The sequence below is a fragment of the Clupea harengus genome, chromosome 14, assembly GCF_900700415.2.
Source record: "Clupea harengus chromosome 14, Ch_v2.0.2, whole genome shotgun sequence".
Lineage (NCBI taxonomy): Eukaryota > Metazoa > Chordata > Actinopteri > Clupeiformes > Clupeidae > Clupea > Clupea harengus.
Window position 1 is genome coordinate 28,511,333 of NC_045165.1, and position 144,179 is coordinate 28,655,511.

General features: G+C 40.3%; 7 protein-coding genes across 8 annotated transcripts; 3 read left to right on the forward strand and 4 right to left on the reverse strand.

Annotated features, from left to right (window-relative positions):
* Positions 1–6,864: 6,864 nt before the first annotated feature.
* Positions 6,865–46,328, reverse strand: tgfb3 (transforming growth factor, beta 3). Its single transcript, XM_012838061.3, has 7 exons — positions 45,384–46,328; positions 26,221–26,384; positions 22,429–22,558; positions 18,864–18,971; positions 10,162–10,333; positions 8,220–8,373; positions 6,865–8,013 (listed from the first exon to the last, which is right to left on the reverse strand). The coding sequence occupies exons 1-7, from the start codon at positions 45,727–45,729 to the stop codon at positions 7,855–7,857; spliced, it is 1,233 nt and encodes a 410-aa protein (XP_012693515.1). The 5' UTR covers positions 45,730–46,328; the 3' UTR covers positions 6,865–7,854.
* A 3,380-nt stretch (positions 46,329–49,708) lies between these two features.
* On the reverse strand, positions 49,709–66,878 carry haus1 (HAUS augmin-like complex, subunit 1). Its single transcript, XM_012838064.3, has 9 exons — positions 66,447–66,878; positions 66,141–66,315; positions 61,084–61,222; positions 60,823–60,957; positions 54,268–54,391; positions 53,810–53,875; positions 53,638–53,709; positions 53,511–53,558; positions 49,709–49,875 (listed from the first exon to the last, which is right to left on the reverse strand). Exons 1-9 carry the CDS (start codon positions 66,465–66,467, stop codon positions 49,825–49,827), a joined length of 831 nt encoding a protein of 276 aa, XP_012693518.2. The 5' UTR covers positions 66,468–66,878; the 3' UTR covers positions 49,709–49,824.
* Positions 66,879–69,217: 2,339 nt separating this feature from the next.
* Positions 69,218–76,681, reverse strand: supt7l (SPT7 like, STAGA complex subunit gamma). Of its 2 annotated transcripts, none has more exons than XM_031580015.2 (5): positions 76,573–76,681; positions 74,635–75,098; positions 71,527–71,851; positions 71,052–71,289; positions 69,218–69,903 (listed from the first exon to the last, which is right to left on the reverse strand). In XM_031580015.2, exons 2-5 carry the CDS (start codon positions 75,057–75,059, stop codon positions 69,641–69,643), a joined length of 1,251 nt encoding a protein of 416 aa, XP_031435875.1. In that variant the 5' UTR covers positions 75,060–75,098; positions 76,573–76,681; the 3' UTR covers positions 69,218–69,640. The 2 variants fall into 2 exon arrangements, with proteins under 2 accessions (XP_031435875.1, XP_012693574.1); XM_012838120.3 differs by lacking the exon at positions 76,573–76,681 and adding an exon at positions 75,601–75,735.
* LOC105909478 (solute carrier family 4 member 1 adaptor protein) lies at positions 75,930–96,250 on the forward strand. Its single transcript, XM_012838114.3, has 14 exons — positions 75,930–76,814; positions 79,631–79,829; positions 81,705–81,830; positions 82,451–82,511; positions 84,463–84,602; positions 85,603–85,763; positions 86,462–86,531; positions 86,714–86,903; positions 88,695–88,797; positions 89,773–89,887; positions 89,973–90,077; positions 92,007–92,086; positions 92,477–92,546; positions 95,680–96,250. The coding sequence occupies exons 1-14, from the start codon at positions 75,984–75,986 to the stop codon at positions 95,727–95,729; spliced, it is 2,301 nt and encodes a 766-aa protein (XP_012693568.1). The 5' UTR covers positions 75,930–75,983; the 3' UTR covers positions 95,730–96,250.
* A 3,372-nt stretch (positions 96,251–99,622) lies between these two features.
* On the forward strand, positions 99,623–102,274 carry mrpl33 (mitochondrial ribosomal protein L33). Its single transcript, XM_031580207.2, has 4 exons — positions 99,623–99,731; positions 101,035–101,053; positions 101,282–101,388; positions 101,913–102,274. Exons 1-4 carry the CDS (start codon positions 99,704–99,706, stop codon positions 101,960–101,962), a joined length of 204 nt encoding a protein of 67 aa, XP_031436067.1. The 5' UTR covers positions 99,623–99,703; the 3' UTR covers positions 101,963–102,274.
* A 12,611-nt stretch (positions 102,275–114,885) lies between these two features.
* LOC105909398 lies at positions 114,886–125,038 on the forward strand. Its single transcript, XM_031580623.2, has 6 exons — positions 114,886–115,773; positions 124,078–124,131; positions 124,226–124,372; positions 124,497–124,625; positions 124,724–124,756; positions 124,870–125,038. Exons 1-6 carry the CDS (start codon positions 115,086–115,088, stop codon positions 124,980–124,982), a joined length of 1,164 nt encoding a protein of 387 aa, XP_031436483.1. The 5' UTR covers positions 114,886–115,085; the 3' UTR covers positions 124,983–125,038.
* A 4,895-nt stretch (positions 125,039–129,933) lies between these two features.
* LOC116223615 (sterile alpha motif domain-containing protein 9-like) lies at positions 129,934–134,609 on the reverse strand. The gene is made up of 2 exons (XM_031580958.1): positions 134,606–134,609; positions 129,934–134,522 (listed from the first exon to the last, which is right to left on the reverse strand). The coding sequence occupies exons 1-2, from the start codon at positions 134,607–134,609 to the stop codon at positions 129,934–129,936; spliced, it is 4,593 nt and encodes a 1,530-aa protein (XP_031436818.1).
* Positions 134,610–144,179: the final 9,570 nt, after the last annotated feature.

Here is a 144,179-nt window from a genome sequence, read left to right on the forward strand (position 1 = left end):
TCGGCCAGATTGTTCTTAAGGGCTGAATTTGTGAGAAATCGTTGGTGATTGCGTTCACATCAATTCTACATAATCCCAGATGAGAAAACTTTCATGAATGCCAGAATTGTCCCGGGAACGTCGTAAGTGGAGAGCACCATGCTTTTAAATCATGCTGTGCCACTGCCATGGAATAACAGTCAACTTAGAAACTGTAGTAGAATAGCCCCCAACAGCAATGGCAAAAGAAGTAGAGGTAAACAGATACATTTGGCATTTATTACACCTCATTAACAGTAGAAAAAGCCACCAAAGAAGAACTAACTGCATTAAGAATGTTGACGGTTCAGAATAGAATGGTGTTCGATCAACTTCCACCTGCGTGAGGAGGGGGGGGGGGGTGTCATGGTAGGAGACACATGCTGCACTTACATCCCTGAGAACGATGAGGATGCTCACACAATAGATAAGAGCATACAGGATTTAAACCAATTAAAACATCTCCAGGAATGACAAACTGCGAGTGATGACTGGTTGGCTTCTCTTCCCAGGAGTAAAGGAATGGATCATAAGGTTCCATATGTTAGGGCAATGATAGACAACGATAAAGAAAATGTTTGGCCAGAATGTCAAACTGCCACAGGAGGAGGAAATTGAAGATTGCCAATCCCCGGGGATATATGATGATGCTGAATGTGCCAATGGTTATGTTGAACAGCTGAAGGTGTGATGTGTAATGATTGCTGTAAAAGCCCCTTGACTTGCCAGTATGTGTCTGGATGCCTATGTCCATTTAAAAAAAGACAGCAAAAGCTTTCCAAACAACAAGACACAATGGAGGTATAGTTTAGACCCAGGGGGACTACTGGACTGGAGAAAACTGTCTGTTGCAATGTATAAATGTATCAAAAAGTGATAAAAAGAGGGGAAATGTATTAGAAATTATGCATATTGCAAATGTTATTGTGCAAACCATGCCATGTGAAATATTAAGAAGGACTGATGTGGTTGTTTCTTGTCCTTGAGAACATAGTGTGCTGCAAGTGATGGTCCCTGTTCTTGTTATCTCTGTAACCCTGTTAAATAGACACTGCCTGTGTGTTTCTGATCCTTCTGCAGAAGACTAATAAACTCATTCAAAGATTGATCTCGCATTAGACTGATTATTAGAATAGAATAGAATAGAATAGACTTTATTTGCCATTGTGCATTGGATACACAACGAAATTTGTTTGTGCAACCACTAAAAAAAGTGCAGTTGTGCTGGGTGGAGGGTATGAGGGTTGTGTGATTATTTAGTTCTGTGATGGCCCTGGGGATGAAACTGTTCTGCAGTCTGGAGGTGCGGGCTGTAGTGGCCCGGTAGCGCCTGCCAGAGGGTAGCAGGGTGAAGAGATGATTATCACATATCTTAGAAATATTTCCAAAATAAGATTTCTTCTAACTTTTAAAGACATAGAGAAAATTGCACTCCTTCATTTCATCAGACCTGAGTTAATACCACAGCCTTGTTTTACCTGCCTGAACCAAAGTTCTAGGAGTCGGCTTCAGACTACAGAACTCAGCTGCCAGGTTTCTCACCAAAACCAAGGGTACAGTGTACCACTGTATTGTTTATATAGCCTACCTAATAGTTTTCATCTGTTTTCTTTTAAAACCTGATGATTTTATTACTGTTTTATTTTGCTGCCTCTCTGAAGCACTTTGATTACTTGATTATATGGATTATTATTTTGTATTATTATATTGTGTGTTTTGCTTGTGATAATCTTGTAAATAGATGCTTTTGATTATATGTCTATTTAATATTGCACAAGAGTGGATGCTGCGAGCCTACTATTGAGAACTCCAAAACCATTCAGCCTTTACCAACTATTGACATGGTCATTCTGGTTGCAGTTATTCATTTAATTATTAATCAGAGTTTAGTTTAGTATATTTTATGAGACTGATGACACTGCTAAGTCTGATTATGAGACTGAGTTGGGACTGATCTTTCTGCTTAATTGTTCTGCTGTTGAATAGTTCATGACTATTCAATTAGATGAGATCACCAACATTATCTTGGTGGCCCTAGTGAGGAAAGTAGTAACATTTCTACATTCATGCCCAATGGCCCCCATGGTTATGTGGCGCACGTCCCCAGAGTTATTGTCCTTACATTATTGTGGTGCCATCCGGATGGTACTATTGTACTGACATTTTATTTAGAACCCCTGCATTAGGACAGAGCCAATGTACCTCTATCGTGTAGCTGAGGCTGATGGACCTTATAGGGGCGGCAGTGGTACAGGAGGTAAATAAGTCGTTTAGTAATCAGAAGGTTGCTATTGCTAAGTTCGATTCCCTGTCGAAGTGTCCTTGAGCAAGGCACTGAACCCCTAATTGCTCCTGATGTGCAGTGTGCCATCAGTGTAAAAAATGTAAAATGTGTATACATTGTAAGTCGCACATATGTAAGTCGCTTTGGATAAAAGCGTCTGCTAAATGACTAAATGTAAATGTAAAGGCTAGTATAAACAATACGAGAGAGGCCTCTTTACTGCAGCATTATGCACTAGCATCATTTATCGGCAAGAATTATGGGCTTATATTCGCCTAATTTCTATTATCTCTTCTATTATATACTGATATCAAGTTGTACTCAAGTATGGATTACCACCCACGCCAAGTCATCTCCTGCATCCGGACTTAACCCAGGGCACTCACTGACTGATTCGCTACGTGTTAGCAAGTTAGTGAGCAGCATCTCATTGTGGAGCCTTTCAGAGGCTGAAACTCAGCTGTGTGTAGTTAATATGGCAGCCATACTGTATGTCCACCGAACTAGGCTGCTATAAATATCAATGTATAAGAAATTAAATCAGGATAAACTGGGATTCCCATAGGATGGACTACATTTTAGGTAAGGACTCACAGAAGGTTTTCTACCCATGTATTTTACTTGTTTAATAGATTGCAATTACTTTTGTAAGCCATATGTCTTTCTACTAGTGCTGTCAAACGATTAAAATATTTAATCGCGATTAATCGCATTTATGTCATAGTTAACCCAAAATGAATCGCGATTAATCGCAATGTTTTATCTATTCTAAATGTCCCTCCGTTTATTTATTTTTTCCATCATTTTATTTTTATTTTAATGCCCTTATCAACATGGAAAAGTAGATTGGCTTGCTTTATGCAAATGTTTTATATTATTGAAAACCAACATTGCCAAACAGGGCGGTACAAAATAAAATTATGTGCACATTTCAGGTAAACAAGGACTCAGCCTATAGTGCAGTTAAACCATGGCTTAATATTTTCTTTTTTTCAAGTTTGCTGGGAACATAGCAGTCAGGCCTCTTATTTCAGAAACAATGAACCGTAACAGTTAGGTTACCAATAAAAGGTAAGCCTACTACTTCTTTGTTTTCAGCCAGCTGCCTGTTGACATTTTCAGACAACAGTGAAGCTCGCTTCTTTTGCACAACACAACTTTTAAAAGTAAACTTTCCATTCAGAAGCTTTTTATCATCCATTTCGCCGTATCGCGCTCACCATTCACTCAAACCGTAACGTTAGCCTACTACACAATTTGCGAGGCCAAAAAGAATGTTAATCTAAAAAAAATTTTTTAAAAAGATTCGCGTTAATCTCGCGATAAAAAAATTAAAATGGGTTTGCGTTAACGCCGTTAATAACGTGCTAAACTGACAGCACTACTTTCTACATAAGGTAATAGCAGACAAAAGACAGTTGTGTCACAGACACTATTCAAACTGACACAGTAAATCATTTTGGTTATAATTCATGATAGAAATGATAACAAGATGAAACTGCAATATTTAATTTCCAAATTCAAACACAGACATCGATAGCCCCCTCACTGTAGCGTATCAACTTTGAATGTATTCATTTGTCGATGGAGACACCAGGCTCAAGTGACTTGAGTGACTCCTAAACCCGACTCAGAGGGATGCAAGTTAATAAAAAGATCCGAACCTCCCACCTCTAGGGCAATGTTTTAAAAAATACCATATCTTTCTTTGAAATTGAACCCAAGATTTGTTGACAGACATGACCTATAAGATAGCTGCATTCCCTTTAAAAGCATGTTTCTCAAAGGAGAGGTGCAGAGAAAACTATATCCTGATACAGCACATACAAACCAGGCCCATAAAATACAGCTAATGCCCCACAACCCTGAAGAACAAATGAAAACCTGGCCTGAAACCTAGGGATGCATCATTAGCTATCTATCAGTTCTGTCTGTTGTATTTCTTTCTCTCTGAAAAGAATCTGTCATTTGGTTATAATCTATGATTCAAAATGCACACCGATTAAGACAAAATGTATGCAGGAATCAAATGAATCAACACTGATGTCTTCAATATCATGCATAAGTCAGTATTCCATAGATTAGTGACAGACTTATGAGGTCCAAATATCACAGCGTATCTTGGTTAAGTTTTGGATTATATTATTGCAGAAGCTTGTTCAGTATTACAGCGTTAACAAAGCTGACCGAGGGCACAAACAATGGGAGTGCAAACATATATTGTGTTGGGTACAATCAGAGTGTATTCCATCGTCTTGAATTGTCTATGAAGGGAACCTCACACACAAACTGTGCCTAGCAGAACACTTCAGAACAACAGAGATATGGAGTTGATCCACTATGTCCTATTTTGTAAAGTTATTCCGAGGCATCTTAGAGAGTTTAACATTGAAGATGTTCCAGAATGTTCCAAAACCCGTGCAAAGTGACTTGCAAGGAACATCAGTTTGATTTGAAACCACATCCCAATCTTTCAGTTCAGACCAAGAGGACAGTTGTTCTTGAGTGTTTTACGGGGGATGTATCAAGTCTCCAGGAGAGCCTGGTCACCTACACCTACATTTACATTTAGTCATTTAGCAGACGCTTTTATCCAAATGTATACACATTTTTACATTTTACATTTACACTGATGGCACACTGCACATCAGGAGCAATTAGGGGTTCAGTGTCTTGCTCAAGGACGCTTCGACAGGGAATTGAACTAGCAACCTTCTGATTACTAAATGACTTCTCTACCTCCTGTACCACTGTCGCCCCCACCTGCCCTCACTGGTTAGAGAAGTGATGTGCTCTTTTAGCAGAGGCTTGGAGATCATTTCCCAACCCGGCCCCTGTCCCCTTCCCCTTCTGACACCCAACACCTGAACAGCTCATTCAGAGGTCTGCCAGCCATGTAGTCTTAAAGCAAGGATGAACTCCATGATCTAAAGGGAAATGACAAGCCAATGACATTGGTATAAGAAATGTTATCCATTTAATTGTGGTACTGACTAGTGCTGTCATGAACTTTGAACGGGCTTACCTCAGAACAGTACACTTTGACATCTCCAAAAAGGGGAAGTTGGGCTTTAATTGGCTTCTGCATTTATTCATTAGATTAGTAGGGATAACCCATCACAGGAGCTTTGGCTCAACAAGGAGTAACTATACTGAACACAAATATGATTGCAACATGGAACACTCTAAAAGATTGAAGTGAGTTACAGTTCATATAGGAAATCAGTCAATACATCGCTGTAAACTATGGATACTGTATGACTATGGCTACAGATACAAATTTGTGCAGAGAATTTGGTTGAAATAAGCCTTTGTGAGCATTAAGAGATTACAAGATCTTTTATGACAGTTAAGGAAATATGGGACCAAAACTTGACATGTTGTATTTATATTTTTGTGCAGCGTATTTACTGTGATAAACTAAACTGTTAACATGCTGACTTCCAGCAGTACAAGTAACATATCATATTCAAATTAAAACACTGAAAGAAATATGTACCATATTATACTTGTACACTTATACACATAGAAAAAAAAACAATTTTAACAAAGTCAAACATACAAATGGCGGTAAAGTAAAATAGAAAGCTCAATGCATATAAAATCTAATTATCCAAGAACTGCTGGAGAGTCTGTGCTTGACAGTATATTTATTTTGAGAAATAATTCATTCAATAATGTGTAATGTGTCTGTTGCCCACCAAAACAAATGTTCTCCAAGTGAAAGCACAGACATATTTATTTGCCATTTATTTAACATGAAGTCTGCATATCAATATTAATGACTTGGCCACACCAGCAAACCACACTCTCAGCAGGAAAGTGATAAAAGTCCTATCAAAAAAAAATCCATCCGGACAATTTTGTTGCTTTCTGATATGTAATTGCTTCCAAAATACAGCTCTGTTCTTCTTGATTTTGGTCCGAATGTAATACACAATAAAGAAGTGATTCTTGTCATGATTTAATGACCAAATGAAATAGAAGACGTTTCAAGACATCATTTTGTGTTTTACAAAGTTTTGTCTTTTCATGTGTATATGAATAATTAATTATTTGTTTTGATGAGTATTATTGAGATTTGTATCTTTCACAAGTTAATTTAACGTCTTTCAAATTTGACTTCATAATTAATGAAGGAAGTTCACAACTCCAATATAGTTTTCAGAGCATGAGACAATTATGCTGAAGGTGTAGTTAGACCACACAAGATTTACCAATGATTAGCACATCCTTACTATTGTAACATAATCTATTTTTTAGTTGCTGCTGTTCTTAGAATGCCGTGTGTTGTCATGGACAACTCTCAAAGGGTTACAATGGTTCTTGACACTCCCAAGGCTTTTTAAAAATCTATGCCATTCTATGCATGTGAGCAAAACAAAATCTGTGCGTCATAAATCGCATATCTTCCATGAACTGACCTTTGCACTTGGATGGTGTGTCCATTACAGCACAGACCAGTTTCCACAGGTTACGCTGCAGAAAGGATTCACCTTTAAGCTTGTTTTAACAGACAGAAAATAAAATATATTCAAAACAAAATTTGTGTCCCATCTTAAAAGTTATTTAAAGGATAATAAAGGCACTAACAGTTTGTGGTCTAGATTCACTCATAAAAAAAAAAAAAAAAATCAACCCCGAAAAAACACAATTCGGTTTAATAACAGGAATTAAATATGTCCATCAACTTGTTTGGTTTTATTATGTTTTAATCTTGTTTTCCATTTCCAGCATGTTTTTCCATAATTTTGTTCTGTTTTAGTTCAATGTCATTTATTTCTCTAAATAATCAGTGCAGACTACAGGGAATCACTGCCTTTTCTCTTGTCTTTCATGGTTACACATTTTTTTAATTTCCAGTTTGGATGTGAGGCAGAGTTCAAAATGGTTGAATAGAAATAACAACTGAAGCACACATATAAGGCATGGAGATTAGTAAGAGAGAGGTGTTTCAATACTGTGTCCCATATTGTTTTTAAGAGTAAGCAAGGTGCAGAGAGGTATTCTTTTAGTGTCAACTTCTCCCTTACCTTGGTGTGCTTTCCCATTAATCTCACTTAATGTTCACTGTGATCTGGAGACTCCATTCTACTTTTTTGGGTTAGTGGTGTCAGATGGGGTCATAGACCAGAAATACATGCGGACCAGAAGCAACTGAATCAGCCATTGACCACTAGTCGTCCAGCATTACTCGGTAAATAACACAAGCAGTTTGATGTTCTCAATTAAACAAACCACTTTTCATTCAGTGACTTGTGGAACTGAAATTGTGGGGCACTAAGCTCTCCTTGGTAAAGGGCTTCCAGAAAATATCCCAGCAAAATCCAAGCTGATATATAGTCTGGCTGAGCCAAGCTGAGATATAGTCTGCCTGAGCCAAGCTTGTTTTCCCCCCTCTTTGTTTCTCCTTTTCCTCCCTCTCTATATTTTTCACTCACATTCGTACCCTTCTCTCTTTTTTTCTCTTCACCTTTCCTTCTCTCTCTCTCTCTTCTACCGTGGATGTTGGCTCAGGTCCGAACCTGCTTGGCGGGCCCAGATCAGAGATCTCAGCTGCACTTGCAGGATTTGACAATCATGTTGGAGAGCTGTTCCACCTTGGGGGTTCGGCCCACATAGTAGAGGATAGTGAGAGGCTCCAGGTCCTGAGGCACGCAGCAGGGAGAGGCAGAGGCCTCGGGGTTTAGAGTGTTAAACAGGCTCAGAAGCTGTAGGGGTGGAAAGGACAGCAATATGTGAAATAATATGCATTTATTTCATTTTATTTAAAAAATCAAGGCATGGTTTCACTGGTACATTTTTTATTCCATACAGTATGCTCCTAGTACCACCCACTGTATGCACTTATCACTGTCAAGTTTGATGTGTATGTTTGTGTGTATCAACAGGTTGTATTGGTCTTGGTACCACTCACCGAACTGTGTGTGTTGTCAGCACTGCGAAGGTAAGGACAAGGCCCTGAGCAGAAGTTGGCATAGTAGCCTTTGGGCTCATGGATCCAACGCCAACCTAGGTCCCGGCGGAAATCAATATAGAGCTCCCTCACGCAGCAGTTTTCTTCATAATTACTGTGGATTGAAGAGAGCGGGGAAATGGTTATTTTTATATAGACGATTCATAAGAAAAAAACATGAAAACCAATTAAGGTTTTCTGTTTTTAACATTTCAAGAACACAAAGCTGTCTGTTAAATGGCAAGTATACCTTCCAAGAATTTGCTTTGAAGAGATTTACTTCAGGTGCTGAGTAATATTACTGCCAATTTGACTTCTCGCACTGAAAATGAATAGGGTTTTTTGTTGGTTCGTGAAAATGACAAATGCTCAAGATCGCTATCAGCAGTAAAGGTGTCCCCCGAGGGACAGTGAGATTACAGTTAATGGAACTATATTTGCTGCCTCAGAACAGCCAACCAATCATTGACCAATCCTTTTCAAATGTATTAAATAATTGGCTCCACTTTTGCTGGGCTGTTGCGATGGTGAAAGGGTCCATTTAAAAAAAAGAAATACATTTATAATAATTTTTATGAACTTTGCCTCTGGCATGACTACACGAGCTACGCCCCTGAACCCCAGAACCTGCACTTTTCACCAAATGAGAACTGGATACGTCAGAAACGCAACATGTTCTATATAAGGTGCTCTAGCAGTTATATTAACCACACAAGGCACTTAGCCTAATGCGTCACCAATTTCATAAGGTGATCATAAGCTAACCATAGCTAGCTTTACTGATCAGGGATTACGAGTGATCTCACAACAACCACAAAGTCATCTGAAGTAAACACATCGATTACCTTTGATAGCCACAATAATGAATACAAATAAATCAGAAGTTTTAGGAGCTAGAGCTGTAATGTCAAGTTTCATAAAAAAAAACATGGGGTGTGAGGTAAGAGCTGTCTTTAACCATGAATGACGATGAAGATAATTTATCCTAAAAGATCATTTACATAACATTTACATTTAACAAAGGTACATTATTTCTCTTCTTCTAAATATTTTGATTGAACAAAAATCAAGTTGGTAATTCAATCATCCCTTTTGCTCGTTATTTGTGAAGGGTGTCAAAATGAATGGGCAGCACTGAATATGTGGATGAGAACATGTAACATACGTTAAAATGTTAAAAAGTTTTCTATTATGCTTATGTTAATTCATTTTTATTTTATTGTATTATTATAGTTCGTTTTTAATATGTTGGCACTCTGAGATTCTTTTGAATGAAGAGTGCATTACAAATAAAATACATTATTATTTATTATTATGTGTACTTCTGTGAGAGTGTGAGGGGAGAGGGAGATACACAGAAGACTGGCCACCTTGCTAACTGGGCAAAAAGTGTCAGACGGGCTCCACTGAGAACTACTGAACTGGTCCTCTGGAGTTCTTTTGTGGTTTGCTTTATGACTGCACTTCTACCACTAACTGTGAAGGGCATGTTATGACAATTCTGAACTCTGAATTTCAGCAGTTGAATAAAAAGTTTAATAGAAACTGAACTTCATCAGTCAAAAAATATCCCTTGCTGTTTTCCACTCACCTTGTGGACAACTGTAGTGAAAGGTCTACCCAGTAGTTCTGGGGCCTTGGAAAAACCCCAGAGTAGGGGCTAAAATGTTGCTGTGGAACTGCTCTGGAGGAACTACAAAAGGGCTAGTTCATGCAGTGCAATGACAGACAAAAGGTCTTGTGGCATGAAAAGGTTCTCAGAATAGTGGGCAAAGGCCAAAACTGCCCCTTCTCACTAATTATGTTGAGCAATATTTGCTGTAGCATGAATATCTGGAGACTCGAATTCATGAGCTCTCTTAAGAGCAATGTTCCCATGGTAACTAGAGGCTGAGCAGCTCACTTGAAGCAGTAGTTTGTGTCCAGTGCCCGCTTGCGTCTCCGAGACGATGCCTGAGCATCCAACCTATGGGGTGGGAGCATCATGAGGATCAGGTGAGGCAGGAGCTGTTCTTTCTGCTTCTTCAGGTGCCCAAGGTCCCAGCGGCTATTCTCCTCATATTCACCTTCCGCTCCTGCAAAACACAGCACTGTCATTCTCCCTGCTTGATCAGTACATATACCTGTGGACCTTTAGCTCAGCACACCAAAAGGGCAAGTCTAAAAAGAGTTAGTAAATCAATCTTACCAAGACTAGCTGAGATGTGAACCATAATGTCCTTTCTCTCAGGAGAGGCCTATGCTGCTTTCTGCTCAGTTTTTCATTAATTTATTCTCATAAACTCTAATAAAATGTACTATCTATCTACTAATCTATTCTAGCCCTTTGATACCATACCATGTTGTTGTAGTCAGATTTAGTCAAAATCATGACCCCCCAAAACTTGCTGTTTGGTCATCCCTTTTGTAAATTTCAAAACAATCCCAGTATGAATTTACCTCAGATATAGTGTGGTAGCGCTTGACATGGTTGAAATAGTAAAGAATTAAATAATAATTATGTGTCAAATCAACAGATGTCTGCTAACCCTCCAAAGATTTCTGCTTCTAATAACAATTTAGTGCTTGAAAATGTTCTTTCATCAAAGAATCCTGCATTTGCAGTAATTACAAACTTTGCAGCATTACAGCTTGACTGGTTCTTCACTAAATAGGTCCTCATTTGGACCAGTGGTCTCTGTTTTGTTGTAGGATCAAATTGGCTCCAGCCAAGTGCTGTCCACAGGGCATGTCAATAGTAAATATGTTATAGTTATAATAAAATGGAGTTATAGCCTTCCTTGTTCCAAGATTCCTTTTACTCTGTACAAATTACATACTATATCAGCACCAAGTACCCCCAAACATCATATCTCCAATATCGTGCTTGAGAGACGGTGTCAGACATGGCTGTTCCTTTCATTCTCCTTATTCACGTCGCGGCCATATTGAAAACGAAAACGAGGCTTGGTTGGGTAACCCGGAAGTCATTCTCAACGATACGAAGAGTAATGATGGACGGAGAATGGACCACAAATCTTCTGCCCTTGCCCCCTATAACCGCAGGCATTAATAGATTATTTTTTGCAACTCACCGTCAGCATCATGTTTATTTACTTGGCTATTATATATTCATACCATGTGTGTGCCAGAATACTGTAGAAGCTCAGAACGTGAGCAACCTTTGAACAGCCTCTGAACGTGAGGAACTCTTTTGCCTTAAAGTAACAGTATTTAGCAATTGTACTTTAGGGTAAGGGTTAGGATTAGCAATCTAACCTTAAAATAACAGCTTAAAAAAATTGGGGCGCTACAATGACGTTTAATATGAAGAATGGCCTCTGTGCTATTGCCATACCAGGGTCCGTAGGCATATTACTGCGTTATGTAAATTTGCCTTAAGACGCCCGGTTACTACTGTCTGCCGAACTAGTAAGTAGCTTATTTGCCGTCTTGCTTTGTCTTGTGTTGCACTTGCTTGATGTTTGACTGTGTTAGGAAAGTCGTTGACTCACTAGTTTGTCATAGTGTCAAAGTAAGCAAATTTCAACAGGTTTCGCTAGGTTTAGCCGCTAGCATCTCGTTAGCGATTCGCAATTCCTCCCTTCTGCTGCTTTAACATCTAACTTAGCTACCTTGACCATGTAGGGGATCTCATTCTTTCTCATGGAGGGAAATGCCCTCGCTCTCACACTTGCCCTGTCACTCTCTCTCTTTCTGGCTGCAAAAGCATTGTTATCCTCAAGATCATCCCGGTTAGAGAAAAAAAGATGCCATGAATCACCTGTCATTTTACACATTTTTGACTTATTCGTGCTTGCAATTCTGACAGTATAACTTAGCTGCCATTTGCTAGCTAGCCAAGTAAATAAACATGATGCTGACGGTGAGTTGCAAAAAAGAATCTATTAATGCCGCGGTTATAGAGGGCAAGGGCAGAAGATTTGTGGTCCATTTTCCGTCTATCATTACTCTTCGTAACGTAGAGAATGACTTCCGGTTGGGTAACCCAACCAAGCCTCGTTTTCGTTTTCAATATGGCCGCGTTTGAATAAGGCGAATTGGCCAGTCTCAGACATGCTCTTCCTTTCATTGGCCAGTCTCACACATGGCTCTTCCTTTCATTGGCCAGTCTCAGACATGCTCTTCCTTTCATTGGCCAGTCTCACACATGGCTTTGTCTTTGAAACTCTGCCTGGAAGGCCAGCATTCCAGAGCCTCTTCACTACTGAAGAACATGACCTCTTCACTGCTGATGATGAGTATATTACTCTATTTCAGTTTTCATTTTGAAAATGTAATGGGCTCTTCATCCAAAGATCACTGTGCACATGCTTCCTCGAGACAATTCAAATTCATTAAACATACAATTATAGAATGAATGCATTGATTTTTAAGCATTTCTTAAAAAGGGGTATTATGGAGTTTTCCGCTAAAATCACGATGCTTACTAGCTGATCGCCAACAGATTTGTCTAGCTTGCTAAATGCTGTGTGGTGGAGATGTAGTCATCTGCCATACACCACTCAGGACATTGGGTAGTATGGAGAAGAATTCATGCTACACTACTCAGGACATTGGGTAGTATGGAGAAGAATTCATGCTACACTACTCAGGACATTGGGTAGTATGGAGAAGAATTCATGCTACACTACTCAGGACATTGGGTAGTATGGAGAAGATTTCATGCTACCCTGAAATGCAAACACACCGTTGGGATGAGGGGGTAAACAATAGCCACAACATATTGTTTAACAGTGTGATACCTATCTTAACTGGACGCTTTCAGGATGGATTACTGTCCCTACTTAATGCCAAAAGCTTGAATGACATTATCCCTTCATTACCCCCCAATGACGTTTACCTATCCGGCTCACGGAGAGCAGTACACGTGCATCTGTACCTACTGCAAGGACATGTCAACAGACACTGAGCGGCTCCGCTGCCACCAGACACCTGAACACTGTAGAAGCAGTATGGCATGTGTGAAGCATTATGTATTAGATGAGGGGGGGTTGCTGATGGCCCTTGCTGCATGGAACAATATATTCACTATCGATGATGACCAGGAGCCAATAGTGGAGCAGTGACCGTACAGGCAAACAGACAGTTGCTCCTGTAGCAGCATAGCTGCCTGGGTGAACAGCGTACTTCATAGTAGTAATTCCAAGCTGCTGAGTTTGGAAAATTCACAGTGCATTTCCTGACCCAAGGGGTCAATACACTGGCTTCAGGGTGTGCTGCCTTATGAAAACGAGTTTCTTATAGCCTGCAGTATTTTTTTTTACTATTGTTACATTTGCTATTTATGTGCAATATCAACAGAGGTTGAGTTTGATGGTTCATTGTTTATTTATTTACATATAAAAACAAACATTTATTTTACGGCTCTTTAATTATTTGTAAATATATACACAGCTATGAAAACATGGACAGTTTAGCATTTACTTCGGGCACCACCCTCTCCCTGTGAGTCCTGATGTGGGTTCAGATGTGGGTGGCGGCTGTGTTGCAAACCAAGCACCTAGGATTATTAGGCCTCAAGACTGTTTTCAGGGAAGGCCGTTCCACTTCCCAGCCTGTTGGCAAGAATGGCCTTCTGCAGGTCTTGGATGTAGTTGTAGTTCTTTGTCTCTTTCAAGGTGTAGCCATTACGGCTCTAGGATTACTTATTGTAGTACCGTCAGTACCTTGAAGAGGAAATGCAGTTTGTAGTACAGTCAAGTTCAGTTCAGTTCAAACAGTCCTAAAAACTGTATGATTTATTTTGGGTAGTACACAACTGTTATAGTAGTTTTGCAGGAAGGCAGTGGTTATAATAATAATAATAATAATAATGGATTTTATTTGTATAGCACACTTTAAAATACAAAGAAATCTCAAGGTGGTTGTGGTGATTGTAATCAAATCCTACAAGCAAATTTTGCATTTATATACAGGTGGGCTGTAGGCAAACCACTTTACCGCATACACGAGGATGTGATTTTGGAAATTATCCAAATCTGAAGTTGTCCTGTTTGGGGGAAAAAAGGCATTGTCAGTGACATACGTCTCACTGCAACATAAGACTTAATTTCAAGCCCAGTCTCTTGCATGCAAATGAAAAGTTGGATCAAACAGCAATTCTGATGTGCCAAACATACAGGCCTAAGCACCAGATTTGCACACAAAACAGGAACATGGAGAATCAGCTTCAGTAGCACAATACTTCACTGTGTTTATGTCAACTGGAGTTATTTCAGAAATATTTGGTTTGTAATGGTTCTACAGGACACTGACAGATCAAATGTAGAAATGTGAACAAAGCGCTCATGTAGTATGTATACATACTGTATATGGCCTGACTATAGAGTCATACCTGAAGGGGATTCACTTCCCTCAACCAGCACTTATCAAGAATGATGGCAATACATTCCTGGTGAGCTGCTGTACAATGTAACTACATCATATGTGCAGAGTGGAGTGAGTTCATTAACAGCACCAGAAAACCTTCGTAATGGTTATGGTGTGTGTAATGGTTTAAATGACCTTACTCGGGTCCTGCTCACAGCAACCAGAATCCCACATGTGTTGATGTGTAGGACACCATGCCACATCATCTGCAACAATAGAACATTATATGCTCAATATACATACATAATATACTGTCCTGGATACAGACACAACGCATATCTGCATTGGTAACTGTTTCAGAGTATTTGCATATCTGCATTGGTAACTGTTTCAGAATAATTGCATATCTGCATTGGTTACTGCAGGCACATAGCGAGTCTATGCAGATTGTCGACATGAGTGATGTTGGAACTTTTCCCAACCAATTCATCCTTGCAAACAACATTTTTGTTCTTCATGCTGCATGCTGCAACCAGAAAACGAGAGTAGAAAACAAATCAAACTGGAAATAAAAAATGTTCATTCAGTAAAACAATGTCTCACAGTCTCAGATGTAAGGCAGACTCACCTGCATTGGAACACACCAACTTGTTCTGTTTCCTTACCCAGTAGTTGAACACTTTGGCTAGGACACTCTTCATCCCTGATTCAAAAGATAACTAGGTCATATTCACAACTTACAATGTCCTGAAAGACAAACGCTAACAACAAATCACAGTCAAACTCATCCGTAATGCTAGATTCAGGTGGAAGCGGTGGTTCTGTGTGTGTCTTGTTGGGAGTAGGCTAGATGTAACCAAGGCCCAAGTCAGTATATGTATAGTTACAGCTCTACATAGCATGACATTTAGTGACAGCAACCAACGCACTTATTACCAGTACCGTTGTTTGAAGTAAGCAAGTATGCTGACATCACCTGGAGATGTCCAGTTAGCATCTAAACCTCTGTCAAAATGGGCTGACTTGGCTCCTGATCAAACTAGTGAGTTCATATTACTTACTAGTCAGACAGCAAGAAGGCCAGCTCGGTGTGTCTTGCATCTTTGCAGCTCTCACCAATGAATAAAAGCCAATCCAAGATGTACTCTGGTCTGGTCTCTTCCTCGCTTCCTCTGATGTCTTCTTCGGTCTCTTCATCTGTGCCATGATGTCCATACAGAGAACACCACGCTAGCATCTTCTTATAGCTAGCTGAAATCCCATATGGAGGGAAAGTGAAAACCTACGCCCCTAGTGGTTGTGTTCCTATCGGAGAGCAGATTACGTGTAAAATCCCATAGACCAAATTTTCAACATATTGCTACGAAGCCATATCAGTGAAGTTATCTACCAAAAATATGTTTCAGGTTTGTACAGTAATAACTTATTAACTGTGAAAATTTCAAGCTAAATTTTGGATTAAATGAATGTCTTGCTTCTTTCAAAATGTGCTCCTTTTGATTCATAAACAGACAAGTCAAGTCACACGCCCTGCTCACCGTAGCATATGTCTTGTCCTTTATGCTAGCCATGACACCATCTCCTCTGGTACATACTTCTGTCGTCTGACTTTGAGTGGATTCTGTGATCTTTGATGTCGTTAGGAGGGTAAAGTAATATTTTTGCTACATGGGACCTAACTAAAGCGAACTACTCAGCGCATACTTCATAGCAAAATTCAACCTTCAGGTAATACTAACATTATCTAGAAGAAGATAAATATATCATTATTTTTTTGTGATTGACGTCACAATTGAAGAACAAAATATGATGTCACTTGTAGGTCTATAGTTCCTGCATTGCAATGGAAACATAAAGGCTAATTAGGGGGCTGTTCTTGTAAATGTTTACACCAGTGTTTGGTGACATACATACATCATTTGGTAATATTGTCTTGAACGTCATGCTACCGTGTTCATTACAGTCACAGCATATGTTATGGCTACATATGAAATGGTTGGGAATAGACAGACAGCTTCCTCTTTGCAAATTAACAGACACCACCTAGACCTCTTGGGCAGATCAAAAATATTGAGGTTGTTTTTTTTTTAAAGTTGTTTGTTGTCCAATGAACCATACAATGACTATAGGCATGGCCAATTATAAAACTGAACTATCTTAAAAACGAGTGTTGAGTAAATATAAGTAAATATAATTCTGTCAAATTGTCCTACCTTATCAAAATGTCCTATGAGAGCACAAATGTATGTCAAATGTGACTTTTTTAAAGTTTTATTTTGGGGCTTTTCTAACCTTTATTTCTAGGTGAGTAGAGACCAGACAGGACAGTGAGTCAGAGACTTTGGGAGTGGGCTGGGGAAATGACCTCATGAACCTGGGTCCCTGGGGGTTCGGGACCTGTGTATGATGTGGGACGTTGACGCAACACCTGTTTGCCAACTGAGTTCATCTGTTTGTTTTCCTCAAACACACCCCCTGTTTGCTGGAAAACTGTGATTGGACAGTGATTACATTTTGGTGGTACAATTTCAGCTTGTATTTGATCAAAAATGAAAATGATCTGATAGAGCATTAGGAGAAAAGAAAAGATGCCCATTGTATTTCAATTTGGTATGACACAATTTCATCATTCAATTATGTGTAATATAATCAACTGTTATTGTTTTTCTGGTTGGTAGCTGAACAAGGTCCATTAATTGATGACTTTGCTTTTGGTTGAGAAAGATTTTCTTCATGTAACAATGAAAAACAATGTCTGTTATGTATTGCATTTCCACATGGCATGCTTTCTATGTCATGATTGTTTTTCCTCTCATCACAAAGTGGTGTTTGCATTTCAGGGTGGCATTAAATCCTCTCCTTAGGGTTAGTTTCAGTTTGGTGTCTTAATTGGCCCAACAGATAAGATCATCTTATCCAGTAAGCTTTTCAAGGCAGCTTTTCTGCTGAAAGAATATAAAAATTATTGCGGGGTAAAAATAGTATATTGTCATACTAAGTCCCCAAAAGGCATTTAATGAAAAGTGCATTTTTAAAGTTTAAAGGAATCTGCCTTGTATGTTTGCCCATCTATTTATACTGTAGGTCAACTTAATTCACCTTTACAATAGAATAAGCCTAAACTTTACAATAGAGTAAGCCTCAACTTGAAATAACATTTTGTTTCTGCTAGTTTTATGTAGGCTGCGTCAGCTTATAGCCTAGATAAACTATTCTCAAGAAAAACAACAATCCTTCAACAAAATGTGAACTTTGATAACCTCTGTTGTAAACACAAAATAGGGTTCAATCCATGCCTACGACCTTGGTCTAACCATTCAATTCATGTAGCCATGCATTATTTAAAAAATGTACTCCAAATATTTTTTAAACAATGAATGATCACACTTGGCTCATCTCATGCATTAATATCTCACTGAGTCGTGTACCTCAGTTTGCCTTTCCAGGCCGCTCTCTCTCTCCTCCGTCTGCTCAAGCACTCTACCCATGATGGCCAAAACAGGACTTCTCCCTGGGGAGGTGTCACCACTGGATACCAGTGCCCTTCCTTCATTTCATGCTGAGTGGATGAGGATCTGCAGCAGCCCTGCATTCCTCTTCCAGTTCAGTGAAATCCCTTGCATAGATGGGTGAGTGCTCCAAAACCCCCTTGCACCCCAGAGGGGCCCAGAAGCTAAGTAAGATAGCAGACCATGCAGGATCGGACTATCTCAATTGCTGTCCTTTCTGCATCTCACTGCAAAAATCCCAGCTAAAGATAAAATAGTCCCAGAACCAGTTTCACACTATTCTCAAATGTAGTTCCACAATTCTTAATCATTAAACCACTCCAGTTCAAAATGGCATATAATATACAGTAATATTTGTCCCGACGTGGTCGAACATTTCCCCCACACTGAGAGAAGGTGAGGGGAAAAGCTAGTTACCAAGACCTTGGCTAAATATAACATTTTTATTTTACAGGATGCAACACAAACAGGAACAAAACTTACTTTCCTTCAAATGATCTTGGATTGGATATGTTTTAGGCTATAATGAATCATAGAGATTTGATATGTTTCAGGCTATAATTAATCATAGAGATTTGATAATCAGGGAAAACAGCTCAAAAGGCTTACTGATTACTACAGAGGTAAATAATTAGCAATATTTGATATAATCTTTAGATATTCTCAAACACATGGGCAGCAATGGGCCATTGATTTAATTACTCTTGGTTTCATTGACACTGTCTTTGTACATTATCTTATTACAAACAAGAAAACATTCTGTTGAATAAGTAATCATTCTTACCTTTAAACTTGACATCTAGTACCTCATTGACATTTTCAGTGATGTCACCGTTGGGATTGAAGGTGTGGCATGGGCAGTGGACACTGATCTCCAGACCCAGGTTAGAGTCTGTGGAAAATTCAGTTCAAATTCTAAAGTCAAAGACAAAGTTTGGAAACGAGCTAAGGCTCAACCAAGTGGCCTCTTGTGATGCAGAACACGCTTTGCTATTGGTGATTCCATTCACTCATATCTTTAAATAATATAACTATATGTGACCAGCCAGAAAAACCCGGCGTGAGTCACAATATCACCCTATTCTATTGAATGGAATAGTTTTCAGTTAACAGGTGTGCCTTATCAAGAGTTCATTTGTGGAATTTCTTTCCTTCTTAATGTGTTTGGGACCATCAGTTGTGTTGTGCAGAGGTAGGGTTGGTATAGTGAATAGCCCTATTACCAACTACCGTAATTTCCGGACTATTGAGCGCACCTGAATATAAGCCTCACCCACTGAATTTTAAAAAAATAATTATTTTTAACATAAATAAGCCGCACATGTCTATAAGCCGCAGGTGCCTACCGGTACATTGAAACAAATGAACTTTACACAGGCTGAAATGAATATCAAAAGTAATACAATAGTGATGCATATTATTAGTTTTGCCAGTTACGATAAGTGCACTGTTGCTTTAAGAGAGCACAGTTGCAAGAGTCAATCAGAAGCTAGAACGTTAGATTGAAGACAGCGAGATAGAAGAAAGAGGCTAGTTTGAAACCAGTGAGCTTAAGAACTTGAAAAGACTGGATTTGTATTGTTGTAAAAAAAAAAAAAATTCTAAAGTGTTTTGAGTTGTGTTCTGTCTACGCCGGTAGACTGTGGTTAAGACCAAGAGTTGCCTCTGCTGCAGAGGATACATTCATTACAGTTACCAGCCTCATTAACATCACCTCAGATTAGAGCCCAAATGAATGCTTCACAGAGTTCAAGTAGCAGACACATCGATCTCAACATCAACTGTTCAGAGGAGATCGTGTGAATCAGGCCTTTATGGTCGAATTGCTGCAAAGAAGCCACTACTGAGGAAGAATAACAAGAAGAAGAGAATTGCTTGGGCCAGGAAACACAAGGACATTAGAGCAGTGGAAATTTGTACTTTGGTATGATGAGTCCAAATTTGAGATTTTTGGTTCCTACCGCCATGTCTTTGTGAGACGCAGAGAAGGTGGTTTCTGCATGTGTGGTTCCCACCGTGAAGCATGGAGGAGGAGGTGTGGTGGTGTAGGGGGTGCTTTGCAGGCAACACTTTATTCAAAATGCAAGGCACACTTAACCAGCTTAGCTACCACAGCATTCTACAGCGACATGCCATCCCATCTGGTTTGCGCTTTTTTTTTTTTTTTTCAACAGGACAATGACCCCAAACACACCTCCAGGCTATGTAATGGCTATTTGACCAAGAAGGAGAGTGCTGGAATGCTGCGGCAGATGACCTGGCATCCACAATCACCCGACCTAAGATGGACCGCAGAGAGAAGGAAAAACAGCCAACAAGTGCCCAGCACCTCTGGGAACTCATTCAAGACTTTTGTAAAACCATTCCAGGTGACTATCTCATGAAGCTGATTGAGAGAATGCCAAGAGTGTGCAAAGCTGTCATCAAAGCAAAAGGTGGCTACTATGAAGAATCTAAAATATAAAACATATTCTGGTTTAACACTTTTTTATTTACTACATAAATCCATATGTGTTCTCTTATAGTTTTGATGTCTTCAATCAAGGCACCAGCCTGTGTTACAAGGTGCCAAACTGTTTTTGAACCCCTTAGAGATTTCTGAAAAACTGTACTGATGAAATATGAAATATGTACTGGAATATGATGAGATGTTCATCGAAGTCATAAAAACTGATAAAGAGAAGCCAGTGGAACAGTTATTTACACAAAAACAGTTTGACAAAAAAAAAGCATGCAAAGAGCTCCAGCGGAAAGTACAGGCCAGTCAGCAGCAACTCAATGTATACGCCAAACAAGGTTGCTTTGGCAATTGTGCGGAATGGGAAGCCATTCACAGATTGTGTTGTGACCAAAGAACTATTCTCAAATAAAGACAAGATAATCAAAAGACTAAAAGACATGCTAAGGTCAGCAAGAACTGTTCACAATCGTACCACCATGATGGCTTTGTCTTCCACCTTCCCATCCAAGACAAAGCTTTTTCACAAGAGAATGTTTTTAACATTTACTAACATACGTGGACCAATTGCTCATACACTATGTTTAGGGTGTGTGTTGCCTAAAACCATGTTGCACTATAGTTTACACAGTACACCTGTACAAACACACTTCATCCACAAGGGGGCACCAGCTTGCTGCTTGGTTACCTGTGGGGCTAGCTATTGGAGGCCATGATGCAAGACAGATGGTGGATTTCAGTAAGAACGCACGGCCGGTCGGCTGAGTGTTGAGGAGTCTAGCTACATGTGAGGCCCCTTTCCTGGTTCTGGATTTACTCCGTATTGCACACGTCTGTTTCCACACGCCCTACACACGCTTGCTCAATTTGGTAAAGCACTACAATTGTGTCATCATTGTATCATGGGAAATGGAATTGTTTCAATCTACCATAATGCAGCGCTATTCACCACTTTTTGGACATAGGTGCCTGCTAAATCCCTTAACCATGACCTTAACCAATCACCAAATAGAGACAAGTGTTTGCTAAATCCCTTAACCATAACCATAACCTTAACCAATCACCAAATCATCATCATCATCATCATCATCATCATTGTTTATTCAGGGAGAATTGACTGAGCACAGGGCTCTTTAAATAGAGACGTGTTTGCTAAATCCCTTAACCATAACCATAACCTTAAAGTGGCATTATGTAGGAATTGTACTTCAGGGTTAGGGTTAGGATTAGCAGTTTTACCTTAAAATAACAGCTTAAAAAAAATTGGGGCGCTACAATGACGTTTAATATGGAGAATCACCTCCATGCCATTGCCATACCAGGGTCCGTAGGCATATTACTGCATTATGTAAATTTGCCTTAAGACGCCCGGTTACTACTGTCTGCTGAACTAGTAAGTAGCTTATTTGCCATCTTGCTTTGTCTTGTGTTGCACTTGCTTGATGTTTGACTGTGTTAGGAAAGTTGTTGACTCACTAGTTTGTCATAGCGTCAAAGTAAGCAAATTTCAAGAGGTTTCGCTAGGTTTAGCCGCTAGCATCTCGTTAGCGATTAGCAATTCCTCCATTGTGCTGCTTTAACCAATCACCGAATAGAGACAGTGCACAAAAATTAAAAAGGCAATCTTTCCCGTAGACTTACATGCAGAATTGACTATATTCACTATGTTATCTTACCTTGAACTATCAGAAATATATGAAAGTGATAGAGAGAAATATTTACACTTACTCATCCAGTTGGTCGTCAACTGGATGAAGTCGTTCAACATTAGTCTCATCAGTCTCTGAATAAACCCAATAAATGTTTAGAAGTCCACAGACTGCCAGTTCCCGGTAAGCACACACATAAGTGATAGGGTATGATAGGGTAAGAGGTATTCCAGTGCACCCACCTCTGTTGGTGAGCCATTCCCTCACTGTCTCAGTCACATCAAAGGACACCCACTCCGGAGCCCCTTTGGTCAAGACGTTCTTTCCCCCAATATAGCGCTGTTTGGCTATGTGTTCATCCTGCCGAAGGATCTGGAAATGGGACCAAGATACAGTTGACAAAAATGCAGCAGGACACAGTCCCATCATGAGATACATAGATCTGTTTCAAGTTCAAAGTAAGGCAGTGTACTATAATGTTGACATACAAATTCAATATTTTTCCTCAAGTGTAGGTTTTGTGCTGAAATGTTTTAATAAAATAAGGTATTCATGTTGTCCAGTAAGAATGAATGATACACACACACAGACAACAACAACACAAATCCCCATTGAGTGTCCATTCATTGCCAACAGGAACATCCATCACTGCATAATGTTGTTGATATCTTTACAGCTGGGGTTCCCTCCTCTGATAGAATATTGTTTTTCTTTGCCGTCCTGATATATTCCAGAGGTTTTTTTCTTTGACTACTCAAAGGAAAATGACTCATAAAACCCTTCGTAATGATATTCTTCTCCCCCATGTACCACTGTTTGGCAATGAGCGTATTCTAGCCAAGGATCGTCTACTACAGTGGAGACACAGATGACCACGGTGCACGGGGACAAAGTGCCATCATCAACTAGATGGGTTTGAAAGTTAAAGGATTCAAAGAAAATGCCCCTCATGCTGAAGGAAATACACACACAGTTCCAGACATCACTCCAGCCAGAGATGTCTGAGCTAGACACTAAAGGATGGACTCAGCCAAAATGTTCTCGTCTCTCTCATGGAAAAAGTGACTCTGTGTGTGTGTGTGTGTGTGTGTGTGTGTGTGTGTGTGTGTGTGTGTGTGTGTGTGTGTGTGTATTCGCACATGCACGGCTATTTGGAGGGGGGCGGGGGGGGACTGAATGGATACTTGAGCATATTACATATTTTTGTATGATGATGCATATTGTGATTTTGTAGGATAGTTGGTTATTGGCATATTGGGAATTAAAAGAATCTTCCTAATTGTGACGATACAAAATCAATCCTGACTGTAAGGTTTTCCCTTTTCTATTGGAGGGAGGGGGGGGGTAGAGAGGGTTTCTCGGATCAAATACAGTTGAGGAGGCTGTCCCACCGGAAAAAAAACAACAACAAAAAACCCCGTCTGGCCCATGATCTAGCGTGAGCTGAGATGTCAGTGTCAGTGCAAGCAGCCATAGCAGGACACTGAAGGGTAATACACAGGAGTGTGACACTGATATGTGCCCTCTTTTGAAAACAAGTCACCACATTCTGGACCATCTGCAGAAGTTTCATGCATATCGAGTAGCAACACAAGAGACAAGGCAAGAGCTGAACATGGCATACGCAAGCAGTTAGGTAGTGTCTTCAGTCAAATGGTCTTTATAGTGTAGATAGCAAAATAGCAGTTAGGTAGTGTCTTCAGTCAAATACAGCCTAATGCTCTTTATAGTGTAGATAGCAAAAGAGGAGTTAGGTAGGATCTTAAGATAGAGCCTATTGTTATGTAGTACAATAGTATGACTGGAAAACACATGCCAAATTAAACATTAGCTCATCATAAGATGTAATACATTTAACATTTAACACATACAACATAGGTAACATATACAGTGCCTTCACAGTCACAAGATGTTTTATACAAAATAGACACAGAATACATATAACAAACCTCATTCATTCGATTGAATGACTAAACAGAACTTGATATGGCAATGATATTTCAATGTTTATTTCACATGAAGTCCTGTTCATAGCTCACAGAGTTGAACTTTCAAGATTACCAAGCAAAGTCACCTCATTATTTCGCTGCAGTAAACATACAGTTACAGACTTTTCCTTGTAGTCTAGCGTATTAAAAAGGTTTCAGCCTTAGTTCTATCTTCAAACTTGGTTGTATACGGACAGAGAATTCTTTTCTAAATCGAAGGACTGACTTTGCAGGAGACTGAAATGTCATCATCTCGCTGAAGTGGCTTCATTGAGTACGTTTGGGAAACTGGTCTCCTAACTAGCTAAATATATAGCAATGTATACAATGCAAGTGATGGACTATTGTAAATCTTTGGACATGGGTCTTTCGATTCCACTCATGCTACTCTTCGTTCTGTTTGGCTATCCTGTAATAACTAGCTACTGCAGGTGTGCTGTCTGATGACAGCTAGTGTAGTAGTGGAGAGGAGTGAAGTGCTTGAATGAAAGTTGTACGAGCCGCATTTAAGTTGATTGTAAAGTGTGCACCCTCTTCAGGTGGTGAGGGTGCTGGCCTATAAATTGCCGTGATTTGTGCATGGCGGGAGGAAGGTGGGTGACGGAGCAATACCGTTATTGACCTCAGCCAGTTCGGTCAAACGCAGCCAGCTCAGACAGCTCAGACAGTTCGGTCAAACACAGCCACGGACTATGGCCTTCTCAACTGGAAGCCTTGGCCTAATCCTGGACTGAATGAATTTATGTTTCTAGTTTATTTTTTGTTACAATAAAACAGTTGGAAAACACAACAGAAAACACGACCTTTTGGGATTTATTCAAGAGACCTGGCTGCGAGTCAGACCAACCTGCACCGCACTCTCCAGGTGGTAACCACAGAAGGGCTTAGAGGAAAAACCTGAGTATTGCCACTACAAAAGTCTACAAGGTTAAAGTTCAATATTGTAACAGACTTCACTATGAATAACCTGATATGTAATTATCCCCTCAGGGCTTGCTGTAGCTGGGAAAAGGCTTTATACATGTGCTGTTGTTTTTGTATAGCTCTCGGTTTCTCTCCCTCCCTCCTGGACACGTCCAAGTTCCAATTCATTCTTTAGCTAATTCCAAGTCTAGGCACTTGGTTCCAATATAAACAACAATCAGTATTGATGTTAACACTAATTGTCACCCAGGCATCTTTTAAGCATTTTTATGTTTGCATTTTTCAGTCCAAATTGACTCTTTGCAGCAGCATCTGCCAGTGCTTCTACTGTGGTGCATGGTGCATGGTGAGCAGGTAGAGGACGTGGGGGCTACAAGCTGAAGAAAGTGTAGAAGGGTGCGCGGAAGCTCAGATAGCTAAGCAGCTGTCAGAAATGTGTCATGAGTAAAATAATGAAAACAGAATCGTAGAGCCATAGTTATTTTAGATAAGGCTACTTTCAAACTATGTTTAGAAGAGAAAATGCAGAAGTGCAGAGAACTGAGGTGTTGAACAAAGGGGATAAACAAACCTCCCAGACAAAGTTTTAGGTCCCCAAAAAAGATGGAAAAGGAGCATTGTCACCCAATAATACATAAATCAGTAAAACATCAACAATTGCTAGTTAATTTTAATGTTTATAAATTATGGTTAGCAAAATAACAGTGGGCCAATAATATTTGTCCACCACACAACCTTTTGCTCACCAAAATATAGAGCTAGTGTGTAGCTAATTGACATGCTACGTGCTACTGTACTTTTGGAATGCATAGGCTACCCCACTAGTGCTTTTTTGCCCAACTTTATCAAGGGAGGCTTAATGGGATGCTGAACTTGAAACAGTGTTTCTATCTGTTGGTTTTGGTTTGTGTGTATTTGCAGCGGGAACCCAAAGGCAGGGGCTGGAACTCTAGGAGCACGGAGTGGGTTCTGTCAGACAGAATGGATTCTGCTTTCCTTAACACCTAAAGAACTGATGTCATGATTGAACAGCCCCTTTTGTGAATACTGACTCATTGAACCAAATGACCAAATGTTTGTGCTGTTGCAAATCCTTCAGTGAGGTAGGGGTTGTCATCTTACCTGGTACATCTCAATGCGTTGCTCATTCTTCTTAGCACTAGAGTTGGGCACCCGCAATGCACGGAACTCTGCACGGAACAAGTTGGTGGAGTTTTTCTCCATCGCTGACACATTGAATCTGAACACTCTGGAGGTGATTCCCTTGGGACAGTAAGGGAGGTCATCTGCAAAATAAGTGTAAATTCAAGATTAACGTCATCTTGTACATTCATAAGCTATCTTGAAGAGAACACACTAGCCATTGCATGTGTCTCACCAATAACCAACCAAATATGTTTAAGAAAACTAAACTGAGGCTTAACAATGTGTATGCAGTTTCAACATTCAACTAAATATGGGTGCAGAGAGCTGATGACACCAAGCACTGTCACTAAGGGACTGGAAGGTGGTTATGCTTCTGAAGGCCCACAGCCTGATTAGGACTCACCAAAGTTCCAGTCAGACAGTTACATTTACATTTACATTCATTCAGCAGATACTTCTGGTTTGCAATGGCTGCAAAATGCTCACTTCTCAGCTCCTGTCTATGTGAAGACTCAGTGTTTGAAATTTGAAGGAGGCTACCTGTGACCTAACCACTGCATGGTAAATGTGAATCATTTAAAAAAAATGTTCTCCCAAGTGGCACAGAAATTGTGGAATTGAATCTTCAGATTGTATCAGTCCCAATTCTGTTTGTGGTGCTAACTCAGTAATATGTTCATGCTATGACTGTGTAAACGCATACGTATGAATAACCTCACAACATTTAAAATGTTTTCCTACTCAAGGGTATCATCACTTTTGAAATCTGACATTGGATTTGTACACATCCATTCGTTCTGAAGACGTTGCTCTGAAGACGTCAGGGTAGGATCAGGACTTTTGTTGCATAATTAGAATCGAGGAAAACTCAGGAAACACACAGAGGGTATATTTGCTGGGCAGCTTAGTCTTATGACCTAATTTAGAACATACAAACCCACACACCTCATTTAGGCAACAGTAAAAGGGAGAAAACCTTGCTGTGTACTAGCCTGTAAACATTACATCCCTATATCATACAAATCCAAAAATAGAGCTTCTGAGAAATGTGCTAGCTAGAGCCAAGCTAAACTATGAAACCCTCCCACATGTTGAGATGTCAAACCAACTGAACCAATGAACCAAAACATAGAATCCATTACACTGTTTGTCAAACTAAGGGAAATTCTCTTAATTTACATTTACATTTAGTCATTTAGCAGATGCTTTTATCCAAAGCGACACACAAAGGAGACACAAGCTACAAGCAATAGTGTAACAATAAATCCTACTTTACATAAGAAATAAAAAAGTGCAGAAATGTAACTACTGTTAGTGCGAGTTTAGTACTAGTTAGAGGAGATAGCATTAGAGGAAAGATAAGGAGAGGTAGAGGAAGGGAGGGGAAGTGCAAGTTAGGAAAGGAGGTGCTCTCTGAAGAGTTGGGTCTTCAAGAGCTTCATTCCTCTAGCTGTACATTCAATGTATGCGCTGAAAAAAAAAAAACCTCTGATGTTCCTGCACAGTCCTGACTTTGTAAATGGGAAACAATCAGCATGGCTTGGACTGAGCCATACACTATTCCAACCTATCAACAACCTTGCTTCAGAAGCACAGAAGGGATGGCTGTATTTAATTGTCTGTAACTTCAGCGACCTGTTGCCAGGATCGCAAACTCCAGGTGCAAATGGGTACCTTATAAAGAGACCACTGAGTGTGTGTGTAACTCTAACCTCTAATCATCACGTTTCTAGGACATATCATGCAGAACCGTGGTGCACTGGAGAGACTTGAAAACTCTGGACTCTGGGAAAAACATTGAGATGCAGCCACGGCAACGTTCAGGAATCACTTAGATATTGCCCAACTGACTTGGTCTTTCTCCATGCTATTTAGAGAACAAGTGTGCCAGGATTATTTCCTGTTCTGTATTTGACTCTGCCAAACCCTTTGGGTTTTGTTCTTTATTAAGATCTTATATATGATGAATATTTGGGAAATTAGGGAGTGCAATATAATTCGTTTTGACATCGTTTTGTTTAGATTAGTCAGGAGGATCGGTATTTAATTTATCTTTTGGTTTGTTTGGGTTGAAAGATAGCTGAGATCTGAGATCACTGAGACCACTAGCTGTGTTTTGATCATTAAAAGCTAATAAAATAGTAACATATACAATTAATGGTAAAATTTTACTTCACCCACTATCTTAAGGCTGACATAATGATGGTATCATTCTATTATTATTGGTAATTGTCAGCTTTCAAAATGTTCAAAGCCTACTTTTTTTCGAAACGTTTTCAAGTTTGACAACAAGTTTTTCAGATGATGGTAACATAACACATTGTCAACTTAATGATAACTAATGACTAAAATTAAGTATATTGTATTCGCTATGACATCTTTATGCCACTCTTATATCTTAAGTTGTGTACATATTACATTTAGTTTGTGTGCCAGATTTAAAATGTGTTCCCTGGTTTGTGTCGATCCACTCTCACTGAAAACCATTAGTGTGTCTGTTCCTTTTCATTAAATGATTGCGAAATTATTGAGATTCATTAATAACCCCTATCTATTAATAACCTCTAACCTGACTTGTCATTGCCATGCAAAAAATAGAATCGCTTCAAATGACATGCGTGCAAAAATCACATACACAACCATTAGTTTATTAGTTGCCTCAGTATTTAACACCATGGGTTCTTTTGAGTAAATATCTACGTTAACCAGCCATTTTCATCTTAATTCTTAGACACTTACATACCCTTTCTTTCGTTATCAAATTGGCCATCAATAACTTGTAAATTAGGGATACATGTGAATGTTTTGTGTTTCAAATATATGCAAATCTAAAAAACGTATTTCATGCTGTACATTAATCATTATTACACAGCAATGTGAATATCATAAAGCAACTACTGCTGTAACTACTACTAATAATACTACAACTACTAGGTTACTCGTCCTACTATTAATGTGACTGCAAAAACAGTAGCAGAAAACAGCTAAAAAGGAGAAAAAGACAGCAGTTGAAAGTACTGATTAGACTGTAAAAACACATCTGCCAGTTGGTGTAATGCTGACTATATTTTCAAAAGGATTGTGCATAGGAACGTTTCATAAACGAGGCCCATGGACAGAAACGATGCTGTCCAAGTTAAAAGGGCTGAAGTCATGAAATCAAAACCAAATGCAGTGCTGCTGAAGTTGGCTGACTGGATCGGACCTGCAGATGCCAGGCGAGGCTCATCCAATCTGGCTGTGGCACAACAGGAGCTCCCATCATTTGCCTGCTGCTGTTGTTGTGGGCAGACTGGTAGAGTATTACACTGCATTTTGTCGCCTACGATAAATCTGTCATTATGATGTAATGGCAGGTGCCACGTGTAAGGAACATGTGTAAGAAAAGAAGGTGTGGCAAGGTGGTCATACAGTCCCAACACTAAGTGAAGTGGCCATTAACCCTTTAAATACATTATCTTCTGATGCCCAAATGCCATGAGGTCCCTTATACTTCTGATACCATGGTTGCTTTATTTACATATCTTACTTTGCATATATCATTTGTACACTCTTGTCCCTAAAGCAGACTTGCTTGTAGAACTACTTTCCACAGTTTTGTTCTTATATTACAGCCTAAACTGCATTTCAATGGCCAAAGTCCTGTCATTGGCGCTGTACCTCTTGTTGCCAAGGGAATAGATGTCGCCACATAAGCTTTAAAAACATAAAAATGATAAGGGTTTTTATGACCATTTCTGACAATGGTTACATACAAAATATATGTTACAAAACCTTTCACTGACAGGTGATGTGTGGACAATTACATTTAAAAGCATAAAAAAAATTAGATGAGAAAGTTCAAATTTATTTTGGTGTGTGAAGTGATAGGATTTAAAGGCTGGTCTTGGGGATGACTATTGTTTTGTATGCCTCACAATGTCATTATTTGAGGAAAATCAAATGGATACTGGCACAATGGCCTTTGTATTTAATTAATTTCCCCACTTGGTAGATATTATTAGTTAGCTTATAAGGTATTCCAGCATCACATCTTGTCTGTGGGAAGTATTCGGTTGCCCTTTACTTGAAACCATGTCATAAATGTATGGTACTCTTTCTTTAGAGCCACAGGTAGTGATGGTGTCTTTAGCATGTGAATAGAACTGATGAAAGAGTGTGTGTTTAAACTGTCCTGGTGCTGTGAGGCCCTGTTTACACGGAGCCTGGATTGCCTGAATCCGTAAATACATTTTTCCCGGATCGGCCTCTCGTTTACACCAACCCGGCGGATTGGGTCACTGAATCCGCAACATTTTAAATCCGGTCTCCAGAGTGAGTAGATTCGAACCCGCCAGCGGATCCGTGTTCGTGGAAACCCAGGTCTGCACACTTTCTAACCCAATGACCTAATTGCTCCATGTGAACACCTCGCAACCTCAGCCTGAACCCTTATTTACCCCGCTGCGTCACTTCATAACAGCAACAACATAAACTAAATCGATGTTGTAGGACAGGGATGACATTAACAAGCCACACTTTAATCTATCACTGTTTAATCTATTTGCATCAGACCATTTTTCAAAACCATTTTTTAAAAGTGTCAGCAATAGCCTATATGAGCAAATCTGACGTGAAAAGATTTGTATCATAGACGGAAGTTTCAAAACGGTAACTTGCAGTGTAAGATGTATGATTCCCAGACAAGAAAACTTTCATGAATGCCAGAATTGTCCCGCAAACTTTGTATGGTGTTAACAAGAAATGTCTTAACTTGCTTCGAGAATGAGGTCCGTTATTATTGCAATATACAACTATACAATAGTTGAATACATTTTGTATTTACTATATCAGTAGGCTACTTTGTATGCACTAATTTCCCAATAGGCTACCGAGGCAAATTATATAGTAGGCTACCCTCAAGGTCAGAACACCTGCCAAGCGGCAAATGCGTGTAGATTTTGTTTTTGATGTGTACGTTTCGGAAGCCAACCAACACTTTGGCGGGTGACTTTTTTGCATTAAAATATCAGCATTGATGGCTTAGCGCCAATAAGATGCATGTTACGTTAGCTCTAGTCCTGTCAGACAACGATAGCTGCTTGCGTAGCCTACTAGCTAGCGTTAACGTTACTTCAGAGGTACAGTACGTGAAGGACAAAGCCGGCAACAATAGCCTACATTTGTTGTTAGTAATAAAACCATAAAATTGGAAGCAATTGTAAACCATGAAACATCCAGGATCAGCACAGGCTTTTAAACAACTCACAGACATGTAGTTTTGCACTTTGTTGCACATTGCTTTGTTACACTGATCTATACTCGTTATTATCAATACAAAATACAATCATTTTTCGCTTAACTTACAGTCTGCTCTGACCACTGTTTTTATTAACCAGCATAATGTGTTATTATGCAGATTAAATGTAGGCTATGTATGATACGTGACTCATGATTCATAAGGCTGTGAATATAAACTTTCAATCGAAAGATTGCTAGTTGGATCTCGACTTCTCTCACTTTAAGCGCATGCTCCATGCCGTCTTTACAGCAGATTCAACCACTCCGCTCCGCTCCAGCGTTTTCGTGTAAACGCAATTTTTTCTTGACACAGCTCCGTGTAAACGCAATAAAAAAAGGTACCGGATCCAAAAATGTTTCCGGATTCAGGCAATCCAGGCTCTGTGTAAACAGGGCCTAAGAGATGGACATACCTGAACACTGTCCGGGTGTTGTGACTATTTCACTTGTTTTAAGTACTTTTCAGTATAGTACGGTCATTCCATTCAGTGTACTAATCAGAAGGAAAAGCCGGTAAAACTTTATTTGAAGGGGTGTGCAATAAAGCCTGACATGACACGGTCATAACCATGACATGACACCTTTGTTATGACAACTTCACATTAACCAAGACGACATAACCTGTAAATATCTTTGTTATGATAACTTGACATCAACTAAGACAACATAACCTGTCATGAAACATGTCATGGCAGGCCCAACTATCAAACTAGCATTAGCTGTATGTTTTAATTAACTGTCACATAAACATTATAAACATTAAACTGTCATATGTGGTTGGTTTTGACAATATGACTGTAAAATTGTGTAAACTACAGCAGTACAGATGATTTTATAAAGGTGTCATGAAAAATTCCCTTGACCCCAACTACAGTGGTACCATTTGTCATAAGAAAGACATTTACAGGTTATGTTGTCATGGCTAAAGTCAAGTTATAACAGAGACATCCCTAACAAAGTCAACTTGACATCAGAAATTACATAATTTACAACATACAACAGTCATAAGCATTCATAAAGACTCTTATGTTATATGCATACGTGTTACCAAAAAGCCTTAAAGATTTATGGCAATGCCATTAGCGCATTGGTGTGATATTGTGGTGTGAAGATTGGATTTGAGATTCCAGACAAAACAGATCTAATTTTTCTCTGCATCGCTGACGATACAGCTGACTTCAGGGGGATACATAATGGTACTTTTATTTGATCAAAGAAAGTATGTGCAGTGCAATGCAAAGCAAGAACCTACAGAGACTGTTTTTACAAGCTGAATGGAAACATTCATTTACAATCAAGTCCCCCATATTTTATTACCCCCGTACTATTAATAAGGAGACAGCAATTTGTTTTGACTTCAAAGCTAAACACTTGAAAGTCATGAACCTCTATAGAAAATGCTCAGTCAGAGCAGTAATGCCCTAACACTTCTCTACCTTTATTATATATTTTCATAAACGTTTCACAGGAACAGTCTCTATAGTCAAGCATTCAGCCTTGGTTTTCCCCCTTCTGTGCCTTCCTTTCCTCTCCAAGCTCTCTTTTTTCTCTTTCCCTCTGTCCTTCCTTTCCTCTTCTTAGTCGTACTGAATGTAGAACGCCTCATTTTGCGTGGAGATTTGAAATTCTGATCAAGTCTTTGGTTTCCTTTTGGATGACCTCATTTTTCCTATTGCAATGGTTTTAGATGGATTTCAGATTATGGCTTATTTTTGCCAAGGCTTTAGTCTAGGTAATTTGTTCCATGGCTGTGAGAGTTGAGGATAGCTGGAATAATTGGAGTGAAGTTCAGGGGCTCATTTACGGTCCCCCACCTATTATAAGATTTAGGGAGAATGCCAGTTGGACAATCCTGACATCAGCTGGAAGACGACCTAAACCTTTTTTTTACCACGAATAAAAGTGCATACAATGATCAGGATAAAGGATCAATCACAGAGCACATCCTTGAAAGATCAATGATCAGGATAAAGGATCAATCACAGAGCACATCCTTGAAAGATCAATGATCAGGATAAAGGATCAATCACAGAGCACATCCTTGAAAGATCAATTAATAACAGGGCATTGGGCTGTAAGCACCTATGGCTACCCCTGGAATAAGGTCTCAGAGAATAAAAGTATCCCTGAGATGAAAGTTGAAAGAAAATGCAAATCAATAGTTTTTTGTTTCTGTATGTGTACAATCAACCAATGGAGAAGCTATGGTGGTCAACTAACAGGTGAGAAGTACCATATTGGCATATTTGGTTTTAACAAGTGACTAGTAAGTAGTAAGCCTGCCTCCCATGTTCAAGTCCAATGTCCAGAGTGTACAGGCTAGTGTCATCAGGGCAAGCAAGGCTAACAGTGCTTGACAAGCTAAGTCTAAAATTAGACATGAATTAAAATGATATTGGAGTGGTGAATATCTCTGTAACATAAACCTTGTCTCTTCATTTACAATCGAATATAACCTGTTTTTATCTAGGATTCTGTGTAAGATCTTACTTCGTTAAGCAGCATTAGTTGGAGATCAAATAAAGGCTACTGGCACCAAGGTTATGTCTGTTAAGATGATGCAAAATATGTATAACCTCTGTGCATTGTTGTTTAGACATTAAAAAATGTCCTCAGACATGCTTTGAGAAGAAACACTGCAATGTTTTCTTTCCTCCTTGAGCAGCTTTGCGTTCTTAGCCTAATTAACACGCTTGGCTATAATACAATAATGGCAGACAAAAAAGGTATCTTCACGCTGCTGAATTGGAGTAGTATTGTGAATGTCTTGAACAATCACAGTCAGTCCCAGCCCATAGCCACACACTTGTTCGCAGCACGTTATCAAAGCTCAAATGTACAGACAACTACTTATCTCTAGCTGCTATCCACAGTCATCTGGCATATGACTTTGTATGCCCCCTAGTTGATAGGCAGGCCTATCTCTCTACAAAATGCCATGCAAAGTTTAATGAGGAATTTGATTTGGCATTTGGCAAACTGTGCTACATTTTTTGTGATTTATGCAATTAGTAGCATTATTTAACAGTTTAAAGTAGTAACACAATTAGTTGATTTATTTGGCAAAAAGAACTGCAAAATGTGTAGATAGCTAGAATACAGCAAGATAAAGGGGAAATACACAGGGAAAACAGGAGGAAATGGCAGTAGTAATCCTTTTCAATAAGCAGTTTAAGCGCACAGTATGCCGACGGTAGTGGCATCGGTGTGTGTCTGTGACTCAGTGTGTGGGGGGGAGCTGCAGGAGGGCGATGGGTGGCATCAGCTCTGCTGGCCCACGTGTGCAAACCACACTTGACTTGCAGCCTAGGAGCCTTGTGGGTGCCGGGTGAAAGCATCCATGGGTTTTAGCCTCCTTGCCAGCATGTCTGCCTCGCTCAAGTCAAGTAAAGGACTGTGCCTCTCAAAAACCATGTTACTTTTATCTTGACAATCAAATGGTTTTCTATACCCATGTAACTTTACGGTTTTGTATTTTCGTTCTAGCAATCATGTTTTTGATATGCTTCTTGTAAAAAAGGTAAAATCTCGGTGGTTTATGCTGATGTGCTTTTTCAATGACAATCTTTTCATTGTTTCTTCCTGCCAGCCTTCAGTTGAGTTCACCTGAGTGGAGTCTTAACCTGTGGCTGTGTTCTTGGTTCTTGATCTTTCTATTGTGCGTACACATGTGGCTTTCCTTTTGTTTTGCTCTGCCATGTGCTTTTGTTTGCTTGCAGATTCTATGTGCTTCTGACCCCGCCCCTCACCTGTTACACCTCATCACCTGATGTGTTCCTCCTGTTTCTCATTGGTCTGCCTATCATATGTCTTCTGTTAATTAGTATTTAAGCCTTGTGTGTTCAGTTATCTGTCTGTCCTGAGATTGGGCAGAGGAAATGTTATGGTGCAGGCCTGCTTCAATGATGGTAGTGTAGAACCACAGCTCTGAAGAAGCAAGACACCAGAGTCCTGTCTGGCCAGGCCTGCACAATCACCACATTTGAACTTTATTGAGGTCTTGAGGGAAATCCTTCACTGAATGCTCAGACAACAAATGCCAATGAAGACCTACTAGAGAGGGTAGTTTGAAATGTCTTCTGAATGTTTTCTGCTTGTTTATGATGAGATCTCAACTCAGAAGCTTGCACATTTTGGGGTTATAAGACAGTATATAGAGCTCTACAAACAATCTGTTGCTTGCTAATTTAGACATTCAACAAATTCATCCAACAAATCAACAAATCAGAAGGCTAATTATGTCTAGTTATGAAAATCTATCTTCACTACATGGAAGTTACCACCAAGAAAAAAGTACAGTAGCACTTTACAGACTTTACAGATACTTTACACAACCCACAAAGTACTTGATAGTTTCAAAGTTGTTTCTTAACAATAATCCACAATTTGTGATAACAAGTCTGAAACAAAATGGTAATATTTTGTAGTTAATATGAAACTACTTTTAAAATGTAGTAGTATTGGTGAGATTTGAAATCTAGTCATGAAATGGGGATGGAACCGAATCTTGCTATTCTCCTGTTGTAACAGACATGAACTAAGTACTTACATATATGGTAAGAAATAATATAGGTATTGTTAATGACTCAGTGGAAGTCAATGGCATGCACTGGTCAATTGTGACAATAACAATTGTGTAACTGCCATGTTGCCAGCTCTCATAATCTTGGATGCCATTGAATGTTTGGATGTGATTTAGGCTGTTATGATTGATTGGTAACATTGATTACCAACAATGGTACATGATATAGTATTTAATGTCATCAGAAACAATCAAATAATATGGAATCTGCCATGACACATTAAGGGTGTGGTCATGTTTTGTGATGGAGGGTTCAAGCTAGTGTTACCTTTAAAATAAATTACTGTGCAAAACAGGTTTTCAGTATTGACTAAAAGTACTCAAACCTGTTAGTTTCTAATGTAGTTGTTGCTTTACCCAAAAGTAACAAAGCTAACATTAGTGTGGTGCATGGAAAGGTTAGCCATAAAAAGTTATATGTGAACTATTTAATTTTATATAATACTCTGCACAAGACCTGAAACAGACTGATCAAGATGGCCAATCATGTTTGTTTTGCAAATGGAGGGTTTACAAAAATGAAGATTATGGCCATTACCTAAACCCCCTACCTGATACACTATGATGATACGATGATAAAATCACTGATAATTCTACTAACCTACACCCCAAAGTATCACAGCAAGATAATAAGGCAGATTATTTTAAATTCATGTGAAATAACTAGTCAGACACCCCAGCAGGACAGCTCATATGCTAGCAAACTAACTTACAGTATTAACATTAGTACGTTCGAAAATGCCATAGCTGGTTCTCCTCTTCCAAAACACACCAAAATTGCCCTATAAAGCACACTGAATTGTCAGAACCTGCATTTCAATGTGAACTGTTTCATGTTTCTGCGGATGGTCATTTTCTGCATTGTTTTCAAGGGGCAACAAATATCAGTTCATTGTTTCAGTATTTAACTGAAACTGAAACTAAGTGTGCAAAGGGTGGGAGTCTTCATTTCAAATGGAGCCTGTTATTTGCTGTAATAGTCTGGTGGTGCACAGGGAGTCTAGGTTAAGTTGTGACTCACCAATCAGCAAGGTAGACCATTTAACAATTTGATTCAGAGAGTTTCTGCTTTTTAAGGATAGGTTTCCAAACCTCCAAAGGGATTCATATTAATTAAATAAAAGCACGGTAGAATAAGTTCATCATGGTTTGCTCGGAGTGGAAATAACATGGTTTCTCAGAGAGACCAAACGCTGCTACCGCTTTCTGCACACAGTTTCACAATCTGCTTCAAAGTTCAGTTTTGAATCGATAATTGTCCCCAAAATATTTGTAACATTGTACACATTCCACTGTCTTACTCTTGATGGATATGGCTTCCTGTGTGGTATACAGTATACATGAAATATAAACATTAATAGTGGAATAAAGAATTAATAGTGGATAATAATGTAACAGCCATATTCCACTGCTTTGCAGAGCTCTATGACCATGAAATTTAACGACTGCGGCTTTGTAGCTTTGTAGAACACTCTCTATGCGAGACGGCAATAGCTTTGCCAAAACCTTAACATCAGTATTGAGACATAGGGGCCTATAGGAACTAGATGAATCAGGGTACTTCCCATCTTTTAGCAGAAGGTAAAATCAAGGTTTGTCTTAATGTCTCTGTGTGTGTGTGTGTGTGTGTGTGTGTGTGTGTGTGTGTGTGTGTGTGTGTGTGTGTGTGTGTGTGTGTTGGGGGTGTGTGTGTGTGTGTGTGTGTGTGTGTCTGTGTGTTGGGTGTGTGTGTGTGTGTGTGTGTGTGTGTGTGTTGGGGGTGTGTGTGTGTGTGTGTGTGTGTGTGTGTGTTGGGGGGTGTGTGTGTGTGTGTGTGTGTGTGTTGGAGGGGGTGTGTGTGTGTGAAACTAGCTTCAGTGACTCCTCATAGACTAGGAGCCGCATGACGTTTTTTTTTAGCTGGTGAGCCAAAAGACAACTGGCCTTGTCACCAAACTCATAATAGGTGCCAGTGCAGTACAGTTCCAACCTCTTAGCTGCACCTGCTGATAAAATATCAAATTCTGCCTGAAGGTTGAGGCGCTGTTTATAGAGCTCAGCTCAGGAGAAGGATTCAGGTCAAGGTTGAGAATGGCACTGGGAAGTTCCTCCTGTCTAGCTTTCCTAGTTTTATTTTGATGTGAAGAATATGAAATAATTTGACCTCTAAGATTTGAGTCTCCATAATAGAGAGTAAAAAGTGCTATCTGTGTTATAATCAGGAAAGGCTTGCAAAAGGCTGGATCAGATAAAAGTTGAGGATTGAGTCTCCAAGGGGGGGCGGTTTGTACGATGGGAGGAGAGGATTATGTCAAGGACCAATGGAGCATGATCCATATGACATAGGAGAAGGAATGACTATTCTCTCGATTGAGGGTTGTGAAATCTCCAGGGATCAACAGACAATTTTTAATTATGCAAACAATAATTTATTCTGCGCTCTTGTTCCTTTCGTCCCCCTAACAGATTCAGAATTACCTTCATGACATCTCCAATTTGTGTGGCTTCTTCTTCTTTTTAGGTGACCTGCAGCACTGTGCTCGTATTAATGTTACAACACGAGAACATGCATGTAGCAAACATAAAGGAATATTAAACGATCATGTCATATATTATGATATATATTATATATTGGATAATTTCATTACACAGATTACTGAGGTGCATTTACAAGCTGCTAGGTGGCTTGATCAAACATTAGCCATCTCTCTGTAGCTAGCTACCTTCATAATTAAAGATAGCTAGCTAGATAGCTCCGTAGCTAGCTGACATTCCTTTCATAAATAAAGATAAACGGCTCATGGAACAGCTTACATCCACGATCCAGTTTGGATCATTTTGTTTTGCTATTTTTTGTCTTTCCAGCCAAACAGGCCATCCACCACAACATCAGCATCAATATTGACTCCTTGTCTCTTGTTCCATCCAAAACAGCAAGAAACCTCGGGGTCATTATTGATGACCAACTGACTTTCACGGACCACATTGCCTCTGTCTCTAGGTCCTGCCGCTTTGCGCTATTCAACATCCGCAAAATCAGGCCGTACCTAACCCAGTATGCCACCCAGCTGCTGGTGCAAACCTTGGTGAATTCACGCCTTGATTACTGCAACGCCCTCCTAACGGGCCTGCCGGCTTGCGTGGTGAAACCACTACAAATGATCCAGAACGCGGCGGCGCGTCTGGTGTTCAACCAACCGAAGAGGGCACACGTCACCCCGCTACTCATTGACCTCCACTGGCTGCCTGTAGCTGCTCGCATTAAGTTCAAGTCACTTATGCTTGCCTACAGAGTGCTTGATGGTTCTGCTCCCACCTACCTAAATGCTCTTGTAAGGGCAAATGTTACACCCAGGATGCTGCGCTCTTCTAGTGAGCGTCGTTTGGCACTGCCGTCTGTGCAAGCACGGCAGTCCAGACTATTCTCATTTGTAGTTCCACGTTGGTGGAATGAGCTGCCCAGCACTACCAGAGCAGGGGCGTCCCTCTCTACCTTTAAGAAGCTTTTGAAGACCCAACTCTTCAGAGAGCACTTCCCGTCCTAACTGGCACTTCGACTAGTGCGTAACTTGCAATTACAGCAGTTACACTTCTGCACTCTTTCTTTCTTTTTATTTCATTTTGTTATATTTCTAATGTAAAGTAGTATTTATTTATTGTTACACCAGGTTCTATTGCTCGTAGCTTGAATATTCTCTCCCTTGTACGTCGCTTTGGACAAAAGCGTCTGCTAAATGACTAAATGTAAATGTAAATGTAATTCTTGTACACCAGTGGCATGCGGTGACTTGTAACTATAGGCAATCCACCCCCCCCCCCTGCTGCTTTTGTAAAAGAGCTACTACAACAGCCTTTCTTCCCTGTGTTTTCCCCATGTGTGTTTGACAGGTGAACATTGTTTCAATGCAACGCTACACCCCCCACTTCTGTTCAAAATGCTCCACCAGTCCAGCCATTTTCACCTCATCTGGAAGGTGCACAAGCTCATTGAGGACCAATTAGTTAATTGCAGTGCAAGACTCGCTCACCACACATCGCCACACTGTTGTTATACCAACTCTGAACAAGTGGGCAATACTACGGTCCTCCAAAGTCACTTTCCACAATGCTATAGCATCACATTTTGTTTCGTGGCTTTGGTGCCGTATTGGATAGGCTGTAACGAACAAACGTTTTGAAAATTTGAAACCCATCTGATAACTTTTGTGAGGCTTGGTCTGAAGATCATTTGTAGCTAACAAAGTATTACCAGACGCAATAATTGTTTATTTAAGGCAAACATATAAACAGGTATTAGCCAAAACAACTGCACCCCGTAGTTGTCAGATGATGTAAATTCTTTTGAGCTTCCTCAAAATGGGGTCCTGAGTCCATGTACCAAATATGGTTTTAAGACATCAAAGCGGTGCTGAGATATGACCTCACTCCTTGTTTGCCGGCTTTGCCACTGATATTGATAAGCTGTGACGGGTAAACACTATTGGAAATCAAAAAGCCATATAGAGACCCTTAATAAGGCTTGGTCTGAATACAATCTGCGCCAATTACCAAAAAAAATGTGGCCTGTGAAATTTCCATAAAATCCAATATGGCAGGAATTGACTGCATTGATTGGATTGGATCTTGATCCCAAAGATTCCAATGGTATCTCATTTTTAAAAATCGGGCATACGGTTCAAAAGTTACCTACATAAATGCACCTCCAATTATGACCCGTTGGTGGCGTTAGAGTGCTCTGGGCACAAACATGAAAAGAATCAGGGAACTGTCTCTAATCAGTGTGCCTAAATTCAAACATTCTTACAATACCATTCTAGGGTCTGCCATAAAGTCCAATGTCGGAGGAAAGAAGATGCATAATAATAAGTTAAGGTACAAACACAATTGGGGGCCTACGCAGCTCTGCAGTTTGGGCTCCAATTATTCCATATTTCTACAGAGAAATAAGTATGGTAATATACACAGGCCAATGAGAATCTCAAGAAGAAGAAGATTCCATCATTAAATATGCAGTTCAAGGAAAAGCCATTACTTTAGTTTATCTAAATGTAATGAGAGTATACATAACAGTATATTCACAGTGACAGTCACTGTCATTCTCTGCATTCTCCAAGTTGGCCAGACCTCATGTGAGGGATTACCTCATGGAAAGGCAAGGGGGAAGAAAAAGGATCATTCCTTCCTGAAAACCATCTGTGAAACTATAGGGGCCAAACCCACAATCCCTTTTGTACTGGCTATCACAGCAAATAGTGTGTATATTCTTGCCTATTGAATTAGGACTGATTATGTTATGGACTTTGCAACTTGAAAGCAGTAGCCCTCTAATTTGACTTCCATATTAGCAGCCAGAGAGTCTTTATTTATTTGTGTGTCTGTATGTGTCTGTCGTGGTTATGCCATGTCAAAAAAAAATAGGTATGTATTATTCTTATAAATAAACAATTCACTTTAACACAGAATCTAAATTACTTCTTTAATGTATTTTATTTTTTTATGTATGAAATATGTACAACCAAAATCACACACACAAATATTAGACAAAACATTTGCCATTCCAGTTGGGATTTATTACACTGAACTTGTTTTACATAAAACTGTCTCCATAGGCACAATGTGTTACAAGTTACAAGTTACAAGTCTTTTATTGTCAGATGCACAGAATGACACAGGGTCAGACTGTTTGGAGGGCAACGTGTGGTGTTTTGAGAGAGAAGAATACATTTCATGATCAACATTACTGCAGTTGACAGAAAACCCAAGTTGAATTGCCTAACTGTGGTGTCAAATTATCACAAATATTTCTACATCTTGTCACAAGCTGTGATGCAGCAGGTTAGTAAAAACATTTTCATTTGAGCGATTAGATTTAGATACATAAACAATGAACCAGAAATGAATGTTAGCTGATATTTATTGCTCCTTTGGAACCCATGCAGACAACTCTGTGATTTTCTGTCTTATAGGAGCATTTACAACCACCATCTTCAGAAACGTTAGATGGTTCACATTGAAATGCACGATTTGACAAATGAATATGCTTTGTAGGGCAGTTTGTGGTGTGTTTTGTAAGAGAAGAACCAACAACATGTTTGAGCTAATAAACATTAACGCTGTAAGGTTGCTAGCAAACCAGATGGCTTGTGGAGGTGTCTGACTATCTATGACTATCTTATTTTGCTTTGATACTTAGGTTACCTTTTACGTACGTTTTACGTACGTTTTACGAACAGTTTTCATTTGTGTGATTATGTTAGGTCAGTGGAAACGTTAAATTGACCAATGAGACTTCATCGCTGAATTATTTCACCAGCTCTAACCCTTTCAGAGTAGGGGTGACAAAAAGACAATATAACGTAATAGTCAATATTATACCATATAAGTCTGTTTCATTAAAAGACTAGTTCTCAAACTGGGGGACAACCTTGCAAGTGGGGCGTGTGGTTGTAGACATCTCGCTCACAAAATGCAAAGGGCATACGACCTTGGACTTTTCACTCGCAAAATGCAAGGGACGTGGATTAAAAAAATCACTGACACCTTTGTCTGAAGGTTAGCATTTAAAATCTCAACAATGAACTGTCAACAGATGTCAACAGGTAGGCCTAGATAAGACATCTGAAACGAAGGCTACCACTATCGATAGTTTCGCAGTTTTGCCATCTTGGAATAGTGTTAACAACAGCCTTTCAAAAGGTTATTACTATCTCTCCATTTAGTTTTTCAAACATAACCTTAGCCTTATAACACTGCTACTGCTGTACACTTTTTTTAATCTCCTCTCGTTTCTGTCTTCCATCATTCCATCTCTTTTCTCCTCCTACTGAGCTCAGCCTTGAGATTCCCAACACTATTGCACAATGCGAGATTAAACATCAAAAGTTATTTAACCTCTGGTTTCTGAGCGAATTGTTATTGCTCCCACCCAATGTGGTTTGTGTCTAACTTTGCTAGCATATTAAGGTGCTAGCATTGTAATCACCCTTAGCCTACTGAGCAACAGTCTCTTGCCTCTATTGTATACTTATTCATGTTACATTCTTACATAACCACAACACCAACACATTTCCTCTTAACAGATCATCCAAAAGCCTTACTTTCAATTTGAGAAGTATAGGCTAGCAAACTATGGATACAATTTTAACTCGAAAGAAAATAGCTGCTCCGACTGATGCCTTGCCAGTTAACAAAAAAAAAAAGAATTGATAGAAACGCTCTGCAAACACTTTGGTGTTTCAGTAACTGGCACATCAAAACAATGTTTGGGACCCAGTTGTCTGCACAGCAAAATATCTCTGTTTATAAATGCAGGAACCGCTTATTGAGCTGGAGAGTATCGCAGGTTGAAGCACCTTTTTGGCTATAGGGTTAGGGATGTGATGGTGAAGTGCACTGACCTTATGTAAGATACCTTTTTACTGAACATTACGAAATGCATTTTTAATAGCTAATTGTGTGCCGACTGCCTATGTGTTCCAGAATGTCAGTGGCTCATTTGTTGACGTATCTGTAAAGTTTGTACTTTTAAGCATTTTAACACTTCCTGGTTCCAAAGAAAAAATCCCTATGGAGAAATGAATGGGTTTTCGCAAACTCTGCAAAAATAAGGTGTGAGTGCCCACTTTTTGTTTTGTGCTCAATCAAAGTTTTATGGTATACCACCACAGCACTAGCGTGATGTATGAGCACCTGAAGAGAAAACACACAGGCGAGGCGCTATTCTGGATGATGAACCTCCAGAAAAGGTAGAACAACCGTAAGTGTTTACCATTAGTAGAGAGAGCTTTTTAAAATATGTTGTCCTTGTGGCTGTTAAATACACTCATTGTTAAAGCCATGAAGTTGTCTGCCAGCTACCTTGGAATTGAATTGAATAAGTGTTTGAGAAAATGTTTAGGCTAGAATCTGGGGGTTGATTGACGGTGCCAATGTGTGTTTTCGTGCATATTAGGCTTGATGGGAATTATTTTATTTCTGCCATTATTTTGCAGTCAGTTGTGCACTGTTGTCGTATCCTGCCATTCTTGCTATCCTGTATAACTCAAATTCCCATGCACCATGTCAGCCAATATAACTACTGTACTGTGTAGGAGGGCTTTTACAGATCTGTTTATCAAATTGATGTTTACTAACCAGAATGTTCTCTCTTATAGCATGACCTTTGCCCGCATAGGCCGATCGATGTGAAAACATTGTTCTTCATCACCATAAACATTAAATACATATACGCACATTAGGCAACCGAGTTCTGCCCACTCACTTTGTCTCTTTTCTTCCCCTCCTAGTCTAGACTGTCTCCACCGTGGGATGCTGCTGTAGTCTCTCCACCTAATCTACTTTCAGAAACCCTCTGCCTACACCTATCCATCCCCACCACTACATCTACATACTCTGTTCTAGCCTATTTGTGTGTAATGTTAATAATTGCCACCATCAACATAGTTTTTTCTTTAATTGCTCTACTTACTCTTGCAATAGAAACCTTACAAGTACACTGTATACCCACTTAGCTGTTCTACAATACTTGAATGCTCTCTTCCCAATCCATTATTAGTTTTGTATGTAGCATGTATATACCGTCATGTTTGTACTGTATGTTTCATGTACATTTGCCAGATGTATGCTAGCTAGATGAATTAATCTGCCATGTTTCTGATTCTCTCCCATCCCCTTCCTTCTGCACCCTCCCACCAAACCCACCCCCCTTTTCTATCTGTACCTGGATGGCTCCACGCACCCCCCCCCCCCCCCCCCCCCCCCCCCCCCCCCCCCCCCCCAACACACACACCCACACCCCTATGAGCTGAGGTTCTCCCCAAGGTTTCCTCCTGTTAACGGGGAGTTTTTCCTCCTTGCCCCTGTCGCCTTTGTGCTTGCTCCAGGGGGCTCAGGCTCTGTAAAGCGCCTTGAGACAATGTTATTGTTTTGGCGCTATATAAATTAAATTGACTTTAATAGTCTACCTTACTAACCAGCAAAAACATTCCTTTTTTCCATGGGAAAGCCATCACTTCCTAATTACGCATCTTAAGTTCAATCGCTCATGATGATCATATAGCAATAATAGTAATATAAACCATTATTGACTGATTCACCACAATAGAAAATAGACCACCTAGACATATTGTGTTTCTATCCCATGCCTAAATGTGCCCTTTGCTTTATTTGGTTTTGCTAGGATAGGTGTGTTACCAAAAATATAGTAGGAAGATCAACTACAGAACCGTACAAACGTTTAGGGTAGCCACTCGCCTGAGTAGCCTATTTAGCCTCAACATTCCAAAGGTTCATGACTTACTGTTTTCTGGTAGTCCTTGAATCATATTGAACTTGTATATCTCCTTTGCGTAGTATTCCGTCTCCGTGTTATCTTGTCCACAGCTTTGCTGTCGGTGCAGTCCCAATTCCTCTATTAGTTCCCTCGTACTATTGTAAAGCGCCAGTACCTGAAATGGGACATGATTCGGACCCAGGGCCTGTGGTGGGCTGGTAAGTCGCAATTTGCTAAGAATCTGTCCCCGGATCGCCTCCACTCTCTTCTTTTTAATGTGATCGATGTCCACAGTTGTACAAGTGGATAGTGATAATGTCATGGTTACGCAGTTAAGCAATAGGAAAAACAAAACTGCTCTGCCTAGATGCATGGCTTCTTCTATTCACACTCCTATTGTCAAAATAATCTAAATAAGAGTTCGCAGAGTGGGTAACTTATATTATGTTTCAGCGGAGTATAATTCAAGCAAAGCTTGATATGAAAAGGCAAATCCCAAATTATCCTTTTAGTTCGAGTGTACTGACTTTGTCCATGCGCTTCTCAGTCCGTCAAATTTCATGTTGTTAATCCAGCAGTTGCGACCAATCCATTATGTAATCCAAGTTTGCATTTCTCTTATTTTTCATAATTTCGCTTAGTTAGGAGCAACGTGCGTTCTGAGAAAACTATTCAACAGATATCTCGCTCCTCCCTCTGGTATTTCACGCCCTGTCCCTTTTTCATTTCTTCACCATCCGAAAGGTTTTCACGTTTGATAGTCTCACTGCCAGGTCTGCATTTCAATAAAGTCTGCTTCATTTTTCCATTGCAGTCTCAGTTCCCAGCTACGTTTCGGTCATTGATTCAACAGATTCCTTTGTGCTTTGCCCAAGCTTAATAAAGACAGATTAGTCTGACGTGGGGACGGGGGTTGAGGAGGTACCGCAGGTTAGCGTCCCTGTGTGTGTGGAGTTTTCTGGAGGCTCACATACAGCAGGCTAAGTGCAAACTTTATCAAACATTACGTTTTCGCGGTAGTGTAGTTGATTTAATTACAAATATTAGTGAGTCAACATCAATAGGCAAATTTGAATCTCAGCTGTCATTAGTTTCGTATACACCTTTAAATAATATTGGCCTCTTGAAAATCATTGTGCGCGCATGTTTCCACGTAAAACACATCTGTTTCAGAGAGGAACCTCTGCAGAAACAACACCAATCCCCCTAGTGGATATTTTTGGCAAGATGTAGCCTAATTTCTATTTGGAGAAACGCCAGTAAACCCGTTTCTGTTTTAATGCAAGTGGTTTTATCTTAAATATCTCAGTTGCAGGCCTACCAGTAGCCTAGGCTAATAACGTATTTTGTACTTGTCAGAAGAAGAATTAAAGATATTTGTAATTCAATGTAATTCCATCTGAACTAGTCACAGTTGCATCATGTGCAGGTAGACTATTTCATTACATTTTAACTTGCCATATGTTAACTTACCTTTGACTTCCCTTATCTACAAATTAAATTGTTAAAATGTAATTCGATTTTTACTAGTAGTACACATCAAGGGTGTCTAGTTTGTCTTCAATAAAATAAAATATAGCCTAGTTGTTAATATTAAAAACATAACTATGCTATGACTGTCAAAATAAATGATGGATAGGTAGACTTCTTCCTGTTAGAGTGGAATTGGAGGCCTACATATCTTTAAATCTGAATTTCTAGTGAGAAAAGAGATACAGATATGAACAGACATTTTAAATCTGTGGTTTATGTATCTCTGGTTTTTCACTATTGAATAGCACTGCAATGTTAATACAATTGGGAAAAAATCATGAACATATAAGTATGCTTATATCCAATAACATGCAAAGAAATATGTACGTAAAAATAAGAGAAAAAAATAAGATAAGGGAGAAAAAGAAACCCTTTTTCATACCCCCACCCTACAAAGAAACTAGTCTCATACACATGAGCAAAACAGAACAGCACTCCCCTATATATTGCAAGCATAGACAAATAAACATAGATGCCAGATTGCCCTCTAAAGTCTATTGTGTGCGATATATTAACATGTCCGCCATGTTGGTCAGAGCAAAACTTAGCAGCAAACCAATGCTCACAATGTGAAACTGCTGTTCGCACTAAAAAGCTGTCTAACTTGGACATTTCTCATTCTCATTTTATATTTAAGGGTTTACGCTCTACATGTAAAAAATTGTTTTTACGTGTTGGAAAATAAATCACTTTTTGGAGATTTAATAAAAATCAGACACTTGTGACTGTATATTTTTTCATATTTATTTCCGTCTTTGACAAATTTCTCCAAAAGGTCTCAGCTATGATGGTTTAAAATACAAGATGAACCAACCACTGCTATTTGATCTTGCAGCTTCTCATGTTAAGGAACACCGTTACCTTATATTACCTCAGGAAGGTTTCTGACAATCAACATTTAACAAAAAATAACAATTGTGAAGCTTCACATGGAAAAGATCATTCCCATTTGTCTGGAAGGTGCTATGATTTGTACACACTCCGTGGAGCCCATTTCCCCACTGCTTTCCACTCACACATCATTTTGTTATTGACTTCCACTGATTTCCACCCTAACCTTTGTGGCGGTGCCAGAGGCCAGTGCAGCCTTTTCATATATCTCTATGGTTACAAGTCTAGAGTGTTCATGTAGAAACATCTGGGGAGCATAGAGTGCGGGTCTGAACGTGTAAAAGAAAGGATGGCCAGAACTACTGAGAACAGATACTTTACCTTTCACAGAGTATCAGATCCTTTCCAAGTCCACTGTGTGAGCAGGTGGGCATGATGTCTTTCTAGTGTGTCAAAATGAGAACGACAGAGGAAAGCAACAAAGTGGAATTTACACTTGGATATTTGAATGGTGTTTGGTGACAATCCAAGCAAAGCTGCGTGTGGACATTGTTCAAGAGGCATTTGAAATACGTCTCAAAGCAAGGAGAACACAGATCCAATATGTAGAGTGAAAGGACAATGCCTTAGAGCAGTGGTTCTTAAACCTTTTTTGATTCTGTGAGTGCCTTTATTAAGATTCAAACTTTCATAGCTCAATATTACTGCAGCACTGTTGTTGACGCTCTTTGCCACTTCAGATGGTTTTATTTAAGAGAAGATGAGTAAAGTCCTTATCCAGGGTGCATGCCAGTGTTTGTGTAGTAGCTGCTCTTCTCCTAATGTTTCTATGACTATGTCTCTCCTGACATCTAATATCAAACACACCTGAAATGAATGTAATCCATACAATACACTATCCATAATGTGAACAATGAGTCAAACTAGTAAACCTGGATTTCCATTAATACAGACTTTTCAAGAGAATGTATTGACATGCCCGAATAAACTAATTAGATTCAACAAAGGATAAATGATTATAAAAATATGAAACTGTTTTATGATCTCACACTGACGGAGACAACTTGCGAGTAGTAAATACATGACTCTTTCGGTCAAAAATGATTGATGGCCTATTCTAATTTACGACCTAGCCATGAGTTATTGATTAAAAGCTTGTCATTCCAGTGATGTGGGAAGTGTGTGACGTGTGAGATGGATGACCGTGGCTCTGGTATGCATGCACGTGTGTGAAAGCTTGAAGTCGTCCCACTTTACAAGTGAACCAGCGACTTCCAGACCTCAAGTCTGACACCCTCCCAACTGAGCTAGGCCGGCTCATAGTATCCCTGTGCTGAGCGGTTTGTTTGTGGTAGGAACGTGGAATTGGAATTATTCTGGAATGCAGCAGAGCTAGCAAACTGTAAAATCTTGCGTAGTAGTAACGATGTGGATAGTCTGTCTACAGAGACTTCAAACTGTAACAGCTTGCGCAGTAGTAACGATGTGGATAGTCGGTCTACAGGAATTCTTCCTCTATTTACTTTCTTGTTCCCCCCAGACACATCTGACCAATGACTGGAGTGAACGTTCTCAAGTAGTTTGACGTGATGCTACCACAATTGATTTTGGTCAGGGCAGTTATTTCTACCGCTGATTTTGGTCCACTTGGATTAGATATTTATGTACATATATTTTTATATATCCTACGTAACTAAAATACTCAACTTTTTATGTACTACTATTTTTTTTTATTAAATACTACATTTTATATATTTTTATTCTTTTGCTGCTCCTGTTGTGAATTCCACACTTTGAAAAAATTAATTTTCTAAATAGTGAAAAAAGCCCCACCAAGAGCACCCCACAAGACTAGCCACCCCACTTTAAGATGCTCCATCTCAGTCATCTGGCGACGTCTTTACAACATGAAGGACAAGGAGATAACAGGGAGTTAATCAGCGGCTAAACTAGTAGAATGTCAACATGGTCATATAGAAATTCTGAACTCTGAAATGAAAATACTTTATTAATTAATTTGAGAACAAATAAAGAATGTCATAAAACAAATGAAAGGAAATGATCATTGTAAAGTTCTTTGGGGCGAATTTAGGCAGTGACATTTTTATGTGTGCCTCCAGTCAATCTTCTCATCCAAAATGGCATCAAGCGCTCCCTGAAGGAAAACAGAGATACATAATATATATTATATTATATATTACATACAACACACCACATAGGCATGCACGTGACTTGATGGAACAAGGAAATCAGCATTTTTGGAAAAACAAGCCACACAGATAATGTCGATGCCACTCGTACCCAAAACAAGAAGACTGTGGCTAAAGATGATCAATGATGTTGAGACCAAATGCATCCAAATTATTAAAATGGCAAAATACGACCAGTTAGTTCTTCATTAGCAAAAATAATTTTAGTTTAAAAAAAAAAAAATAATTAAAAAAAACACCCTTAAAGGGAAACTTTGGGATTTTTCATCATGGGCCCTATTTTTTTTAGATCTTTCTGGGTCCAAACTTTTACTGAGGACAATTAATGATAAAAAAAAAAGACACAGTGTTGAACTAGAACTTAATAGCCAGCAACTGCAAAACGGCTATAATGTGGCATGCAACGGTGTCAAAGTAAACCGCATTTTTCCACCACTCACAGGCTCATAATATAATTATGTGTGTCTGACTTCATGGAAAGGATCCATAGAGAGATAGACCTGTGTCTGTTTACCTCAATAACTGTAAAGAAACTTAACAGAAACTTACTATAGTTTTTCTTCAGTTTCATTACAGTTATTGAGGTAAACAGACCCAGGTCTATCTCCGTCCTCAGTAAAAGTTTGAAAAAGCTGTAAAAGATGTAAAAGGTTCCCTTTGAGGCTGTCTACTGTCTTGTTGCCTCTCAAGCGTCACAGGTTGTCCAAAATCAACCTGTTGGCAACCCCTTGTAAGTGGAAAGATGCCACACGTGTACTGCGGAAAACTCCACATCCTTTTTGCCAAAACCTTGCATGGGAAACATAGCGTATAGGTGAGAAGATGAAGGTAAATAGAACTGCAAGCAGCAGTAACAGGCAAGCAGTGTATGAACATTAGTTGCAGGAATCATGAATTGTGGTGTTTGTGACTGTAGGGTTAGGATATAATGAAAATAGAAAATAAAACATTTATGAATTGAGGTATCCATGACTTAAAAAATTCTTGGATTTGGACCTTCAACCTTTGAAGACAAATCACAAATTGTAAAACCCTCCCAGTCTCACTCGCCACACTGTCTCTGTCTTTCTCCCTCTTTACCTCTGTCCGGTTCTCTCTCTCTCCCCCCATCTTTCAATCTATCAGTCTTTACACAGCACCCTCTTTCTTTTTGCATTCCTTCACCACATTTCCTCATCAAGCTGAGTTATTGGCAGAGAATCATTTAGAAGAATAAGAAGAAAAGGCCTAGGCAGAACAATATAGTGCTTTGCTTTGCCACCTAGGAATATCAATATAGAGCTTCCCTTTCCAAGCACTATAATAATAACTAGATTAGCATGTTTCTGAAGGACATACCTGTGATTGTTAACAAAACATTTATAAATACACTTATTAACAAATATAAAGTAAACGATTATAAACTAAAAAAATATTGAATGCCTGTGCAGAGAGAGAGGGGGAGCTAGAGAAAAGCAAAGGCGTGTAAGTGCAGTGAAGATGGGGAAGGTGAGAAAGACAAACAGATAGAGAATGAGTGAAAGAGAAAGGGATGTTACTTAGCCCTGTACTAAAAGCAGTTTACTTAACTATAATGGGATTAATGAGAAAATATAATATATATATATTGCAGATTGACTGACTGGCCTATGCATTAGTATATTAAACACAACACAATATACGGTGGTAAGTTCAATGTCTTAAAAAGACTCAAATAGTATAGTGTTTTTGATAGGCAAACATAGGGAGAGAGAAATAAATGAATACATAAAAAAAGAGATACATAAACAGAGAAAGTGAGTGAGTGAAAGAGAGATAGAGAGAGGGAAAGAAATGTAAGAGATTGAGAAGTTAGCTGTTACGACCGAGAGAAAGAAATAGATCAGATAGACAGAAATAGAGAGTGAGTGAAAGAGTGAGTAAAAAAGAAAGATATTAAAGAGCAGAATAGATAGATAGATAGATGGATGGATGGGATTGAAAGAGTGAGAGAGTGAAGGAGAGAGACAGATATGGGTAAGTTAGATATTAGGATAGAAAGAAAGTGAGAAGATGGATAGATGAGGAGTAAGAGAGAGCAAGAGAGAGGGGGAGAGATAGAGTTAGCTGCAGAGACTGCAGCAGTGGCAGTTTACTGTTAACAATTAATCATTGACAGTTGTAGAACTCATTAAGTTTCCCCCATTCAATTCAATTGGAAGTTTATCTCAAATATTTTAACCCTTATGTGTCCGTGCATTCATTTTAAGGATGACCAAACGCCCTCATATCTCAGCTGTCCAATGGTGAATTTTACTTCTGAAAACGTCCTTGTAGTGCTGACAACATAAGCTACAATCTGATACATCCGAATACAAATTGTCCCATGAACCTCTTAACCAATCATAAGAGTCGTGATAAAATGATGTCATTCGAGTGCTTGCATTTGACGTGGACGGCCGGGAGCAATCTGAACTTCGTTGTTTAGTCATGAAAACTGGTTATTTGACAGTAATATGCTTTCTCCTAAGCGTCAACACTATGGCAAATTGGTGGACTGCACGTTTCTACCATCTGACTTGAAATAGGTGATAACTACACATTGAGATGAGTAAAATAGCATTGGTAAACATTATGTGAAATCACTGATTCTGTCAGAAATGTCCTTATTGCCTTTCATCAGGTAGTTATCTCAATAAGTAGTTCTACAAGGGATCTTTTTAGTGAACTGACTTGTTTGCTATCCACACTGCCTAAACAGTAACCAAGATATGAACCTTAGACGCCCTTAATGTAACATTTTACAGTGGTATGTTGTATTTTATTCATCTGTTATTGTATCAGTGATGCTTGAAAAAAATGATGCCAGTCAGGGAATGTGCGCGTCAGGGAGGATGTGTATACTCTTCTCTGACCCCATGTCTTTTCCTTCTTAAACTGAGGGACACAGACGCACTAGTTCCAATACCGTTACTTTGTGTTGTCGTTTAGGTAAAGAATCAGGGGGTGTACGTAAGTAAGTAACTAACTAATGTGAAACTAATAAGGAGCTAATGAGTAAGTAAAGTAACTAATACATAACTCATGTGGTTGGTGGGGTAGTCATGGTGGTGGCTATGACGATTGCTAGATTGTCATTATGGAATGTGGTTGCTAGGGTATCTGATGTGGCTGCTAAGGTGGTCATGGTGGTTGCTTTGGTAAATTAAGTGGTCGCTATGCCGGTTGCTAGGCAAGATTAGGTAAGATCCGTTTAGGGAAGGAGAGATCAAGCTGTAATGCAGCACAATTTGAAATTGTTACTTTAAATAGAAATCATTATTTCTAACTTTGATAGAAAATATAGTTGAGATATTTACAATGTTGCACCTAATTTGACAGATCAAACTTTTGAACGGTAGCTTGTGCCCAGAAACATCCCAAAAATCAGGCAAAACAAACGTCTGTTATTTGCACACACTTTCACTTTCGAGCGGTCATTAAATAGGTGATTTTCGCAAGACGTCTGAAATAAATCAGATTATGTCTTTTGCCCTATTATCAGACCCCATGATATTCAGGGAAATGAAAACGTGCACCAACAAACACACACACACACACACACACACACACACACACTGACCAGTTCCATCTTGGATTCTGCAACTGCCAGCCGAGCAAGAGGGAGGCTCTGTAGAAATGATCAAATGAGAATTATTAAGTAACCAACAGCACATGAGCCTTCAGAATCAGAGGTCAGAGGTACTCACAGGAGGGAGACCATAATAGGCTTGCAACTTTCTTTTCAGAGGATCCATCTCCTGCTTGAGCACAGAGAGTTGCTGGAAAAAAAACAAGAAAAAACATCGCACTATGAAACAGCATGCTATTGTCTGTAACCATGTAATGTGTATATGCATATTTTGGTTTGTGTGTATGTACCTCTGAAATCTCTTGGATACAATGATGGGTGAGAGACCAAGCAACGTCCCTGGAGGCTAACTTCTCCTAAAAGCAAAAAAGACGGTTTCATTAGTAACACAATAATGTTCAAATGTATCCACACATCATAGATGAAGCACAAATCTACATGCCTTGCATGATCACAGACATCACCTTACTATTCAAGTGTGTAAACACAGGTGCATTGGGGGTAAAATCCAAAGCGTTGAAAGTGCACTGGGGGTTTGTAGAAAGTTAAGCCAAGCGTATATGGCAAATAGTGGCAAATGCATAGTGCATAGTGTTGCTGTAGTCCTATGAGCCTTGCTGGTTGCTCCTAGCTAACGTTTTTTTAATGTAGAGATTCTGTTCCATTGATGAATATGCATTTCCTAACTTAATGTTAATTTTAGATACTTATTGTCAAATTTCTCTTACAAGTAATACACAATAAATACCTCAGCACTCCGAACTCTTGAAGACATTTCTTGGTATTTATTCTCCATGAAGTTCTTATTCAGCAGCCTCTCTTCTGTCTCCATAAACTCCACCTCCTGAGCCTTCTGTAACTTTGATATATTTCTGCACACAAACATGGAAACACATATTTACGGGGCAGACACACACATCCCCAAATGGGTTCTTCCTAGGTCCATACTACACCCTTCCATCAAGTTTCATGAAAATCAGGCTGGTAGTTTTTGCACAATCTTGCTGACAAACAAACAGACAGACAAACCCCACTGAAAAATATAACTTTGGCGGAGGTAATAAAAGCTTTTAGAATGCATATGTAAAATGAAAGACAAGGAGCTAGCCCTCAGGTATTTTCTCGAGATCTAATCTGACCCCCATTGAAAATGTTTGGACACCCCTGGCGTAGAGCAAACACTGCATGTCATCAGAAACACACATGAAACATGAAGCATGGTGGTGATCGTATCATGCTCTATGGATGCTTCTCTGCCGCAGGCCATGGAAGACTTGTTACGGTAAAATGAATGCAGCAAGATATAGGAAAATCCTGGAGGAAAACCTGACGCAGTCTGCAAGACAACTGTGTATTGACTTCTAGCAAGACCATGACCCCAAGCATACAGCCAAAGCTACACACAAACGGTGTAACAACAGCAGTAGAAGAGTCCACACCTCTGTGTAAGTCATCAGTAACTAAGGCTACAGACTATACCCACCATTAACTGTCTTTCACAGATGAAACATGCATAGACAATGCTGTGGGGTTTTAGTGTCTAACCTCAAAATCTGATTCGTGAAAACGCCCATCACCCGCAACAACTGACCAATCCATGTCGCAGGTGAGCTTGGTTAATACCCGTTCAGTCAACAATAAATCATTTATTTTAATACGCATGGGGCAAACCCCTCCTTTTCTTCAGAAATCAGTCATGGAGTGTTATGAAAGGTTGGGACCCAGAAATGATATCTTGAAACTTGGAAAAGGATTGCACTGAAATAGGACCCAAACTGATTCTTCAGCGCTGAAAGGTGATCAGCAGCTGATTTTTAATTTGCATGGCTTCATGCTGTCATTTGCCAGCACCTCGGCACACAAAACACACTGAGGACGTTGCTCAGTCGTGCCAGTGACAGTAAAAACCAAACTGCAAATAGCAGTGTGTTTGTATGTGTGGCTGTGAACAACTTGCACACGAATAATGGATAAGGCTGTGCTAGGCAATGGTTCCTGACTAAACATATTGTACACAATGTAGACAGGGACAGCACAGAATAGTATTCAAGTGGTGGTGTTTTATTTGTTGCAACACGGTGGATGATCAAAAAATGTAAAGGTAGGTGTTAAGGAGAAAATGGCTAGCTGCAGTTGGAAGAAGTTAGGGTTCCATGGCAATGTTCCGAAGGCCCATTATTCTGACAGCCCGCTGTTCCGAAATTGTGAGCACAGCAACGTGAACCACTATAGCCCACATGCACATCCTACTTTTATGATTGCCAACGCATGCATGCTTTGTCAGTGCTTGACAAGATCTGCGTAATGTCCTGCGACAAACTGCCGGTGATTTTCTTCGCATGAGTGGTACCCCATATTCAAAACCAGAGTAGGCTAAGTTAACAAATATTGCCTAGGAAAAGATATATGCGTGATAGCCCGGTGAGCGTCTCCGCTGCGCAAACTAAATGCTGTGTGTGTTTTGTGCCACTTAAAATATTTCTAAATTTCGCCAGGAGGACTAAGCTATCGGGCTTTCGGAACACTGAACCGTCCCCGAAGTTAGCTAGCTAGAAGGCTGCTCTAGGGGCTACAAGCTTTTTTAATAGACTGTGGAGCAAATTACTCCTTACAATAGGCTACGAATAGACATACTGCAAGTGCAGTTAGGTATTACTAAGGAGTGAGTCTTTAAAAAGACTGTTTATAAAGCAATGAATATCTCAATGATAAAGCAAACAAGAGAAATCGAACAAACTCTGCAGAGTGTCATCTCAATTTCAGAAACACATTCTCGAACATTTTCTGAAGTGTCTTCTGAAATGTTTTCCTACGGACTTCGGAAGACCAACGTCAGAAAGATCTCTGATCTTTGATTCATGAACAAGGAGGATTCTTAAACTGAACGCGCGTTCTCGTGCACCTGGATTTGCATAAAGGGTTGTTTTTTCCGAAGACGACCTTTGAGAAGCCTACTATCCCATGACATCTGTGGGCGTGGTTGTCGTTGGTTTGTTTATTTACCCGGTCTTGTTATCCACATAGGGTTAGCGAGCATGGCGGAGGCACCACGAAAGAGGGCGAAAAACTACAGTTTCCATCCAGAATGGGAGGAGGAATTCATCTTTACCTTGGTAAAAGACAAGAGTGTGTGTATGTTGTGCCACCAGCCACAGGCACTGTCTAAGCGAGGGAATTTGGAGCGGCACCACAACACTAACCATCCGAAATTCAAAGACTGCTATCCACCAAAGAGCAATCGCGCGCCAAGAAAGTTCAAGAGTGGAGTTGAAGGCTCAGCAGTCGCTTTTCTCAAAACCCACTTCTCAAAGTAAGGCTGCAACTGAAGCATAATTTCGTATTAGCCACCTTTTTGCTAAACACAAGAAGCCTTTTACAGATGGGGATTTATTTAAGGAAGCAATGACCGTCACCGCAGAAACTGTTTGCAGCAACTTCAAAAACCTGGAGGACATAAAAGCTGCATTCCGTGCTGTACCGCTTGGTCCTGCAACAGTGACACGAAGGGTCGAGTTACTGTCAGAGAACGTTGGTCAACAGGTGTTGAAGGACTTGTCACTCTGTGAATATTTTTCACTGCAGTTTGATGAATCGCTGGATGTAATGGACACGGCTCAGCTTGTTGTATTTGTCAGAATTGCTTTCCAGGACTTTACAACGAAGGAGGACTTCCTCACTCTTCTCCATTTAAAGCAGAGAACGAGAGGTGAGGATATCTACAATGTGTTTAAAAGCTATGTCCGTGAAAATAACATCACCATTCATAAACTGGTGGCAATCACTACTATACGCTAGTTTTATTAGCACCGTGCCGTAATGATCCGGATTTCCCCGACTTCATGAAGTACCACTGTGTGATTCATCAGCAAGCCTTGGCTGGGAAAGTTGTGGACTTTTCTCATGTTATGAAACTGGTGGCAGGGGTTAAAGCAAAAGAAAATCCTGAGCCTGAACTTTTTTTGGTGTGTGGGTGAATGGGGGGGGGGGGGGGGCATCGTCCCGTGGCGTGGACACATTCGCAAACAAAAACACAAACAAAACAAAAAATACATTTAGAAATGAATGATTGCAGATTATGGTGATACTTTTGAAACTGTAATCCCAAGAAAGGTCAGCAATACTACTCCACCTCACTACAATATGGTACTAACACATGTAGCATTTACGATTTCTTTTGATATCAAGTTTTGCTGCTAAGCTTTGTCCTTGAAAGGTTACAAGATGACCTACAATCCCAAGGTGACATGTTATAAGGGTATGTGAAATTCAGTCAGAAGAAGAAGATTTGATTTGGAAGCATTTAATTGAGGATATATGAAAAAGGACAGCGATTCACTTTTTAAACCGTTGAACTGTAGATAATAATGTAGTTTTATATTGCAACATTTCCATAATTACTTTGTTCAAAAGAAATAATCGTGAATTAAATACTAGGAAATTAATACAAAATATATCAATAAAATAAATAACAAGCAAAACATTAAAATGTTACAAGAACTGGTAACTTAAATGTTGGGAAATAAATACAAAACAGGACTTTGTCCATGTTCTTGTTGGTGGCTTCGTCGACATTTAAGGAAAACATGCCGTTTTTTTAGCTTTTCCGAAATACGTCTTTTAATCTCTGGTGTTATGCCGTGTGTGTTAAAATAGCTGGCATGCTGATTGGATATCGACAGTTTAGTCAAAGCAATTGTCTTCAGCTATTTTTTGGCAGAAATTCACCACGGGTTGGGCATGCCTGAAAGACAGATCTTGCTATGCGATGAACGTGCACACGCGTATTTTCAGGTCACACACACGGTCAGTTATTGATGCTGGTACATTAGCTGTGGTTGTTGCTCCCGGTAACGGCGTTGTGTGTTGGAGAGCACAAACGGCTGCTCTATGAGCAGGGTCTAACTCATGACGTGGAAGCACTTTTTTCCGGGTCGTTGCATATAGTATCTTTTTCGAGCACAAAGTGCAGAAGCAAGCACCTGCTTTCATAACTTCTTAGTTACACCAGCTACCAAAAGGCTTACTGTCCTTCCCTATCTCTTCAATCCATGCCCAGCGCCATTTATTTTTCAATCCTTTATCAACTAGGAGGGCATCTTCCCCAGGATTCATGAACTTACTCTCCATCCTACTCTCCTTCGGTGACATCTCTCTACTCGGGCATCTACGCAGCATAGGCAGAGCGATAGAGAAAAGTCTGTGTTTGAAGCACATTTTCCCAAGACCCGCCCCAATCTACTTTTCTGATTGGCTAATAAATGTTATTTTGAGAGCGGGAGAGTTGTTCTCCTTTCATTTCATTGGCAGACGAACTCATAAACTCGAAAGTGATGGTGATGATATCGAGACGTGTTTTTATTTTTTTTATAAGACTTTTTTCCGCAGCCAAACGCCGCACGCCGGAAATCCGGCACGGTGCCGGAATACTTTAATCCATGTGGTGGTCAAAGTGGTAAACTCGATTCGAGCAAAAGCGCTTCGGCATCGGTTATTCAAGGCGTTATTGGATGAGCGTGATTCCGCGTATGGAGACCTGCTTCTACATGCTGATGTCCGGTGGTTGAGTCGCGGCAAAGTGCTGCAGCGATTTGTTGACTTGCTGCCTGAGATAAAGGCGTTTCTGTCGAAAAGGAACGAGGAACTATCAACTGATGCGTGGCTACTTGACCTGGGGTTTCTGACAGACCTAACGGCAAAACTGAACTCACTCAACAACGAGCTCCAGGGAAAAGGCCGGCACCTGCCCCACATGATAAGCGCAGTGAATGCGCTCAAGGCCAAACTCTGTGTCTGGACCACACAGCTTAAGAAAGGGAGGCTGACACACTTTACCAACCTGGAGAAAATGTCAGTCCATCAAAACGATTTTCACCCTGAGCAGTACTGTGTGCACCTGGACAAACTGGCAGCAGAGTTCAGTCGACATTTTGGTGAGTTAGACGTCATGGAGGATATTGCTGCATTTGTTTCAAACCCATTCCTGCCTATTGATACAGAGGAGGTTGCAGCCAAATTCCAGAAAGCATTTGCTTTGCCAGGTGGAGTAGACATGGAGATGCTTGATATGCAAAATGACATTGAGCTGAGCGCCAGGTCAAGGGACAGTGACTTTTGGGGACTTGTCAGCCGAGAGAAGTTTCCTCTCCTCCGTGCATGTGCACTAAAAGTGAGTGCCTACTTTGGATCAACCTACTTCTGTGAAATGGCATTTTCACAGATGAAAATCACCAAATCTAAGTACAGGAGCCGGCTTACTGACAGACACCTCACAGACTGCCTCAGACTGGCTGTCTGTGCTTATGAGCCGAACTACAAGGCACTCACAGACAGTGTTCAGTCACAGCCACCAGACTGACTTTAGTCACATGAGAAATTTGTCAGTGTTCAGTTGATAAATAAAACAGTTCAGTATCCAGCCTGCTCATTGCAAATGTGTTTTTTCTTGTTCATAATCTGTTTTTGTGTTGCACTGAAATTAAGTAATTTAGTGTGTTCTTGGTCTCGTCAATTTGAAAGCTGGACCAAAGTGTTTGATTTCATTCAATTACAATTAGGCCAAATAAAAAGTTAAGTTGTAAGTACAGTCTGGAGTCGGACAGTCTTTTTCTCTCAACGCCTCAATAGGTAGATCTTGCCTGTCACCAAGGCAGAGGTCGGTGATCTTGGGCCTAAAAAGGTTGGCTTTCATGTGCTTTTGGTCTGGGGTTTACTCAAGTCCACTTTTTCATTTTTTCTTCTTTTATTGAGTTGTATTGTTTTGGTGTTTTATTCTGCTCTATTATCCACATTAATGCTTATCTGGTTTTCTTTTCTTTTTATCCATCCTTTTTTGACCACTTTTAGAGTTTTCTTGCTTATGTTCAATTTTATTTATCTTAAACATTTCCTTTTCCTGATAGGTTTTAGCTTTTGCTAATCTGTCTTTTCTCTTATTATTTCACTTTTAGTTTATATATATATTTATATATTTTTAGTTTATATTTATTGTAAATTGATTAACCTGAACTAGAAAGCACTTTAGTACTTCCTGTTGTGTTTTAAATGTGCTATATAAAAGAATGTGGCTTGACTTGAAAATGCTACTGGTGCTTGAGGTTTTCCTCTCAGCTTGTGTTTGACCAATAAACATCAATTATTACAAGGCCCACGCGGCAGTTTCAGGACCGTGGAGTAGGTGCTAAAATTGCCCCAAAGGAGATCCACAAGTTACAGCAGTAGGACAAATCTGTGGAAAATGTAACAACCTGACATGCTAACAGTAAGGGAAGGGTGATACCAGTCTTAGTTAAAAGGAAATACTTACTTAAGTAAACACTTTTGAGAATTCAGAACCTCAGTCCTCTTCTCTTCCAAGTTGCGCATTTTCTTCTGCAGCTCCCTATTTTCCTGTTCCTCCTCCAGAAGCACCTTAGTTTCATTATTAGTAGTAGCCAAAAAGCTGCCCGGAAACAGAAGACAACAGTGCTGGCCAACTTCCTTTGGCTGACCCAGAAACTTCAGAATAAAATATAGCTAAATAAAACACATCTATCTCAAAGCTTAATTTCCTTGGTGTGTGTTTTACCTGGCCAGTTTTGTGTCCTTCATTTTAAATCCTATAGCCATACATTCCAATGAATTCAGACAGCGGCTCATAGGTTTCAGTATCTCACTGGAAGCATCTTCACCCAATGCAGAGTGAAGCACCTTTTGATGGTAGGCTCCTGACAAGAAGAAGAAATAAAGTCAGCCAGCTCAGAAAAAGCTTGACATTTGTCATTGACAATCAATCACAAAAACTGAAAGATTTGACAATGCTTCTAACGATCTAAATAACATGAAATTACTAACTGGTAATGTCTAACACTCCTTTTAAATTCAAATGCACAAGGTAATTCAGGTTTGTTCCAGCCACAAACGTAATATCTTCCTACAAACGTAGTAACAGTGGCCTACCAAACATAATAAAGTAGATTTGTTAAATTGTTAGAATATAGATCTGATCTGTTTGATCAGTTAAAACAACTCTCCAATTGACACTAGAAATGCATTTTAGCAGGGAAATGCTAATATGATTGCCCTTGTCCTACGAAAGAAAGGTTTGACTCTCTTATCACCTGTTGGATGAGCAACAAATACCATCAAACAAAGCACAGGGCAGCTATTCTCGAACACCAATGATCCACCCACATTATAGCACATGTAGGCACAAATGAGTTACCGTATTTTTCGGACTATAAGCCGCTACTTTTTTCCCACGCTTTGAACCTCGCGGCTTAAACAACGATGCGGCTAATTTATGGATTATGATACCTGTGACTGTATACGGTGGCTTTGTGTTTACGGTGGCTTTGTGGAGCTAGGATGCTAGCATGGATGCAGCCGCATGGATGCTTAGCTCCACGCGATTTCTCAGTATCTCTCAATAACTTAACTAATGTCAAAATAACCACAGTCTACCAGCGTAGACAGAACACAACTCAAAACACTTTAGAAAATAAAATAAAAGTTTACAACAATACAAATCCAGTCTTCAAGTTCTTTAGCTCACTGGTTTCAAACTAGCGTCTGTCTTCAATCTAACGTTCTAGCTTCTGATTGACTCTTGCGACTGTGCGCTCTTAAAGCAACAGTGCACTTATCTAACTGGCAAAACAAACTATTGTATTAGTTTTGATATTCATTTTAGCCTGTGTAAAGTTAATTTGTTTCAATGTTGCGGTAGGCACCTGCGGCTTATAGACAAGTGCGGCTTATTTATGTTAAAAATAATTATTTTTAAAAAATTTAGTGGGTGAGGCTTATATTCAGGTGCGCTCAATAGTCCGGAAATTACGGTAATTGTGTGCAATGCACCTTACTGAGATCTAGGACGAACTCAATCACTTTGTTGCTCTGAAGAATGTGTGTTGTCGTTGCCTTCTCTCCACAGCAAAAGATGACAATCAAGATTCTTTTCATTAATGGTACCTCGGTAGGGGAATGACCTACCTAGTGCTATTCGGTTGTTTCACAAAGATTCACCTTTTAAGATCTCATCAGTCATCATAATGTATTACAATTACAATTGTAAATACAATTTGTATAATATAATAGTTGATATTTTTGGTAATTTCACTATAATGTGATATACAATACTGTATCAAATTCGAATTTGTTTTGTAGGTCACTGGACAAAAGCGTCCTCTAAATACCATAATCATTTTCATGCTTTGTGGCTCAACAGCACAGCTGATATTACTTAAAGTAACACTATGCAACAATTTGACACTTTTTGAGGTATGGTTTTATAGGCAACTAGTTTTGGTACGATCCTCAAATTCATTTGTATAGCATATGGTCATGTGAAGGACAGATAAACACCTGTGTCTTCCCTACTACAGGATATGCCCTATGTAGTTCTGTGTACCGGGCTGGAACACCCTACAAAAATGGAAGAAAAGCTTTCACACGCATAACATTGCCAGCTATACTGCCAAAAGTCACCAGTTAGTGTGTTGGCAAACTTATATCAGTGTTAGCTGGGCTGTTGGTGGTGTTTGCAAGGTTTTAGCATGCCTTTTAGGTAGGGTGACCAGATTTGAGTTTGTGAAAAAGAGGACACTTCGTCGCGGGGGAGGGGGCGGGGTAGTGTATATTGGATCTGGCCCGCGGGGCATACAGATGGTCCGCCCCCTCCCCCTTGACGAAGTTGACATGCAGATGTCATGTGCTCTTGTAAATAATGCAACTACTGGAAGCGGCAAGGTGCTCAGTGTTGCCAGATGGAAATGGCGTATCGTACCAAATGCTCTAATCGTATTCGGAGGATAATTATCGTGCAATTATCTGGCAACACTGAGAGGGCGGTCGACCAATGACAGTTCTCTCTACAGTCAGAGCTCACGCAAAAAGGTGGAACATAAGGGAGATAACCTTTCCAAAACTTGTAAGGGCGTAAACAGTAGTTTGTGAAAGACCCAGAGAAACACAAATATCCGACAGGGCAAAATCGCGGACGATTTTGGAATCCCTGCCAGACGCATTTTTTAGGTCTCGAAAAGAGGACATGTCTGGGTAAATGAGGACGTCTGGTCACCCTACTTTAAGTAGTCAGCTTACTAGTTTTGGAACAGAACTCTGTATTACTGCTTTAAATAATACATACATTTTATGAAGGCTATCTGTTGGTGTATTTGTGTCTTGTTTTGTTAAATAGCAAATTCAAATCCTAATGTAGCAAATTCAAAACTTATTTAGGCTTAAAACCTCTCTTGCTTATTGGATTTCATAATTGTACCTCTATACACTTACAGTGTTGGTGTGTAAGTCATAGCCTAATGCTGCAACGGTTAAGCCAGTGTTTCTCAAACTATAAGCCAGGGGGCGGTCTGTGACAAGGATATTGCTGGATAATTTATCGCTGACCGACAAATAGGCTGAAAAAAACAAACGTTTAGCGATGCACTTGCTAATAAGGCGTCATCAAACATAGAGGCATGTAGGATGGTGTAGTTGTCATAAGACATGGGGGGACAGTGGCCTCTTTTTATTAGTTTAGCATGAGCACTCATGCAATTTGTGTGCGCTCTAAGAAACAGAGACCACTCTAGCTGCAGTGAACCTTGTTAGTAATATTTAATAATGAGCACTTATTACGCTAATGTCTCAGTTTTTTTAAATAAGTAGCCTTTAATAAATTAGCCTGTTAAAAAGCATACTATGTACTAGCATAACATGATAATCATTCCTTGCAATAAATTAGCCTTCATGATAAACCAATCTGAATGTGATGGCAACTCTACATTCATACATATTGTGGTCATTTGAGCCAGTGATGTTTTGCATTTTCAAATATGTTACCTATCTTTGAGAAATGCCATTTGTGATGGCGTGCTTATAATGGCTAATTTACCGAAGTAGTCCAGTTATGTACAATGCAGTATGACTGTTTCTGCTGTTTGCTGTTTATTGCAGTTTTGCAGCATTTCACTTGGTTAACCTATGCTGTCTAATCTAAAATAAGTCATTTATCCAGCCTGATTTGAGACAATTAAGCTAGCTTTACAGGCTGCGTGCTAGATAACAGTTAGTTGCTAACTGGGAGACAAAATATCACCTAGCTTTAGCTGCTAGCAATCTCAAAAGCCTCAATGCTGATGCTTCTCTTACAAAACACACCACAAATTTGACATCAAATCATCTTCATTTGTCCCAACACGCATTTGATTTGAAAGTGAACAACCTACAAGAGTTTAATTGTTGTGTGAGGTGGTGGTCATCAAGTTGTTCTCGTGAGAAGTGTGTTGCGTCGTACCAGGTGTCGCGCCCTGTCCACCAAAGTTACACAGTGCAATACCAGGTGTGCTGTGGCAGTGGCACAGAAGCCATTATCCGTATTAAAAGTCAATGTACCACCAAAATGATTTTGAAGCTGTTATTTTAAGGTAAAATTGTTACATTATGTTGCTTTAAACGGCACACTAGAACAATATATGCTACCCGGGAGAACTGCATCCCGGGTACCTGCGGTACTGTAGAAAAATAGTATGGCATCGACTTGGTACAGAAGTATTAGTTCTCATGACATCCCTAGTGGGGGAAGAAATAGGGAATAGGGAATACATTCTTTATTTAAAGGATGAAGAGAGTATTTTTCATTTCGCTTCAACCTTTGGTGCAGGACGAAGAAAGCTCATTTATGTGGCCTCTACTTTCACCAAAGCACCAATTGTCAAAACTACAACATGGATGGATAACACGTGATCACAAACATCCCCCCAATCAGCTCCTGTTACAGAAATACAAAATTGACCCTTTAAAGCCCTAACACACATCCGTACCCACGACCCACTCACTTACCAACACACAGTATATTCAAAAATAATGGAATTACTCTTTAAGAGAAAGTGCGTGTTTATGTAATTGTTTAAAATGTATAAACATCTGTATTAATGTATAAATGCCTCAAATGTATAAACTTTTCTCTATTTTGTTGTTTTTATACAGTCTTTGCTGTAGTGTGTTATTTTATGGGTAGTTGTGGGCACTACAACTGAAGTGGAAGAAAGAAATAATAAACTTGTTGCAGTGTGTGGGCCAGAGCAAATGATGTCAGCTTTCAGTGTGGGACTAGTTTTGTGCTGGGGACACGGACAGAAGTGGGCCAGAACTGAAGCAAGGACGTGGCCCAGAGGTGGGCCAGACAAAGTTTGCGATCTGGGAGGCATGTTTGCCCTGCCCTTTCCTATTGTAGGGATTGTGTTAACTGAAAAGTACATACTATGGATTAATACTAATCGAATAATGTTCAATGATGTGTTTTCTGGATGATTTGCACTGATAACAGTATTGGGCGTTATGTATGTGTTCTCAAAACATAGGTTATATTTGAAATGCTAATAAAACATATCTGTAAAAGAGGTAAATAGAAATGTACCAGAACGCACTCGAAACAAGTCAACGTTAAAATCAGTGTGCGAATCGTCGGGATGACGGCACTTGCAGTATTGACCGCCAGATGTCGCGATAGAAAAGGGTGTTAATAGCTTCAAAGCTCCAAACCACTTTTGTTATAAAAGCGTCACTGTTTACAAAAGCTTCCCTTGGCATATCCCTACAGATTTGTGCCACGTTTTTATAACAAGGTTCAAAGTCTCTTACCGTCTGCCTTACACTCGCCAGTTTTCTGTTTTATGTCCTCCACCAACCGACCAATCTCTCGGCCTCGTTGCTCACTGTCCTTTGATAGCTTGTACAGGACGTCAACAGTGCGCATATTCACTTCAAACCATGCCACTTGTGTTTCTTCGAGCACCACTTTGAGCCACTCGCTTACCTGTCAACGTAAAAAAAAAAAAAAAAAATTCAAAAGCAAGCTCACTCTTTTATTTGACATATTACTTCGAACGGCTGACATTAACATCTATCGAAGACAAAACAAAGGCGAAAGTAACATTACGCACAAACCTCTTTGTTTTTTTCGCACATCCTGGTGCTTCTTGAATATAAACGAGTTACCGAATACTTTGAATTAAACAAAACTTCCTTCACAAAATTCCAAACTACCAGACACTCCCGCCACCAAAACTTCTTCTTCTGTTGAGTTTATTGACAACTTACAACCCTTAGTATATTACCGCCATCTGCTGGACTGAGGTGTGAACACTTTTGTGGGTTTGAAAAATGATAAATGAAAATGTTATTACTTGGGGTCTGAGACACAACTATTTACCCCAATTAAAAAAAAAAAAGTAAAATATTTAAAAATAGCCCCAGGTTGATGTTTTCCTATAAACCACAAATGTAGGCTTCTATGCCCTACACAAAGTCGTGTCAAAAAGGTTTTCTCTTGTTGACTCCAATCATTTATTTACTTCCTTACCAGCTCTACAGAGGGGAACTATTTCATCCAATTTGAAAGCTTGTTTTCTAAGTGCATCTTGTGTTTCATTTATCTTAATGGCAACCCATGTCAGTTCTATGTTCTGTTGACTAGAGATTTGTTTAATTTAAAAGGTGTTGCCTATATATGTAGACCTCATACTCTACAATAAGCTGATGAAGAGTCTATAAACAAATGACAATATTGTCAGGTCTAACCACTTCTGCCCACTTCATCTACAGAAAACAACGCTAGGTCATACAGTGTCCTCTTTTTGACAACATTATATTCAAGGATGTAAACTGCTGCTCCGTGTTGGACTATTTTCTTTGTTTCCATTTTAACTATTGGCATACAAAATAACCAAGGGGGAATTGCTGGCTGGTTTGTTACAGAATACAATTGATTCAACCAAAACGACCGGGTACTGTCAGTGCTCTCGCCTGGACTTTGACATTTTTGCATTGGACATTCTGTGCATTGTCCTGCCGTGTGCATTTGTTTTCCGTTTTTTTATTGACATGTGCTTCTGTTTATGTGCTCTTGTCCATGCCCCTCACCTGGGGGGTATTCCTCGTACGTGGTTCAACTAAGTCGATCAAATGTCCTATTTGAAATTAACGCGATGATTGAGGACAAGCTATCTTGGTTCCTCCAAGGCTGATCCGCGCTCAAACAATGTCGTTAATTCGAACCAGACTTCACTTATCAGGGTAATTGCGCGTGCCCGTCCTACTTCGAAAGGGGGAAGCGTTGATCACCAAAACCATGATTTTCTAACGGTAAAATGACTACTAAACTTAAAGAAAGAGCTTCCCTTTTCTCCGCTGGCGAGCAGGAGATGGTAATAAACCATTATGAAGAATACAAGACCATAATCATGGCAAAATCCATCACCGCTGCGAGAGTAATTATAGATCTTGCAGCATGATCTTGGTTAAAACAACCCGATTTAATGCAAATTCAGTTGAATTTTAACCCTGCACTGTGCATTCCTCCATCACATGCACAGATCATTTCCCAGCATCCTGAACACTACAGCAGGGCTATTGAGGCCACACTACTGAATTTGCGCCCAACTGGCTCACCTCTGATGCTCACAGCCAATGTCTATTGGAAGAGATTTCTGAATGTTCTTTGCCCAGCATACACACCTCCCACCATATATGCTTTATCTACTAATTTGCTGGATGGAGAGTTCAACAGAGTGCAAGCAAAGGTCAAGCAAACCATTGACAAAGCAGACTGCATTGCAGTCATCTCTGATGGGTGGTCGAATGCCTGGGGGCAAGGAATTATCAACTACATCGTCTCCACCCCTCGGCCAGTATTCTACAAGAGCACAGACACAAAGGACAACAGACACACAGGCCCCTACATTGCTGATGAGCTGAAAGCAGTCATCAATGACCTTGGACCGGAAAAGGTTTTTGCACTTACTGACAATGCTGCAAACATGAAGGCTGCTTGGGCAAAAGTGGGCATAGGGAATACATTTTATTCAACATTCATGTTTTTTGTTGTTCAATGAAAGAATCCATTAAAGTTCTACTCACAAACTGTAGAGTATGGACATTTATAACAGGACAGTGTATACAAAGAACTTGAAATATAGCCAAGCAGCGGTTCTCAGGGTCCAAGCCACCTTTCATTAAGTGTGAACCTTTACATCACAGGCATGTATTGGCTGCTGAATTTTTTTGAATGGCCGTTAGTAACAATTTTGTTAAGCAAGCCAAACAAAACTGGTACATCAAAAAAAAAAGGTAACATCTGCCTAAAAATTATACCCACTTACGGGCCACACCCTAGTATTAACTGCAGGACTGCAGAAAGTCTACAAAATGAATGTATAAACCTTGGTTAATAGTTTACCTGTCTGACCCGTAACAATACAATATGCAGGAACATAAGTGTTATTTAACTGTAAAAAAACATTTCATTCTCCCAGCAGGAAAGAGGATGGAAATGTTAATAGTACTAGCCTTGTCACAAATGTCTCAGATAATGGTGCCGTTAACAGCTGCTGAAAAGCAGTGGCGCTTCAGTGAGCGGAGTGGTACTGATCTAGCGAGGCGTGGGAAAGGGTCTTGTGGGAGAGAGAGAGAGAAAGAAAGATGGAGGAAAGAGAGAGGCGGGATAGAATAAAAAACATCTCCCAGTTAGGTCAGAAAGAACAGCAGTATACATGATAAAAGATGCTATTAAAACAATAGTATTTGAATTTAAATATACTTCCTTTTTGTGTTGATTCAACATGAATTCTGTGATTTTACATTTAAATGTCTATTATTACAACCCCCAGTCTCCTATCCATTATTATAACATGCAAATTGCGATTAATGACAGCAAATTGTATTATAAATTTGTTTTTTATTTTTACTTTTTTATTTACAGTACTAATACACACAAACACACATCATTAGTAGGCATTATTATTTACACTTTTACATTAACTCTTATTTGTTTGTCCTGGGAAAGACATTGTCATTTCACTGCTGTAACCAAAGACTTCAGCACAAGTAAAGTGTTGCTGATATAGCATGCAATTAATTAGCTGTAATTCATTTACCATTGTGCCTTGATTGAGGTGCCTTTGTGTTTTCAAACAGACCCCAGGCAATTATTATTAAGCATACTTTCCATACTGCAGTAGACAGACCCACTTATTTACATCAAAAATGAGGAGTTGCATTTTAAATCAGAGTACGGAAGCGTACGTCATAAGACTAACTGTAAAAAAAAAACATAATGTCCTAGATGCTCCATTAGGCTTTCATCACATCTTCCTCATGCGCTTTTTACATCTCTGGTTAAAAACAGGTGAACTGCCCATCAGTGAGTCTGGTGAGTTGGAACCATAACTGCCATCTGAGGCTCCTCCAGGGGATTGGGCTACACCAGCTTCACTCATGGTGGACATAGGGCCTTCCTCAAAGACATCAGTCCCCAAAGGCCCCGACACCTGGCCCTCCTCTCCATCTTGTGGCTCCATCTTGACTTGAGGAAGGTGCCACAAGGGGGAGCTGCTGACTGCCGTACCTTTGAGAAGATGATAGTTTTTAAACTTTTACAAATCAACTAAAATATTAAACAGTATTCATGTTTTTTTAATGTTTTTTCATCTGTCACTGTCACATCACATCAAAGCCAATAACTATTTTTTGCACCTAACCAAATAACACATAATATACACCATAGCGATCATAGTCAAACAAAACTTGGTTTATGAAATACACTTAGTAGTTATTAATAAACTGTGATTTTAAATAATGTAATGTACTGTGATTTTACAATCACAGTAATGTACTGTGATTGTAAATAATGTACTGAGACTACAAAATTGAACAGTTTGGCCCCACGGTTCAGTGATGTGTCTGGTGTGTTACAAAGGTAAGGCCTACGTCTAAAACGAGTTCATTCATTTCACCAGGTGGAAGAAGAAAATTGGGATTTTGGAAATGTCACGTAAGAATGCAGATGGCCACACCATGCCAGTGCAACAGAGGAAACGGCCAATTTGTTTCAAATTTGGAACATAGCCTCTATTAAATGTCGAAATGTCTGATTGGCTGTTAGTAGCCATTTTGTTGAGTGAGCCAATTCGCACTAAAGGAAATGTGAGCAAATATATGACCACAGATAAGTGCAATAGATTTCATATTTGTGTCTTAAGTAGTTGTCGTGCCTCTTATGGATGACATTTCACGAAATTTGCTGTGCGCCTGAAGAATGTGGTACTGATTAGGCATATCGAGTTTAGTTCAGTTTGGACTTTATACATCACAAGATATTGGTGATGAAGTCTTCATATTTGATCGACTGATGGAACTTTGAAACAGTTTCACAAATGAAAATTCCCTGAACAACTTTTAGTCAGGATGGTCTGGAGATGATGTTTAAAGCTCTCATAAAAGCTCTCAAGGACTGTGGTGATGGTGGCGGCGGCAGCGATTATTGCAATGTATGCAGTGCTGCCATACAAGGACAGTAGGTGAAAATGTAAATTCTATCTACAGACTATCAGATGGTTGATGAGATCCTTTTGGAATCACTCTGATATTGTTTTAATTGAGGTTTATTTGTTTATTTTTGGCTTTGGCTGTGCAATTAGTCCTTTACATTCTAGCCCTGGCAAAAACATTAAGTTTCAAGCCACGTCAAATGCCCTATATTGCCCAGAGCATTACCTGAAACATGAGGAGAGTTCTCTGAATCAAGCCCCCCTGCCATCCTCTCACTAGAGGTCCCCAGCACACCAATGGGCAGGGCCTGGTCACCTGAGGCCAAGTCAGCCTCTGGCTCCTCACTGACAGGGAAAGGAATGTCAGTCATAGGCTCGTCTTTGACCCGCATGGGCTTGGAGTCTTCTAGAGCCTTCTCTGGATTTACAACCCTCTCGTACTCTTCTGAAAGCTCTCTGCTGACCTAGTTGAAAAAGGCAGAGCAACAAACACAAAGAGCAGTCACATACAGTAGATAGTCAGTCTGGCTTCAAAGACAGATTCCAAATTCCAAATTGAATGACAAAGCACTGAGCATGTATTATAGCCATACTGACAGAAGCCATAGCCAAGAATCCTGACCTTCATAGCATCTTAAGCATGTAGATTGCAGAGTGACTTGCCCTATTCAAGTGTTGTTAATTCCACTAGTGTGTCTCACCTGAAGCATGTAGTTGTGGTAGTCCTTGATGCGGCCCTGCCAGAAGCGCTGCAGTGCCAGCACACTGCCAATGCCCACCTCATGGAACACTTGCTCCACCACATCAGGGAATGGGGTAGCACCTAGCTGGGCCTCCCGGTCAACAGCAACACGAAGCAGACAGCTCAGACGCAGGTAGTGCTCATGCACCAGGTCTGTAAGGGTCTCCAGTACACTCTCCTGGGCCAATTCAAAGCCAGCATGAGCAAGAACTGTAGCAACAGACTGGTACAGAAGCTGCCGACAAGAGGGCCAACTCAGTTCCGTCACTGGCTCCCCTTTCCCCCTGAGGCAAAGAGAGATTTTGGTTAAAAGACACACCATGGTTGTTTTAAGAACTAAACAGCCGAACACCAAGTTTACCTTTCCACAATGGCTCCTGTTCAAACAATCAGACCAGATTTAAACGGCAGGTCATGGTGTACAGTTCCAGTTTTGGATTGAACTGCTCTATCTTAAATGCTTACAGTTGTGTGGATCAAAACAAAAACTCAAGACTAGTGTTCAAATCTTGATTGAAATGAGTCAGATTTTCACATTGGAGACAAACTGACCCAATCAGAGGCCTCCGTTGGTCTCGTTCCCTTTCCCTCCTCAGCATGTCTCACTTCCACATGAGAGACACAAAAGGAAAGCTGTCTCTGGTTAAATGACCAATAACAAGCTATGCCACATGCCTTCATGGGTGTTTCTCTCAGGAACCTGTTGCTCACCCATGGGCAGACTACTAAGCACCGAATGCAGAGAAGCCACTGGAAACCGAACATATCCCAGCTTCTTTAGAGACACGAGAGAGAACACAAGGTATATGGCTAAAGGATTTTGATAAGTAAAGTGTGGAAAATAATCCTTAGGAGTTGATAATCATTTATTCGTTATTTGAAATGCAAATCTAGTTTGAAAATATGCTGTATAATCAGTCTTTTATTTCTAAAGTGTATTTTAACATTTTAACAAGGCATAGCAATATTTGTGTTAATTTAGTACACTAACTGCAAGAACATTCAATAAGTTGAAGAGTGCACAATGACTTGTTTGGGACTGGAAATATAAGGTTAAACACTTGGACTTTACTTTGCACATAGTAATCCTTGATTTGGGACTTCTCAGTCTTGACTTGGTTGACTTGATTCGGGACTTCATCGTTAGGACTTGAGACTTAATTGTTACCAATAACTTTGTTTGCTGCTGCAAAAGCATCCCGGCAGAGAGCCCTGGACCAAACCAGCAAGTCCCTGTGAGAGCCTAAGAGCCTATCTAGGACCACTGAGCCCAGAGAGACAAGGTAAGTCCCTGCAAGGACCTGGGAAGCCTCCCCGCCCATCCGGGACCAAACTACCCAGACAACATCATAGGCAGGCCGTTGTGGAGGTGGAATACATCCCGAGAGGACTTGAACCAAGACCGGACCATGTACAGTACCAGTCAAAAGATTGGACCCACCAATCATTTTGATCCTTTTCTACATTGTGGATGAATACTGAATAATCCTCAAAACTATGAAAGAACACATATGGAATTATGTAGTAAACAAAAAGGTGTTATATTTTAGATTCTTCAAAGTAGCCACCTTTTGCTTTGTTGACAGCTTTGCACACTCTTGGCATTTTCTCAATCAGATTCATGAGGTTGTCACCTGGAATGGTTTTTAATAACAGGTGTGCCTTATCAAGAGTTCATTTGTGGAATTTCTTGCCTGTGTTGTGCAGAGGTAGGGTTGGTATAGTGAATAGCCCTATTACCAACTACTGTACTAATCCATATTATGGCAAAAGTCACTCAACAAGTAAAGAGAAACGACAGTCCATCATTACTTTAAGACATGAAGGTCAGTCAATCTGGAAAATTTCAAGAACTTTGAATGTGTCCTCAAGTGCATTCGCGAAAACCATCAAACACTATGATGAAACTGGCTCTCATGAGGGCCGCCCCAGGAAAGGAAACCCAAGAGTTTCTTCTGCTGCAGCCTCAGAAACCGCCAATTAACAGTACCTCAGATTAGAGTAGCAGACAGATCTCAACTACAACTGTTCAGAGAAGACTGCGTGAATCAGGCCTTCATGGTCAAATTGCTGCAAAGAAGCCACTACTGAGGTAGAACAACACAAGGAATGGACATTAGACCAGTGGAAATCTGTATTTTGGTCTGATGAGTCCAAATTTGAGATTTTTGGTTCCAACCGCCGTGTCTTAGTGAGACGCAGAGAAGGTGAGCGGATGCTTTCTGCATCTTTGGTTCCCACCCTGAAGCATGGAGGAGGAGGAGGAGGCGGAGGTGTGATGATTTGCTGGTGACACCGTTCAAGGCACACTTAAGCAGTATGGTTACCACAGCATTCTGCAGCGACATCTGGTTTGTGCTTAGTGGGACCATTATTTGTTTTGCAACAGGACAATGACCCCAAACACACCTCCAGGCTATGTAATGGCTATTTGACCAAGAAGGAGATTAATGGAGTGCTGCGTCAGATGACTTGACCTCCTCAATCACCCGACCTAAACCCAATTGAGATGGTTGGGGATGAGTTGGACCGCAGAGTGAAGGAAAAGCAGCCACCTCTGGGAACTCGTTCAAGACTGTTGGAAAACCATTCCAGGAGACTACCTCATGAATCTGATCTAGAGAGTGCTAAGAGTGTGCAAAGTTGTCATCAAAGCAAAAGGTGGCTACTTTCAAGAATCTAAAATATAAAACATATTCTGGTTTGTTTAACACCTTTTGTATACCAAATAATTCCATATGGTTTATTTCATTATTTTGATGTCTTCAGTATTAAGTACAATGTAAAAAATAAAGGTGAAGGTGTGTCAAAACATTTGACTGGTACTGTATATCGCTGATCTTTACAAATGGCTCTATGCCCATGCGAGCCAGTGACTTTTCAATCAACCTCTTGGCAACATAGGCCCTCTTTAGGAATACAATGAACATCAACTCATATGACTTTGACATCCATATACTTATAAGGCCATAAAATATCTAGATATACGTTTACAAACAGATCAGGATTTTTATGCAAGATATGTGTCCTACACAATTTTTGCGTTTCTTGAGTAGGCTCAACTTACTTGTAGAAGTCGCTTTCTGGGTTGCTATGCCTAAGCTGGAAAGGTAGGCTTGGGACTTTATTGTCTGGGGGTAGCAGGTCGTCTGGCATGGTTGGTGTGGGAGGCCTTGGAGGTAATGGCTCCCCCTCCTCAGTCTTGAAAGTGTTCTGAACATCCGTAGTAGAGGATGCAAGTGGCTGTTGGGCAGCCGCAACGAGACTGCGAAGACGGCGGACGTGCTGGCAGAGCTGAACTGTGTGAATGGTAAGGCTACACGGTTCCGAAGGCACATCAAGCATAGTAGTGGGACGAGGGCGCGGTGCAGAGGGCTGGTGAAGAGGCGGGTCCTGCATCTCGACCTGACGAAACTCTCGCTGCAGCAAGTCGAAGGAGCTTCGACCCGGGGGTGCCGAAACGGCTGGGATCTCCCCCCAGTAACGCATCATTTTGACGGCTGATCACCAGCAATCCTTGTTGGGGAATATCTGCCAATAATAAACAATTGTTGTATTTGCTGTTTTACCTAAAATAATGTGCTAAAATACCGAAGGAAGTGTGTCATGAATCAACACAGATTTGGCACGATAAGTTCGAAAGGAATGAGACTTGTTTCACTAAAAGGCGACACTATAGCAAACAAACTAAATATTTGTTCAAATATCACGCAGGGAGATACTCTAACGTTATTAAAGTCCATCGACCATCACTTCAGAGATTTTCAAAGATTCCAATTAATTTAAGGCTAATTTCATCCTAGGCTTTTCTGTTGTTCATTAGGATGACACACATCTCCACGATGCATGACTGAAATAATAATAATAATAATGACTACAAACTGAATTGTTGGATACTTTAAACACAATAACTTAAAAATGACACATACTCTAGGGCAGCCACAAGCACTACCTCAGAATGATGCGTTGGGAATAATAACAAAGAAGAAAAACAGATAGTTACATTAATATGCGAGAACGTTGTAAAACTTACATTGGCTGATTAACTGAGTCCAGTAAAAATACAAAATGTAAAACTACAATTTTAGTTGCAGCTAAGGACGACAACACGAAGTTTGCAAGATGCATAAACGGTGCATGAAGGGGATTTCAGAGTTCGCCTGTTTGTGTACCGTGGGGGTGCATTGGATTGACTTAAATAGTTCCTGGATATTTTCATGTGTTTAGGAAACAAATATTTTACGTATTGTGACACACGCTTCAACAAACCATTTTACTCTTTCGTTTGGTTGATGGTCTGTGTCCAAGTAATACAGGGGCGAGACATTTTATTAAACAAGACTGCACGGACGAATTAAGTGGTTACACCTCATGTTAACAGATCCCGTCAGAAAATCTCTGACATGAGCTGCACAGATGGAAAGAGACGAAAAGCTAGAAATGGATTTTAACGATAAAGAGACAAACATGAGTAATAGCAGTGGTACCATGGGTGAGTTGAAAGGCGAGAATGCTACCGATACCGAAAACAGAGATGGTCCTTTTAAGAAACCTGCTACATTCGCAGCTCCATCCGTGGCGGGCAAAAGAGGGAACATTTGCTCAGATAAGGAGGCCTCCGTTTCAGGCAGTCAAGTTGTTTCAGTATTCGAGAATGTGAAAAAGAACCATGGACCACATGATGATCAGGAATCACATTCTACAGGCGATGCCTTGAGGGAGAATGTGTCTCCTGAAATTGGAGAAACAACTTCTGATGGCTGTAACAACATTTCAGATGGAGGCACCAGTAGTAGTTTATCTGCGCTAGCGATACAATGTGTCAAACAGAAACATAAAATTCCTCCCCCAGGTAAATTCAAACCAAACCCTCCACTTCCCTACACCGAGCCTCTTTGGGGAGGTGTTGCAGAGATACCATATGCACTAGAAATACTCAAAAACGGTTCAATTGTTGACTCTGTTCCACTTACTCAACAAGGCTATTTTGTAGTTGGACGCTTACCCCAGTGCGATATAGCCCTGGAACACCCATCAATCTCCCGTTACCACGCAGTTTTGCAGTACAGGGGGCAAAGCGGAGAAGTTGGAGAGGTTGGTGAAGAGACCGGTTTCTACATTTATGATTTGTCTAGTACACATGGCACCTTCGTCAACAAGAATAAAATACCTCCGAAAACCTACATCAGGCTAAAAGTAGGACATGTCCTGAAGTTTGGAGTTAGCACTCGACTCTTCATATTACAGGTATGTTTGTTTCCTTTATTCTTTTATATGATACTTATAAAGTTTGCTGTTAAACTACTGTATGTTACAGAGACGAACTTGGGAATTAGAATAGGTTAAAATATATAGGCTGAAACGGTAGGCCTAACGTAGCCTACACTACGGACGACACAGGAGAGGGACAAGCGACCGGCTGCAGTTCATTTTAAATAAGAGTTGGCGATTTACAGCGAAGGGACAAGTGGCCGTTGCAAAGCCAACTACGGGTAGGCAGATAGGGTAGATGTCTATTTTAAACAAATGTAACCTGCATTGTGTGAACAAGCACAGTCCCACACCTGTGTCGAACTCTCAGGGCCGCTGGGTTCAAGGCAAATTAGGCGGAGCCTATATTGCCTACCTACAACAAGCTACCTGACTTTTAAAAAAACACCTGACACATGCCTCCTTAAAGGTTGACCACAAGTTCATATGGTTCCTTGGAGTCTTAATAAAATGTCTAACATACTTTTGGTCAAAATACCACAAGGATAATTTAAAACGGCACCATGTTTACCCTGTCTAAAACAGCCTTGCTCAGAGTTACCTGTTTTTTTACATGCTAATGAGCCAGCTCTCCTCATCAAATCCTCATCAGCATCTCCTTCATCAAATGCGCTGACGCAATTTACTTGTACTGACATCCTGGATAAGCTTATGTTGTGGTGTGCTCATTTGCTGCTGTTTCTCCTTCAGTTTTGTATTAGTCAGCTCCTAGTGCTCTGGTGATGCTCTTTGAGGGCATTATTAACTATGAGCTACAGCATGTAGACAGCTGGAGGCCCAGCTGTGTTTTTCTTCCAGCATTCGCATCGCTGCGACCGTATTGGACCCTTGGTCATGAACCTCTGCTTTTATTTTGGTAGGCAAGAGGCCAAATTTTGCCATCACCTCTGCCAGCCATGTCATTACGTTTGCACCAGAATGCCTCTCCTCAAGAGGCATGGTGGCAAGGTTCAAAGTCTTCAATTGCCAATCTTCACTAATGAAATGGCAGGACACACCAAGGTAGACCTCCGTGCATGACTAGTCAATGGGTTAGTGTGAGGGAGCTTTTTTTAATGGTCTTATTTACCTTAGACTAGAGTATACAGTAGTAAACATTCAGCAAAAAAAATTATTGTATTTACAGTATTGTGGTAATTTTATGCTTTAATCAGGATTAAATAATGAATCAGCGATTATTTATTTTAATTTTTTTGTTATATCACATACAAATTGCTATTTTGTGTTTGTGCACTTGTGCGTGAGTGTGTGTGAGAGAGTTAAACACTTGGATCTTTAGAAAGGTTGCTTCATATTTCTTTTCCATCAAGTGAGTGAATTGAGTTCTGGATGGAAGGGAATATTCAGGGTTGAACTGCCTAATCATTTATTGAAACCCTTTACCATCAACCATGGATATTGGTCTTATATCCTTGGCCAGCATGGTTTGGATTGATGCAGTGAGAGTGTCACTTGCTGGGGAGTACAAGACTGCTTCTTTTGCAGAAAGTGGTCCATGGTAGCATTACTGGCCCAGCTCCTCTTTGCACTGTTTGATATAAAAATACATCTGTCAGGCAAAAGAGTGATACTACTCTTTCAAATATTCCATTGAAAAATGTTCATTCAAGCTATATGTTTGGTTCTTGATTCTAGAATCCTGTGTTTGCATTGAAATGCATTCTAAACACATGTTTCCCCTCTATCTGCCCAGTTTCACAATACATGGAGATGTGCGTTTATTAGGGCTGCTACTTTTTTCCTCAAAAGTAAGAAAACAAATGTAATCATCAGCCTACCACCCAAGGTTATGTTTTTGTTTGTCTGTAAAAAGGATCATGCAAAAACTACCAGCCTGATTTTCATGAAACTTGGTACAACTTGCGAAAAAGCATTTGGACTTGGTGGAGGACTGCGCTTTCTGAGTGCCCTTCTAGTTCATACATATTCATTGCTATTACTTGTCCCTTTAATTGCTGAGCTGAAAGAGTTTAAGAATGATTAATAACAAACACTATTTCTGCATGGCATGTCTGTCTTGTCTGTTAATGTTGCCATGATGTGCAGTCACTGACAGGCAGCACACCAACATACATGTATGCCACGTTTTCCATATTACCATATACTGTAGATTGGACTACTGTATATGACAATAAGGATTTGTTGCAATATTGCGTATTTTCTCGACTATTAACCACACCGCATATAAACTGCATTACAGTATTTCATGTAATTTTATAAAACAAACCTGTGTATTAACTGCAGCTCATTCAACGTCACTGTGTCATGTAAAACTGGCTGAAAAGTGTGTAGCTGCGTGGTGTTTTTTGTACCTCTGTGCATGGGAGAATTGCACCTTATGTGAATACAAGAAATGTCCTAAGGGGTCAGCGAATTAAACATAATTATGACTGGCTACATAAGACTAGATTTCAAACAGATTGCAGCAGTTTTACTGGTAAAAGCTATGTTGATGTGTTTCCAAATATTGTACCCCAGAAAAACACCAGTTATAAACTTCAACGTGTTTCACATAATGTTAGCTTTCAGAATATGCTCATTTTCTACTGGGAGATTAACACTTGTTCCTCTAGTTTATCTTTAGCCACAGCACTTTAGAGTTCCATTTCATATTTTGGCTCCTCAACAAGTTTGTGTATCTGTTACCTTATTGTGCATGTTGAGTGTACAGAAAGTGTTGTTACATCGTTGACCTCCAAGTTGAAAAGCTTGTCTCAAAAAATAAATACTTGAACTTGGATAGCATTTAGTTGTGTTTACAAATAAATCGGCAAGTGTTTGTGCCCCCACAGGGTCCAGAAGCTGACGAAGAAACTGAGTCTGAATTTTCCATCACGCAACTGAGAGAGAGAGCCAAGAAGCAGCAAGAACTTCAGAAGAAAATGATGGGTGATGGATCTGATGAGGAGGAAGAAGAGAAGGATGGTGAAAAAGCTGTCAGAAGCTCAGGCAGGAGCAACACAGATGACGCTGGGTGTTCTTGGGGAATGGGTAAGATTGCTAGTTCCCAATTAACAGAACATCTTCATCACAATATGAAAATCTATACCTGTTGCATACATGGACAGCTGAGCGTATGTTTAAAAAAGAAAAAAAACCTTCAAATGAGCATCTGAACTTGCATCAGGTTCCAGGTATATTCTTTATTGTTCCTATCATTATTAGTGTGGTTGCTCAAGCACACTATTGCTCGTCTAAAGTTGTTTTTCTTCTTCTTCTAAAGTTTGATTTCTTCTTCTTCTAAAGTTTGATTTCTTCTTCCTCCACCCGTTTTTGGGGCACCGCTTCTGCTCCTGGAGAGTTTGATATCGACGCCGTTCCAACGTTGACACGTCTGTTCTGATCCCGCTTGTAAAAACGGTTGCTTTGACCGCTATTATTCTTTTGTTACATTTACATTTACATTTAGTCATTTAGCAGACGCTTTTATCCAAAGCGACTTACATATGTGCGACTCACAATGTATACACATTTTACATTTACACTGATGGCACACTGCACATCAGGAGCAATTAGGGGTTCAGTGTCTTGCTCAAGGACGCTTCGACAGGGAATCGAACTAGCAACCTTCTGATTACCAAACGACTTCTTTACCTCCTGTACCACTGTCGCCCCCATTTTGTTATTGCCATTTTTCATCCTTCTTTTCTCCCATGTAAATGAATGTTCAAATATTCGCCTATTGTGATGTTACTTGCTCCGCCAGCTGTAGACCAGGGCCATCTTTGCCAGCGCTCTGAAATCTTCATTTTAAACAAGCCATTAATAACGTCTATATTTCACCTAGTGCCATTCAGTTTAAGAATCTATCTGCTTAACCATGAAGACCAAACACAAGCCATTAATAAGTAAGGCATGATATATTTATGAGTGTCTATATTTACCCGGGTTAGTTTTAGTCACGAGTTTCCTCGTGAACCAAAAGGTCTAATTCTAATTTTAGCTCATCCTCCATGGTGGAACACGCAGGATCTTTCTTCCCTATTTTAGCGGAGCGCTAAATAACACTAATGGGCGGTGTTAGGCGCAGATGACGCGACAAGGTTTTTAGTTTGATAAATAGGATGCAAAATACCGTGCGCTATATGCGGTTTGGCAAAGGCACTGATTGCGCTGCGGTCGCAATGTTAGTTAATGAGGCCCTCAGTGTGGCCAACAATTTCTATATTGCAAGATATAATTCCGGCGTAATTCCACCTATGCCTGGAGATTTCCCTTTTTGAAGCAACTTGGCTGCCTCTTGTAGCTCCTGTAATGAGATGGTTCATCTAAGCTCTAATAAGAATCATTAAGTTTAGGCAGGTGGAGATGTTTGAGAAAAGAGTTGCACAATGTTTTGTCCAGGGTAAAAGATGATTGTTTTCTCACCATGTTTGAGTGATTCAGCCGCTCTTGCAGCTTTCAGAATAAACTGTCTGGCTCTAGTTCAGCAGCTTGAAAAGTAGACTGTGAGCTACAGACCTATAAAAAAATGTCACACTACACAATGTAGAAATATTATCTCACAACACTGTAATTGAGTGCGCTGAGACGTGTCCGCAACAGTGAAACTAGTCTTATTTGGAGACACCCATGTGATGGTTTGTGAACACAGACTTAAGACTTGGTTTTACAGTGCAAGAGCAACACAAGTTGTGCAATTGTCTAGCTTACAACCAAGGTTTTGGTTTGTCTAATTTTTCTCTTCACCAAGATACGATTGCAGATTAACAACGTTTCAAAACCTCAATTTGCTCTCCAACTGGAACTATAACGTCTGTAACTGTTTTTGTCTGAGGAAAACGTCTGTTTTCCTTTTTTCAGTAACTCTAATGTTTATTTGACGCCTTTCATTTACTCAATGCTTTTTCTAATGACTGCCTACAGGAGACGAGGCAGCCCCAGAAGATGAAAATGAAGAGAACCCATTTGCAACAGAGTTCCAAGAGGACCAGGAGGCGGCCTACCTCAAAGATCCCAAGAAAGCACTTCAGGGCTTTTATGATCGTGAAGGTAGTTATCTTTTTTAATTTTTATTTAATTAAAAAAAAAAAATTTAGTGACATTATATAGACTTGTCCAAAGTACAGACCTCTAGACCCAAATGTGACCTTCAGACATATTTTAAATAGCCCAAGTGCAACTTGTCTTTTAAAATATGTTGTAGATGGCTTGAAGGTAGACAATACTGTACAGTTAAATAAAACTTTAGGTTTTTGGCATTTGATGTGGTACATTCTGATAGCTAAATGTAGAGAAACAAGCTTTTTGTGTCTGAGCAGAGTTAAAGATTATATTTGAATTAATTAACCTATTAGGGTATTTAGGATTGTAAATGATTGATATCAATTTCTAGAGTAGTTGATTTCAGTATTTCCATCCACTGAGGTACATGAGGTGAAACTGAGGGAAAAAATATTGTCATCGAAATGAGACTTTATGTAAATGACGCACAATGTGTAGGCCATTTCCATAAAGTTTCATTTCGATGACAATATTGTTTTCATATATTTAATAGCCTGGAGTGCCAGCTCCCAGCAGTAGGAAGTGACCAGTACATTTCTGAATGACATTTTGTGAAACACTGACTGGCTGGTTTCTTGAACCTACTCCTCTCTTTTGCATGATCCCAGGGGAGGAGCTGGAGTTTGAATATGAGGAGAAAACCCACGGCTCTTGGCTTTGCAGAATCAGGTAAGACTAGGCTCCACACTTGTAGTATCATAAGCTGGTCAGAGGTGAATACAATTTTTCAAAAGCAGGAAAAGCAGGGGCCTTTTTCGTTCTGGAAAGTGTTGGATCTCCCAGGGCCTGATCGGCATCATGAATGAAACTGTGTGCAGGCAGCGTGGTGTGCTTGGCCACTGGGAGCAGGCTTTTAGAAGGTACGGCAAGAGTGAACAATTTGCAAAACAGAGCGAATTTCAGGGTGGTAACTGATATATCTTACTTCGGCCCCCGAAGTCCTTTGCAGCCCCATTCTGTCAGCAGGACCTGGAAGCCAAACGGCAACAAACACTAACAAACAGCAACACTGGGTTCTGTTGGGTCGGTGTGTTTGTTACTTACTGTTAGCCTACTTTAGCCCCTTCCTGTCCTGATTTTTGTTCATGCTTCTTTTTTGAGAAACCTAGAATAAGCTTCTGGTTGTTCCCCAAACCCCTACACTAGTGGAGGACATGCATATTATCAACAAATTTAGCTTAGGCACTACAGCCAGTTGACAATTATCAGTAGAAGCTTTATCATGTAGGCTAATGGTTGGAAGTTGTTGAATGAGTCTCATCTTTTTAAGTCTCAGTTTGTTCATTTGTCTCTAGAAAATGTACCAGTCACCATTTCATTTCTGGGTCTGCAACTACATGCTTTAATACATTGGAATATTGGAATACAGGCACCAAGAGATGATGATCAGTTTGATAATCGAAAAAAACAGCCTTGGTACATACATTTTTTGGTAAAGCATTGTACAATGCAAATTGGAAAATGGAGGCTCTACTTAGAGAATCAGCTTCATGTCAACACCATGTTCCATTCGACTTTGTGAATGCCGTGTGTCCAATGAAGGGTTCTACAGAAGGTGTGTTCAACATCCGATGACTATTGAATCAAATACTGACCTTCTTGACACATGAAAGGACTCATTACCCATGAAATATATAATACAGAGGTTTAGTATTGTAGAGTGTTTAAGGACTGGACACATTGACGCATACAATGTCTTCCAACTTCTATCTGTGGACATGTTGGTGGTGTTTGTATGCCCAGAATACCGTTCAACTGGTATTGCTAACATCTCATAACAATTGCAAACAACAACAGATGGTATTGCATTTGTTTTCCGACTTGTTACTGGAATGTTGTCAACTCGGGTGTGATGTCATTCCCATTTCCGACTTCCGAGGTAAATGGAACACACCATAAATGCCAACACTTTCTTACTGTCAAGTAGGCCATTATCAGAGCATCATGCTTGTCTCCACGCTGAAATAAACTTCAAAATCTTGACTACGTCTTCTGGTCACATTAGATTTCGTCAATTTGAATTTCTGTTTACCTCAAATATCAACCTTGCACCAGAATTGTAGACCTTTTAAATGTATTGACTGTAAAAGGTTAGTGTTGACACAATGTTGTTAGGATAAAGAAAGACATAATTACTTATTTGACCTTATTTGAAAATCAAATGTTTATGTAATATGAAAATTAAAAATAATATGAATACACAACCCTCCAAGTTCCAACTTTTGTTGAGTGTATATGGTCATGTAAAGGAGATAAACACACATGAGTAACAATAACAAAACAATAACAACAAACACACATGAGTAACAAAAACAAAAAAAGGCTGGTACAATTTATACTCCAAGAATGAGGTAACAATTCACAGTACAAATCCTTCAAGTCTTTTTTTTTTTTTTCAAGACCTTACACCTGCATTTTTCTCAATAAAAGATGGAAACAGTGAAATAACTGTTACTGGCAGCTAGTTAGCTTGCTAGTTTGAGACAAAAACTGTTATTTTTGTATTCCAATGGGGTAGATTTTTCAATGTTATTCATCAAACAGAAATTGAGCCATCACTCCTCTACTGCTAAGTACTGTTCGTTCGCTTAATTTTTCTGTTTCCTACTCTCACATACAGCCTGCCTGTGGATGACGTTAATGGCAAGCAACTGGTTGCTGAGGTAACTCACACAGGAAAAAAGAAGGAGGCAGCTATCCAGTGTTCCCTGGAGGCTTGCCGTATCCTGGAAGCCCGAGGTCTGCTCAGGCAAGAAGCAAGTGAGTTTTCACAGCCAGCGTGCTTGCTTTTGTTTAACTTACCAATCAGTGTCAGACTCCTAGGTTTTTTTTGTTTGGTTCTCTGAAACCTTTGAAACACCTTTTGCCTATATTTGAGTTAATGTGCAAATTATGAATTTTTAAAGCAGCACTTTTGAGGTATGCAACTAGTTTTGGGTTCATCTTCAAATTCATGTGAAGGAACGATAAACACATGTGGTGTTTCCACCAGGCATCCAGGTTACGCACTATGTAGTTGTGTGTGGGCCGGAACACCCTGCGGTAATGTCAGTTAAGCTTTCACAGCGCCGGCTAAATCACCAGAACTCACCAGTTAGCATACTGACCAGCTTTTTCAGTGCCAGCTGGGCTGTTGGTGGAAGGTTTACGCATGTCTCTTAGATTGTTAGCTTGCTAGTTACAGACCAGAACTCCTTACTGATGCTTTAAGCTGGCAATACAACTTGTGTGTATCCTAATTAAGGATGTGCAACTGGACTGGAAGTATTTTGTTTTCTATTGTAGACCCTCTAAACAGGGCTGATTTGAAGTTCTAAAAGAGATTACTGACTCTGTAGAATACTGGCACCATTCGACCTCTCTTAGTAATGCACAGGCTACTGTTGCTAACCCCCTGAAGTCTGCGTCGCTGAAGCCAAGAAAAATTACGAAATCAGTTTTGTCTGAGATCTCAAATCCAATCTTTGCACCACATTGTCACAACAAAGTGATAATAGCGTTGAGATGGCGTTTTCCACTGACAAATAAAATGACTGTTTGAAAAGAACCTGAAATTAGTCAAATATTCAGGTATTCAGCGTAAACACCCACCCCGTCATTAGTTTTTCTCCCATTGATACCTTCTGATACCACAATGACTGGGTCAGAAATGTTAGATGGCCATTTATTTGTTCATATGACTCAGTTTCCTTTTGTGTTCCCATACTCAGTTTCTTTTTGTGTTCCCATACTCAGTTTCTTTTTGTGTTCCCATACTCAGTTTCCCGCAAGAGAAAAAAGAAAAACTGGGAGGATGAGGACTTTTATGATAGCGATGACGACGCCTTCCTGGATCGGACTGGCACTGTGGAAAAGAAGAGGAAAGAACGCATGAAGAGACTAGGAAAGGTTGATGATCGGCCAGATTCCTATGAAACACTGGTGAGCTCTCCTATACATTTTTCTCCTGAAGCTGAATCTGTCCCATTTGTCTTTGCCTATTTGACTCATAGAAATGGCAGTTTTTGCAATTGTACAACCTTTTGTTATAGCACTGAGAGACCATTCCCTTCCAGCTTCTCAGTTTCACTAAAAGCTGTCCAACTGCCATGATTACTTCAAACACCCTGAAAACCCCTCTTTAAAAATATGAATTTGCTTCTTTAGCAATATCTTCTAAATAACACAGTTGAGTGTTCTAACAGCTACTAGTAATAATGTGTGCATTTTTCTGGCTCCGGTTGGTTGCATGTTGGTTGGTGTATTGCTGTCCAATTTGTTTTGGGTTTGGCTCGACAAACTGGTCAAAAATGGTATTCCACCAAACTTTCACCTGCCGTGGAAGGATAGTCTTGTAAGCTATAAAAGAGCACTTTCTGATGTGCAATCAGCGTAGTACTCTTCACTGATGTGCAATAATAGAAGCATCCCAAGGTGTCCCAACCTAACACTGTTTCTAGACGAACACAAAAAACACAATACAATCCAACACTCTGAACTAGAATTTGAAATGTTGAAAAACATCTCCTCTTATCTGATCTTATCCTTCAAGAGACTGAAGTGTATGGTGTTGAACATTGATTTAGGCTGAACATATGAAGATATGAGCCCATGTCCTGACTTCTCTGCTTCTTTTTTAGACCTTGAAGTTGGCTGAGGTGGAGAGAGAGATAACAGAAACAGAGATCAAACTCAACTCTTCAGGGAAAAGTGAGCTTGGCAATATTATATTCTTTTGATTTAGTGGTTTATCATAACACTTTATATAATAATATATCATGGCAGCAAGGTTCGAACTGATGATATTTTTCATCACAGAAGCATGTTATCACATTTGTGCACTCTAGTTAATACAGCTTGGCTCTCTCTGTACTGTGTGAATGTGGATGCAGGTGGTGCCAAGACTTCATCTGATGACCCCCTGGATGCCTTTATGAATGTGGTGTGTAGTGAGAGCAAGCTGGATGGAGTGGAAAGGAAGAAGCTGCATATTCATATGGCTGAGCTTCGCAAGGAGGCCCAGCGCCTGCACAGACTGGTGGATCTTACACGGCCCACTCAACTTCCCTCTCTGCAGACATGGTGAGTGGCTTTGGCTGCCATACCTGCACATATATTCACACACACACACACACACACACACACACACACACATATATATATATATCTATATATATATATATATATATATATATATATATAGATATATATATATACACATGTATATATACATACATACAAACAGGCTCTAAATTACCATTCATGTCACGTTAGATTACATTCACATGTACATCTAGAAACAATTCTCTCCAAAGTGAATTGTAATTGTTTAGATGCCAGGTGAAATCCAGCACCACTAAAACATAAGACTAATGAAGCACACCTGACAAAATAAGAATAAGTATTGAACACCACTTCATATTAATCAAAAGAACCCAAAAAATGACATTTCATGTCAAAACATTAAACCCAGAGACGAACGAAACACTTTCTCTTTAAGACAATAAAAACAGGAACATATCTCCGCATGGTAGGCCTGTTTCAGCCTTGATAAAAAATGGGGGACATTTTTTTTTTTTTTTTTTTAAACAGAAACAGTCTATGAACAAAGGAAATATATCATGGAAGTTCACCTGAAACAGTTCACCTCAAGGAGATAGAACACTTTTACAAATGATGTATCTTCCAGAGTTGGGCCATGAGATTCGTATGACTTAAGTTCACGTCTGAGACTCGTATGACTTAAGTTCATATTTTATAAAAAAAAATTGTCATTTTCTGGTCTTCATGACATTCCTTTTGAAGAGGCTTTGTCTAAGATTGGGATGCGGGGACCATTTGACTGAGCAAAGATGTTAACAGCCCTGTGGGATATTTATTGTTCCAAGGCCATTGGACCCTGAACTTGTGCTATGGTCATTAATGTTAGATGGCCTTATATTTGTACATATCAGTGGAGTAACAAGGCTTTTATGCTTATATCATACCCAAGACTGGCTTAGAGTATTACCTCAAGTGACCAAAACAGTGCATCACTGTGGTTCAGTGTGTTTTTGCACATATTCCATCACAAGTTAAAAATTATTTTTATAGGAATGTGACTTACACAAAAATACGACATACATACTACTGCTTTACATTTGATTTTAGAACCACTGTTAAATGATTCATGTTTGGTCCTCGATCATTCTAAGAGGACACATGTAACTCCTCTGCTGGTCACGCTTAACTGGCTCCCTGGAGCTGCTAGAAAAAGTCCCTCACTCTGGCCTATAGCACAGCCACTGAATCGGCACCAGCTTATTGATGAGCGTCTGTTGTCTTTGCCTTCTCTCTTCTTCTCTCGCAGTCAAGACTCGTTTGTGGTGGAATGATCTACCTTGTGCTGTCCGTTCCAGTGACAGCCTTGGTACATTTAATAAACTCACCTTTTTAAACATCATCTCTCTAATTAGTTTTTACTTTATACAATTTAATAATAGCTTTGATATTTGGAATAAAAAATAGGAATGGAATCCGTTAAATCACACAGTGTTAATTATGTTGTCTAATTCAAAATAATATTGGTGTATTTAATGGATTCATAATAATTATTAATAATTTTTGGTGATATTCATATTTGTGTATGACCATCGATGTAGGCTATTATGAGCTTTTGTATTCCTCCATATGATGATTACTTACTTACTTATGAACTGCAACAATTTTTTGTGTATATGACCTATCACATCTGTAGACAGATAAGGGATTGTTCCCCATCCTCGTCATTGACATCCAAATATCTTTTCAAAGAAAGGGGAAAGGCGTGAAATAGTTGTGAAATGATATTCAGTAGGTTGTACATTCATGTCTTGTATTACTTTACTGGTCCAGTGGAAGCTCATCGAACCAAGAGAAGCCAAAGAAAGCAACTTTCCCCATGTTTGGTGCCATGAAGGGAGGGAGCAAGTTCAGACTGAAAACTGGAACCATCGGGGTAAGAGCTCCCTCAGTTGTGTGAATCCCTTACGCATCAGTCTGTCCTTTGGGTAGGGATGGGAATCGAGATTGATGAGAATCGATGCTTGCAAAACGTCTCTTTCGTCAAAGGGGGGAAAAAACTACCATTACGCCGAAACATTTGTCCATACTACATGCAATAACTTTGCAGGAATGTCACGTTTTTGAGCGCTACAGAGTGACGATAACGTTAATGAATCTCAACCAAGCAACAGCAGCGCGGCTAACGTTAGTGCTTCATCTGTTAATATCGAAGGTAAACTCTAACAGTCTATTGTGTTAGTGCCATTGGTTTCATTGTGTAAACCAGCTTTCACTATTTGTTTACACTTTTAAAAAAAACACAGCACTGTAATTGGCAAGTTCAAATATTATTTAGCATAGCGGTTCTCAAACTCTGGTATATCAAAGACCACTAAACTGCCACAAATTAGACCAGTGAGGGATCCCTATTGGATAAGATTATTTTCCAGGCTCCCCCATCAGATTTTTGAGTTTAGATGTTTTATTACAAAAATTGTATGAAACCCATTACCAAATCAGTCATACATTCTGTTTCTTATGGTTGGAATTCTAGTCAAAACAAATACTTTTTTTCTTTCTTGAGACCCCCTAGCACCCCATCAAGGAAAAGGGTCCCTAGGCTATGGGTCGCTGGACCCTACTTTGAGAGTTTGTTGACCTATTCTTAGGTTTGTTTTTGGTTATTTAAAACATGTAAATGTATACATACATACTGTATATGCAGTGCATCATCTATTCAGAGAATATTATATAAAAGAAAATGTATGTAAACAAACCTGTTTGTACTCTTTTTTTTTTTTCCTTGCCCAAAAAGAATCGATAAGGAATCGAATCGATAAGCAAGAATCGTTATGGAATCGGAATCGTTAAAATCTTTGGGATCTATTTGTCTGACTCTCCCTCCCTGATTTGCTCTCTGTCTCATCAGAAAGTGCCTCCAAAGCGAGCCAATCTCCCCCCTGAGCTCTTCAACATGAAGGAGATGCTCCCAGGGGCTGCGGAGGAGGAAGAAGAGGACATGGAGGAGGATCCGCAGGACAATTGTAATCTAATCCAAGTTAAAACAAGCTTGCTGTCATTTTGGTTACTGTGATCATCCTTCAGCTAACTTCTTGACTACTTTTTCAGTGTCTATAGTAAGGGGAGATCATGAGACCAATGACATGCCTATGTCAGACAGAGTTGAGAAGGAACACCATCATAACCCAGAAGACACAATCAGGCCTGATCCAGGTAAGTGTTGAACTGTCAATGAACTGTCAATGAACTGTCAATGAACTGTCAATGAACTGTCAATGTCGGGGCCATTAGACAAATAGCAACATGTAGCCATCACTCAGTCCGTCCCCCATGCTCTCTCTCTCTCTCTCTCTCTCCTCTCTCTCTCTCAGTCTGTTCCCCATGCTCTCTCTCTCCTCTCTCTCTCTCCCTTGCCCACCCCTCTTCTGGGTGACTGATTTTCTTCTTATACGGCTCCTCAGAATGTTGCAAAAAGTTCCATTGAATTGAATGGGCTATCCCAACATTCAGAGGTCTGATATTTCTTTATATAGACCGCTGAAAAAATTGAATGACTGCTTTTATTTTTCAATTCAATTTATTTGATCAAGAGGGACATTGTACATTCATGTAAATGCACCCAATTAGAGCCAAAAGGCTAGTTTCCATTGGCAGTCCCCCTGCCAGTGGCAAGATTGAGGGAAAAATAACAGCATAACATGAGGAGAGGGGAGGAAAAAGGGCGACCCCCAGACTATGCTCCTAGAGGAGTACAGTGTGGGAACAGGAAAAAACACCTCAGCACATAAGCACATACATTTTACAACATGACAGAAACATGACATGACTTGCAACGGGGAGGGGGGTGGGGGGATGGAGGTAAGCCAGCGCAAACAAGCAGCAATCCGGTCCTGCAGCCATGGTAGGCGCTGGACACAGACCCGCCTGTCACACTGGGGGTACGAAGCAGGCGTGGGATGGGGGTCGTGGGGGGGTGATTGCATATCTGTATATAATATGTACGTGTGTATGTATGTATGTATGTAGAAAGTTTGTGTATGAGTAGGCCTGGATTGTCGCCTTCACTTAGGCCACAATCAGTCAGATTCTCAGTCCGCAGGATTGACATTGCCATGGATACAGCCTTGATCAGGTCCCAGACAGAGACAACAATCCACAGGTGTCTGTGGAAAGGGGGGAGGGAATGCAAGAGAGTCTCACTGCAGCGCTCTCCAGGGGAGTTGTTGTTCCGTGCTGGTTGAGGGGGCCGAAAGCAGATAAGATTGGGATTGTTTGGTCTCGCGAGTAGGCGCATTCCAATTTGCTCGTCTACTCTTTTTCCCGGTCTCCGAGTCGATCCAATTTCCTTTTGCAAAGCCGTGAACCTCTCTGTGTTGTTATCCAAATCACGGTTAATAGCCGCCAGGATGTTATCCATATTCCGGTGCATAGCCACAGTCTGAGTGCCAACAGCTCTGCCCATCGCATCAATAATTTCGGGCAGCCTTAGGGGGCTTTTGACAGCTGTCACCGTTTCTTTAATTCTTCGATAAACCAGCGCAGTGCCTAATCCAATCAGCAAAAATCCTGTAATCACAGTTCTGAATAGGTAGATGTTCTCAATGTCCTCCACGGAAAGGGCCGATAGCTTGTCAACTGTTTGGGCAAAAATTACAAACATTTTTATGGGAAGTTGGTTTTAGCAGGCACATGATCCCAGCTTATTATTACTCACAAGTGGAGGATTGCCATCTAGTAAATGATCTAGCACTTCTCTAGCCACATTCTTGTGACGTAAAAAAATCTTTGACCCCCTGCATCACTATCGCATTCTTTGGATGCACTCCAAATGTCATGACATTTTGTCCATTTCAATATCTCAAGAACTGCTGAAGATAGAATTTAGAATTTTGAATATATGTTCTACTTGAATTTGAATGTATGCTGTACTTGGCATTTGCTCACATCTCCTCAGGTTCCATTTGGCTTGCTCAACAAAATGATTGTCGGGGTTAGCAAGGCTTATCAAATATGTTTCTATTGTGTGTGTGTGTGTGTGTGTGTGTGTGTGTGTGTGTGTGCACACAGTCCACCTCTGAAACCTTGTTTCTGTTAAAAGAGTGAGATGAGCACCTTGTTACCTTGACTTTTTCACTTTTGCAGACTCTGAAAAAGAAGATTTGGAAGCACCAAGAAAACAAATTCCAAAGAAGAATAAAGGGAAGGTTATCGGCCCTTCCAGGGTAAGCACCCTCTTTGCACTTGAGCTGTTTAATAGATTGGATATTTTAAGAGTGAAATGGACTGAACTTCCTCCTTCGTTATACCACAATACTGACTTTGTTACAATGTGGATGTTCAGTGATGTATATTCGGCAGGGGCAATTGTACCAGGTGCTCCTAACGGTTGTTGCTTGACCAAATTCCTGGCAGAATGTTATTTAACCATTGCCTTTTTAAGTTACTGTTATACTGATTTAGCATGAAATGAGTTTTTTAGTGGTTGCTGGTAGTGTACTGATTACTGTTCGATTACAGTTTTATTGGCTCTATATTTTTTGCTGCTTGCAGCATTTAGTATAATAGCCATTTTATATATATTTACCCAGATATGCATTCTCCATTCCTCACAGCCCTCCAGTACCCTGTCAGCTAAGTACCCTGAGGATGACCCCGACTACTGTGTCTGGGTACCACCAGCAGGTAACAGAAACAGCATCTAATACTCAGTGACTGTACTATGACGGTGCATGGCATACATTTTAATGGCTTCATATATAGTTTGTGAAAAAGAAAGAAAAAATACATCCAAAGGAAAGTCCCTAGGTGGGGGTAAGGATTACTGGCTTGATTCACAATAGTCTTGGCATTGTTCTTGGTGGAGAAGGAGAGAGCTAAGGTTTGAGACAGGGAGAAGGAAAATGCACTACTATTTCAAAGTTAGTTGTGCAGCTGCTTTCTTGAAGATCAAATGATGTGCCACATTATCAAAGCTCTGTATGTATAACATAAGACAAAACCTCTACTGATGCTTTTCTTTTTGTTAATTGGCATCAGACTCTCCTTAGACCAGTGGCAGTTAAACAACACCACATACACTTCAAAATACACCACAAGCATTACAGAGAGACTTTCCCGCAACCACCACGACTGAATGCCAAATCCAATAGCGTTCTTCAGCTATACGTTGGCCCATTTGCTGGTCGGTCTATGTATGCCATCTTATGCCCCTTTGATTTTGGTGCCTCAGGTTTATTCATGTGCCCCCAATTTGTGTGAGCATTTCAGCCCTTTCCACTGGCTATCTCCTTTAGCAGCCTCGGACAACTCCTTTAAAGCTACTTTGAGTGTCCATCCTCGAAAACCAAAATCCGGCAGAAGCGACGTGGTTGATTTTAGCTACAAAGCCTGTAACACCTATCTCCACTTGCCTTGTGTGTGCATGCCAACCTTGTTCGCTCGCTTCTGCCACATGTCCTGCATAGTTTAGTTTTTTCCCTTCAAAGGCTTCCTCATGGCATCTTTGAAAGGAGTTGTTAACTCCATAAAGTAAACAATGCCCTCGCACTCAGAATACAATGCCATGTCCGGTCTCATAGCAATGCATTGTGGGACTTGGAATTGCCTTCTGCCATCAGCCAGCAATCTTGATCACGCTTTACTCCCAGAACCCCTGGTTTCCACCACTCTCACCCTCTAGCACAAAATCAATTCTTCTGTCCGTGTCATATAGAATTGTAGGCAATGCACTTAAAAAAAAGAAATATTATGGGGAAGGGTATTCATTTGGACCCCCCCCCCCCCCCCGCCCCAATGTCTATACCATGGTTACGCCCTTGCTGATATATACTAACAGTATATTACTACAGCTTTTCCTTTTGTTCATGCGGAGAGCAGCCATCTTGAATTTTGAAGTCTGGGTTTGTGAAGTTCCTGTGGGAATTTGCGACTGGAAACTCGGATATTCCATCCCCAGTTCACATAAAACGCACCATAAGACCTAATATATTTCAGTAACAGTTAATATTGGCTCTTAAGTTGATGCGTGTCACCCGCCATCAGTGGCCGTTGCTCTGTTAAAAAGAAGTATACTTTTTAATGTTTTATGTTTTAATCAGGCACCACCAGTGCACCTAGCCCTGAGCCTTTGGCTACAACTGCTTGTACTACTGACATCTTTGCACACGGTTTTCATGTTGCTTTGTTCAATAGTGATAAGTGTCCGTCACTTTCTGTCAAAAAATGATTGATAACCCCTTTTTGATTGATAATCTACTCATCCGTTTAGATTGACGGATCAATTTGATGGACAATGTGTCTTTTTTCCCGTACTGATTTAGCAGGAAATGTGTGATTGTTGAGATGTGGGATCACTTAAGTGTGTGTTGCTTCTAATGTGTCTAAAAGCACACTGCTGTAACCTGGACCCGAACGAAGGGGCCTGTAGATCTTAAGTCCCCCAACTGAGCTACTTCGGCTTGTTGTTCATTGTGCCCACAAGAAAAATGTCTGCATCTGTGGTAAAAAAGATCCTAGGTCTCACTCCTATTTCCGTTGTTCTAGCTGGTTATTTGATGGCTTTTGCACCATTGATTGGCAACCCCCCTGTCAGTTAGATGGACAGTTGTTTGGACATTTGTTTGTCAGTTGGATATACATGGTTGGGATGCTGCTGCCAGCTAGGTCACCACTGTTGTTGGTGTTTGTAAGGTTTTTGCGGGCCTTTGCAGTAGTTGGCTCACTAGTTTTTGACCAAAGCACCCTACTGCTGCTTTAACCAAAGTAACTACACTAAAATGAAATGTCAATGAATCATTCAGCGTAAGCTACCTGGGCCTGTATGCAAACATGTTCTGGACTACTGGCATTTCCTTTAGTTGAAAGGGTGATTTGGAGACAAATATTTTACCCATCACAATCCTGAAGGTGCTGGGTTCAAACCCTGCATTCAGAGATCTGCTGGGTTGAGTAGATAAGTACTTTTGTGTCAACAAGAAAGAAGTGTCTCAAGAGAATTTGTTATTACCACTTACAATTTTGTATCACTGTCATCATTATTAATGTTATTTTTACAATTGCTACAACATTTAACAAAAAGCTTCAGACTTTAATATGATTTTTGTCACTTGGATGCATGCACAAAACTGTTCTACTAAGTATTAATATATAAGGGTTGAATAAATACTGTGCAAAAGTGTTTCACAAAACATTTATCTTAGACAGTTGTTTTCCATCCAAATATATTTTATATTTTCAAACACGCTTTGTATTCCAGTTAGACATTTAGAAAGAAAGAAAGTAACACAGTAACAGACCACACTGCTGATTGAAAAACTAAAAGCCATCAGATCAGAACTGTCATTACATGTAGAGACCTAAAGAATCAAGACTGTCTAAATCCACTGAAGAGCTGTGGAAGGTTCTCCTGAATGCTTGAAACAACCTACTTGCCAAGTACCTTAAAAAAAACTGCAAGTGTAACTATAGGCAAATTGAAGGTTTTGAAAACAAAGGAAGGTTGCACTTAATATTGATTTGATTTTGTTTGTGTTTTTGTTTACTGCATGTTGTTATTTGAAAAACTGAAAACTATTCATACCATTATTTTTTAAAGCGTCCTTACATTACAAAATGTTCTTCACAAATGCCTAAAGCTTTTACACAATACTGTATGTAAGCTCTATATTCAATTGTATTTATTTTTAAAGTTAATAGACATAGTTTGCCTCTTTGTTTGTACCCTAAGAAGTACAGTGGGGACCTGGTGCATCGCAACATTCAAAGAATCTGGTAGTTAACTTTCTCTCCTTATCTTCCATGTTTCCTGTGTATACAGGTCAGTCTGGGGATGGCAAGACCCATCTCAATGATAAGTACGGCTACTGAGGATATTGGCTCTGAAGAATGTCAAATACTGAGTTACCAAATGATCTTCAATGAACCCTACCAGGCTTCAGTTCATCTTCCTCCTCCTCCTGCTCCTGCTCCTTGTTTCTCTGTAAGCCCTCTTACACCAAGAGAGAAGGTTCGCCTTTCTGGATGCAGTTCACTCAAAAAGATCAAAGCCTCTGTATAACTGTTCTCTGTATTGTGTCAAAGCACTGTATTCATTTCATTTTCATTGTGGTAAAGGTCTTCCTAGTTGTTTGACAGAATATAGGAGTGTGTGGAAACATGTGTGGAAAGAGGCCTCTGACTGTCACAGGTTTTTGTTCAGGCCTGGCACGTTGTTTAGTCCAACTCCTTGTCCTGTGTCTGTGCTTATGTGTTTTGACTTGGTCAGAGAAAAGCAGGGTAGGTATCCGTATGTCCCATTGTAAATCTCCAGAACTCCCTCTAACATGTAATACATTTTTGAGAGTTAATGTAGTGTCTCTTTTGATAAATAAATGAAAGTCAGCCATTGATTTCCTTTTTTGTCCCTTGTTGTAGATTTGACATGCCTGATTTATTCTTTGATCTTCCAGTCTTTCCACCTATCTTTCATTCCTAAATCACCTGTCCACAAGTAACTTTTTCAGCCCATATCAGTATTGATATTGTGGCAGGTCCCTTGCCTTAACCCTAGGGTTTCTGTTAGCAGGTAAAATGTATTTAAAAAAAAAAACAACAACTATGAATTAAAAACTCGCTGGTTAAAATGTCCAGTAATAATGCTCATACAAAACGTAGCTATAACAAAGGCTATCCCTAAACAGGACATCTGTGTTTTGACGGCAAAACAGCCTATTAACAGCGTACAGTTCTTTTCCCCAAAAGGGTGCCATTTCATCTGAAGTGACGACTGAATCAGCAGCTGCACCTCTCATCCGTCTTTGCCACCAAGGCCGTGCTGGTGCCGGTGCTGGGCCGGTTGCGGTTCCTTTCAACACCTGCTTGCATTTCCACAGGTTCAAATATAAAGGAAAGAAGAAGGCATGGAGCTACAGCCAGGTCATGAGGAAAAATCCCCACATTCTCATCCGTGTAAGGACAACAGGGGCATTATATTCTCATCCGTGTAAGGACAACAGGGGCATTATATTCTCATCCATGTAGGGATAACAGGGGCATCACATTCTCATCCGTGTAAGGACAACAGGGGCATCACATTCTCATCATGTAGGGACAACAGGGGCATTATATTCTCATCCATGTAGGGATAACAGGGGCATCACATTCTCATCCATGTAGGGACAACAGGGGCAGCACTTCATACCAGCACCCTTTTCCATTGGAAGGGCAGCGTCAAGGCACCTTATAGGGCACTGGATGGAGGTGCACCCTCGCTTTTTTTTGTGAAAAAAATGAAATCCATGTTATAAGCTTGTGTGTTTAAACCATTCTTAGGCCATCATAACTTTAACCTTTTTTATAGCCTCTAGTTCAGAGTGAAAAAATGGAAAAATCTTAAATCTAATGCATCACTAACTAAATGTAGGCATAGCCAGTCATTTTAGTGGGCCATACTACAAAAATGGACCGAGGTATGCTAGCTGGCTATAATGGACATCCAGTGCCACAGGTTGGACTCTGAAGATGGCCTTGCATGGTCCCTGAAAATGGTGCCGCTCCTGCCTTGTAGACGTAAGAGAACAGGCAAACCGGTCAAAATAAATTAAAAAAGACTGTCTGCTAACATTAGTATTACGTACATGCAAACATGAATGTCAAATTCAAAGCTCCATTAAATAACATAGAAATAACTTTGGCCTCCAGCCTAAATATACTAACATTACAAATCAAATATTTTTGTATAAGCTAGTAAATTGAATCAGCTTCGAACTTACTGACATGCTAACAGGACAGTTAGCCAAGGATCCGTATTTCCGCTGGGATCGGTATTAAAACCGGGGAGTGAGTACGTAATTCCAGTCTCTGGTTGTTTAAAACTTGTCATCCCCGACAAGTGATCACACCCTTTGTGTAAAATATGTGAATGTCAGCACATTTGATTCTAGAAGAAAATCCTGTGGTAACAGCAAGTAACGAACTAGTCAGTTGGCGAGCAACTGGATAGCTAACAAGCTAGCTAGACCTAGAGTTTAGGGGTGATGTGCTCTGAGTGCAAAAACAAGATGCAGATTATCAAATTAATTTTTACAGATGTAAATAATTATAAAGACTACTTATCAGTGCTATTCAGTACACCTCATACCGCAGCAAATTACAAATGCATACATTAAACGGAATTAAGTACTCACTTCTGGTTTTAATACCGATCCCAGCGGAAATACGGATCCTTGGCCGACACCAACCTGTATTAACAGTCAATGTTTGCCTATTTTGGACTCATATACTGTGCTAATGAATGTAAGATTAAGTCTGTTTTCAAACTATGAATGTCAGTAGAAAAACAGGCTTCAACAACCCCAGATGAAAAATATTCTGACAAACATGTTGGTTTTCCTAGATTTGATTAGATTTGCGTGTCACAATGACTTCCCATTGAGAATAGTGCATTTTTGCCTGTTTAAAGTATAGTGACACAGTCAACAAATTTGTATTTATATTTAGGATGTTCTGAACATAACCCGCCCCACTTTTATTGAGACACAATCTTTTGTTTCATTATAGATGTTTTTTCATTTCACACAATGCAATTTCGCCTGTTTATTTTGTGATTGTTACCTATTTTTGATGAGTTAGTCCGTCTGTTTTTTTGTTATCGTGGTTATGCAATCAACCTATCTGATGTTTCTTCAGTTCTAACGGTACGTGTCCACGGCACAAATAACATGCGTAAAGTCGCATGGGGGGCGTGGTCAGGAAAATCATGTTTGGCTGTAGCAAAAGTTGGGCTTTGCTAGGGATAGCCAGGTGGGCTTTGCTTTTTAGCGCTCGCGGTTATGTTGGAAGCACCCACAGTTTTGTGCTGTCAATAAAGTCATCATTAAATACATGATTAGATACTCAAACTCCGCGTAGTGACTGAGATCGCTAATATTGGAGTGGGTCATTCGTCCCAAAATGTACTCATGTGCAAAGTAAACAACAATCAATTAAACGTTATAGGTAACTTATTAGCAGCTAGCTAGCTAGCCACTATGTGTTCCAATGGGTTTTCGGTTAAGGTGTTAGCGGTAAGCTAACAGTAATAGTCCAGAGCTTCAGTTCAAGACCTACAATATTCTGTTTGACCTCACAGCATTCGTGTAGCATATAAACAACAAACCGAGTCGATTAGACATATAAAAAGTCCTGTAAAAGAGGACGTGTCCGGGTAAAAGAGGACGTCTGGTCACCCTAGTTATAGGTAACTTATTAGCAGCTAGCTAGCCACTATGTGTTCCAATGGGTTTTTGGTTAAAGTGTTAGCGGCAAGCTAACAGTAATAGTCGAGAGCTCGAGTTCAAGACCTACAATATTCTGTTTGACCTCACAGCATTCGTGTAGCATATAAACAACAAACCGAGTCGATTAGACATATAAAAAGTCCTGTAGATAACCTTTATTCACATAAAATATTTCCCAGTAACAGAGTCCTGAGACGCCGCCATCTTGTTTCGATATTTTTGATTACTCCCGCCCCTATGAACTACGTTGGCTTCCAAATAACACACACGCCGAACTGATTGGCTCTCAGCATGCAGCAAATCGCACTCATTTGCATAAAGTTAAAGCAAGCCCAACTTTTTGCAGGCAGCAGACACGATTTTTTCCTCAGTATGCAGCAAATCGCATCCATTCTATCCCAATGAGAGCAGCACGATATCGCATGCCGTGGACACGTACCGTAAAACGGATTGATGGCTTTTATTTTGGTGTATTTTTGTCTATATGTAGCCGGAAGCTGAGGCAGCTAATTTGACAGTAGTTGCTCGTGGAACGGTGTATTCACTCTGACCTATACGCTAACGTTAGCTGTCTTCAAGCAATGAATGACAATGTTTCTGACAACTGTTAACTGTGAGTTCACCTGGCTTTAATTCATAAATTGCTATTTTGCATGTAAAGTTGTAAACATGTTGATACCTGAAGCTTTCAAGACATGCAATGCTAACCAAAGCCCCCTTAGTTGAAAGGACTTTGTCAACCAGATAGTTAGCTCAGCAATAGCTAATGTGTTAGCTGAGAACACCTTGAACAAGTGATATATCTTTTTACAGTCTGGTGATATCAGCATGACATGTTTTTGGTGTTTAACACCCATTCAACAATGATGTTACCACTGTTAGAAAAAACAAGACCAACACCTTGACTAACGGTTAAATCATGTGCTAGCTGTTGATTCCAGATCTGAAAAATGTATTCACCCTGTTGGGATTTTGAGTTAACGTTATACATATATCGACGTATAAGTTAATTGTCTCAGTTTTCATTAATTGTCATACTAACTAACAACCATGTAAATGTCACGTTTTATTGCACCTATCTCAAATGTGTAACAAACCGAACTAGCCCTGACCAATTTGGTGCCCTAGGAAAGACCACTATAGCATCAAATTAATTTGGCGTCGAACTTGCCTAACAGAGCGTGGCTATATGAAAGATTAAAACCCTTTTAAACTGCAAGAAAAGATGTGTGAATAGGCATTGTGTCGAAATGAAGTTGTGCATAATTACTGGTGCCTAACAACACCAGCTTTGAGAACATTTTCTTCATAGGATAAAACGTCATCTTTTGATATTACAAGCAATTACTGTCATGAGTGGTTCAACTTGTGGCAGAAGGGGAAGGAGGATAATTACATTATGAGCCTGTCAGTGGTGGAAAAAAGTGGTTGCTTTGACGTGGATGCATGCACCATGGGATACACAAAGTACACATCAAGAACCTTCGGGGCAAATATTGCTTAGCTAGCCAATAGTTTTAATCAAGTTGTACTCCAGTGGTGGCTAAATTCACATGGACATTAACTTCAAATAATATTGGTGTCAATAGACCCATCTGACAGGGCTTTGTCATTCAAAATACCTTTTCCATTGTTGCTTGCTAGTTGTCATCTGACTTAATGCGAGGGGATTTTTGAACTAGCAACAGGTTATCAGAACATGCATCAACGGTGTGAAAACAATTGTGGCCTTAAAACAGATTCTCATTAACTTTTACAGCCCTAGTAGTTTGGACATGTATAGACTCAAAATCTTGATGGTGGACAAATTTCAACTGCAGGAATCAACATGCTTTTGTCAGTGTCACATTTTACAGTGTAATTGGGTGTTGTCATTTGTACAATGTAACATTTTTTTTTCTCCTCTTACTTTACAGTGGCTAAAAGCAAATCAAAGTAAGTTCAATTCAATTTTATTTATATATCGCCAAAACAATAACATTGTCTCAAGGCGCTTTACAGAGCCCAGAGCATGAACCCCCTTAGAGGAAGCACAATGAACTAATCTATTTAAACCTACAGTATGCTAATGTTCGTTAATGTTACCAGTAGGCTTGCCAAGGGTTTGGAAGCTTTTGAGTTAAATGAGATGATATGAACTGGTATATGTTCTACCTCTTTCAGGACCATCCTGGTGCAGATGATGAGTGCCGCTGGAACAGGTTTCTCTCTCAATGCTAAAAGAGGTCGCCTGCGGGAAAAAATGGTCTTGCGCAAACATGACCCCATTGGTGAGCATTAATCATAATACAGCATAGGCTAATATTCCACATTGAAGACATTAGCTATGCTGATATTTCATGTGCCCCTTGAGGTGCCCTTGTACACAATGAAATACCTCCCACGTTATGGTAACTCTATTTTGGAGTGTGTTTAAAGCCACATTGTTGACATACCTTGGGTAATGATTTGACTAGTGTACCTTAGTGGTAAAATTGCATGCTTCAAAGTGTTACATTCAATTCTGTTCTGGCACTGAATGGGTTAGTTAGGTTGGTTGGTGATGTTTGCATCTTTGCACAAAGACAAATGGCAGAAACCTGCATATAGCTTTAGGTAAAGGAATTAGAAGACTTCTATTATAATATGACTCTGAGGCCATGAGGGGGTTCAAGATGCTTTGTCGTTTCACCAATAGGTGGCAACTGTAAATGAAGTATATCAGTGCATTGAAACCAAATTTGGGATGTGCATGTGTGATGTTTTATGATATTTTATCGTACATGCTGACCAAAACTCTCATTTTCTCCTGCAGTCAATAAGCACGTACTTTTCTTTGAAAAGAAGAAGATCCGATCCCTGTAAAGATGATTGAGCACCTAAAGAGGGTCTGCAGTATGGAAGTTTGCAATAAACCCGTTTCCGTCAGCCTTTCAGGACTTGTGCTGTTTGTATAACTAAGTATGATTACATGCTAGGGATGGTTGCTGAATGTAGTGTGAATGCATTGTTTTGATGTTGCTTTTGATTTCTTCTTGTTATTGATCATGTGTATGGTAGAATTTTCATCTCCATTTTGATTTGAAAAGTTTTTTTTTTTTTTTTTCAAACAGTTACGGTCAAAAGCATTGACTCTTTGAAATGTTCCTCTGAATAAATAAAGATTTTGTAAAAGTATAATTTTTGTTTATTTGAGTGACTTTCTTGATATTGCAAGGGCACTATGTAAATGTAAATGACCTCACTGGCTTAACAAATGCTTCAGTACAGTATCAAATGCAGTTAGCATTTACAGTGGCCTGCAAAAGTGTTCAACCCCCCAGAAATTCATCACCAATTTCATAATCTTATTGGGAATATTTATGCTTTAGTATATTATTTCCAAAGCCAAAATAAGGTGTTTGGATAAAAATAATACTTGCGTAAGTATTCCAACCCTGTAGTTTTGTGTTCCAGATTAAGGCAGATGACCAATTATACACACATGATACAGAGGAGCCTCTTTGACCATACCTCATCACAAATAGGTACTCATTTTGTGCTTTAAAGTCGAGATCTGTCTAAGGGTCATTCGCCAGGTTGTGAAACAACAGTTAATGAAGAGATGAGTTGATTCAAATACTAAAGTGAAGATAGCAGAAAGAAAAAGAAAAGTGTTTTGATGTGAATTGAGCACCATTTAATCTGTTTTTATGGTCATATGAGACCAAAATAGAGCTTTTTGGCTAATCATAACAGCAATACATTTCGCATAAAGGTAACACTGCCTATGTCTCAGGAAAGACGATATATTTGACATCACTGACATCACCGGAAAAATAAGATTTTGATTTTTGATGATTATTGAAAGGTTTCAAAATCATGGAATGTTTACATCATCATAGTGTAAATATTTGGATATTTTACAATACAAATTGTTTAGTTGCCATCTGTATTATGCACATCCAAGTAAATTCAATGATGAGGCTGAAACAAAGCTGGATTTATAATAAGGAGATTGGAGTTTAACAAATACCGATGATACTGTGGTCAAGCGCTAATCTATAGTTATAATTAGAAACACCCTTTCACTTCACCATAATAATGGAACCTCATGACTCCTTATAGAGCCTGTGAAAATCAAAGGACTTTTCTGAGCTTTTGGCAAATGTGTATGTGTGTTGGTTTGTCCACCAGGTGGAGCCCCCCTAAACGTCTTCTCTGTTTGCATACGGTGACTCTGGCATCCCCCTACACACACACACATGTGAGCTCTTCAAATGTCTACTTCAGAAGTGCAAACCCTGGGGTCAACATGCCATGTGGTCTAAACACAATAGTTTACATGCTGTTGTAAACATGCACACACAAGGGTAATAGCCCATTTAAATAATGAGGCCCTTTTCTGTCATTCAGGCTATGATGAACAGCTAAGGTGGAACATGTTTCAAATGACATTAAACTCAATTTCATAACAGAGAATTATCGCTGTGTTTTCTTTCATTGGATGGAATTTCTTTTGTGTGTGAGATAGAGGTCAGGAAACTCAGGAAAAGTTACATTCATTAACACCACCGCACTGCTGAAAAAGGCACAACAGAGGCTGTATTTCCTGAGGTTACTCAGGAAGAATAACTTAAAAAAGAAACTGTTAGTGTCCTTTTACCGCTGCTCTGTGGAGTCAGTGTTGAGCTATGGCATCTCGCTGTGGTTTGCCAGCTGCACGGCAGCAAAAAGAAAGGTACTCCAGAGGGTCATTAACAGCGCACAAAAAGTTATTGGCGGCTCTCTTCCACCTCTTGAGGACATTTATAAAACACGCTGCCTCAGGAAAGCCCACAGCATCCTCAGAGACTCATCACACCCTGGTCACCACTTATTTAAACTATTGCCCTAAGGAAGGCGCTTTAGGACCATCAAAGCCAAAACTGACAGGCTGAGAAACAGCTTCTATCCCAGAGCTATCATCGCACTTAACACTGCACAAACCTGACCTGTATTTGTCTCTCTGTTGTGCAATATGTCTTGTGTTTTTACTTGTTTTTCTCTAAGCTGAGTATCTGTATAGTGTAAATCTGTATAGTTCAGTCCTGCCACCTCAATTTCATTGTACTTGTGCAATGACAATAAATTAAAATATTAAATGCGAAGCGATGAGTACACTTGAGAACACTGCAACAAAAGTCTGTTTACTTGTGATCACTGCATAAAAAAAGTGATTACATTTGTTCCCGGTTAAGGCTCATTGCATGCAGAAGACTATAACATAACTTATGAACACTTTCTGAACTTTGGCCTGGGTTGTGTCTAACAATTCAATTCAATTCAATTTTATTTATATAGCGCCATAACAATACAATTGTCTCTAGGCGCTTTACTGAGCCCAGAGCCTGAACAAGCACAATGGCAACACGGGCAAGAAAAAACTCCCTGTTAGTCAGGAAGGAACCTTAAGCAGAACCACGGCACATAAGGGGGGACCCATCTGCTTGAGGTTGGCCGGGTGGAGATAGGGATGGGGGATGGGGGAGGGTTGTGTGGCAGAAGGGGAAGGGAAACAACAGGTGTTGTACATAGCCTGCATTTGGTAGATGTACATAATATATATATACAGACATCCGGTGGTAAATACATAATACAGACAAGACCAATTTAGTGGGTATACACTGTGCTGATAGGGTTACTGTTACAGGGGTAAGGGGAGTATGAACAGAGAAACATGTCGATGGTGGCAATAATATATATTGTATATAAATGCTAGCATAGGGTATGAGGTAGAGTAAGTGTACGGCAGTGCTGTGGCGGTGGGTGCAATTGGCCGAGGGTTTCTACAGGTAGACCGGGTGGGGAGACTACAGCAGCGTCCCATAGCGAAGATAGTCTAGATTAGGAGAGAAAGAAAAAGAACAGTGAGTGGGTAGAGTTTGGCTGTCCATATGCTAGATGAGGAGTAGTGGGGGTGAGGAGCAATGTTTCCACTTCCATCAGCAATTGGAACATGCTATAAGGGAGAGAGAACATTTGTGTTAGTAGACATCAATTTCAGAAACAGATAAGGAGATACCTTTGGGTAGTAGATTTAACAGAAGGCAATATGGCCATTTTATCAGTGTTATTATAGGCATTAGCAATGTGATAAGAAAGGAGAGGGAGAGAGAGAGAGAGAGAGAGAGAGAGAGAGAGAGGCTGCCTGGCTAGGTGTATGGGAATTTTATTTAGTATTTAGTTAGGTTTGATACATGCAGAGATTTTAGTCATAAGCTTTGTAAGATGGCTCCATATGGTAAGGAACTTCTTGTTAGGACATGACAATTGCTTAAGTGCAAGTCAGAAACCAGAGAAGGCACAAGAGCATCAGCGTGATCCTGAATATGAGCCAAAATAGCTCCAGCAGTTAGATGGAATAGCAAACGCTCTACAACCAATAACAGAAGATGACGACTGAGGGGAAAGTGCCTATTTACAGATGGGTCTGTGCATTTGAAACTGGTGTTTTGGTGTCTTTTTGAGTCAATCTCTATGGCCAGCGCTCACAAAGAAAACCTTTGCTCACAGAACTGCAAGATTAAACTTTGCCAAGGAACACGAAGAGAAGCACGATGAATCTTGGCAACACGTTCTTTGGTCTGGTGATACAAAAATGTACCTTTATGTAAGTTTGCTTAAAATACACTTTTAAAGCCATATACTAAATTACACACCAAATTTGATCTGATTGTCAAGTTACATTTTGCGATTGTGATTTGAATGCTCCTCTTACACTAAAAACAATAAAAAAATCCATTGATGTTTACATATGTTCACAAAACAGTACACCTTTGTTGCCACTGAAGCATGCTTTGGTAGGTTAAAAGCTATACCACAGAGGCTGTATGCTCTTTGCATATTCTTAAAAATGATATTTGTCGTATATTTCAATAAAGTATGTCTTACATAAAATAAGAAAGGACCTTATCACTATACTGTACCTAGTTCAAATGGACTAACTAATTACACCCTCTTAAGTCTACTTTGTAAGTTTCCACAAGAGCCCTCCTGTCCCTCCCCCTTCTGTCCCTCTCCTCCTATACTCTCATGGTCAGAAGACGGCTGGAACTGTGGAATGGACATAGCAGTATCCTCCAACATTCTGTCTGCTGTCAACAACTCTTGTGAACAGAGTGTTGGCATGTCCTAAGAGGCAAAAACATCAAGTATCACACATTAATTCAACTCGAAACATTCATTATGTCATTTGAAAGCAAATTATTTATCTTAATTTTGACAAAGCACCTGAGAAATACACGAAAGAAATAGCTAGATATACCCCCAGTGAGATAAATAAACAAAGAAATAGATAATATTTCTGACTGACCCGTGTACAGGAGACTTGATAGACATACTATCTGCCCCTTTGGGGTCAACTCCTCTGCGTTCCTGAGCCACTCCGGCCCAACGGTCTCCAGCCACCCTAGGAAATTCACAATATGTGAAAAATGAAGCACATTGTCCAGGATAAGTAAGGTGACATTTAGCTTCCTAATCAGAAGGTCTAGTGACAATTAGATTAGAAGGAATACAAGTATCTAATGATCTGATGATGCAGATGATGGCTAAACTTCAGGTCTTCCTCCATTACTGAGAACCTCGTTCTTTCTCATTACTGACTCACTCAGGTCAAAGGTGTTCCAGTGGTCCTGAGCCTGGTCCAGGGTGACGACGTCCTTTAGGCCTTCTCTCTCCTGACTTCTTCCTGGGTATGTGGTGGTCCTCCATGCAGACATGAGGATCTGTCAGGCAGCTCTCACTCCAGCCTGTCACAAAATATTCACAAATAATATAGTGCTTACAATGTCGACTTGCTCGGCCCAGCTCATCTGTCTTCTCATCTCGTCCTCGCTGCCAGAGTAGACGTGTAGCTACTGCTCGTCCTCATCTCTAATGTCCTGCTAACAAGTCCTTTTTATTTTGCTCAATTTGACTCACCTCTTAAAAATGTCTGACTGGCAAATAAAAATCTCTCAGGAAATATTAGAAATAAGCAATCAAACGAAATAAATCAATTAAATCAACAATCAATAATCAATATAACTTGAAATTGTTGGCAGCCAGCGCTTTTGTAATGTTGTCTCTGTCTTATTTGGTATATTTCAAAATAAATGGTAGCCAACAATGACCTGAAAGGCACTTAGAGGCAATCGCACATTCGGATATGTCATGGCAAGGTCAGCTGTCTGTACCTCACCGCCTCACCACTGGGGTGCCCCAAGGCTCGGTGAAGGGACCACTTCTCTTTGCCATTTACACCACCTCGCTGATGGTCTTCCCAGCCCAGCCATCCACCACAACATCAATATCAATATTGACTCTATCGCTTGTTCCATCCAAAACAGCAAGAAACCTCTGGGTCATTATTGATGACCAACTGACCTTCACGGCCCACATCGCCTCTGTCTCCAGGTCGTGCCGCTTTGCGCTAAATCCGCAAAATCAGGCCGTACCTAACCCAGTATGCCACCCAGCTGCTGGTGCAAACCTTGGTGAGTTCCCGCCTTGACTACTGCAACGCCCTCCTAACGGGCCTGCCGGCTTGCGGTGTGAAACCATTACAGATGATCCAGAACGCGGCGGCGCGTCTGGTGTTCAACCAACCGAAAAGGGCAAACGTCACCCCGCTACTCATTGAGCTCCACTGGCTGCCGGTAGCTGCTCGCAATAAGTTCAAGTCACTTATGCTTGCTGGTTCTACTCCCACCTACCTAAATGCTCTTGTAAGGGCAAATGTTACACCCAGGACGCTGCGCTCGTCTAGTGAGCGTCGTTTGGCACTGCCGTCTGTGCAAGCACGGCAATCCAGACTATTCTCATTTGTAGTTCCACAATGGTGGAACAAACTGCCTAGTACTACCAGAGCTTTTGAAGACCCAACTCTTCAGAGAGCACCTCCCTTCCTAACTGGCACCTTGACTAGTGCTTAGCTTGCACTTCCGCAGTTACATTCCTGCACTTCTTTTTTCCTTTCTAGGTCGTTTTTCTAATTCGTATGTAAAGTAGTATTTATTGTTACACCATGTTTTTATTGCTCTTAGCTTGACTGTTCTCTCCCTTGTACGTCGCTTTGGACAAAAGCGTCTGCTAAATGACTAAATGTAAATGTAAATGGATATGAAGGTAAGCGGGTCCTCAGCTTGTTAAGCAGTGACGCCAAACACTGCACCACCATGCCCCACACTCATACATACATACAGCTGCGGAAAAAATTAAGAGACCACTTCAAAATGATCAGTTTCTCTGGTTTTACTATTAATTGGTAAGTGTTTGAGTAAAATTTACATTTTAGTTTTATTCTATAAACTACTGAATTTCTACCAAATTTAAAATAAAAATATCGTCATTTAGAGAGCATTTATTTGCAGAAAAATGACAATTGGTCAAAATAACAAAAAAGATGCAGTGTTTCCAGATGTCGTATAATGCAAAAAAAACAAGCTCATATTAATTTTTAAACAACACTAATGTTTTAACTTAGGAAAAGATCAGAAATCAATATTTGGTGGAATGACCTTGATTTAAAATCACAGCTTTCATGTGTCTTGGCATGCTCTCCACATTGCCTTTCACATTGCCGTTGGGTGACTTTATACTGCTCCTGGCGCAAAAATTCAAGCAGCTCGGCTTTGTTTGATGGCTTGTGACCATCCATCTTCCTCTTGATCACATTCCAGAGGTTTTTAATGGGATTCAGGTCTGGAGATTGGGCTGGCCATGACAGGGTCCTGATGTGGTGGTCCTTCATCCACACCTTCACTGACCTGGCTGTGTGGCATGGAGCATTGTCCTGCTGGAAAAAACACTCCTCAGAGTTGGGGAACATTGTCAGAGCGAAAGGAAGCAAGTTTTCTTCCAGAGTGCCATGGGAAAAGAAACCGAGATGCTCGCTACCTGTGCTGCTCAGCTTGCTCACTGTGCATTGACTCTAGGCACAGAAGAAACTGTAAATTTAAGGAGAAGAAAAAGGGAAACCGGCAGGTGAAAGAGTGAAGTGTCATAACGGGTAAATGTCTGACAAACAAGACTCAATTCGGACTAGGCGAGGAGATGACACATTTCTCGTCTTTATTATTGTACTCCAGTTTAAAATCATTCCAAATTCAGGTGCACGACAACGCGCATTCAATTTAAGAATCAGTGCACAGCTAAGAAAACTTTGGCGGTTTAAGAATTAATTTCCATGAGTTCATGAATCTGGCGGAGATATTTTCTTGGGTTGGTCTTTCGAAGTTTGTAACAAGTTATTTAAGAAGACACTTAAGAAAATGTTCGAGAATGAGGTCCATTATTGCTACAACTTAGCGATAAGTCACTTCAAATGTTCTTAACACAATTAATGGATTACAATGTGATACAATAGTGGAGTATTGGTGATGACTCTAGGAGCAATCTGTCATAGCCTACTACTGTGGTGAGAGACTGGATTAATTGATTGATGTTTTGGGACTGATTGTGTACACCTGGGAGCGAGGCAGTAGCCTGCCATTCAAACATACGCGTTGGAATGCGTTGATCCGTCAAGGTTGACGGATCCCCATTCACTTTGAATGGGGTGACGTCATCCTTTGCCGAACTGAATTGTGGCTCCGTTGGGTTCCGTTGCGTTGCGTTTCATGCGTTGCTTGCGGCAGGAGTTGAAAAATATTTTTTTCGAGAGGCAACGCATGCGTCAGCCAATCAAATTGCCTCTCATGCATAACTGACAGCACAGGCGCTAGCCAATCAGATCACGTTTATGCTCACGTCTAAAGAGCGGGAAGCTCAAAAAAAAAGATGGCGGACCAAACTCCGTAGATGGTCGTATTTGTACCTAAAAGTTGTTTGTTTGACTTTTTTTTGCTTAGATTTTTGAAGTTACCGAGAAATAGACACTGTACAATGTAAAAACCCCTTTATTATAACTGAAAAATACGTCTGATAGGATTTGCGAGGTGTCTGAGCCACCTATCTAATGTTAGCATGCTACTACTCACAAGGTAAACAGCTTGCTAGTGGCGTGATTGGTTTGTTGACCTGCCAATCTCACTATAACGTCTCTGTTATCAACACAACCCCATGCGCTAGACTCCTCCTCCGCCATCCGTTGGATCAACGCATTCTAACTCGTACGTGTGAATGGCAGAGCGTCGGTCACAACATGGACAATAGTCGGTCACAACCCACAGAAAGTGAAAATGCCCTGCATATGTTGTGCTGATGGATGCGACAACAGTCGCGAAAATTAGCCAAAGAAACAATTTCATTGTATACCAAAAGATTTAGATCGGCGGAATAAATGGTTGGCTGCAAATTACAAGAGACAACTGGCAGCCAACATCTAACTTCAGATTGTGCAGACAACACTTTGTATCTTCCTTCACCACTATCCACGGACATGTTGATTTTGTGTTCAGAGCCTGGGAATGACTGACATGTTAAGTGAAATGCAGCATGATACAATCGTGAATAATTGCTGTGTCTTATCAGAGCTAAATTCTCCTGAGCAAGCTAGAGTGCTAATAGCTAGCTGTTTAGCCCTTTACTAAAGGATTTAGCTACACCTAGCTAGCCCACATTGGCACTCTTAACCACCACTAAAATAAATCAGTTGATAATCGCTGTTTGAATTACTAAGGTGTCCTGTGATGATATACATATTGTTGTCTTCAGATGCCATATCTTGGTGTAGTCCACCCATCCTGCAACTGCATATTGATATGCATCTGTAATCTGTAATCAAGGGGAGGAGGAATCTGCTTTTATATCAACGAAAGTTGGTGTACAGATGCCACAGTGCTATGGAAAATATGCACTCCTCACCTAGAATCCATATCCATTAACTGCAAGCCATTTTATTCACCGCGGGAGTTTTCCTCTTTCATTCTTGTCGGTGTCTACATACCACCTCAAGCCTGCGTTAGCGACACACTTCGGCACCTGGCTGACCAGATAACCAGCACGGAGCGAAAATACCCAGACTCTCTTCTGATTATCCTTGGGGATTTCAACCAAGCAAAACTCAGCCGCGAACTTCCGAAATACAGGCAGCACATTAAGTGTCCCACCAGGGACAAAAACACACTGGACCTTTGCTACACAACACTAAAGAATGGATACCGCTCTGTTTGGCGTGCAGCTTTGGGACTCTCCGATCACTGCCTGGTTCATCTTCTCCCAAGCTACAGGCAGAAGCTTAAATCTGCAAAGCCTGTGGTGAAAACTGTGAGGAAATGGACCAACGAGTCAAAGCTGGAGCTACAGGCCTGCTTTGACTGCACTGACTGGAGTGTTTTTGAGGATGCATCTACATCACTAGACAAACTCACTGACACTGTGACGTCATACATCAGTTTTTGTGAAGACATGTGTGTACCCACCAAAACGTACTGCATCTTTAAAAACAATAAGCTCAAGCAGCTTCGTCAAGCCAAAGAGGAGGCCTTCATGAGTGGGGACAGGATCCTGTACAACCAGGCCAGAAACACATTGACTAAGGCAGTGGTTCCCAAACTTTTTACAGTCCCGTACCCCTTCAATCCGTTTTTTTTTTTCGTTTTCGTTTTGCCTCATTTTGTTCACCATGAGGTAGATTGATGGCTTAAAATGAGTGAATAATATGTGCCACAAGTGACCCAAACCTTCTAATGTTGTTGTTTGCCAGCCATCAACAGAACAGAAGACTAAAAAAAACATTATTTGCAGGCGATTGGGAAGATGAGCAAATTAATTGTACAGGCCGTTGGACAGGGGGGCGTGGCCAGAGCGGAGTTCAGCACAGACGTGACATTTTCTTAGTTTTTTAATGAATGCTTGTTCATCATTGCGATTGTTGTTGTGTTTATTAGAAAGAAATACAGCCTTGCAGGGCAAAATACAAGGGAATTTGGGCGATTTTGATGCACAAAATGATGTTTCCGTCTGAAAGTTGCAATTCTGTTTCAAAGGGTAATTCCGTCCGTTTTCCGTTATCGCGGACATTTTCTCCCAGCGTACCCCCTGAACCACTTCGCGTACCCCTGGGGGTACGCGTACCCCAGTTTGGGAACCGATGGACTAAGGAGATCAGAGTAGCAAAGAGAAGCTACTCTGAAAAGCTGAAAAACAGGTTTTCAGCTAACGACCCTGCGTCAGTGTGGAGAGGCCTGCAGGACATCACCAACTATAGGAAATCCTCCCCCCACTCCATGGAGAACCCTCAACTGGCTGACGATCTGAATGTGTTTTACTGCAGGTTTGATCACCCCACATTCACACCTCTCACCCGCTCCAGCTCAGACCTCACACAATCATCTGCACCCCCTGTTATCACCTCCCCCTCCCCCCTGACCCACCACCGGCATTGACGGTCTGTGAAGAGGATGTGTGCCAGCTCTTTGAGAGACAGAAGACAAGGAAGGCAGCAGGCCCAGACGGTGTGTCACCCTCCTGTCTGAAAGCCTGCGCTAATCAGCTGGCCCCCATCTTCACACGGATCTTCAACAGATCTCTGAAGCTGTGTGAAGTCCCCTCCTGCTTCAAACGCTCCACCATCATCCCGGTTCCAAAGAAATCCTCCATCACTGGACTGAATGACTACAGGCCTGTCGCCCTGACGTCTGTGGTCATGAAATCCTTTGAGAGACTGGTATTGACCCATCTGAAGGGCATCACAGGCCCCCTGCTGGACCCTCTGCAGTTTGCCTACCGGGCAAACAGGTCAGTGGATGATGCAGTCAACATGGGGCTGCACTACATCCTGCAACACCTCGACTCCCCAGGGACCTATGCAAGGATGCTGTTCGTGGACTTCAGCTCGGCGTTCAACACCATCATCCCAGAAGTCCTCCTCACCAAACTCACCCAGCTCACTGTGCCTGCCTCCACCTGTCAGTGGATCACAAACTTCCTGATGGACAGGAAGCAGCAGGGGAGGCTGGGTGAAACAACATCCAGCACCCGGTCAGTCAGCACTGGTGCACCTCAGGGATGTGTGCTCTCCCCACTGCTCTTCTCCCTCTACACCATCGGTTCCCAAACTGGGGTACGCGTACCCCCAGGGGTACGCGAAGTGGTTCAGGGGGTACGCGGGGAGAACATTTCCGCGATAACAGAAAATGGACGGAATTCGCAGAATGTACCGTTTGAAACAGAATTGCATTTTGTGCATCAAAATCGCCCAAATTCCCCTGTATTTTGTCCTGCAAGGCTGTATTTCTTTCTTATAAACACAACAACGATCACAACGATGAACAAGCATTAATTAGAAAACAAAACCACTGAGAAAATGTCACGTCTGTGCTGAACTCCGCTCTGGCCACGCCCCCCTATTCAACACAGACCTCCGTAGCCTGTGAAATGAATTCGCTCATCTTCCCAATCGCCTGCAAATAATGTTTTTTTAGTCTTCTGTTCTGTTGATGGCTGGCAAACAACAACCTTAGAAGGTTTGGGTCACTTGTGGCACATATTATTCACTCATTTTAAGCCATCAATCTACCTCTGAAGAACGGATTAAAACGGAATTAAAGTAAAAGGTGAAAAGGAAAACTTTTTTTTTTTTCACCGGGGGGGGGGGGGTACACGCAGCTGGAGATTAAACGTCTGAAGGGGTACGGGACTGTAAAAAGTTTGGGAACCACTGCTCTACACCAACGACTGCACCTCAGGAGACCCATCTGTTAAACTCCTAAAATTTGCAGACGACACATCAGTCATCGGCCTCATCCGTGATGATGATGAGTCTGCATATAGGCGGGAAGTTGAACAGCTGGTCCTGTGGTGCGGTCGCAACAACCTAGAGCTGAACACGCTTAAAACCGTGGAGATGACAGTGGACTTCAAGAGGAGCCCCCCAGCACTGCCCCCCCTCACCATACTCAACAATACTGTGTTGGCTGTGGAATCCTTCAGGTTTCTGAGATCCACAATCTCCCGGAACCTGAAGTGGGAACCCAATGTCAACACAATCATCAAGAAGGCCCAGCAGAGGATGTACTTCCTGCGCCAGCTTAGGAATCCATCCAACCATCCAAGACCTGTACACCTCCAGAGTCAGGAAACGGGCAGAAAAAATCACTGCAGACCCCTCACACCCCGGACACAAACTATTCAAACTCCTCCCCTCTGGTAGACGCTACAGATCACTGTTCGCCAAAACCTCCAGACACAAAAACAGTTTCTTCCCCCTCGCCGTCTCACTACTGAACAGCTAACCCACTGTAGCATATATATTTATATATTTATCCCTGCACTTCTCGCACTCTCCACTTCTTCTTTGCACTACTGTTTCACAGCTACTGTATATAGCCATTCCGCCTTGTGTATATACTTTCTTAAACTTCTTAGACCGTTGCACTGTTTGTTTTGTATTGTATTGTGTTGTAATGTATATTTTGTGTATGCACACTGAGAGTCACTTTACCAAGTCAAATTCCTTGTTTGTGCAAACTTACTTGGCCAATAAAACCTGATTCTGCTCTTGAAAGCCTTCAGGCTATCTCCGGTGTATGGGGATGGATTGTGTACAAGATAAATGTATACGTCGGGAAAAGAGAGTTGGGGCAGACTTTATGAGACAAAATACATTTTTTCTAAATATTGCTGTCTTTCTGTCTCATTTAGATGTGCTATGTTCGTAGTCATGACTGTTCGCTAGCTAACTATGATGGCTAACTAACTAACCACTATAATTAGAAAATACTACATTTAAAAAGTCTAAATTTGAAGAACATATCAATAGAAAACAATACTAGTATTATATTTCTATTATTATTATTATATTATTAATATATATATTAATATATATGACTAACTAGCTACTATTGGGTACAAAAATCTTATAATACAATGGGAATAACGGTTGAGTCGGACACAAAGATGGCGGCAGGCGTCACGGAAGTGACGTCTTTGGTACCCATGAATTCGTTCGTGCAATTGGCTGTCAACAGTCAATGCTGCCGATTGGCGGCTCACTGGCATGTCCCGCCTCCTGCCATGGCATGTACTTCCTGACTGATGCCACATGCCAGTTAAATATCTATTCCCTACTGCATTCTCGAAGCTTAAACCGTGTACGTTGAGCGGAATACATTACATGGTGTCAGAAAACTGCACAAAAATGGCTTTGTCGCAGTTCGAACACCCCAAGATCGATTGGGACGCCTCTGATTTATATCAAGAGTTTGAAAGATTCCGTAGTCACGTCACGTTCGTCTTTGATGGTCCCCTCTCCGACCTAGTGGCTAAGCGACAGGCAGGCTGGCTAGGTACATGGATCGGAGAAAAGGGCAGAGAAGTCTACAAGGCGCTAGTCTGGGGAGAAGGAGAAAAGGAAGATCCGGCTAAGGTATTGGATAAATTTGCCAATTATATCAGACCAAGAAAAAACAAAAGGATAGCCAGGCACCGTTTCAAACAAAGAAAACAGGGGCCAACCGAAAGTTTCGATAAGTTCCTGAAAGATTTGAGGCTCATTCTGATGAACTGTGAGTACACTGACCCCGATGACATGCTAATCGACGCCATTATCGCGGGAGTGAGAGATAAACGAGTCAAAGAGCGGCTGCTCGAAAGAGGCGAGGACCTCACGTTAAACAAGGCCATAGGAATAACTCAGCAGTTTGAAGCTTCACAAAAACAGACGAAAATCGTCAGAGATGAGGATTCACAAATATCAGCAGTGTCTGTTAAACCGAAGCACTTCCTACCAGGTAAGAAAATGCACAACAAAGGAAACTTTACTCGAAAAGAAGCATCAGTCAGTTCAACAAAAAACTGCACAAAGTGTGAGAGGGAGTTAAAGCTTCTTCTTCTCCTTCTGTTGTGTTTTATGGCAGTTTACAAGCTAAGTATATTACCGCCATCTACTGGACTGAGGTGCAGTTCATTGGGGATCTTTTAAAGAAAAAAAGTCAATTAAAACAAAAACAAAAATCTAAATCTAAAAGTTCTAAATCCTATTCGCTAACTGTGTGTCTTTGATAAATGATAATATGGAACTAGTAATATTTCCTGATCTTGGCTCACCCAATAACGTCTCCAAGGAGAAAACTTTCTTTGCTGCACTAACCGCACTTTTCAGTTTTTCTCTCTGTCTAGAGAATCTTTCACAGTTTAACAGAACATGTTCTACATCCTCTCTGACTCCACAAACCTCCAGATGGATGTTTGTTTAGGATAAATAAATGACTGTTTAGAGCAGTGTGACCCATCCTCATTCTGTAAAACCAGACCTTCTCCTGTCTGTTTATGTAACTATTCTTTTTCCCTGAGATTTCTTGTTGTAAGTTGTAAAGATGCCTACCCTTTTCCTCCTTATCCCATTCAGACTTCCACATTGTATTCATTTTTAAGTTTGATGAGTACCTTGATATCTGATTTACTGAGTGGAATGCTTAATTGAACCTCCTCTTCTTTCGTTGCCTCTTTTGCCAGCTTGTCTGCTTCCTCATTCCCTTCAACACCTTTATGAGCAGGAACCCACACAAACGGTCCTTTCCTGTTGATTAATTGCAAATATGATTTGATTGATTTCATTCAATAGATCCTGGTTACATGCTGATTCTCCATTTTGAATAGATGTGAGATGACAGTCAGAACAAATTATTGCTTTAGGGAGCCTAGCCTCTTCTAGCCATTGTAATGCGATTATGATGGCTGCCATTTCAGCTGCAAAAATGGATAAATGATCAGTAGCTCTCTTTTTAATATATATTTCAGACTCAGGAATATACACCCCGATGCCAGTCTTACCCTCATAATCATTTGATGCGTCTGTATACATTTTTGTAGTATTGTCCACATATTCCCTAGATACTGCCCTACATTGTCTTTCGTTTCTATTATCACCCTAGGGCAGGGGTACTCAATAGGCGGACCGCGGTCCGGATCCGGACCCAGACGCAATCAAATTTGGACCGAAGCCAAAATCAACATTCTAATTTAATCATGATCATTGGTGCGTGATTTCGCGCTATATATTTTTTTCCTACTCGATGTGGTTTCTATCTTCCGTGTCCAATCCAGAGGTCCAATCAGGAGCTGTAATAACATCACTATGACAACTCACTCACTCAATGTTGGCCGCGAGCTCTGTGGGTCATGCAGGTTGTGTGTGTCAATGGCAAAAACACGGGCAGATAGATTTGTGAACGGTATCTTTTTCTCAGCAAACAAAAATCATCGCGTGCTTTAAACCCGACAAAAAACGAAAAGTTGATTCCAAAAATCGCTAATTTAAGACAGAGTGGACTGACAAGTATGCATTTGTGCTGCCTGTGGGGAGCACAAAACCGATGTGTTTAATCTGCAACGAGACGGTTGCCCTTGTCAAAATTGGTAACGTGAAACGTCACTATGAAACAAAGCATGCACATTTCGACCAAAAATACAGGCAGAACTCTGAGGTAAGGGGCAGAAAAATAAACCATCTGCAATCATACCAAGCAACATGCAGTGTAATAGTTAGCCACACAACTAGAGCGTGCACACATCAGCCACACAATAAGAGCGTGCATACCTCAACATACTGTTGCGAGTCTGCCTTTTCAACCATGAATGTGGTGAAAAACAAATACAGGAGCACACTCACTAATGAACACTTACATCAGTGCCTCCGCCTGGCCTTCACACCTTTTATGGACAAGTTTAAACCACAAAAAAGTGTCACCTTTCACACAAATAAGGCCACATCACCTTTTGTGCATAGTTCGAACGTTTTTGTTGGAGTTATGTTTTTGGATTTTGACCGTCCGGACCCTGGACTGAATGGAAATTTGGCGAGTGGACCTTTTGGGTTTTTAATTGAGTACCCCTGCCCTAGGGGAACAAAATAACCAAGGTGAGGTTGTTGCCAGAGGCAAAGTCTTACTGCATGTTATATCCTCTATCTCCAACTGACTTGCTAATCTGTTAGCATCCCAGCCAAAGCTACAGATCTGAGACCTGCCATATTCCCAACATTCATTAAGGACCTCCTTAGTAGGATGAGATGTATTATGTCCTTTTAAATTGACCCAATAAGCCATACTCAATTTCAGACGCCTGAGGTGTAAAGGCATTTCTCCTGTCTCTACTTTCAGCGATGGTACAGGAGAAGTTCTAAATGCACCACAACATATTCTGAGACTTTTAGCCTGCATTCTGTCAAGTTCGTTAAGGTGTGTCTTTGATATAGTTGTACCAGTTGTACCCTGCTAAGCATTTCAAGACATTAATACCCTTCTTGCACTTCTCAATCATCTTCTGAATGTGTTCCTTAAACGTTAACTTTACATCAAACCACACTCCCAGGTACCTAATGGTATTGACTTGCTTTAAAACTTGTCCATATAGCTTAATTTCTATAGCAGGATTAGTTATTTTCTTTGAAAAACATATGACAAATAATAAATAATAATGGATTTCATTTGTATAGCACACTTTAAAATACAAAGAAATCTCAAGGTGCTTAACATACTGTCACAACAACAATAATACAAAGTAATAGAAGTGCCAATGAAGTGCAGAAAATAGGATAATATAATATACCAAAAAAAGATAATAAATTAATTTAAAACAAGTAATAAGATTATAATGAGATCGAATAATATGTATTAAAAACAGAGTAATTTTGGACAGAGCAATTAAGACAATGCATTCTAAAAACAACACAGAAAATAAAATAAAACAAAGACAAAGACCAGGACTTTAGGTGAAGGCAGAGATAAATAAATGGGTTTTGAGGTGAGATTAAAAAGCAGTGATGTTCTCCGGGAACTTGTTCCAGAGTCGTGGACCAGTGAGGAGAAGGCATGATCTCCCATATTAGTCAATTTTGTCCGGGGAACTGCAATGAGGTTTGAGTTTCCGGACCTAAGTGTCCTTGATGTGAAATGAGGGGTGATTAGGTCCTGGAGGTAGGTTGGGCCGGTAGTGTTTATGGCCTTGTGAACTAGGAGAAGGACTTTGAAAAGTATTCTTTGGTTGATTGGAAGCCAGTGGAGGGAGTGGAGGACTGGGGTGATGTGTTCCGATTTCCATGTCCGAGTGAGAACCCGGGCAGCACTGTTCTGAACATACTGCAGCCTCTGAATGGTTTTCGCTGGTAGACCTGCCAGCAGAGAGTTGTAGCAGTCAAGACGGGAGCTGATGAATGTGTGCACCAGCTTTTCTGCAGCATGTTTCGGTAGAGAGGGTCTCAGCCTTGAGATGTTTCTCAGGTGGTAGAATGAAGTTTGGCAGATGGATTTTATGTGTATAAGAATAAGAATGGGCTCTGACTTGCTGCCATTGAGCTGAAGGGAGTTGTTGCTCATCCAGTGCTGGATGTCATCCAGGCATTTAGTAGTCCGGGATAGAGCCAGGTGTTTGTCAGGACGAGTTTTTTTCCACAGATAAATGAAAACCCCATTCAAATGCCCATTTCTCAACCTTGTTAATAGCTAGTTGCATTTTAGCTTTCCTATCTTACGCCCTCTTGTCCACAAAGCTCCATCATCAGCATATAATGCTCTGTTTATTCTTACATCATCTATTGAATCAAAAATATCATTAATCATTAAGTTGAAAACCACTGGACTGCATACACTACCTTGAGGTGTACCATTTTCTATAGAATAAGTCTTGGAAAAGTCAACTCTTACTTCTATAGTTCTTTATTTTAAGAAGTCCCTGATCCAATTGAACATCTTCCCACCTATGCCCATCCTATTCAACTTCATTAACAACCCCTCCTTCCATAGCATATCATATGCTTTTTCTATGTGTTTCCTCCATTACTTTAAGTCTCCAAGATAAGTCTTCATCTGTTAGGTTTTTTGAGCTATGAACCTTGATAAAACCTTTTGCAAGCATCTCAGCTTTCTCTTGATTGGTCACTGCCTATTCTATAGAGAATTCCCTTCTAATGCCTCCCATCTTTTTAATCATGCTCCAAACATTACCCACTTTTACTTCTGCCCATATCTTACCACAAAAGTCACGCCAATACTTCCTTTTAGCCAGTGCTGTTTCTGTCCAGGTATTCATGGACCAGCTCCTGATGGTATCGCTGTTTCCTTTTTTGCATTAACTTGTTTTATTGCTTCAGCATATGTCACCTTTTCTTCCACTTTAATTCGCTGAACCTCTGCTGCGCGTTAATGCGCATCACACCCTTTATATGCAGCACTAGGGGTGGGCGATATGACCAACATCTTCTATCACGGTATTTGTAATTTTATATCACGGTTACTGTATATATCACGGTTTATTATACGTAGGGTGACCAGATTTGGGTTTTTGAAAAAGAGGACACTTCAGCGGTGGCGAAATGTGTCCACAGACATTTATTTATTGACCCTTAAGAACACTAAGGTGCAGAAATAATACTGCCTCAATAGGCTATTGGCTTAAGCAATAGTGGCCAGTATCCATTCAATCTTTAAATAGTAAAATAAAAGCAAAGTGTATGTAAAGGAAAAAATCTTTCTGTGGCATTTAGTCCAGTGCTTATGTTTCAGTGGTCTTTAATGTACTTTCAGAAGATAACTCAAGTGTTAAAACTTTCTTTTCAATGTGTGTCCATATGTTAACGCAATAATTATGAGATTTTCTTTATATGGCCACATATTCAAATAAAAAAAATTAAGAAGTTGGCCATTACACATAGACTTATATACTGTACATAGACGCTCCATTGACCGCCTCAGCCCGTTGCTGCGACGTGCTAACGTGATGACGAGGTGATGACTGGTCTGTAAACAGACGCAAGTAAATGATGGGGCTGCGGTTTTTCTGGATAAAAAGCACTATAGCTTTTATATTTCTCAACCAATTTCACTGAGTCGTTTTTATATTCAAGGGTTTATGATCTACGTGGAGTACCAAAAAAAGTTTTGTCTCCATGTTACTAAAAATCTTGTTGGTTTGGTCGTAATCGCTGTTGACATACATACATGTATATGATAATCGCTGCTAGACGCTCACTGTTCTTGTGCTCTCACAGCTCATTCACTTTGAAATACTGAAAAATAAATGCCTACACTAGACACTTTTCAGTCCATATTTTTCAGTATCTTGAATCTTGCCCAACAGTCGAGGATTACTCAACAAGTAGGCATGACAGTCCTTGCCGGTTATGTGCTTAAAAATTGTACTGGGTATCGTATTATACGGCTCTTCAGAATGTTCCAAAAAGTTCCGTTGATTTGAATGGGCCACCCCAACGTTGGCATGTCTGTAATTTCTTTATTTTCACTGCTGCGAAAATGTAATGACCGCTGACCATCTTTCATATCATTTCGCAAGTAGTCCGGTCATTTAACATAACGGGAAGTAATGGGTTGCTACGCAACACCTGAAACTTTAGAGTTCTATCTGCCGGAAGAACTATTTTTTCTCAGCAGAAATCACAAAACGGCAACAAAATCGTTAGAGGTATTTTTGGAGGAATGTCTATTGTTTTGGCGAGTTACTGTATAATAAGAGGGATGAAGTATAGTTCGGAGGTCATTATCTAAAAATAAATCGATTGGATTTCAAAATAAGAGTATACCGCGGTTGAAACGGTATGGCCAAATCTCTCCCGGTAGACACATTTCTACCGTTGCACGGTATATACCGTCATACCGCCCAGCCCTATGCAGCACTATGCTCGCCACCACAATTACAGCATTTAACCTTAGTACCTTGCTTACATTTACCATACTCATGATCCTCTCCTCCACACTTGCCACAGCGGTGGGATGTACTCACGCACTTGGTAGCTCATGTAGCCTACCCTAATTCTTGTTGGTAACATTTTCTCTCTCATGGACAACAGTATGGATAAACTCTCCTTCACCCCGTCTTTGTTATACATCAACCTCTTCACTCTTTCCACCCTAGCTCCCGTCACATTTCTCATAATCTCTTCGTTGGTCAACTCAGTTGAGACCCCTGTGATCACTCCTTGTACTATTCTTTTCCTCTCCCACAAAACACACTTGATTTTCTTCCCCTCCAAAGTTGTCATTTTAACCAAAAGGTCTTTTTGTCTGCAATCAACGCATGTAATAATTAAACTCTCTCAATGGCTTAACTGACACAGTTCCTACAGCGTTGTGTAACGCTTTAGACATCTTCAGTGGGTTTAAACAACAAGGAGAATCAAACTGAAGTTTTACCTTTATTTCTTCCTGTTGTCTTACATTTACGCTAAGATTTTCCTCACCCGAATCCAGACTATCATATGAACTATTACCACTATTTTGTTCTTCTTTTCTCCTTCCTAGATGTTACTTTCTCCCATTTTCCAAGGTTTGTTTCTCCCGCTTCCTCATCCTCCATCTCCTCACTCAATTCTGCTACCGCCTCCGTTTCTCACCCTTGTCCACTCTCCGCAACCTCGTCCATTTCTCCTCGTGTTCAATTCACCATGAGAGATTGTTTTCCCTCACGTCAAACTTTTCGTTATCTCCTCCTCTTTTTTTCTTCCTATGTGTCAGAAATTCTAAACTTTCCTCCAAAATGGCGTCCTAGGGCTGGAAATATATCACGTGACCTCAAACCCTACCCTTGACCACCCCGGGAGTTAAATCTTGTGTGATTGGAAGTTTTACTTTACGACTCTCTGATTGGCTGGAATCGTTACTTGTAAAATCTCTCAATGTTAATTGGGAGTTTAAAGTCGCTCCAGCAGTCATCCTGTCATTCTGAGGTAATTTATTTGAGGGAGACGCAAGAAATAAAATACACCAGCTAAAAATAATTAATATTGGTTTTATTGGTAAAACTACACAGGAACACATTTCTGCTAAAATTACCAGTCGCCTGAGTGGTGAGTTTGTTTTTTGTAATATTTGTAATTTTATGGTGGAGATTAAATTCTAAGCCTTTTAGCATTACCTGTAGTTGTAGGCTGTCAACCAATGGTGTGTGAACTTGTAATCGACACTTTTAAAAGTGTTAGTTATGATGATGGTAACAACTAACTGGTGAATTCATGTCAGCCTCTGAGAATGATATGAAAGCAGTGTTAATTTTGACAAGAAATTTAAATTTAGTCTTAGTCGTTTACTGAAAAGTGTAGTTGGTTTAAAGTCATATTTTAGTAATTTTTTTTGGTTTTAGTCAAGAATTAGTCAGTGGAACTCAGTTTTAATTTCAGTCTAATTTCAGGCAATGTTTTAGTCATTATTTTAAAAACTGGCTCAACTGAGTAATGAAGTTAGCACCCCTCTGAGGTGAGTGTCACTGCTTCCAAAGAGAGAGCAGTCATTATGACACGTAACGTTCAGGTCATTTTCGACCCGGTGTTCTGACAAACTGAGGTACCACTCAGGATGGGCTACCTAGACAAACTGTGCATGCACTCCCTCCTCAGGTCGAGCTAGGGGTAGCTCAGGCTGTCAGTAGTATGGTAGCTCAAAATGATAGGCGGGCTTAACCGTTTAAAAGGACGAATGAAAAAAATAGGGGGATGGGCTACCAAGACAAATATTTTTTTTTAATTACATTTCTTTCATTGTCCACTGTACAGCAAGTTACGTCTTTGAAAATGAAATGCCATATTCATTTTTTAATTGTTAGAAAATTGCATTTTAATTTGAATTGTGACTTAAATATTGCTTACACAAATGAAAAATCAGGTACCATTGTTTATACTACATTTTCATTTTTAAATTTGAATAAACATTTGAATATTGTCCACTGTACAGCGGGATACAAATTTAAAAATCAAATGTCAAACAGCTTTAACATTTTCATGTCATAAACACCCATACAAGTATATAAAAATGCAAATTGGATTATTGCATTTTCATTTACATTTTTACTCAAATAACACATACAATGGAAAATTCTAAAGCTATTGTGGAAATACGTCCTTTTAATATTGTGGTATTAAAGTCCTCTATAGGCTTCCATGAATATTGACATTAGATGAAAATAACTTACTTTTAAATTGTTTATTTTAAGTGTTTAAAAAAATGGAGTAACGGTTAGACTACAATTAGAACAACTTGTTTAAGCTCATAATACACAAAGTGTAATTGTGGAATGCTTTTCTGTTTTAGTGACTTTTCAGCTTCGCAGCCAAATACCCAGACCCAGACCTTTCATTATGTCAGGTAAGAATACCTCTCAGCATTTAGTTGCTTGAGTTTGCAAGGTTTATTTTTGTGGTACATTGTAATACCCGTGTTTAATACAATGTTTGTGCAGGTACATGCTTTGAGTTTACCTCAGAGGAAGAACTCGGAGGAGGCACAGACAACTGCAAGTACTGCAGAAAAGTTGTCATGTGCACAGCAGAGCACATGCGGTTTCGGCATTTAAAAAATGCCATATATTTTGAATCCAGTGGCAGGAGTGAGTGTATTAAAAAACCCATTCTTAAACAACTTGTACGGTTTCATAAATTACTTTTGCATTGAATTACTAATGTATACATGTCAGCAAATGAGAAGGTATTAAAATGAACCTTTCCTTACAGTCAAATTCACCATTCCCTGTTTTTGTGGAAGTGGAGGGGGGGAGATGAAAAGGTGCCATTGGCACTGTCCCAGGTGTCAGAATGTCCTGACGCGTGCCCAGAACTTTAAGAAGCACCTTTCAAATCATGGTTTGTGCAAATTAAAATTAGTTTTACTGTTAAAATGCTACCCTTGACTTCCTGTTGGTCCCCTATTTTGATTTGATTTTGTTCTTTTCATGTTGCAGGTCTTAAAGTCACAGAAAAGCAGGAACATAAAGGTACACCGTTATATTAATGTCATCTATGTCTAGCTCAAATACATTCTTCTTTTCTACCTTATATCACGTCATTATATTTATCTGGTTCTGTTTTGCATTTTCCTATTTTAAAGATATGTCCTGTCATGAACCTTCTGTGGAGGTCCAGAAGTTGGCATGTGAGGTGTCTATCTGTAGGGTCTTTATGAAGGTAGAGGCAGAGAGTGGAATTCCCGGGACCACCTAATTAGGACGAATCAGGGTGTGTGTTACTCTGCACCCCCACCTCTGATGGCTGCCTCTTTACGGATCAGGGACTTCTCTCCACCACACGGCAGGAGGAGTGCCAGCAGCTACAGAGGAAGGCCCTTTCTGAAGAAGTTAATTGCGTTTTCCCCATTTTTTGGGAAAATCAAAGACCGCCTGAAAGATTCATTCATTTTTCAGTTTTCACAGGAGAACATGATAGCTGGTGTCATTTTGGCAGGACAAGGGTGTATTTTGACACCCACATGGGCCAATGGCACTGTCAGTGCCAAAACAAAACAAAACAATGCTCACACCGCTGTGTTTGTAAGTGGTGGTTGTTTCAGGAAGAGAGACACAGACCCGACAACAGACAAAAAGGAAACTCAAGAAATTGAGGAACTTCTACAACAGTCTGCTTCCACCAGGCAAGGCATTTCAGAAATGGATTGTACAGACATCTCATAAAATCGTTCCTGTTGTGATTTACACAATCTAACTAAACCTTAAGAGTAAGACTCATTTTGTTGGCTGTTAATGAATGTCGTATGGGAATAATTCACTCCTGCTACCGTATATGACTTTTCAGCAAAATCTCTCCTTCTGTAAGTGTCACACTCTTCTCTTGTGAACTGCAACCTTCAGATACCAAAAATGTCCTTTTATTGATTTTAATGAATAGGCATTTACAAAAAACCCGCTTCTAACCTGTATCCAAGATGTTCAGCAACATTTGACTCATGCTAAATTATACACTCAAGGGATGAGAACGGGAGGGGAAATCATTTGTTATAAATCTAATTTTTCTGTTCAAGTACTACATTCATAAATATGTCTGGTTTTCCTATGTTTAAATTGATTGAAACAAGGCATAGATAGCATACAATATTCAAGTAATGCAAAAGCTGTAAGGACCTTTATGTTATGCTGTGCCCATCTGACCCAAAATATTTTGTATTATGATGTCTTATTAAAGTATCTATTTTTTTTGTGAACCTGATATCTGATTGTTCTGGCATAGCTCAAATATTAGTATGTCCAATAAATAAAGTTTTCGACACACAGTCGGCAGCGAGAACATTTTATTTCTTTAAATACCGCACACTGGAGTGGAGTTAACACTCAAGTAATGTAATTATGCTGGATTGCTCTGTTGTATTATAATATAAAGGCTGAAATTATCTTTACCACGGTAAAAGCAATAGCCTACTTGACTGTAAAAGGAGCTTGTTATCGTTCATCAAACTATAACGTTATACGTACTGAAACTTTAATATTCAACACACGGTAGGTCTACCACAACATTTATTAGCCTGTAGCTAAATAACATTTTGACTACGAACTTTAATTTAATTATGTAAACACTTGATATTTACTTATAGGTCTACATATTAGACTAATGACATGTCTGTTCCACACGGTAGGTGTGCTACAACATTTATTAGCTTGTAGCTAAATAACATTTTAACTACAAACTTTAATTTAATCCTGTAAACACTTCTCGCTCAGTATTTGTTCGTGCAATTGGCTGTCAGCGGTCGATGCTGCTGATTGGCGGCTCACTGGCATGTCCCGCCTCCTGCCAGTGGCATGTACTTCCTGATGCCACATGCCAGTTAAAGATCTATTCCCTACTGCAAAGTGTGGAAAAGACCCACAGCACAAATGGAACCAAGGCAAGTGCCCAGCAAAAGGCTCTGTAAGTAGACGATGGGTAGACTCAAAAACGATCCGCATACGGATGTAATTCTAGAATGTTGATTGGTTAAGATAAGTTACCAGGCAGGAACTGGCTAATACCAAGACCTCTATTTTTTCGCTGAGCTACAACGTCGTATGCCTGACTTTTAAACAATACTAAACACACAACCGACTTGTTCACCGAACTTTTCAACCGTGGAAAATACATAGCAGCAAGCTAATGTAGCTAAATGATGCGTTGGCTTAGCCTGGTAGTCAACCTGTTGACATTGTATCTTGGTCGCAATGGGTTTAATTGATTTTGACAACACATCTCTTACCTTGAACGTCTACTCCTCATGTCACGAAGTTGCTACTACCTGTCCGTAACACTATGCGCAAATGCAAAATATATACAAAACAATGTAGCAACCTAGAAATGCTAAGCCCCCTGAACTCCGATGCATACTACAGGTTATTGAAATCAGTTTAAGAGAATGGCAAACAAAAAATATGTACACCGTATATAGCTAGTTAGTTATCTTGCATAAATTACTGTCATTTAAGATAACCAATTAAATCATTTTCACAAAAACCTATCGATTGTGTATGTATGTGTTTGTTAGAGTGCTAGCTTGAGCTAACCAAGTACAGTAGCTAGCTAGCGTAGCTATGGCAGTTATCAGACAGTGTCAAACATCGGCCGTTCAGTTAAACAATGAAAATGCTTAATTTAATAATGGATTATCAATCTATATGCTCAGTTTACTAATGGATCAACATGACAACGTGAACGTTTGCCGATAACACACAATAATTAACACAGTTACAATAGGTAGTTAGCTCACGTAAGATACTTTAATTTAAGCTAACCAATTAAGTAACTTTCACTGAAAAAACCCATCGATTATGTGTGTTTGTGATGCGTAACATATATTCTTTATCAATCACTCTCAGTTTATGTTATTTAACGCTACAGATTACACCTAACACACGTGTAATTCAGTTGCTATTAATGTTGAACAGCAGCGTTAAACGTGACACCACATTAAATGTCAGGCAAACGACGTTGTAGCTCAGCGTATTAGCCAATCAAATAAATGGTGTTTTCCGTTCCTGCCTGGTAACTAATCCTAACCAATCAACATTCTAGAATTACATCCTTATGCGGATCGTTTTTGAGTCTACCCATCGTCTACTTACAGGCTCTATTTGTTCCTACTGCCACAAACCAAACCACTGGGTGGCAGTGTGTCACAAGCGAGCGGCAAGCGATGTAAGTATTGAGGCAAATCAAGATTCTCCAGATGATGAAGAAATTCTGATGCAGCCTGCTGACCCCAATGTTGAGAAATGGGTGGTAAAATTGGAAATTCTGTCTAAAGAAGTGATATTCCGAATCGATATAGGCACAAAATGCAACACATTAACACTAAATACACAGTAAAAAATGGGTTGTTAATATTTTAGAGTCAAGTTATTTAAAACTAGATAGTGTAATTTCATCATTGTGGGTAAAAAATGTATTTGTAATGTAACATAGCCTTATTTTAGAGTTTTAGACACTGAAAACTGAGCTTTTCGAATACGCTCCCCTGACCGGAGACATCTGAAAACTGTTGTACTTTTTAGTTCAGGAATAAAAGTACTCGTAGGCTGATTCGTGTTGAACACCTTGCATGTAACGTTTAATAACTACGGCTCAAAGACACAGATATCGCGATCACACATCACTCATAAGGTTGCCAGGTACAAACATAATCCCCGACTAACAGACCACTTCTACAATATACTACAAAAACGCTGCGTTCCAGTAGTAGTGGGGACGGGGTCCACGGAGCTTTTCAGATACGATGACGTTCGGTTGCCATGGCACTGGGGGTAGCTTTGCGCTGGAAAGGCTATAACTTTAAAATAAACATGGAAGGTGAAATGAATAGGCTGCTCTGTCTCTACAATTTACTTAGTATAGTTAGTGAATGTTGTAATGGATCCCCGTATATGTAGTGGCAATGAAACGTTTACTGCTGGTGAAAGTACCCTTTTTATTTTCTTCCTTTTCTAACAGTATATTCAATAAACGGGTAAAACACCACTGTAAGAGCTATAGTCTCATACGGGTCCATTAAACTATACAATTACTCAATCGTATGCATATGCATCCGTCTTTAACGAGACCCGTAGCGTACAGACAAGTTCACACTCACACAGTGACATAAATAATTTTACTGCCCTGTGATATTTTTTACCTGTGCCTTTACTGCCCTGTGTGGAAAAAAATATATATCACCTTTGAATTTACACTTTTCAGCAGTTAGATCAAAGGAAACATGATAAGTAAACATGTTAGTTGGTGAAAAGACGCTGACTTTAGTTATGATTACCAATTAAGATGTTGATCTGGAAATGGATATCCATCTTTGAACCAGGTTAACTATTAAACTAACTCCTCTTGAAAACAATATGGTTAACCCATTGCTGACCTTACTGAGATGTTGATAATCATGTTAATAATGATTAACATTAATCAGTCAGAGTAATAAGAAATACTACTTTCCGAGACAAGTTCATATTAGATGTTTATATACTGTTGGATATACAGTTACACATGATAAGCAGCGTGTACAAAAGCCCAACAGTTTGTGTAACATTAAGACTAGCACTGAAATGATAGATGGTACAAATGTGTACATACACATAAAGTAATGTATAAAGTACAAGTACAGTATAAAAACACATGTAAATGTTTTCAATTAAACATAAGCATGTACAACTAAAAGTCCTTTTTTGTCCTATAAAATGCATTAGTTGTCAGTCCAACTTTTGACACAAAGGCATGAAATTAGGCCTTTTTACATAAAAGTGCAGACAGTACAGACCAAGACCCTCATGTAATATACAGCAAGAATTCAAAAACACACATCATACCAAAATATGTGTGACAGTACAGTTCAGAGAACAGGAACATTTGAAGGAAATAAAGTACAACCATGTGGTGCTATTCTGCTGCTATAAAATGACAGAATGAATGAGGATACGATGAGAGGATGTGGAAGAGTAGAGTCTGAGTAGAGTAGGAAAGGACAGTAGGATTCAACAACATAGCATACCTTAGCTATATCAGTCAGTCATGAAAACATTCAAGTTTTAAGACTATGGAGAAGGAAAAACTCTTCATAAATCATAACTCACTGTTGGACTTCACTAGTCTGTTTTCTCTGAATCAGAGTAAATAGGAATCCCATGATAATCCATGGTTATCTCTGATTTAACTACAACATTGCTGTAATGTTGTAGGCCACTGGTCCTCTAAATGTGAAGCCCAAGTAGAAGGTGACGTTTTCATTTCCATAAGGCACTGAACCTGTGTATAGAGCAGGGATTTTGAGCTTCCGCTCCCGTGGACCTTCAAGGTACACAGTCCCGTCCTCTGTCCAGCCAGTTGCACGTTTGCACAGCTCTGTAATCTCTGGCTTCGTCCACACCTCCCCACGAACCCACTTCATTCTATTATCTGAGACGCTCAGGAGTTTTGTGATCTTTTCCACTTTAGTTCTGTGGACAAACTTATCAAAGCCATTTCCATTCCCCAAGAAAAAATGAGTGAATATCCTCTTCTTTGTCTGTGGAATATCCTTCATTTTTGTCCAGTAACTGCGCTTAAGGACCTCCACCGCTGAGAGAACTATACCATACTTGCGGTCCTTCTCATCCTCAGTGTCATGTTCCTCTGGCCAGAAAAGCAATGTAAGAAGGAAGAGAGCATTGGGCACGCAGTCACGCTTCTCATTGGGAAACTGTTGGCTTAGTTTCTGAAGATCCTTGAGAGTGGCCAGTTTTGGAGACTGAGGTGAGAGGCAACTTAGAGCAATATGAGTTGCTATGTAGTTGGAAAGATCCATCTGATCCAGCCTTGCTCTCAGTGGATTCCTTGGGTACAATGAGATGATGTCCTCAAGTACTTTTACTTGGTTTTTATCCTTCTGGTCACTTACAAGTGAGAAGATTGTGGTGATGTTTCCCCCACCAAGGCGACAAATCAGCATACGCTTCATAAAGGGAGTCAAACTGGCTGGGTTTGACTGACACTGTTTTGTGATGGTTTCGAGAGATGCATCAGAGAAGTACCTTCCATACACAGAGAACTTAGTTACCAGCCAAATCTTGGGGTGGTTTATTTTCGTCTCACAATTCTCTGTTGTCTCTTCCTCATCAGTGCTCAAATCAGTCTGAAAGTAGCTCAGGTCCTCTGATATCCACTCCAATGTTTCACGCATTGAGGACTGAAGGTTTTTCAATTTGACATGAAAATGTTCCCATGGTTTCATAACTGGCTCAGGAATGTAGTCAGTGGTCAGGTATTTCAGGCACTCTGAACTGCTGTAGTTCTTGTTAGAGAAGATCTGTAGGGAAAACAGGAGCTTTAGCAGGCTGCATCCAACCTCAACTGCAGAAAAAAAGCCTGAGTTGTTCATGGTTTCAACATCTGCGATTGCTGCCTTTTCACACAGCTGAAAGCATTCCAATGCTTTCAGAGCCATATCAATGGAATCTGCAGTATTTTCAGGTGTTTTAGTTACTTTGTCAAGTGCCTTGCATTTTGCTGTGAACCATCTCCTGTAAACCTGGCCTCGTGTGTCTAGTATATAGGAGTTGGTAGGCATTTTAGATGCTGCTATTTCTGCCCAGTGTTTTGCATCTTCAAATTGATCATGACTATAATTGAGACGGGCAAGTTGCTGAGCAAAAAAAGCATCTTTGTTGAAACGCTTGTACGCCTCTGTAAGAAGCTCAATTGCATGCTTAGGACTTTCATTCTCTCGCACATGATCAATGAGTGGGGAGAAGGAACTGTCTGATTCATCACCTTTGCTTATTCTGCTACGCCTCATGAACAGGGCTCGCAGAAACTTCACGTAATCATCTTTGCCAAACCTGTTCTCAAACAGCACATTTTCGCGAAGTAGATCCAATGCCAGTTGGCTTTGCAGCTGATCACCTAAGAGCTGTTGCAGTATTTCCTTGGCAACCAGGGGGTGAATTATTCGGACTGATTGTATGTGTGTCCTGACATCACTGAGGTGTATGAAGACCAATTTTGCCGGTTCACTCAGTGATCTCTCGAAGGCATTCTGACGAAATCTGTCCATGTGGATTGTGAGGGCAAGCAGGGCCTCACAGTGAGACTGAGAGATGAAGGAGTCCTGTACATAGGTATTCAGCAGTGCCACATAGCGAATGAGCCGAGTCACCACCGATGCATGGTCAATCCCTTGAAGCAAATGAGTGACAAACTTTTGAACATATTCAACAATCATCTGATGATCAAATTCTTCACTCATCAAAACAAAGGTCAAGATGAACTCTGGCTGGTACTTTTGCTCAAGTGTCTTTCGTTTCCCAGCAAAAAGTGTCTTTTCCTGATCTGAGAGTTTGTGCGTAATGGCAACATTCTCCAAGGGGGACTCTCTACACATTCTCTCTGGGTTGTGGGACCGCCTGCAACTCAACAAAATGAAACACAGTGTTCCACGTGCTATTTTCTTGGTGTTGACTGCTAATTCCAGTTCTTTCTTTAAATCGTCTTGGTATTCTTTGTCACAGTCTTCCAAAAGCAAGAGAACTGGAAGGCATTTCTGGGGGTTCTTTTCCTCGTATTCTCGAAGATGAAAAGCATGCTCTGACACTGTGGCCGCAGAGTATGATGGTTTCACAACAGAACATCGTAGGACTTTTCGACTGCTCCAAAGAACTTGCCTTGCCACTGTACTACCACCACTGCCAGGATGATGATATATATTGAAGCAACTGACAGGCAGCTGGTCAACATTCCTTTTGAGGTTGTCATTGATTAGGTCAGAAATTTCCTGGTAAGCATCCCTCTGGATGACCTCCCCAACATGCTTTTTGTCAGCAAGCCAAAGATTCAACCAATTAACTTTCCCTCCATGATAAAACTCCCTCTCAATGCTTTCTCTCTGTTCTTCAACAAAGTCAGAGCTGGTTTCATCACAGTGGTTGACACTTAGGATTTCGAGGGAATATATCCTTTCTTCCTCACGAGTCTCAAGGTTGCACTCTCCTTTCACATAGACTGGCAAGTGTTTTAAGGCGCGTGAAGTCATCGGCTGGATGCGTTGTAGGGTCGCATTGACATGACTCATTTTCATTCCAACAATACTTGAGCGGTTAACCATTTCCGCACCACAAGACCCCTCTGCAAAGCTCTGCCACTTCTGGAAATTATCTTCTGATTCTGAGATGCATATGATGTCCTCATGACCTTCCATGTCAGTAAAGAACTCATAGAAGGTGTGAAGTAGAGGTTTTTCAACAGGCGATGTCAGCAGGAACACCACCGAGAAGGTGTCTTTTGGCAGTATCTGTTTACAAATCACTGACACACATTCTCGGAGGAGAGTCATTTTAGTTTTGATCCATGTCATTTCATCACACTGTTTCTCATTTCCTTTGAAGTCATTGCGTCCATTGCAAAATATCCAACTGGTTTGTTCAAACAAATGCAGATGGCTCTCAAATTCACTGATGCTCATTCCAGTGGGAATTTGGTAGTTTTGCATGAAGTGAAAGTTTGCAGCATGATGCTTCAAGTACTCACTGCACAATCCTGACACTTTAGAGTCTGCATCAAAGTCAAAGACAGCGAAGATCTTCATATTCAAAAGGAAGTCAATGCTGCTTAGGTCGAATTTTTCAAACTTGTTTGTGATGAGAATGTACCACTTTTCCTTCTCAATGAATTTCTTGCCACTGGTTACAAGCATTGTTAGTTTTCTTCCAAGGTCTTGGCTGACGTCTGGACAGCTGTCAAAACATGACTGTTCAGCCTCCTCTCTCTGGGCATCCCTGTCACGCACCCTTTGGTAAAACTCATTGGAATCGCTAACTGGTTCTGTTTTTGAGCCCACCCTGCGGTAGATGGTTTCCTTTTCATGCTCAATCTTGTTGGATTTCTCTTTAAAGTTAGGAAGACGAACAGGGTACCATCTGTTCTTCACAATGCTTATTGCAGGAACAATGTCAACTTCCACAACATACCTCTTCTCTGAGCTGCTCATCTCAATGACCTCAATAAACTGAGGTGGCCGTATGCACTGTCTCACATGCTCTCCATCAGCAGAGGAAAAGGATCTCTCTATATGATCAAGAGCATCAACATAGATGTCTTTTTCCGGCACAGGAACACCAATTATCTCCCCATGCACATAGCCAGCATCATCCCTACTGTCCATTACACCAAAATGTATGGTGCCATTTGTTCGTATGTTCATGCAACCAGTACCAAATTTGAGAACCTCTTTGGCAAATTTAGCCTGTAGCCTTGGGCGATCTAATGTTGCTGCAATAGCAAATGACTTGTACTCATGACAGGGAGCGATCAGATCTATAACCCCAGATTCAGGCTGTAGGACATTGTGCTTGATGTATGTAAAATCAATACCATCTTTGCCTAAGGGCCTAGGCTTACAGTCTCTCTTTGAGGTTAACCCAGACAAGGTCTGTGTGTCAGTTTCCTTGGCCTTTGAAGTCTTGCCCGTTGTCTGTGGAGGACTGTTTGTATCACCGTCTTCCCTCTTTACATTGTCCTGATTTTGGTGGACTTTTTGTACTCTCTGAAGAGATTCAACAAGCTCATTCCTCTTCTTGATGATCAGCAGAGCTGGTCCAGCTTTCATATGAATTACTCTTTCCAAAAAGTCCTCCGTTAATTTCAGAAGAACCTGCCCATTCACTTCCTCTTCGTTGAGTTTGGTCACATATTGTTCTTTGATGCCAATGGACCTCAGCCAGGAACTTACCAAAGCCTCTGTCCATTTTTCAAGTGGAACATTGTCAAATTCTGCTGCAAAAATAACCACATATTAGTTTGAATTAAAATGGTATTTCTGAAATAATGTATTTCAAAACTTTAAACTTTCATACCCATTTTTCAAACAGGAGGACTGTTCCTAGTAGGTGTTGTTTAAGCATTGGGTACCTGCGGAACAGAATGTCTACATGTCAATAGAATGTCTAGCTGTGGTCACTGTAATACTTAAACACAACACATGCAGGTACACTTTCATGTTCTTGCCTTTTCACCATGCTTTCTTAAGGTGCCATTGGGCAATAATAACAAGTCATGACTAACAGGTTAGGGTTAGGTGACCTGATGATGAGTGTTAGGTGACCTGATGATGAGTGTTAGGTGACCTGATGATGAGGGTAAGGTGACCTGATGATGAGTGTTAGGTGACCTGATGACCTGTTAACCTGACCTGTAAGTGAGTGTGTAGCCTAGTGTCATCTGTACATATTGGGGTGTTTCTTACACTGCTATTAGATCTACAGGTGAGAGAAGTCCTCAGATGGCTGTATAGTATATATCAGTATATGTTATATGTATATAGGTTGTGTGTTATAATAAATAACATCATGGTTTTCATAAGGAAAACTCCCAAAGACAAATATCAATATTTAGTCTAATATCTAGTCGAAGGCACTAACCAAAGGTAAATGCAGTTCTTCAATGCAAGTCAAGTTAAGCAACAAATACTTTCAGGCAGCATATGCTGAGGAGCTGCCATTATCTCCAGAGTCAACCCATACAATTTTGCATGGTTTGTAAATTATTAAAATACGTCTGTTCTGATTGGCCATTTTTCTATCTGAACGAGACAAGACAAGGCTGTCAAGGCCGGAGTCAGGAATTGAAACTGGACCAGAAAACTTGAAACCAGAGACACAGCAATGAGCATGAACAACAGCTAGGTATAAATACCTGACTAATTGGTCAAATGGCTCACTACGAGCAGGTGAAACAGAAAAAGCCAGGAAACACAGACAATAGCATGGAAACATAACAGGAGAGAATCTTTTTGGCGGCCTCTAGAGGCCAAAATGTCCCAGCTCATGACAAATGCGACCAACCACGATTCATTTTCAACTAGGGTTGGTTAATTACAGCATGTTACAACCCTGGCGGATCTAGGCCCCGCCCCATGATATTTGCATGCCTGTTCTGTCTCTGTCTCCTCAGCAGGTAATGGGGAGCAGGTGTACAACAGGTGTCCCCCATGATTGGATGGCTACAAAAGCCTTGATCAGATGGCAGTTGAGAGTGCGTTGGATTGGTCGTTGGTGTTTGAATAGAGATTGGTTTTGGATTGTCGTTGGTTTTGGAGTGTCGTTGGTTTTGGATTATCGTCGTCGTTTGTTTATATTACCATTTAGCTGACTGTACATTACATCTTTTGTTTCTCTCCACAACACTGACATTCACCACACGTTTTCCTATAATTAGTAGATAAATGTATACTTGTAACCCTTAATAAATAACTTATTATTATTATATCATAAATTCTGCGTGGCCTCCCCTTTATGTTTCGTGCCCATGAGCTGGGTTCGTTACATGTGGGGGCTCGTCCGGGATTGTTTTCGGAAATCAGGTAAGGTAACTTTTCAGCCACTCATTGGGAAATAGTGGTGGTAAAGCTGCATTTAATTTTTTAGATCGGGATATTAGCCTTTGTTGCTGACGGGCACAAAACTGCCGGTGCAGCAGGAAGGGTATTGCAAATTGGGGGAGACACGCGGAAATTGTAAGTGTTAAACTTTTGTTGTTTTCTTTGGGTTGCCGTGGAGGAGGGAAGTCACTTTTGAAAGTGACGACAGCTGTGGGCTCTCGTTGGGTGGAGTACCTACTGAGCAAACGCAAACCCCTGCGCAGGTTAAGAGCGCTTACCGCTGTTTGTTGTTTTTGCCGTGCTTATAAGAGTTTGTTGTTTTCGTGGGTGTGTCGGACGCGCTGGGGTTGCTTAGCAGCTCAATTGCAGGTGGACACACTGAAGATTATAGGTTTGGAAATAGCGAGGACTGTGTTTTGGAGATAGATCGGGGAAGCTCTAGTCTAGTGGGTTTTTGTGAGTGGGTGGTTATACACCTGTGCGTGATTACTGGGGTGCACAATCGCGTCAGGGCAATTGAATTAATTCTGACGATCGGAAAATTTGGCCCAGTTCAAAATGGGGTGGATGAGTATGTTAGATTGTGAGCAGCGTAGGAAGCTTCTGAAAATGCAGGCGGAATTGGAGAACGGGATGCAGCTGAAAAGAAATATGAAAGCTGAGTGGGACGCATTGGGGAGAGAAAAAGAACGTCTATTTGAAATCGTAAAACGGAGATTTAGGCAAGGAATGGTTGAACAGGATTATCTTTTGAAAAAAGAGCAGGTAAGATTAGTTGCCCAATGCAAGGTGATGGAGGACGATCTCATTCGTGGGGAGAGATTGGTTAAGGGAAATCGTGATGAGGGTGTGTCTGATGTAAAGGCCTTACCGAGGGATCGGTCTGAAATAAAAACTGTGAATGAGAAATTAACGGTGGAAAACCGAGAGCTGCTTGCTCGAATTGCAGAAGCGTCTGAGGAGTTGTCAGCCAGGGAACATGAAGCAAACAGGCGTGCGAATAGTTTGCAACTTCAGCTCAACGAGGCATTCAGGTTGAATAATTATTTGACGGCACAGATTGACGCACAAAACGCGGAAATGGTGGAACAACAAGAGAGGATTAATGCAAGACAGAACGAGAAAGCAAGTGTCTCTGAAATGTTCCAACAACTGCAGAATGATCATGAAACGGTCACCAGCAAGCTGAACAGGGCATTAGCTGGAGCTGAGGAGAAGGCAAAGGAAGCCCTCTCCAAGTATCAGTCAGAGCAGGAGGTCGCTGGTAAGCTGCACAAGGAGATGGAGGTGCAGAGAGAAGAGTTGGATACAGTACAAGCAACTATACAGGCTAAGTTTGTGCCACTGGCAGTCATGAAAGGGAAAGAATCCCTTGTGACACAGCTGAGAGAGGATATGGCTATGTTACAGAAGGTGACTAAAAGTGATGCTGCTTCCAGTGAACATAACAGGTGTTGTGGCGAGACTGAGTCCCGCACCTTTTCTTTCAATCAGAAGACCGGAGACTGGATGTAGAAATCTGGAGTATTTATTGCAATCAATAAGCAGCAATAAGGGGATGCCCATGGATCATCTCATTGTGTGAACGCTCCGTATACCAATTTAAGGCCTGTAACCTGTGGGATGTGTCCTATCTGGCTGTTTGCCAAAACCAATCAGAATTAACTACTCCCTCTTCTGTAACTCCCCTGAGTACCCTTGTGTGTGTGTGTGCTTATGGGTCAATGTGTGTGTCTGTGGGTGTCTGGATCTCCTGAGACCCCCTGACATCCTCTGTGACCCCTGTGTGTGCCTAAGGCTCCTCTGAGAACGTCTGACCCCTTCCCCATCTGGTGCGGATATCCTGAGGCCCTCAGTTAATTGTTAATTGCTAATTGTCGCCTGTGTAATGGTCTATGTCTGCTTCCTGTTAAGTCTATTCTTCCTAAAGTGAGACTCTCATACTGATAAGCTAATCCATGTTCATCTTAACATAAAAATATCCCACACAGGAAAAAGTATATTGAGAAAATTGCCACACTGGAAAAAGAAAGCAAAGACAGAGGAGAAAGGATGAACAAAATTAAAGCTGTCGCTGTGAAGGCCAAGAAAGAGTTGGATAATAGCAGAAAGGAGGTTGTTGCTTTGACCAAAGAGGTGGGGGCTTTAAAAACAGAGCGAGACATTGTTTCAGTCGCAATGAAGGACATTATCCACAGGGCTGCAGACTATGAGAAACTCAGGAAGGATTATGATGGGCAGACTGAGCAATTGAATGAAGAAGGAGAGAAGCTTGAGGAGAAGGAGAGACCAATGAGAGAGTTGACCAAACGTCTGCAGACTGACACCCAGCAGCATGAGCAGTGTGCCTCAGAGAGAGAGGACCTGGTGGTTGGACTGGACACTCTGCAGAATGATGTCAGGCAGATGGAGGAACTCCAGGGTCAGCTACACAAACCAGAGCAGCATCTCCAGCAGACTGCACAGGAGCTCAAGCAGCGTCACAGGGATGCTAATCAGAGCTCTCTCATGGACATGGAGTTGACAGAAAATGAGCGTCTGGTTAAAGAGCTCAACAACAAGGTAGCAGGAAAAGACACTCGGATTGAGGGTCTGAAAATGCAGCTACGGACCCAGAGAAAGAAGATTCTGGAGGGCGAGGCCCAGTATCTATGTGAGAATGGCCGGACTAAACTGTTCCACAGTGGGTTTACACCTCAAAAAGGAAAAGGAACTTTGGCATTTGCGTTGTCCCACACTAGATGTGGGGATAGGTTATGCGGTGATTGTGCTTGCCTGCTTAATTAATTTATCTCCTCTCCTGTCCCTCTTAGACTACTTTTCCAGGCCAACTGGAATTGCTGAGGGGAAAATAGGTTGTGTGACTGGTGAGCTGGATGGATGGTGAGCGTGTGAGTGAATAGGTGAAGAGGTGAATAGGATGGTTTAGGTAAATGGGGGTTTTGGATGGTGCAGAATCCCACTTAGGTGGGCTTCTGTCTTAAGGGGGGGGATGTTACGACCCTGGCGGATCTAGGCCCCGCCCCATGATATTTGCATGCCTGTTCTGTCTCTGTCTCCTCAGCAGGTAATGGGGAGCAGGTGTACAACAGGTGTACCCCATGATTGGATGGCTACAAAAGCCTTGATCAGATGGCAGTCGAGAGTGCGTTGGATTGGTCGTTGGTGTTTGAATAGAGATTGGTTTTGGATTGTCGTTGATTTTGGAGTGTCGTTGGTTTTGGAGTGTCGTTGGTTTTGGATTATCGTCGTCGTTTGTTTATATTACCATTTAGCTGACTGTACATTACATCTTTTGTTTCTCTCCACAACACTGACATTCACCACACGTTTTCCTATAATTAGTAGATAAATATATACTTGTAACCCAATAAATAACTTATTATTATATCATACATTCTGCGTGGCTCCCCTTTATGTTTCGTGCCCGTGAGCTGGGTTCGTTACAAGCACCAAGAGGCAGGTGATAGGCTGAAAAGGGTGAAGAAACACTAAACATCCAAGTGGATTAGAGTTTTATTTTCATGCAAACATGAATTGATATGGCCCACAAATGAAGTGAAGACAGAAGTGTCTCGAACAGGAAACCACACAGCCTTTAAAAGTGGAGCTTATGAACAAAATTACATTTGGAATGTGTTTCATCTAGCTTGTTTAATTTGTATATCTATTTGTAGTGTTGCAACACCTACTGATTTGGATGTAGAGGGCAGATATGGGGAGGGAGTCAGAGATATAAAATGGTGCTGTGAGAAGCTGAACATTTCTTCTCACCGTTACGAACATTCCGGACTGTTTATTTACTTTACCGCGAAATGCGGGAGTAAGAGACGGTGACTCCATTCATTCTCACACACACACACTCACGCAGCCACAATTACCCAGCGTCTTCCTGGAGATTGCAAAATATGTAAACCACGAACATTGTTGAGAGTGTTGTGGGGTGTTTTGTGGGTTTGTGGTGCTTGTTTGTTACACGGTGTGAGACTGTAATGGTGTCGGGTGTTTGGTCTGCCGCGATATACAGCACGCATACATATTATTTGCATACACCTGCTGTTGTTCAATTACACTGATATATATATACTGGGTACCCACCATCTCATCCATTTACATTGCAATAACGTCCATAAACTGGTTAACATACATTTACTCACACTTCCTGGTTGTCATGCTTCCACATACTGGTCCCAACGCGAAAGCGCGCTCGCGCTGGGATAACACTTTTACATTGTGTCACTAGTGGAGGGAGCGGGGCATTATGTCACAGGGGTGTTTGTCGTGTTCACATTTCACTTAGATAATAACTATGCATTGTAGGGTGATTTGCTATGGGGTTAAATGGTGTTTGAGTGATTATATGGAGACATGTTATTTGAATGTATAATGCCTGAATGAATGGTTTTGTTAATAATATGCACAATGTGCTTTGCTTCCCCATATTCATGGGTTGGCCCAGTAGGCCAATTAGGGGCAATAGCTAGGCCTTCTTAAGAGGCTAGCTCAGTGCCATTCAGGGGTGGAGGTAGAAGGACAGCTTTCCTGCTGTGAGGAGTTGTCTGTTACGGTAACACTGTTACGCTGCATTTTGATATTGAAACTTTGTTTTGTGCTTATTCATACTTTTGTAAAATTCCAACCTGGAAAGAAAATAAATCTTGTTAAATTGAAAACGTAAACCACTGCTCCGGCAATTCTTTTAACCACCATCTCCAAGTCCACATCCCTAATCGTGGGCTGGCCGCGCCGGTCACTCACAGGTGCCCATGTGGAATTAAATGTAACCTCTATGCTCTCTCTGAGAAAGCAGGGGGATGCAATGACCAGAGCCCTTGAGAGTCTAGGATATTAGCCTACCTGCAATTTTTGGTCAAATTTTTTTATGATTCCACAACACTCAACGATTAGGGACACAGACTCTTTCTTTAACAAAAATGACACCTTTATATATATTCGTACACACACACACACACACATATATATATATACATGTATATGAACATTCAATATGCTATATAGATAATATAGTGGACTGTAGAAGTATTTGAGTTACAACTACCTGAACTACTAGGTAGGGTGTAATATTGTAATTATATGTGTAATGTTTGAATTAAGAGTGTATTTGTGTGTCCCTCTGACTTCAATGCATTCTCATTTATATTTACCCAAAGCCATTAAAATATGTATATTTTATAGACATATATTTATATACATATTTAAATGTTGTTCCTAAGAGAATAAAAAAAAAAAACACTGGCATAAAACCGCTCTTTGAAATGTGCTGTACTTTGAGGAAATGGTCTGATGCAAATAACTTTTTTTAGGATCTTGATATTGGTGTTGTGCAGGAAAGTTTTGCGTGCGTGTTTTGACGATATTCCAGGAAGTCCTAAGATGATTTACATAGTCTTGCACTGTGCTGCGTTTGAGGATGTTTTTCCATTACAATGACAACCTCTCCGAAATGTTAACCTCAACGATAAATTGAATGCTTCAGTTATTCAAAATGGAATTGCTCATTTCATCAAATCTAAATTCTGTGTGTACATTTTGGCTAATTTTGGTTAATAAAACCCTAGCATGTCAGTCACAAGTACAAAATTACTCAACAAGCACATCAGCACAACTATACATCTAGACAGCACATCACCAAAACTATACATCTAGACAAAATTCAATAATAGGCAATGAGTGTTCAGGACCAAAGGATGCACATACTATCTGCTAAAATGGCAGACATTGATTATTTGTCTTGTACGTCTTCCTTTTCCAAATATGACCTCTGCAAAATCCTGGATAATTCCTTCTTGTAAATAAATGCTACGATGCAATCTTGATATCAATAATAGTTTCAATGACTAAATGTTGACGTGCAGCATCACAACATGAGAAACAGCACAATATAAAAAACACACCCCCCTTGGTTAGACAATCCAAACAGCAGGATAAAACTACTCAGGGAAAGTCTACTCACCCAGTAGAAGCACCAAAAAGACAATCCTCATTTTGGCTGCTACACGTTCACGTACATAAGTGCTGTGACTGAAACACCAACTCTGTGACTGAACACTAAATCCTTCTGGACGTGGGTTATGTAAATAGTGTCTTGCATTTGCATAGAGCCTACCCAACAGCACATTATATAATTTCACAAGCACAGAATAAAAAAGGAACACCTTTGACTTCTTCTCACTGGGTGAAAACGACATTTAACATTTGGGAACCAAGAACTGGCTTTTGGACACTGCAGGTCACCATCAGAGGCCTATTACAGAATAGTCTACTCAGAACTACAGAATAGTCTACACAGGGTTTTACCTGTTCTCACATAGACTTGCATATGTATATATAATAAATCGGGCCTGTGAATGGAAGAAAGGACAAAGCCAAAAGTATTTTTAGGAATGTTTATTTGTTTGGAGTCATCTCCCTTATTTTTTGTATTGTTTGTATTGAACACAAAACTGATTCAAGGAACACCTTTTATGTAACTGATAAACAAATGAACAAGGGCAGCTTGGAAACAATGGCAGTGGAAAATCAAAAGAAACAAGACCATTTTTAACAAAAATAAGCCTGAGAAAATATAGCAAAAAAAATTATCTGCAACCATTTTCAGTACTAAACACAAATACATTTAAGTCCATCTAGAACCTCTAAACTATGATTATCAAATATATAAAAATGTTAGAGTGTATAACATAAAAGCAACTTCATGATGCTTGATCCGATGTTTGGTCTGAAGACCCCCTCAAAGAAACCGATTGATGGAGATAATTTCGAAACACTGTCAATGACTTCAGAATGTATTAATCAAGTGCCTTGTATTAATATATACCTTGTATGAATCATGTGCTTATGTAAGCAGGAACATGGCTTTTCTGTGTTTCTGTGTATGTGTGTAACTTAGATTATTAGGTGCCACTTAGTCTGCATATGTACAAGAGCATGTTTAGACCAGAGGTGATAAGCTTCTTCCGACCTTGTGCAAAACTGCCATCCTTGCAATATAGGGAGCCTCGGACTTCAGAGATCCACCACGTGTTTATCCCTGCTGAACGCTAAACTTCTGTCTATATAAACCTTGTGCGATGTGTTTGTCATTGCTTCACCTTTAGCCTTGCGCTGTGAGTGAGCCCGATTGCAATTGTCGTTGTTGTTTGTCTAATACAGGGGTTTTCAACTGGTTTTGTCCCAGGGACCACCATTCTGACAAGAAAGTAATCCGCGGCCCACTGATGTGCATGCGTGCCTACCTGCCTGCGTGCATATGGATAGAAGGATGTTTTAACATTTGTTTTTTTATATTTTAAAACCACAAACAAATCTAGATAGATCTACTTAAAAACCTCAAACAAATCTAGATAAACATATTCCCACTGTGTAAAAAAACAACAAAAACGGTTGTTTTTCAGTGCTTAAGAGATTGAAAACAAAATGAAATTGCAGTCTGCATCTCAGACTTAACCACATGTTGAGAAAACGTTAAAATATAACTGATGGAGTAACAGTGATCAATAACAATCATGTCTACATCTGCTGGCAAAATTAGATGCTCTGCAATTGTATGGGGCTTTTTACATTTTGCAATCCTGAGAGCGACCAGATATGAGGCTTTCAGTGCATTTTCACTAATTTTTGCACTCTTTCTCATGGTCGTCTGCTGTCCTTTGAACTCACGCAACATCTGTTGCATGTGTTCAATAGGCTTGGCCTTCAAGAGAACGTGATACGTCTCCATATGCCCCAATATTTTCGACAGCTTCATTTGACAGTTATGTTGAACACACGAAACACAGTAGTACCTCCTCTCCTGCTCTGTCTGTCGTCACTGTAAATCCGTATTTGATGTATTCCTCGTTGTATTTTCTTTTTCTGACTTTGTTTCCCTGTATCCTGTGAAGTTGTAGCTTTGTTGGAAGCCTGTCCTTGTCCCTCTATCGCAGCTAACTCGATGTTAGAACGAAATGTTAGCTAAGAACAGTAGAGAATTTCAGTCGTTCACCAAAAGTATTACTTTTCCTGTATTCCTACTGGCATTTATTAATAAC

What these genes read in the sequence shown, in the direction of transcription:
- tgfb3 (XM_012838061.3), bottom strand. Translation starts at nt 45,729, where the DNA reads ATGCATCTAGGCAGAGCAGTTTTGTTTTTCCTATTGCTTAACTGCGTA. An exon ending in TCAAGGACTACCAGAAAACA is followed by an intron (nt 26,385 to 45,383) that starts GTAAGTCATGAA and finishes CTTATTTTGCAG; the next exon opens with ATGACCTCCCTTACTGTCCC. An exon ending in GACACAAACTACTGCTTCAA is followed by an intron (nt 8,374 to 10,161) that starts GTGAGCTGCTCA and finishes TTCAATCCACAG; the next exon opens with TAATTATGAAGAAAACTGCT.
- haus1 (XM_012838064.3), bottom strand. Translation starts at nt 66,467, where the DNA reads ATGTGCGAAAAAAACAAAGAG. An exon ending in TGGCGAGTGTAAGGCAGACG is followed by an intron (nt 61,223 to 66,140) that starts GTAAGAGACTTT and finishes TCTTCTTGTCAG; the next exon opens with GAGCCTACCATCAAAAGGTG. An exon ending in CAGAATCCAAGATGGAACTG is followed by an intron (nt 49,876 to 53,510) that starts GTCAGTGTGTGT and finishes GTTTTCCTTCAG; the next exon opens with GGAGCGCTTGATGCCATTTT.
- supt7l (XM_031580015.2), bottom strand. Translation starts at nt 75,059, where the DNA reads ATGATGCGTTACTGGGGGGAGATCCCAGCCGTTTCGGCACCCCCGGGT. An exon ending in CCAGAAAGCGACTTCTACAA is followed by an intron (nt 71,852 to 74,634) that starts GTAAGTTGAGCC and finishes TCTTTGCCTCAG; the next exon opens with GGGGAAAGGGGAGCCAGTGA. An exon ending in ACCACAACTACATGCTTCAG is followed by an intron (nt 71,290 to 71,526) that starts GTGAGACACACT and finishes TTTTTCAACTAG; the next exon opens with GTCAGCAGAGAGCTTTCAGA.
- LOC105909478 (XM_012838114.3), top strand. Translation starts at nt 75,984, where the DNA reads ATGGAAAGAGACGAAAAGCTAGAAATGGATTTTAACGATAAAGAGACA. An exon ending in GGGCTTTTATGATCGTGAAG is followed by an intron (nt 81,831 to 82,450) that starts GTAGTTATCTTT and finishes GCATGATCCCAG; the next exon opens with GGGAGGAGCTGGAGTTTGAA. An exon ending in ACTCAACTCTTCAGGGAAAA is followed by an intron (nt 86,532 to 86,713) that starts GTGAGCTTGGCA and finishes ATGTGGATGCAG; the next exon opens with GTGGTGCCAAGACTTCATCT.
- mrpl33 (XM_031580207.2), top strand. Translation starts at nt 99,704, where the DNA reads ATGACAATGTTTCTGACAACTGTTAACT. An exon ending in GCGCAAACATGACCCCATTG is followed by an intron (nt 101,389 to 101,912) that starts GTGAGCATTAAT and finishes TTTCTCCTGCAG; the next exon opens with TCAATAAGCACGTACTTTTC.
- LOC105909398 (XM_031580623.2), top strand. Translation starts at nt 115,086, where the DNA reads ATGCCAGTTAAATATCTATTCCCTACTGCATTCTCGAAGCTTAAACCG. An exon ending in GAAGCACCTTTCAAATCATG is followed by an intron (nt 124,626 to 124,723) that starts GTTTGTGCAAAT and finishes TTCATGTTGCAG; the next exon opens with GTCTTAAAGTCACAGAAAAG. An exon ending in AGAAAAGCAGGAACATAAAG is followed by an intron (nt 124,757 to 124,869) that starts GTACACCGTTAT and finishes CCTATTTTAAAG; the next exon opens with ATATGTCCTGTCATGAACCT.